A 129,560-nucleotide genomic window follows, 5' to 3' on the forward strand; every position below is an offset into this window, starting at 1 on the left:
GGAGGATCTGAAAAACATCCTGTTTTAATTGCTCTTATCTTGTTGGGTGTTTTATTCCGTCCCTGAAGGGATTAATTAAGATGCAGAAGAGTCATACTTGGTGCTAAACGCAGCCCTTTAGTTAAACCCACACTACAATCTAGGGTGCATGCGATCACACCACATATACCAGTGCTCTCGACTGTAGTGCCGAGATAATGAGGTGTTGTGAGTCTGTACTTAAATAAACTTGCGCCTCCTTCCCTGTAAGCCTCACATCGGTGTGTGATTGTAATGATATAGTGGAGGCTTCTTGAGGTATAAAAGCATTTGTTTCAATAGCAGACACTTGAGATGATGCTTCAGGACCATGACTTCAGAAACTCCTCCATACTGTATAGAAATGAACAGTGAGTACATGCAGACAAATGAAGGAACAACCGCTATATATTGATTACAACACTTGTTTGAATATGAAAAACATTAACCAGTGAGATTTATGTGAGAAAGATTTCATTTTAAGAGCTAAAGTGGTAATAGAAATTAAACAAAAAGCTTTAAGAACCCAGATCTTAAATTAACAATCACAGTTCCAGTTATAAAAGTTGTAGGTTGGGGTCATGTTACGTTAAATGTCACATTTTGTTGTTGTTGTTCTTGCTGTTCTCTTGGCAAGGATGGATTTCTTTCAGCTCTATCTTAAAAGATACACTTTTCACACAACACATGTCAGCCCAGCATTACAGCAGTTTGTGAAATGGCAAAGAGCTTTAATCTTTTCGTGTACATCACCGTCTTTCCCTGAACTCAACCAAAGTAAATCCTGCAGATTCAATTTTGTGACAGTTCCACAACCCGAAATGTATAAATAATTCATCTTTATTCATATAGCACCTTTCAAAGAAATCAAAAAGCAATTCAAAATGGTTTGCAAAATATGGCATATTAAGAAAGCAAAACAGGTTCAGAGACTCAATTGCCATTAAAACAAAAAGAACAAATAGTAAAAGATAAAGGACAAAAGATAAAAACAAGCAATAAAATAAAAGATAGAATGAAATTTTACAGAAAAGTGTTTATTTAGAGATGTTAATAAAATAGAGTGCAATATAATACGAATAATGATAATACAGTAAAATTTAAATACAAATCTATGTTAAATAAAGATGAAAAAGATTATGATAAAAACAAATGAAAATAATAAGAATCAAACTTGCGTAACTGGGCTCTGTGTAACAGTTTGTAGCACTTTACATGTACATCATTAATCACTTGTTTACAGGCCATATGTGAGCAGATTGAAGAATGAGACCTTCCTCTTCTCTTGGGTTTCCACACAGGCGTGTGGACAAAGTAGTTTGAAGCTGCTGGACTGAGGATTTCCTCGTGAAGGATTCAGGGTGGATCTTCTGCGACAGTCTGAAGGAAGGAAGGACTTCGTGCTCTCAAGTCTCTGAGCCTCTCTCTGCTTTCTGCCTTCAAACACAGAAGTTCCACAGAGCCTCTTTTAACCGGTACTTTTGTGGCCCAGACCTAACCACAGACTGGACACGCTCCCTGAATGCTGGTGTGACAGTCCGAGGCTTTAAAAGAGCCTGAAATCATCAACCAGGAGAAAGTGTTTACCTGCCTCAGTATCCTGGCTTCCACCTGAGTGCTCCAGGTAGAACAAACAACCATAAATAATCCTTGAAATTACTTCATACAGTCAAAGTGATTGAAATTGAAACCATGTTATTGACAATCCTAACCCTAACCCTGAGGTTACTGCCACACCACCAGACTACAGAGCGGCCATGAGAGTCGTAAACCCACCCTCAGCACCTCACCATGATAATATTTGTTAAAAAGGAGCACTATGTAGATTTGGAGAAGAAATTCAAAGTACATTTTTAATGAGGTAATACTACTTTTTTTTGTTTCCATAACTGAATAAACACGCTGTACTCAGAGGAAAACGAAGGTCCCCAGAACACTGTTTAGAGCTAGAAAGGTGGCAGGGTCCGCCACGTATAAACAGTAAAGTTAAAATGTATGAAATTATGTTGTCTTTAAAGGTTGTTTGTTCAGTTTATTCAGTCAGTAAAAGGAAGCGTATACCAGTCAATGAAGCTCTTTCCCTCCTTGTCCGTCAAAACTACAGTACATAGTGCACCTTTAACTTAACATATCCAACACGGACAAGTCTTTAAGAAAGCCATAATCATTATACTGAAACAGCCAATGGGCTCGCTGGTGGTCTTGCTTGCTTAAGTAGGTCAGTATTAAAATAAGACTGTTTCATAACTGGTTAAACGTTCTCTTCAACAGAGCTGAATACCACCTCCTCCACTGCTGCGTTGCATCACACGCCGCAGCCCTTCATTGCGTCACTGCGTCTGCCACCTGTTCACGCACTGTTGCGCTATGAGGGCTGAGCGATGACTCCGCTTCCAAGTTATCTGACAAACCGAATCAGACACACACTCATCAGAGGGCAGGAAAACGTCCGCCCCAAACAGTCTGACACTTCAGACTCTGCGGTGAGGCCGCGTGACCTCAGACATTACCCCAAATCACAGACGCATCCATCGAAACAACTCCGGGCATATTACAATATTCCCCATTGATCCCAGACAGGATGTATGAAAACGGCTGAGATGTGTCTGCCCCGGGGGTCCACTTAGTACTTAGTCCAATAACAGTTAGACAGAGAGCTGCTAATGGAGAGGCTTATCATTGTGCTCGGTCTGTCTGTGGATTGTGGATCCCAGCTTCCCCCACCACAGGACTACTACCTCATCTCTTATCCCTCATGCTTTTTTTTTTTTTTTTTTTTTTGCTTTGCCCCTAATGAACAATCAGCGCTGGTCACAATATTGCAGATATGAGATTAATTTACTCCCCGCAGAACACAGAGTGATGTTATTACAGGAAAATCAATGTCCCCCTTGTTGTTCTCTGGAGCTGGACAGGGTGTACGCACATCTGCTCTCATAATACAACTGCTGACCTTGCTGTCAGAGAGCGAGCCAGAGAGGGAGAGAGAGATAGAGAGAGAGAGGCTGCGGCGAAACGGCCGACGGTGTTGTTTATCAAAGCTTTATCAAGCCTCCCCGCTCTCACAGACGTGTGACATCAGACTGTGGGTCAGTCAGTCGGCTGCAGTGTGCGCCAGCTGAGAGGAACGCCAGCGCGTGTCGACAGAGCACGATAACATTCAGATCAAGGCTTCGGCAAAGAGTTTAGACCGTATATTCAGACTGCTATAGGTATTCAACATCCTTCAAATGAAATACATGACTCATAAAATATCCTTCCTGACCTGCTCATACTCAGCTTTTATTAACTCCCACCACCACTAGAGAGACAATGGACCACCCGAATGACCTCTTGACCTTTGGCGGAGGAAAGGTTCATGAAAAAGGGGGTGGACGGTGGTGGTGTAAGAAGAAGAAACCACCCTTTAGCCTAGTGCTGAATGTTAGCAGAGTACATGTCAGCAAAACTACACATAAGTACATAGATTTGATTTAACTAAAAGACCAGCGATCGAAAAGAGAAGCTATCGTGTGCTCCTCTACCACAAAAACTTACTTGCCATAAAAAAAACAAAAACAAACTGTAATTAAGTGTAATGGTTTAAGTGCTCCATAAAACATGGCTTAACAACAAGAATGTTTAACAAAAGTATAAAATGTGGCTCATTAATAACTGTCTAATAGACAAAGCAAATTTCAAAATAAAGGTGCATCATAAAAGGGGATATTGGATTGTTAATCCTTAAATCAACATACCCTAATACTGCTACCATTCTTTGCATCACAGCAATACAAAACAATATTAAGTTTTAGTTTGGACCCTCAAAGGGAAAATGTTTGGGCACCTCTGGCCTGGTGAGATAAAGCTGCTGTCATGTCCATTCATACGAGCAAAACTTCAACTGAGGCCATGTCGATAAAACTGACTCCAACAAGATTCAAGCCAGAAACAGACAGGTACATGAGGAACTGTGCTTACAGCACTGCTAGATCTAAAATAAAGATACCACACAACACTTTTACTGTGGTAAAAGTGATAAAAGCATCTGATATGAAATGGGCTTGTATGTATGTATGTATATAGCTTACTGTATACTAGTGGTTGACTTGTCAGATATTTAGGAAATTTCTGACGATCACTTAATCAGATTGCCGATTAAATACATTTGAAAAATTGCTACTTTGGCTCTGATTGCAGCATGTAATCCAAAATGGTGTGAAGTGGAAGTATACAGTATCAGAAAATGGAGATGCTCAAGTAAAATACAAATACCTTAAAACTGTATCCCCACTTAAGTACAGTACTTGAGAACATGTACTTAGTTACCTTCCAAGACTGAAAATCAAATACTATAGGACATGTTAAAGTAAATAATACATAATTACACAAATGTATATAGCCTTTTGATTATACAGGATTACTCTGACTAAATAAAATACAGTTTAAATTAATCTTAAAATGTGCTACTTTAGCTCTGATGCAGTATGTAATCTGTAAAGCAACAAGAAACTAGTTAAATAAATGTTGTGGTGTAAAAAATACAAAATTTGCCCCATAAATGTGCTGGGGTGGAAGTAAAAAAAAAAGAATGAAGAAAATGAAATACTCAAGTAAAGTACAAATACGTCATTGTAAGCCTTACTGAAGTACAGTAATTGAGTAGATCTACTTAGTTACCAACCATGATTTAAAAATAAATATCGAATCGATCGAATTAATATTATTGTAAAAAAAAAAAAAGAAGGTAAAAATCAAATATCGTCATTAAAATAAGTCCTTTGTGTTGAAAAACAAACAAATGGGCAGAAACGTGCTGCTGCTGCTGCTGCAGTGCTGGATCTTTTTTAACGACCTCTTACAGTCCCCGGGCCCCAGTTTTGGCTTCCATTGCTCGCCTGCTGTTGACATCCATCTCCCCTTCTCTGCTCACAGCTTCAGCTACTGCTGGAGGAGATACATCTCTTCCCGGCCGTGTGCGAGACAGACAGACAGACAGACAGACCCACAGACAGGCACACAGACAGACAGACACACGAGAGACACCCCCGCATAGTTTCCGTCAGCCGGGTGACGTCTCCGCCTCTCAGCCCGTGTGCAGTGTGACGTTGCGGGGCTGTAGTGGAACCTCTAGCTGCATCTTGTTGACGGTCCGCCAGGCTTTTCCAGTACTGAGAAGACCACGGGCGAGTGAGGACGGCCGATACGCAGCGACCAGGCAAGTGTTTACGCTATTAAAACAGAAAAGATGGAGCTCTCCTTTTTTTCTTTTTCAAATGAACGTTGTTGATTTTTCTATGTGGTGTTTCGGGTTCAATTCGCTGTTTTGTTAACTGAGTCTGGCATGTGACGATTAACGGTCGAGTTTGAATTCCTGTCATCAGCCGACGGGGAAGGGGGGAAGCGAAGCTAACCTGGTTTTAGCCTGCTTTATCGCCCTCTAACTGGGATTAGCCTGCTGTGATGTTAGCGCTGGCGGTGCTCTCTGTTTTTTTAGACACCCTTATCGGTCACTGTGTCGGGCTAGTCAGCCTGGATTTCGGCGGGGTTTCACCCGTGTTTGTCGCAGCGGACAGTGCTGTTTATTACTCTGTTTTTTTTCTTCCTATTACGGCTCTCATTAGCCTGTCAGTGCTCAAGAGAGCTGGGTTAGCCTGCCTCATAAGCCCTGTGTGCTGGCTGCGCTGTGCCGGGGTACCGCTCGGGTGTAGCTTGTTAAGCTAACGTTAGCTAGCGCAATTAGTATTGAACGTTACCAGATCAAAGACGTGAAAGCTTGTCTCAAATGTGGACGAATGCGCATTTTGGGGGGTTACGTGTTCGCTTCATGTGCGTGTTTATTGTGAAGACATCGTCTTATTTATGGATTGAGAAATAATGTCACACCAAACAGCGGGATATTTAATGTCTTGTTTCACGCGATTTGACCGTTATATCGGACATTAGCGTCACCTGTACGTGTGTGTATGTGAGTGTGTGTGAGAGAGACACACAGCGGGGGCGAGCCGCGGTTGTAAGCCCCGCCGTGCCCTTTCGAAGTCGGCGTGTGCGTAAAGCTGGACCGCGGTGCCTTCCCAGACCAGACTGTAGTGTAGACAGTGAATGTCATTATCAGCGCTGTCTGCATACCAGTGCCGTCGTGGCGAGCCAGCGGAGGAGGCGAGGTACAGTTTGCAGACTGGAGAGGAGGAGGAGGAGGTGGTGGTGGTGGTGGTAGTGGAGGCGGAGGGGGATAGCTGGGGATGGAGCGGTGATATGCGCGGTGTCCTTGCACCAGCGAAAGGATATACCCTGTGTGGGGGTGACATTAAGAAACATTTCCGAGGCTGTTGAAGAAATACCACTGCGGTTGATTTTCTGATAGAAACGAACCGATCATGTTGGAGGTGTTTTATTTATTCATTTTTTTTGTAACCAAAGCAGGGTCCCGTGCAGGCTTGGGGAAAAGGGAAGCAGCCTCCCCTCATGTTTTATTGGTCGATGATTAGATTTTGCAGTGTTTTTCTTTTTTCTTTTCCTCCATTCAGCCCACGGTGATATTTGCCATTTAAACGCCCACAAACATCAACCCGCTTCGGAATCGAGCTCGAGGTTCGCACCGCCGCAGTATTTCTCTCGATGGAAAGGAAAAAAGAAACAAATGGGATATTGGATTTTTTTCTTTTTTTGCTAAAGCATGGAAATCCATCCACCGTGATCATTTTAACCCTAACGTGCGTTTTTCTGTCGATCTAAGAATCAAGAGTAATTTTCGAACCGAAGTGCACCCTAGTTGTCATATTGCAGCAGTGGCCATTATCAAGCTCAATGCGTTTTTAAATCAGGGAAACCAGCTACGTGTTGTTTTCTTATTGCAGTCGGTTTAAAGCAGTAAAACCTGCGAGTAAAAAAAGGGGGGGAAACACCGCTTTCCACACTGCTGCATGTCAAGCTGTGAAGGGACCAAGAGAAGGTGGCGGCTGCTGTTAACGCTTTTATCAATTGTTTTTCATGGAGTTGATGGGGTCAGCGTGGGGTAAGCAGACCTAGGGGAAGGCACAGTATGGTTGGGGTAGGGGGACTTTCATTTGCTAAGTGAAATGTTTTTGACCATTGTAACAGCCTCACATTAACAATGTAATGGGAGAGGGGCAGGGTGGTGTTGGGTGGGGGGGGGGATTTCGCCTGGCTTGTCATGTCTGGTCAACTGGTTTGGCTTGTTAGAATTCTCACTCTGCGCTGGAAAGTTTGTTTCAAAAGCTTTGGTGAAAACCTTGATGCAAATCTCCCCTGGGGTTCAATGACAAGGGCTGAGAAAGCCTCGTGTTTGTGTGAAGTATGGTAATGGCCATTTGGTTTAGTGGTCCATGCAAACAGCAATTGACCTCTTCAGCCCCCAGCTGGGACAGCAGCCATAAAACATTTAAACTCCTTATGGATATTTCATGACCCACAACATTATTTTATGAGATAATTTTCAGTTTGTTTATTCCCCTACTGGATGGAAATTGATTTGCTACAGTTTAGATAGCAACTGAGTGATTTTTACATGTCTTCTCTGTGTTTTTTCATCTGCAGGAAGCGGATCAGAACATTGAAAACGTCACTGACCATCATGCATGTGTCTAACAACCAGAAGATTTGTGTCATTTGAAAAGACTTGAGGAGAAAAGAGACGCGGAGGACTAAAAGAACTCAGTCAGCAGACAGAAACGACGATAACCCAGTGCTTAGACATGGCCAGCACCCAGACCAGTTTGAAAAATCCTTTCAAAGACTTGACCTCATTCAAGGGCAACATGAAACGGCTGTACAGAGAACGACTGGAGGATGCGCCCATCAAGAAGCGAGTGATAGCGGAGATCAACTTGAAGCGTCGCAGTCTGGATTCCTCCCCCAAAACTCCCAGGGTGAAGAGGGAGCAAATCGAGGATCTGTGTCATGACTCTGACATGGATGTGGAGGGCCGGGCTGAACTGCACGTGGTGGGCTCTGCTAAAGCCCTGGACCTGAGCCCTGGGCTTAAACACACACTGGCCCAGTTCACCCTCAGCAGCCAGAGCTCTCTTGGGGGCCCAGCTGCTTTCTCAGCCCGCACTGGCCACGAGCACTCCCCGGCCGGCATGCCCCCCCTGCCCTCACCTCCTGTTCTGGGAGGGGGCCCCCTGCTGGTTCCCTGTGACAGCTCCACTGAACTCACCCACTCGCTGCTGGAAGGAGAGTCCATCTCCTGCTTTGTTGTCGGGGGAGAGAAGCGACTTTGCCTGCCCCAGGTGCTCAACTCTGTGCTCCGCGACTTCTCGCTGCAGCAGATCAACACGGTGTGCGATGAGCTCTACGTCTACTGCTCACGTTGCGACGCTGAGCAGCTGCACATCCTCAAGGTGCTGGGCATTCTGCCATTCAACGCACCTTCCTGTGGCCTCATTACGCTGACGGATGCACAACGGTTGTGCAACGCTCTCCTGCGTCCTGGGGCAGCCTTGCCTGCTGACCCCAATGGTAAGCTGTCATCCCAGGGCCTGTTGAAGGAGAGCGAAGCCAGCTTCCAGGTGGAGCACCAGTGTCTGGGGAAGTGCCAGGGTCTCTTTGTGCCCCAGTTCTACACCCAGCCCGAGGCCCCCTGCATCCAGTGCATTGAGTGCCAGTTGCTCTTTTCACCACAGAAGTTTGTCATGCACTCACACAAGTCACCTGATAAGAGGACCTGCCACTGGGGCTTTGACTCAGCCAAGTGGCCCTGCTACCTGCAGCTTGCCAGGAAGTACCAAGGCACGCCTGATGAGCCAAAGCTCAAGCATCTCCTGGATGAAGTCAAAGAGAAGTTCCATTACAAGCTCAAGCGGTCGCTAGACAAAGTAAGTGTACTTCTGAATGATACCAGTGTCTTTGCTTTTTTTGCATGTCATAAAACAGTCATTCATCACCATTCTGTTAAGGAAGCCAATTAAAATGTAATGATGTGCTTTTACAGTCTCCTGAGCTGGCTGGCTAGTTGTTCCTTCTTTGTGTCTGTATTCTGTGCTCAGCAGGCTTGATTAGACTACCTTACTGCTGGTGTTCTCTTAAACCAGCGTTGACCTAGTATGTGTGAGAGAGTCCTGGGACAGGTGGTGACATCTGCCCGGCCAGGTCTGATCAGACGAGGTTAGGCCAGCTGGCCACAGCTGAAGGGGAAATGCATCATTTGTCCCCTCAGGTCACCTGGAGGTCACTGGGAATGTCACCGAACAAAAGGCCTATATAGGAGGCGCAGGAGGAGCCTCTTACACCCGTGTATTAAAACTATATGTCAGCAGTTACTGTAAAATAAAACATTATAGTTTGCTCAGGGTAACTGGAATGAGTGTTTATGCACATTCCTGCACAATTTGAGAAAACGGGAATGAAATCCAGTTAAATCCAAAAACTAAAGACTTAGGCTTATATGGCTTCCCTTAAAGAATCGTTATATAAATCATGTCAAAACTTGCCCAGGAACTAGGGCAGAATGCAGTTGCCGTGTGAAATAAGAACATTTAGAGGTGTTCGTCATTATTGACACTTTCACCTCCAGAGAAACCTGACAGCGAAATGGATTCATTGCATAACCAGCAGTTATCACTGAAAGCCAGAATGCTGCAGAGTCTTCCAAATTATTTTCTGATTCTTTTTATTCTTGCTGTTTTTTTTAAAAAAAAAAAATCATGATAATGCAGTATCTAAGCCACAAGGGCAACAAGCCTATTGAAAAGTCAGCATTCAGTGGGGGGAAAAGCTCTAGATTGTTTCCCTGCCATTGACTGGTTTATGTCTCATGACCTCCCTCTGACCACAGTGGGCTGCCCTCTTTGTATTGTTTGGTGGGTAAAGGTGGGGTTGTTCTTTTGTGTGTTTGTTGTGGATTGTTCACACTCAAATCCATCAGTTTGGAGTGATTTTCAGTCTAGTAAACAAGAAAACACACTGAAAAAGAATCTGCTTTTGACCAGCAAGAGGCTCAACCACAACCTTTGCTGGCACGATTGATTTGTGATATTCATAAAGCAGGTAGAAGGTAAACTCAGAGGCTGCAGTGTGTATTTATAGTCTGTGTACAAGAACAGGTACAGATTTGGCTTTTTTTGTGTACCTGAGCTAAGGAGTTGCCTTACTTTTCCTGTCTGGTTAGCTTGGTTTGTGAATGTGCCGGAAATACCGTCTTCTGTCTCGTCTAGCGTCCTGACCGCATTCCTGACTCGCCTCTTCCCAACTGTCCTCCTTCTCTTCGTCTGCCTCAGTTTGAGGTATGCATCTTGGAAGACGGAGACATTCTTTCTCAAAGGCAGAGACGTTTTAATACCACAGAGGAAACATGCTCGTCAAACAGCAATGTACACAGACTTCAGATGCCACACACATGTACAAAAACCTACGTTCAGGCTGGATGATGGGCCCTACTGTGTTTATTGTGTGTGTGTTATGTGTGAGACATTTCCAGCCTCAGTGTGTGTAATGAGCTGCTAACCGGAGGCTAGTATGACACATCTTCGTCTCTCTCTGTCTCACACTTTGCCAGGCTCTCTGGAGCCTCTGTCTCACCACAGTTTCAGGTGCTGTCGTCTCTCTGTGAGGTGATTTCTCAGGCTATGTTTTTTTTCCTTTTCCTTTTCGTTGTTGTTTTTTTTTCTTATATCTTCCAGCTACTGTCTGGCAGCAGTGATTCAGTTGTCCTTTTTTTCTGTTATCCGCAAGACTTCGGCTTGATCAGAATTGGCGTCGACAAATTAATTGTGGAAGTGAAAACAACTAGGGTTGTGTCGACCGAGGCACACAGTGTCACAAACGGCCAAATTCCTGGAAAGACAGTTGCCTGTGAGTCTACAGGAAGCAGGTGATTTTGGCGTTAAAAGAGGATGCCACTTCACCCCCCTCAACCGAGCGGATGTCGGGGTGTGTGAAAGGTCGGTGGCCAGAGAACAAGGTGACTTGGCAGTGTCCTGCTCCACTCAGTCAGGACACAGGGGTCCTTCCAAGTACAACCACAAACTGTGTTTATGTGTACGTGTGTGTATTTGTGTAACGAAAGTGTGTGTTTGCCTGAACAGGAAGTGAAGCAGACGGACATGTCTCTCACCCAGAACATCCTCTAGACTCTCAGCGTCCAGCCGCCTCCACTGCACTGGCTGTGTGACTCATACTTTCCACATCCCAGTGGATGTTAGTGGAAGGCCAGCCAAGCAGCTTATAGTCACACATGCTTCTTAGAAAGATGGCCTGCCTCGGTGTGTTGGTCTAACCCTGACTGCAGACCCTTTTCCCAGTGGCCCTTATTTACACACACTGTCAATGTGCACATTTACAAGCGGTTCGTAGTTTCACTGGAGAGCTCTGAGACCTCTAAAAGAGATGAGACACAAACAAGGGCGCCTTCTGGAAGTTTTTTTTCCCACCTTCTCCAATGGCTACTAGACCCATATCCTGTTAGGAGTGTTTGGTTTGAGAAGGTGCAGTTAAAAACTCCAGGACTCGATCTATATAAATGGCGCTTTGTGCCCCAAGGCACTGCTACCCTGTCTACTGATTCCTGCTGTGTAAATAGTTTTCTAGACAGACGCCACCAATAGACAGCAACAAACTGAAGCTTTATGTCAAGAGTTACTTAATATCTAACAGACAATGAGTTCATTTTGCCTTCAGGGGTTGAGACGGACACTTGTACTTTCCACCGAGACAACATCATGTGTCGTCATTTTTATTGGGGGATTTTTTTTTCCGTGATTGAACAGGAAGTAACACAAACTCTCATCGAAGATCACCACTATTTTTATTTGGGCTGCGTGTTAAAATGGCATGTCATCAGACAGGCTCTACTGCAGCAGTGTATTGCAAAACATCTAAATGACCAAATCCCTAGGAGCGCTCACATTACATCAAGTTATATTTTAACATAAAAGGATACTTAAAGAGACAATTTAATACAGCAATGGAATTTTATGTGATTTGATTGCGCTATTTTACAAGAGTCATGAACTTTGTTTGTGATTTTATGTCTAAGGTGGATTATTATTATTTCCAAAAAAAAGTATGACCTGATAATTAGGACATACTGGTATTTATCCACTCAAGCAAGCACAACCACGCGATAGAGCATAGTGAACATAGCTGTGTGTTCCTTATTTGCCTCAGCCTGGTTTGTTGCGTTATGCTGGCCCCGAGTCAAAAGTGTCAGACTGAGAGAACAGCCTTCCTCTGTCTGTCTCCCTGGCTGGGCTGACACAGTGGCTGCGGCACAGACGGCAGACAGCTGCATCTCTCTGGCTTCCTCTATTTGCTATTTGGAAACCAGTGACTTCATTACCGCAGACCAGTGCAGCTGCACTCTCTGGCTGTCTCCAGGGCTGTCTGCTCTGTCTGTCTGTCTGCTTGTCAGTCATTCTCTTGGGCTGTATCTAATTGGATTTTGGCAGGCATGCTAATCGCTTACAGTGCTGCCTTCGCTATCTCTTCCTCCTTCCTCTGCCTCTATCGTCAATCTGCCTCTCGGGTTAATGTCCTCACCAATCTTGACTTGTGGCCTTCAGTCTGTGCTTTACTCTGCCACTCTTAGCTCACCATCATACCTGTCTTCGAGCCCAGACAGTTCTGCTGTTGCCTACATGTGTCTGTTAACAGTCAATAACCCCTAGGCTCCAATCAGCGGACAGTAACAAAATAAGCAGCCAAATGACCCGATAAGTCGATAGTTACATAAGCAATAAGACCACTTGTGTGCGTCTGCAAGGCGGATGAGAAGAAAGCCAGTGGTTATTGATCAGGTGTCTGACCTTGATGGATGTGGTGAGTTGTCGTGTGACACAGACTCTGAATAGATGCGGAGGTAGACTGAAAGAGGCTGTAGGAAACGGAAGAAAAGTGAGACGAGGAGACTCGGTTACAGGGGCCACAGCTGGTGTTGCATAAGTTCCTGTCTGTGTTCAGACATGTGCACCAGTCTCCCAAGTTAACCTCACCTCTGCCTCTGCTGTCGCCTGCTTTCATTTTTGTAACTCAGACAAGCTGCCAGACAGAAGTAGCGTCAGGCAGACACAGAAAGAGAATCTGTGGTCAGAAACCAAGCCACCCGTGGGGGAGGCTCTTGAGCAGATGAGGTAAGGGTGGAGAAGAGAAAAGAACAGCATGAAATGAAGAAAAACTGAAGGTAAGGCCCAGACGGTCTTAGTCTCAAACCGCCCAGTAAACTGGCTGTATTCACAGCCAACAGGTTGCTAAAGGGGCCCCAGCTCTTCTTTTGCCGTGTTGAAAATTAACCTCCCAAAGACCTGAGCTGAACCACAAATCTAGCCTGGAACAACCCTCTTGGTTGGCCAATCACATGCCGACTAGCTCGCATTTCCTCAGCTAACACTCTCTCCTTTGCCCACCGCCCCACCCCAAGACTCCCATGCACATATTTCTAGGTCTGTTTCTATGTCTATGCATTTCCCACAGAACAGTTATCCACTTATATTCATACAGAGCAGCTTCTCCCAGAGTAACCTACAGTCTATCATGCTTATATGTAGTTTGGAGCGAGACTGCCTGTTTTCACTGTGCACAACAGGCTGTGCCTTGGCCAGTGTTTGCTGCCTGTTGTAAAGGGCTAAATGGGGCCCTGCAAGGTAGGAGGGGCTGAGCTGAGGGGCCTCTGGTATGTCACCATCAGGTCAGTGCCAGTATCACAGCTCCATAACAGCATTGCAGCTCACTGGAGGAATGCCAATGTCATTACTTCTTTGGCTTTTTCTTAAATAGATAGGAATCCTTCTCAAGTTTTTAGTTTCTGAAGCAACATTTGAAAATGGCCACAGTTCAGTTTACCGCTTTGATTTGTTGCACACCAGTCCGCAGCTTATTCTGTGAGCTAAAACCCCACATTTAAAAATGTACCACAGGTTGTCTCATGGCAATTTCCCACCACAACTACAGCCTGTTATATCTGACTGCTTCCTTGGCTTGGACTCTTTTCCCAGCTCACCACCAGTCGAAGATAATGTGCCGCTATGGGACTGATGTGAGCTAGCCACAGCAGCAGGCAGCAGAGATAGGTCAGTCCAGATATAGTGGAGCCTCTGCCACGTTTGCCAATAGTCTCATAGACTAAACAAACTGGCTAGGCCCCTCCCAGCCAAATGTCCTGCAGGCTTTAAAAGAGTCCTGGACTGACAGCCTGTTTGCATGTTCGCTGTGCTCTGGCTCTCCCCCCTCAGGGCGTCAGACCAGTTTGTTGCTTCTAAAGGAAAATGAGAGCATGAACAAGTGAAAGAGAGGGGGATATAATGGGCTACGAGTTCAAACAAGACTGTAAGAAGAGAGAAAGCGGCTTGGATCGTAACAAGTCTGACTAGCTTGCCTGGGTTGTTTTGCATTAGACCAGAATAATGAGGAGTCTTGGTATTAATTAATCGATGTGTTGATGAGAAGATTAACTGTCCACTGTCTGGTCTCCCTGGGAGACAGTCAGACGAGCAGGTTGTGTGTGTGTGTTGGGGGCAGGGAGTCGGACACGAGGGAGGCATACTGTAAAAGGGCTGTGGGAGACTGCCAGCCTGTGCGTGTTGTGTGCAAGCAGAGAGAGGGAGTTTGCATTTGAAAGACTCTTCTGTGCCGCCTTCCCTGTGGGAACGGTGATTAATGAAGATATAAATGGAGAAGGCCAGAGACGGCGCTTTCCATAGGAGCTACATGGACACACACACAGACACACACAGACACACACCATATAGGCACTTAGACACACTCCCTTCATATTTTGTCCCACAGCCACAGTCTCCCAGACAGGGAGATAAACACAGGATATCAAAGGCGTGTCATGAGTCCCGCTGGGCTGCCACCCGGCACATCTACAATACATTAAGCCCAGCCACCACACTGATCAATTATGCATGTTGCAAACACAGAGAAATCAGGGGAAATGGTCGGGCTGTACGATTAAAGGAATCCCCATCTCTCCACTTTGTCAGTAATTTATTTCCATGTTTGGTAATGGCTTGTCATTTCCATATGGAAGCGATCCTGCCTGCGTTTACTGTTTTAAGCTGTCCACATTTTTTTTTTAAAATCAAACGGCCCCCACATGCTTAATTGCACACAATGGCAGTCAAGTTAAGTGCTGATGTGGCCCATGCAAGTTTTGACCTTCAGCCTACGCACCAGATTAAAGCAAAAGAAAGCACAGCAAACCACTGTGAGACGCTAACTTGCCAAGCTTGGATTGGTGATTACTGCTCCCTGAAAGTCCTGTATTTTGCAGCCTCACCTTTGCTCCGCTAACATCAAACACCCCCCCAACTGTTTCTTTCCCTTCCATTGCTTGCAGCTTCTATACCCTGTAAATCCTTATCTCACCAGGGGCCTGACTGATGTTGCTCAGGGCGAGGCTGTAAAGTTAGAAACTGGGAAACAGACTGCATTAGTGAAGGTGAAACAAGTGACAGTTTGTGGTTTGCCCAGTCTTCCATCTCGTTCTGCCTCTGCTCTGCCAAACACTGAATTGTTTATCACACCGATATTCCCACCTGCAGTGATGCCGCCCAGGGGAATCATCTGTCTCTGTGATATTTCTTTGGGCAGACACACACATGCAAACTTTACCTCATTCACCTCAGGGGTCCATACCAGCTCATCAAGATCCTGTAAATAGAAGACCATTTCCCTCTGGATCCCCAACAGTCCCGCTGCACCTCTTTACAGCATAAACTAACTAAACTAGTAGTAGGCAATCCTCGAGGTCGTTGACCTCCAGATGCAATTAATTACCCAATTGCTTTCATAAATTGTATATTATGTATTTCTATTTGAGTATACTTCAGCGATGGAAAGCTCATTAAGTGTTGCATGTGTTGAGACTCCTTAACTGCACTTCAGCATCCTCGCACGCAAGCTTACAGTCATGTCCTCCTTAACTGTCCCCAAGCAGCAGAGCGGTGTGTGTGCGACTCTTGGCGAGCATGTGGCACTGATTCCTTGCGTGTCCAGCTCTTTTTCTGGCCTTGCCCTCGCTCATATTAAAACAGCCTTGCTGTTGGGGCCACTTGGCCCGCATGGAGCCTTATTGCCCTTGACTTTATCCTTTGAAGAGTGAAGCATTGCCTTGTGGTTTACAGTCCGGCTACAGTTTAACCAGTTCCTCTGACAAGTGCACTTTGTTATGCCAGACATTTTCTTTGTCATCACTCTCAAAATGCACTGGCTGAGACACATCCTGATCCCAGATGAGGCCACATGTACAGTAGTTCTTCAGAAGACTGACTCATGATGAGGGAGGAAATTTAGCCTCCAGCTAAATGATGGTGATTTTTGGCAAGGTTGCCTCTCCTGTCAGCTGCTTTGGCAGACAACCAAGCCACCTTATTTCTTCTTCTGTGAAGCAGTATAATTTCTAAAGAAATCAAAGTTACTGTTGAAATTGTAATTCCAAAAGAGAAACTTTGTGTCCTTGTTTCATCAGTGGTGAATGATATAAAGCGTGACTGTGACTCTGACGTGAGCTTTGAACATGTGATGACATCTCTTATTAGAGAGATGACACACACGCACATATAAGTACACAACAGAAGCACGGGATGCTGTGCAGATGACAGAGTCCGCAGTCCGTGATTAAAGGAAGTCAAAGGGTCAAACACAGCCAGAAACACAGCCAGACACATGAAACTCAACCACCATCAGCCACTTCCTCCCGTCACCACCACGCCAACCCCATCCTGCAGAGTGAGTCATGGTGCTCCATCAGTGCTGCAGTCTGCTCTCCACTCATCAGCGTCACTGTGTGGAGCCAGGACAGAGATTTATCACTGTCCCGGTCTCTCTCACAGACTGTTTGATCTACACCCAGGTGTGTTCACTCAGAGTTCTGACTCAACCCTAATGACATTTACCAAACCCAGCCACGCTTTTCATGTGGCGTTGTCAAGCCTGCCTCAGACTGTTTTAATCAAGGAAGTCTGGTGAGCAAGTGTGCTGACTGTGGCCTCACCTGTCAAATGTTTCGGTACATTAATATCGGCACAGGCAGGATGGAAATGGAGAGCCACCTCCGACCAAATGCTGGCAGATGTCTGTATGTAGGTTTCAACATTCTGCTTTTAATAATTAAGTTTTTTTGGCCAGATTTGCAATACATAAGCCATTGTGAAATCAGGGGCGATGGCCTTCAGAGACTTGTTTTGAAAACCAGAGCCTATGACAGAGAGAGAGAGAGAGTCACGGCGGCTGATGGATTTGCATTACAGGAGCTGTGTGTGTGTGTTTGTGTGTGGGAGAGACAGGCGAGCCCGAGGGGCCTGGACAGCAAAGCCAAGCTGCCCATGCAGAGATGAGCAGTAGAGGCTTCAAACAAGCTCCTGCATGTAATATGGATGAGACCGGAGCTCCCTGCAGAACAGTCAGAGGAATTGGGGCCTGTTTGGATTTAACTGTCTCTCTCTCCATGTGTCTGTGATAGATTTTACCCTGCGGTGCATTTTGGCCAGGTGGGGCTTTCTCTTTGGAGGGCTGTGTGACTATATCAACGGTCAGCCTCCTAACCCCCTTCCCTCTTTGTCTTTCCCAACCTTTCCCTTCTTTTTTTCTCTCCATCCTCTTCCCCTCCTCTGGCCTCATTGCAGACAGTGAAGACCGACCAAGTATTGACATTTACTGCAGTACTCCACATTACAGCAGGGAAGCCTTCTGTGCTGAGGAAGAAGTAAACAAACCAGTGAATGCTATGTGATCGTATACTTGGGCCAGTAAAGAGGGGTTTTCATGTGGGGCAACTCCAGCTATTGCATGAAAACATATTTTAAATATAAACACGTTTAGAGATGTAGCACAAGAATTAAGAATATTCATTCCCACCTTTCTCTTAGAGCTATTTTTAGTGTCTTGTTTGCTTAACATGAAGATCTGGGCACATTATGTTGAGGTTATTATTTCTGGGTGATTATAAAGTACATTTAGTTTATGAGTGGCTGCATATTAATTCATTTTTGCAGATGCTGTGTAATGTATTGCAAAGACAAGAGGGTTGGGCAGTGTCTCCATTTTGTGTTTTCTCTCAGAAGCGATAGCAGTGCATTGCTGGCTTGCTGACAGCCTCTCTCAGCTTTCAGTCTGCTTAGCAACGCTCGTCCTCTCTGCCGCAGCTCTCTCACTCCCCTCTGTCTCCAAGCACTCCGAGTTGTTTCATCCAGTTGAATAGTGAGCCGAGTTCCCTTATTTAGAAAAACCAGGCAGCGAAGTTGTGTTTCGGTGATGGTGTGTGTGTGTGTGTTTCTCTCCCTAATTGTGAATTTGAACCAGTAACCCACCTCCAAACAGCATCCCAAGGCAGCGAGGTTCTCTTGAGACTTTCTCTTTCTCTTTTAGAGATGGCAACGCTCACACACTGCCCCAGATGAAGCTCAAATCATGAGTACAGTCATCCACAGCGAAGATAAGAGCCCACTGGCCTCATTCTCAATCAGTGTGTCTTCCAAGTGTGTCTGCGTGCATATTTGTGCACGACCGTGTGCTTGTGGTAAACTACATCATCGTCCTCAGCCTCCTACACTGCTGGTTGATTGAGACATAGCAGTTGTTTGGTGGGATGTCTGTTTACTTGCTTGTGCATCTGTGTGTGTGTGTGTGTGTGTATGTGTGTGTCTGTGTGTATGTGTGTGTCTGTCTTATGGCCTGGTTGACTCACATAGGTGAGCCCCGACAGCTTTGGTAATTAACGCTCAGGGGGGCACTGGGGAAGGAAAGTGGAGCACACACACGCTGGGCTGCTGCGCTAGAGAGACAGAGAGCTGCACATGCATATGCAGCCAGTATGCTCTCTTGCACACGGATGATTTTTAAATGTCCTTCACTGACTCAAACAGACATGGTCTCCTTGTGCATGCAGAGAAGATGAACATCCCTGGCCACATTTTTATACTGGCCTGTGATGCTTCATGTGATTGCTAATGACCTAAATTGGGGGAAAAAGGAGTAAATGTACGGGTTTTAAGAGCCATCGTGCTCTTGTAATATTGCTTTAGTGGAAAAAAAAAGAAAACCATTCTAATTTTTTTTTCTTTTCTGCGGCAAATGGGAAGTTTAAGATATAAATCTACCAACCTGCATGGCGTGCCCGTCTTTTACAAGGCTTAATGGTATTTGGTTTCTCGTAAAGCTGAACGATGATTGCTAAAATGATCTTATTCAGCAACATATGTCTGGTCTGTTCATGACTATTAATCATACTGCTTGAGGTTGATGATTTTTAGGGTGACATCATTTCATTGTACTTCTTGCCTCTGATGCAATGTCTGGCCTAGTTACAGTTATGGGATGTGTTTGAGTAATGCTTCATTAAGTAACAATTATGTCTGGCATTATTGATCAATTAATCACTTAGTTTATGACATTTTCCAGAAGACAAAGTGATGTCTGTAGCTTATTTTTCTCTGTCTGACAGTAAAAGGATGAAATTGTTTTTAATTCATACTTGAATGTAAGAAGCCATTTTTGCAGTTTTTTTTAAACTTTATAAATTACTTAAATGATTAACGATTTGAGTTGTCACGGATTGATATACTGCCAGCCAGCTCATCGATCAGCACTAATCGTCTCCATGATAATTATGGCAACTAGAAACATGATTTTAGTCGATCATAAAGTCAAACAGCAGTTTAAAATGAGCTTAGACAGATCAGAGAAAATGAGTTGGCCATGGCAACAAATGGGAAGGAAACCAATACCAAAGAATTTACTTGTTCAAGCCTCTCAGATGTGGCTATTTGCTGTTTTTTCCTTCCTTAGAAAAGTGTTCTGGACATTAATTTTTCACAAAATTTCTGATATTTTATAGACCAAATAATCCCCTTATTTATCCACAAAATGACTGGCAGATTAATTGATTATGAAAATGATTAGAATACACAATCCTGGTATTTTTCTTCTGCTGCTTTATTAGATACTGTGTCAGAGATACTGTCTGTGGGGGTTACCTTGGCCTGCCTAGTGTATTCCAGTCAGACAATTTGTCCATTCATGAGGTAACGTTATTACAACCCTCCTCATGTACTGCTGTGAATATAGACTGGAAGCTGCCGCCTGGGATTTGACTGTGAAACATGAGAAACGGAGGAGGGGGAAAGAAGTGGAGGGAGGGAGATGAATAGAAAAATTGATCGAGAGAGCTTAAAGAGACGTCTTTTTATGTGAAGGATCATAAGAAAAATACTGTGGCTGGTTTCCAAATTTAACTCCTGTCAGCGCAAAGCTATGGTAGGTGGACAGTGGAATAGGTGTTGTAGTCATTAGGGGGAGATTCCTCACTATCACTTTCACAACTCACTTCATTTTCTGTTGGGTCCCATTGACTGTGGCTATCAAGGCTGTGTGGATTGTAAAATGGCTGACTGTGGCTGTAGCTATGGAGGAAGGAGCTCAACCCATTGGCAGGGAGGGGAAAGGCTCTGTGTGTGTTCGAAGTGCGCGTGATGACTGTCTAGACAGAGTGCCCATGTGGCGCAAAAATGTGCCCGAGGCCTGAAGCCAAAGCAATTCGGGAACGAACCTGTTCTTATCTGGCTTGTGTGTGTTTGTGACTCTGGCATGACTAGTCTGGCTGATGCTTATCAGCGTGCTTGTCTGGCTCTGTTCTTTCTCTTTGTGTTTGGAAAAAGGGAGGAACAGGTGTGTGAACTGAGTGTGTGTGTGCGTGTGTGTGTGAGCGTCTGGTGGGAAGGCATAAACAGGCAGACAGTCACATGTTGTCTGTTTGTCTGTTCATCTGTCTTTGCTATCTGCCTGTCCCCCTTTTTTTTCCTTTCCGGTTTACCTCAGTCACCTGTTTGTCTAACCGTCCACCTGTCAGACCTGTCCTCACCTGTTCCCGGCTCTGTTTTTATTACTGCTTATCTCTGTTGTTCAAGGCTTAAGTGAAAGAAAATGGGTTGAGTAATCTTCTCCGCACATACAGGACACAATCATTTTCTTCCCTTAAACACTAAGTGAAGGGTCAGATAGTGGTAGGTAAGGACTTTTTCACAAGAATAGGTTGATGATTTTAGAGTCATATTTCATCGTGCTTCCTTCTGCTTGTGTAATGTCTAGACTACTGAAAGTTACAACATGCATTTGAGTAATGCCATTAAGTAATTGAGTAATGTCAAAATTGCAGATTCAGATGACTAAATATTGATAGGCCATTACTTGCGATGTGCAGCCAATCAGATAGTGTTATGGGCGGGGTATTGAGTGAAATCACAGGCAGAGAAAGAATGGTGCCTCAGAGGCAAAATATTACATTTTTGAATTCATGTTATATCCATAATATAATAATTGGTCTATCCTTGACTACACTGACACACACTAAGAAACACAATAATTGTCTTCAATTGAGCACTAAATGAAGGGTCACACACTTTGAACAGAAGGTAATGAAAGATTATCATTGGCTCTTGACTTTGTCTCTTCTGATATACTTGACTTTTTCACCATTAATCCATTATACACAAGCATAAATATACAAGTACAGCTTAAAACTTGAGCATTCTTGTCAAGAGCAGCACACTCCGAAACAAAACCCAGTCATCTTATTTCACAGTGCCGAGTTAATTAGCGAGTGTCTACCTAAAAAAAATAAATAAATAATGTATTCCTTTAAATGCCCCACTTCTCTGTCTGCTTCCCTTGTGGGTTGTTATTGATTTGGCTGCTGAAACAAAGTGCAGCTCCCAGTCCATGGATAAATGGCTTATTGGATTAAGACCTCCATATAAAGGCCTCTAGTGTCTGTGTGTGCGGTGAGGGGGCAGGTAAGACCACCAGAGCTCGGGCCCAAATAAAACGCAGACAAAACTAGATCCTAAAGAAAAACACACATCTTGGAAATCATATGAAACTCGACATGGATCATTTTTGAGGAAATTTTGATGAGATATAAATTAGTTTGAGGCAAGCGAAAGGCTTCAATATGTCGTTGTTATATGGTTTGGTCCAGGAAGTGTATGTATCTGTGTATCTGTAGCTGGATCTTTGACACAGTTGAGGACTGCAGTAGAACAGGATGTGGTCGAGAAACAGACAGGGTGTGACTGTCTCTGTGTGTCTGTGCATGTGTGTGTTCCTCCTTTTTCCTCTCGCTGTCTGAGGCAGAATGAAAAGGCTGTTTACTTCCTCCTGAGAGAGGAAAAAGGAGAATGAGCTGCATTACTCTGTCCTCCTCTCCGCTCCCTCCCTCCTGAATGCCAGGCTCATGAATGGCTCAGAGGGGGAGGAGGAGGAAGAAGAGGGAGGATGGGTGGCACAGCTATGTTTTGTGTGAACCCCTCTGCCTCTGTCCCATGAGTGAGATTGTGGCGCTCGCCTGGGGTTTGTTTCGGTTTTCATGCCCGGCCGCTGATGCCCGGCTTTCAACAGATGTGAAGACAATTGGGCCCCGACAGTGTTTATGTTTTAGGGCACAGAAGGGATTATAAATAGATTTTAATAACACACACACATACACACACATACATGGCCTGCCACTCTGGGATGAAAGGTCGGAGCAAAAATTGCACACTCTTTATTATGCCCCAGATAAGATTTGCCATTAGGCTTGTTGAGATTGTGTGATTATGTGAGTGTGTGTTACATCCTGGGCAGGGTTTTACATGTTTATCATCTCAGTAGCACATTCTCTCTCAGCTACCAGCAAAAGAAAAGAGAGCACACTGAGCTTGCTGACTAACTGATTAACTAGGGCTGCAAGTAATGACTATTTTTGTCAGTTAAAGGGGCTCTGTGTAGCAATTTGTAGTAATTTGCATGTATTAATCACTTTTTTATTGGCCATTTGTGAGCAGAATGTAACGTGACGTGAAAACTCCTTCTGCATCTCTCTCTCGGTTGCCTGTACAAGTCTGTGGACATTTTTTTTAAGTTGCTGGATGCTAGTGGACTGTAGATAAGTTTGTGAAGGACATTTAACGACAGTTCAAAGTGTCTCAAGACTCAAGTATCTGAGCAACACGAACTTTTGAAATGGAGTCTGACCAGCTTTGAGCACATACAGTTGTTCCAGTTTCAGCTACAAATTCCATAAATTAATGCATAATGAATAAATAAATGTCTTGTTTTTACCAAGCAACCCAAAAACATTGAGTTTACAGTTAATATGTTTTTTAGTCTGACCTCCTGTATGTGGGGTGCATTGGTGCGACCAGTGAAAGTCGTTCCTGTACTAGTCGAAAGTTCAGAATCTTCTCGGGCTTCTCAGCATCATGGAGTCTTTCAGCAGATGCAACAACTCACCCCGATTGATTTATGAACTGTTCGTTTAACAAGAGCGACACGTTCAGCTTACGATTCAAGAGGAGATATTCTTTGCCCCTAAATTTTTCAAAGTGACTGTCAATTTGCTCCATAGAAAATGCATTACTTTAGTGTGTGGGGGATGAGTCGTGTATGTGTTTTATTATACATGTATGGAGATGGAGTGTGTATTTATAGCTGGTAACTGCGTGTGTATGTGTCTTTATATGCACTGAGACGGCAGTCATCTGGAGTGTCCATGTGACTGGAGGGGGAGGAGGAGAAGGAGGAGGAGAGCTTGACCTCGGACTCGTTTGTACTCTGTGTGGCAGTGTGTCAGCCTGTGTGTGTGTCGATGCGTCTGCATATGAATTACACCAAAAGTAGAAAAGAAACTAGATTCCTCCTCTTGTCTGCAATTGGCACAAGCTGAAAGAGACTTGCGTATATATCCTCTGCAGTCAAAGAAAATTGGGTATCTGTCAAATTTTTTGTGAAGTTGAAAGCCTTCACCCCAATCAGAAATCAGCTCTGCATGAATGATACAGTGGCGCGTTCACTCACACAGCCAATTATGAAATCTAACGCTCAGAGGAGGTTTCATTTCTAGCTTAAAATTGAAAAAAAAGAAGAAGAAAAGAATCATCGAATTGCAATTTGCACCAGCTGAAAATGACACTTTTTTTAGATTGCTTCCATACTACCCTTTGCTGCAAATTTCCAGCTAAAAAGAGAAGTATTCCCGTGATGTTAGTGCTTCTCACAGATAGAGAAGCACAGGGCTGCCGCTGAAGTGCATTCACTCTCATGCCTGCCTGCGTACACCAGACTGTGCATGGTAATGTGCGGTCATGGACGTCTGTGTAGTAGAGTGGCGCATGTTATTGTTGGATTTAACAGCACTCAGGCTACACAGACACACACGGAAAACACTTTCTGCTCCATTAAGGCGTCTGCTGTAGAAATGTCACGTGCACTAATGGTCGGGGGACCAAACTGAAGCTGTTGAAATGGGTCATTGTAAAAGTTCACATGGCCCTGTGTGTGTCTAGAGCAGTATGTTTCATGTAGCCGTGTAGTGGTGGGATGAACTATGTGTAAGTGTGTGTATATGTGTGTGTGTGTGTGTGTGTGTGTGTGTGTGTGTGTGTGTGTGTGTGTGGCTGCAGCGGCAGGCAGGCTGCTGGTGATTAGGAACAACAGGGCAGAGTTCAGCTCAGTGAGTGTGTGGAATGCTAATCCACATTGTCATAAGGCGAGCTTCAGCCTGACAAAGGGCTGGAGACATGAGGGGGGTTAGAGGCGGTTTGTGTGTGTGCCCGTGTGTGCGTGTGTGTATTTGTTGCAGAAGCCACCCGGACAAGAGAGGTGCTTCATTATTGTAGATTAGGACCAAGAAGCAGCGTGGTGTGTGTTAATAAAGCGGGGGGTGGATGGGGGGAAAGGTGCAACGGATAAGAGAGAGAGGGACAGGCAACAACAGGGGGAGAGGAAAACAGCTGTGTTGAAATGTGCAAACGTTTGCACCCTTATACATTCATTAAGGAATAGAGTACGCAGAGCAGCAGCAATAATGAGCAGGGGTGTGTGTGTATGTGAGTGTGCACGTGTGTGCACGCGTGTGTGTGTGGGGGTGTTAAACTGTCAACTGTCAGGTAAGCGAGGATTACAGGCAGAGACGCAGGCAACCATTAGTGGAACACACACATATACCTTTATATATGTGGTCACAAGCGCACAAACACACACACAGAGCTACCTTTTTAATGAGCTGTCAGTTGTCTCATCAGCAGAGCTTCTGCTGTCGTGGAGGTCAAGCAGATGAAAGACCGCAGGATGACCTGGTGTTAATATCAGTTTGGACCCATCATGCTCTCCTTCTGTCTGCTTTTGTCTCGCACACACACTTGTGTCAGGGTGTAACAGATTTTATAACAGGGGAACACACACACACACATTCATGGCAACCTTGATACTGGAGGCAATCCACCCAGCGAGGACCCGGCTCGCCTCCACACACCGCTGCAGTGGGTTTATTGTTGTTTCTGTCATTTCAACCTTCCCTCTGTCTCGGCCCTGTCCCATCATCCTACTCTCTCTCTCTCTCTCTCTCTCTCTCTCTCTCTCTCTCTCTCTCTCTCTCTCTCTCTCTCTCTCTCTCTCTCTCCCCCTCTCCCCCTCCCTCTCTCTCTCCCTCTCTCTCTCTCTCTCTCTCCCCCCCCCTCCCTCCCTGTTCAGTGCTGCAGTGCTGCCTTCTGGAGAGAAAAAAAGGAAAAAACACCAACCGCAAGCGCTCGTAAATGGACGAGCCCCCTTCTATATACACTCTCACACACAGATGCACCTGGCAACGCATATGGCTCCAGCCTATTACATTTGCATGTACATGCTCATTCATCCATGCCCTTGTAAATAAGAGACTATCCCCCTACATTACTGTACGCATAACATGAATTCACAGACCCACACATATGGGAACTAGTAGAGTTTGTTTTGCTTGTTTAAATGTTCTAATGTTTGTGTATTATAATGAAACCTGGAGCCATGATGTGTTTATTTTAGCTTAGCTTAGCTTAGCATAAAGACAGGAGGCAGGGGAAATCAGCTAGCTGGGCTATATCTAAAGTTCATAAATACATTTGTGCTTTGAGGGGGAGTTGGACTGCAGCTAAGATTAACCTTTATTTATGAATCTTTTTCAAATTTGGGGGATTATTTGATACATTTCTTGAAATGTCAAGATAGTGAAATGACTCTTGTCTAAGGTGAAAGTATAAATATAAAATATAAAATATAATGATTGGAAAAGAGTGCTGAATGAGATGTAACAAGTAGAGGGATAATGATTCGACATTACATAGTGACATTTTAAACAAAAATTATAATTAACTAATCTTGAAAGTAATTGGCAGATAAATCAATAATGGAAATAATCATTAGATGCAGCCCTAATAACAAGTGTAACATTATGATTTATGGATGTAATATTGGCTGAAGATGCTATGTGATGTTGCAGCTAGGCTACTTGCTAATATGCTTGTTTGCTGGCTGTCAAAGTAATTTGGCTGTATAGTTCTCAGGCTGTTTAGCTCTAGTAATGACAGTGTGTCTCAGCCAATAAAGTGCAGAGGAAAATCCTGATGCCCGTGTGTGTGTGTGCGTGTGTATTCTGTGGATGAACGTTTATAGATGGCTTTAAAGGGCTAGTAAGTCAATTATTGATGCTTCCTACAACCTCTATCTCTTTCTTCTCTCTGCTTTTTCACTGTTCTCACTGAATTCCCCCTCTAACCTCTTTTCCTGTTTCTTCTTCCTTCAACAATTTCATCTTCTCCCTCCTCCATCTTCTCTGTCTGCTGCCTGGCATTGTATGTTGCAATACTAGAAAGTCTCGTTCCTCTGGTGCCTGTTTAGTGTGTGTGTGCGTGTGTGTGTGTGTGTAAACTCTGGGCAGCCTGTGTGTAGTGTCAGGCCTGTCTGCCGCAGATAAGCATCAACTCCATCAGCGTGTGGCCTCTCGCTGAGCGTGTCCTGGATTTGCTCATATAAAAACACACACTCAGACACACGGTCGGACACACAACTAGAGGCAGCGCCAGCAGTATTCACTGAACACACAGCTCAGAGGGTACGGTGCTGACACAATGAATCATAAACATTCAACAGAAAATATGTCCTCACATTGAACAAAAGGCAAACTCCAACCGTGTTGCATGTATACCGATGAATCACACGCACAGAAGCAAATAATGACAGGCCATGTTGGAGCCATGTTAACTATCGGTTTGGCTTTTCTTTTGTTTTATTCATAGGCTTTCCTCAGTGGGTTCATTCAGCTTCTGCTCTTAGCTAATCCATTTCCCTGCTTCCTTTGGCGACATTGTATCACGGCCGACTCAGGCCATAGCTCACTCGTACTGCTCACTTTTAATGCCATTTGTCTTCATTTTCTATCTCTTGGATGTCATTTGTCTCTATTTCCTATCATTTAAATATCATTTGTCTCTATCTTTCCCCTCTGTGACCGAGCTTGAAATTTTTTTTCCTCACCACTTTCTTCCTCTCGTTCCCACACTCCCTGACAGAATATGTGCATCATTTTAATTGTTCTTACAGATGTGTATTATCTTGCTCTGTTGTGTTTAACCTTGGCATTTGCTTGTGTCTGCTTGTTTCAGAAGGCAGTGGAGGAGGAGGAGAGCCAGGTGAGGAAATCCGTGGCAGATCTGTGCTCCCCTGGCAGCAAGTTAGCCGACGCCGACCCTGCGAGAAAGGTCAGCCGCTGCTTCCCTCCCGTACCCATCCATCCATCCACCCACCACATCTCTCCATCACCTCCTACCCCTCCGACATCCCCCTCCTCTCTCCCCCCTTCCTCTCCTCGACACACAGGTCAGCTCTCAGGGTCACCACCCCCACCCTGACTGACTGACTGACAGACACTCCCCCTGTTCACCCATTCATAACGGCACGCTTCTCCACTCTGACCTGCCAGCAAATACAACCATACGGCTGCTGAAAGGCTCTGCTCTTCACCTCCCCCTACATACATACATACACACACGCATGCACGCACGCACGCACACACGCACACACATCAACTGCACATGAACACACAGGGAAGAAGCTCTTTATCAAGATTATCTTTTTTCTCCTACATGTGAGCACACACCCACCCACCCACACATACACACACATACTCAGCTGATGCCTGATGGATGATCCCTCATCCACATGTATGCATGCATATATTAGCTTTATTAGATTATGGCTCCACGAGCGATATGTGCAGTACAGCACATTCTCTTCTCCTCCTGCTGTTTCTCTCCATGTTTTCATATTATGCATGTGTAAAAGTGTGTGTGTGGGGTAGTGTGTGTGTGCTTGAGCTCACCATCTGACTCCCTTGTGATCATTCATCTGCAAGAATGTCATGCAAAGATCAATACATGTAGACTGAAGATGCAATTTTGTACCTTTGTTGCTAGAACACAATAGCTCAAGAGACAATGTTGCAGTGGTGTTTGATATTTATGTCTGTGTTTGTGTGTGTGTTTTGTTTTTCTCAGGAGAAAACATCTCCACCCACTCTGGTTTTCAACCGTCTTTTCTCGGACATCAAGGAGGAGCCAGGACACCCCACCCTGGTCCATCCCAGGTACTACAACTCAGTGACTATAATTAAACAACACGGTATACCATTCTAGGAGTGCAGCTGACAGTCTTTTCATTATCAAATTATCTACATTTTTTTTTCCAAGGCTCAGCAGTCCCTTTAATTCAATCAAGCCTAATCCTCACTAACTCAATAGCCCTGAACCACCCGTAACTGCTTAACCATCATTTAAAATCACCAGATTCTACTCACTCATATATACCAACAACTTAACTATGCCTTTTTTCACCAAGAACCATGCATTATCTCCTGAGAAAGTAACAAAAATGTCAAAAATTCATTCAAGTTTGGCATAAATCTGTTCAGATGTTTTTGTGTAAGTCTGCTGAGGAAACCAATCAATCAACCAACGATTAGACACAGTTGAAAATAATCTTCCTTGGTGAAGGTGAAATGGTAGATTACATGTGCTCAAAGTCTAAGATGACACCTTCAAATGTCTCCTGTCATCTGCTGAACAATTCACAACCCAAAAACATGAAATTCAGAAAGAGGAAACCATCCAGTTTGAGACAGTGAAATCAGAAGATGTTTGGGGCTTTTTTGCTTTTTCCCCTTTTTTTGCTGTCTAGTCAATAACACCATGTCCGTTCACTGGAAAATTGTTATGATTTTGACTGATTTATTGTAGGAAGAGGATTTTTTAACAGAATAGTTGTATTTAAGTTGTTATTTCAGTTTGTTTTCGGTCAACTTTCAGGGACCATTAAAAGGTGTTAGAAAGGATTTTTGGTGGAGTGGGTTGACTTTGCTAAAAATAGCATCTATCAATACTTGAAACTATTCCAGTCAGACTGGTGTCATCTTTACAAGCCTGCTCCCTCTGTAATTACCTGAGTAATGTTAAGTTTCACTTTGACTTCAGGTTTCATTCTCAGTAAATGAAATTCAGTTCTCTAATTTGTTGGTGCTGTGCTCCCTCTCATGCTCTGCTCCCTCCTCTTCCTCTCGCCTCCATCACATGTGCCGCTCTTCTCCCTCCCTCCCTTGTTTCCTTCCCGCCATCCCTCCCCAGAGCATACCAGCCTGGGTTGATGGCTCACACAGTAATCTGACCCAGATTAAAAGATGGAAATAGATGGTTTACGGCAGCATAGTTCACATGTGACTGCCGTGACATACTGAATTCATGGAGGCTGCCGACGCCAGGCCAGACAGACTGGCAGGATTAGAGCTCTGGTCACCTACCAGCATCACATGACTGCTACACTAGCCAACCAGTCAGGACTTGCACAGACCAATTTGGACCGTTGGCAACAATGAAACATCGTGCTAGACATCCCACAGCACTTAACGTCCTATTTGGGTTTCTACTAACATCCATCAGCAGTACACTTGTCAAATACGAGGCAGGCTTACATTATTCAATCACATCTTAGGCATTACATGCGAAAGAGTTTCGGATTCCCAGTCAGGCGAGCAGGCAGCACTGCGTTTTCATCCAGAGGACACGTAGCAAGGCTCGCTTGGTAGTGCTGTAGTGAGCAGAGCCCCACTGAGCTGTCATGCTTAACCTAGTTCACAGCTCCAGCTCTGTCTGGAGGGGACTGCTGGTGGGGGGGAGGGGTTCAGAGCTCCTCTCCTCTCCATTTCCATCTCCATCTCTCTCCTCCATCCCTTCCTCCTTCTCCACCATGCAGCCAGGAATAGACAGATAGCGTTGACTCAGTGACTTCAGTGCATCTCCAGGCTCTATCTTTCTCAGTTGTACCCACTACTTGGACATTTGTGATAAGCCCAGGGTGTGTTTAGGCTGAGATCCTGTAAACACACGATAAGAAACATCCATAAACCACACTGTGTTTTTCTCAGCTCCTGTCTTCGGATGGTGCAGTTACTAGAGCCCACTAAATGCCTGTCATTTCATTAGTCTGATTCAGCTGTGTTTTATTACTGCAGAGCCATATAACTTATCACAGGAGGATTAGTCGCTTTATGTATATCAGTATCACAAAGTCCATAACTTCTAACATTTTACGATATTTACTACAGAGAGAGAAGTATGTGAAAGGTGACACTGCTACCATTATGACTAGAACGACAAAAACAATGAAAAAAGAGACACTTGATTCAGAAATTAGCAGCCGAAAAACTTGAAATGAATTTGACGTTCAGTCATTTATTTTAGGTTTACCTTTTTAAATATTTATCTACATATGAACTCTTTTTCTCCATTTTTTTTTAAACCCAGTTACTACCTGTACACGTACGACAAAATGGTGGCTCCCAATGTGTCTCTGCGGAGGGAGGCGGAGATGAGCCCAGAGATGTTTGGAGCGCTGCTCAAACACCACTACAGCCGCAGAGTGCTGGGCCACGACGAGCCACCCATGGGTCAGTAATGGCACACACTTGCATTGACCAAGTACACATTACACACAAAATACACATGGAGACAAATGGGAAGACATTTATTGAATATGCACACATATGCTAAGGATATTAATATTTATTCTTTAATCAATTAATCAGCATTAAGAATTAATCTGCGATCAAAGATGGGTGCAGATACATCTAAAAGTATCTTGTTACAGTCTAACATCTTTCATTTATTATTTATTATTAATCAATTATCAATTGTTCAGCCAGCCGGCTATCAATTAAAGGAAATGATTAAAATTTCCATCACTAACACGTGCTGTGGTCATGCTAGATGACAAACACATTCCTTGCCATTTTTCTTTCCTCAAAACTTTATTTGTTACGTTACCTAACATGAGACAGCATAAAGTGAAATATCATGTTTAGCAGTGTAAAATCACCATAACAACTGATCAGTATTAATAGAAAAAGTCATTATTTGTATCTCTGTACATCTGTATGTAATAATTGTTTACACATACTGCTCAATAATAAACACAGAACCTGTCGTAACATCTGTGTACAGCTAGATTATGGTGTGTTTTAAACCATTTATTAGATGAATACACAGTTTTTTAAGTATTTTTCTACTGACCACACAATCTTAATTAACATAAAATTATGATAAAACAATTGGAATTTAGAGTGTGAATGTTCATTTTGACTTTGCAAACAGTAGCATGAGACAAAACAAATGTATCTAAAGCTTTTTTGGGTTTAAGCTAGATATTTCCGAATATCCAGATCTGATTATTAAATATGAATCACTATTGAATAAATACTACACTGTATGTACACTAGACACACAAACATGGCTGAAACATGCCAGCTATAAATACACAACACACATACAGCGAGAACAAGCGATTTATACATACATACAACATAAGCAGAAGAGACATGCAGATCATGCAGCGCAAAGAGGCGACATGTGCTCACTGTAAACACACAACCTACAGTAAACCTCCACCCGAAACACACATGCACAACACTGCTGCCTGCAGCCGTGCACATAATCATGCATTGACCTTCACCCAAAGACTGTGGGGGCAACTCACTATTGATGAACGGGGGGGGGGGGTATGTGTATGTTTTATGTGTACTTTAAAGTGTGTGTGAAGCCTGCATTAATAAGATGTGTGTGTAAGAGAGGGAGAGAGAGAGTCAGAGGAATGGTTACCGTCTGCCATTATTACACCACGTCTGACTGCCAGGCTGTCTCTCAGGCATCCCCCCCTTTTCTTCTCTGTCCAATCTGTCCCTCTTCCCTCCATCCACCCTCTTTTTTTCCTGGCGGCTATCGCCACATCCTCTCTGAGTCCGTTCTCCGTCTGCTCCCTCCCGCACTTCCTCTTGCATCCATCCATCCATCCATGTCTCTTTCTTCTCTGGCTCCCTTCATCTCCGCCTCCCTCACAGTCCCTCCTCCTCCTCCTCCTCCTCCCCCCCGTCCTCTATTTCTTTTTTCTTTCCATTGAATGCTTTCCTCTCTTGGTCTGTCTGTTCGCCTCTCCCCCCCCCCCGCTTGTTTCCTTTCTATATTCCTTTTCATGCTTCTACTATTGTGCATGTGCTGTGCACAGCATGTATGTGGATTTACGTGTGTGTACGCAACTTGAGTCAGTAAACGAGTGTCCTCTCCAGCTCCAGACATGCTGTGTACCAAGCACGTCACACACTTACTGTGTGAATACATTAAGCTGGTAAACAACCATCCGCACGCTCTCTGCCTCTCTTCCACTATCTCTTCTTCTCTGTCCGTCTGTGAGCTCATGACTTCAAATGCACTGTCTTTACCAGCCTACACATGTCTCACTGCAGCATCTGCACATGTGTCTTTGTGTGTGAATATGTGACACTGCCTGTTTAATCCTATGATGTACACCTTAAAGGCCACAGTGAAGGAACAGGCCAGAGTTTGAACAGAGGAGCCCACGCAGAGTGGCTCCCACACAAGGTCCTTTATTCTGTTCTATTTTCTCTCTTTCTCTCTCTCTCTCTCTCTCTCTCTCTCTCTCTCTCTCTCTCTCTCTCTCTCTCTCTCACAGACACAAACTCGCACAGAATTAGTGTGCGAGTGTTTGTTTCCTTGGCTGTTGCCATGCTGTGCTTGTGCTTGCGTGTGTGCTCGCACTGAGAAAGAGGTGTGAGCTTCTGTAAGGTTTGTGCGAGGGTGTTACTAAGCGTAGGTGGGAGTGTGCACCAGCTCGGCTCGCACTTCCTGTCTTTCAACCACCACCTCCTCCTCTTCTTCTTCTTCTTCTTCTTGTTTTCTTTTTTTCGTAAAGCTCATTCCTCCAATCTCCTCTTCCTCCCTCCTCAGATCTTCATGCGTCGCCTCCCGTCTCTGCTGGCGCCGAGGAGGCCAAATCCCAACGTGCCGATGCTGCCTCGGCCACTGAGCGGGAATGCCAAACCCAGGCAGTTTCCATGGAGACAAGCAGCCCGAGCTGCAAGAAAGCCACCCACATCCCCGCCCACACCCCTCCTCCTCCTCCTCCTCCTGCGTCGTTGTTGTCGCCGGTAACGGAAGTAGCAGCTACGGACACAGGCTCCACCATGAGCAGCATTGCAGCAGCAGTGGGGGGGATGGAGGACGACAAGGACAGGATTGTCGTGGAGATCATGCAGATGTACAGCAGGCAGCAGGAGAAGCTCAACTCCACCCTGCACAAGCAGCTGCAACTGGAAATGGTGAGTTGGTTGTGGGAAATAACAAAGACCAAGATAAATGAGCCCCTGACTAGACCGCAACTGTCCTCGCCTATTAAAAGTGTCCTTCATGTAGATGTGGAGGTGATGCTCACCTTCCACTGACCCTTCCATCGCCTCCAAAAGCCTGGAAAAAAGCCTATTCTTCCAAAAGTTGGAAAAAAATCAGATACTTCTATAATTTGTCAAACAAGTCAGCCTTCCAGTTCATGTAAATCACATTTCACTAATAGATTATATATTTTATATTAATCTAACTTATGGAAAAAAGTGTTGACCTACATTGGTGATGCTGACCATTCCAAAATATTAGTCATAAAATGTCTGACAGAATAAAAAGTAAGATTGCTTTAATATTAGATAAGTTAAATAACCCCACATAACATTTGCCAGTTGCCATTTCGTAATCTAGACGTGTTTTCTTCTTGCTTCTTTTTTGCTCTCGACTTCATCCATATTCCCTCTGAATTTGTTCAAGGTCAAAGGTTACACACACAGTTTGTGATACTGTCTGAATTCGGCCAGCAGGGCGGCATACGCAGCATACGAAGCCTACATTCGATTCCCGCGTGGTATCAAACATATGACCTCCCTGTGGAGAAGCTGAAATATAAAAGATTTTTCTCTGCAGGGGTCAGTGAAGTATCACATTATTATTGTTATTTCCCTTGACTTAGTCTCTGTGTCTCCAGGAGCTGGAGGCGTTGCGCGGGGGCGAGGCGGCGAGGCTACGGGAGTTGAGCGCCGAGCAGAGGGAGCTGCGCTGCGAGCTGGAGGCTGTGCACAGCGAGCAGGCGCGGCAGCTCAGCCAGGCCCGCCAAGAACAGCTGGAGCTGGAGACCCGTCTGGAGCAGCTCCGACAGCAGGCCTGCGCCTGCGAGCCGGGGGCTCAACGCCAGCAAGAGGCCCACTACACTGCACAGGTATGGACCAACACATGCGTAGTACTGATTATGGTATTAGAAACCGTCTGAATGAATCACAGTAACACATACAGCACAGTATGCACATTAGCTCTCATCACTTAACATGTGCCCTGTTAATCTCAAAGACATTATAGTGCCATGCTGCAGAGCTGCACTCTACATTATACTTCTTCCTCACATTTTCTAAGCTACTACAACCACTGAATTTACTTTGCTCTCACATTTCCGAAAAGGTTGAAACACAGCATATTCATCCAACAGCAAAGCGAGATAAACGATAATGTCAACATCACTTTATGACTCTTCAATCTTCAGCAGCTCTCTGAATCACTCCAGGGGTATGCTTGGACCAGTGGGTATTGACAACATGAAAAAATATTTTGATCTTTTTGTTTCTATGATGTTGCCATCATAGTGGCAAAAAACCTCAGATCACATTGTCCTGACCCACATATTCCCTCTAAGGTTAGCGGAGAGTGTTTTCCACCAAAACATTGGTCATAGTCTCTCTGTGATTTCCACGGCTGAATAATTTTATGTGTATCTGTGTCAAATGTGAGTCACCAAGCCCACATAAACGCACAGACTCACAGCCTTTGTTTAGATTATACCAGACTTAATCTCAGTATAGGTTCTGTTTTGTTGGCTCAGAGCTGCCATATCCCCCATCCTGTCTGTTATTGAAGCCCTGGCTCCTCCTGCCCCGCTCCCCTTGGCATCAAACTCAGGATGTCTGCCAGCTAGGAAAGGGGGTGTGCATATGTTTGTGTGGCTACGAGATTAGTGCTGAGGCCTGAAACTAGACACAGTGTGAAGACATTTACCAGTTTTACACAGATGTTGAAAGCCAGAGTAAAAACACAGCAGTGAATCAGGTTTCTTTACACATTTTTTGTTTTGACTGATAGCTCATTGATCAGGACAGTATGATCGTAAACAAGGTTAAGTCAGAGCCCGGGGCTGAGCATCAAAATGTGACAGCTGATGACTGACGGAATAACAAACATCAGTCAGTAGATGGACCTTTCGCTATTATTTGCACAGTATGTTATGTTAGCCTACTAGCTAACTACATTTCAGCTACTCTTCATTTTTAATGTTGTGAGATGGGTCTGTTTTTTGTACTCATTTTTTTACATTGTTTTCTAGTGGGAAGAGATGTATTCAAAATCTATAAAAATCTACATGGAGTTTTGTATGGTGCGATGCTGAATAGCTACTAATAATCACAGCATCTTTAATACATCCAAAACTACACATCTTGACTTATGACAGACTGTTGTTAAATGTGATAATGTGTTGGACTAAACGTCTTCTAATTTGCTTCAGGCACAAGCTGACCTCATGTCTGTCTCTCTCTCTGTCCTGCCAGTTGTCGGAGTTGCGTCAGAGGCTGGAGCAGGCAGAGGCGGACCGGCAGGAGCTGCAGGAGGAGCTGCGCAGGGAGCGGGAGGCACGGGAAAAGCTGGAGCGCACAATCACCCAGCTCAAGCAGCAGATGGCTCAGTCTGGCACGATGGGAGGCAGCCCCTCTCCTCCTCCTACCCCTTCCACCGGACCCCCTAACGCCCACTCCCCGCCCTCCTCCTCCTCCTCCTCCTCTTTCTCGGAGGCCCCAGCGGCTGGCCACAAGTAACTGCCACCCCTCCAGGCGCCTCCCCTCCCTCATTGCTCTCCCAGTCACCCGCCAACTCCACAGACACAAACAAATCAGCCTGAAGCAGAAAGGAGCTTCAGGTCTCCTTTGGCTGTTTTTTTTTTTTTTTTTAAGTTGTGCATCTCCACCTCCCCCCTTTTATTTCCGTGTAGGGACTGATTTTTGTTTTTATAATTTAACATCACTTAAAAGAAAAAAATTATTATTATTATTTTTTTTTATATATATTATTATTCTGTCTTTTCGCTCCCCTCTCCTCTTTAAACAGTATTTAAAGATTTTTGTTGGGGCATGTACGTTTTGATTTAATTTATGATTTTTACTGAACAAGCAGTCCGGTCCTGTAGCGACCAGCTCAACCCATCCCTGTTTTGTTTTCTCCTCCATGACTGTCACCTTCCTCTCCCATCCCTCCTCGCTCTCTCCGGAATCAGGAGCAAATGACTCAGAGATTTCAGACACACAGACTCAGCTCTTCGAGGACGTCACTTCATGCTACTACCTGGCACAGCAACTGGTGCCCATGGACACAAGATGGCGCCTGGTTGCGAGGCCCTTTTCCGTCTCTCTGTACGTACAGCCCGAATGCTCAAGTACCAGCGACTGCAGGAAACTGCATGGACATTTCAACACAGTTTTTCTTTTCTTTTTTTGCTCCTTTAGAGAACAGAAAGAAAAGTGTATCATCATCTGAAAAACATCAAATCTATATGCAGGAGAAAAGATCTTTACTATATATATATATAAAAAAAAGACAGATGTTGTAAAACCTCATGAAAATATGCCAATATTGACACTGAACTTGAAAAGAGTGTTTTGAGTGTGACCCCCCCACAAGGTAGCTAGCTAGAAAATCGTCTTGCCTGGACCCCCAGCTGCTCCTAACACAGACTAGTTTTCCTCTTCCCTCTGCTGGGCAGCACCTGGACCCTCCTGTCGTAGACCAAACAGTCTGTCGGTTGATCCGCCAGCTGCCCAGCGTCTCCTCTAAAGCTCCTCCGCCCCCTCCTCCTCCTCCTCCTCCTCCCCTCATGAGGCCTCGCACCTTCCACCACTGTACGCTAGCTCCATTGCCCTCTGCTGGGAAACTCCTCAACTCTGTTGTTCTGCTTCCACTTTGGAAAGACTGTGCCGTTTTCAAGCTCGGCATGAAGAAGCTCAGGAGCAGTGTTATGCACTTAACGTGCTCTCCTCCCCCAGAATCCCCTGGGAAAGGAATGTGTCTGGACACGGGGGCTGGCCGAGCCCGTGTCGCTTTTCTAAGAAAGAAGAAAGGCAGAGCGTCACATGTACGCTGGCTGTGCTGTGTTACCATAATACATATAACAGCCCTGCATGCCCGCACACACTCGAGTGTGTCAGTGCAGTCCAGGCATTCAGGCAGAACAATGGCCCCAGCGTTCCCAGCAGATGATCAAAGCTCCGGTCTGTCCCTGTTTTCTGGGCTTCTTTTTCTGTATCGTTTGACTTCATTGTTAGGAGACGGTTTTTTCCCCACCCTGTTTGTCAGAGCGTCATCTAAGAATGTGGGTTGCAGGTGAAAGCGGTTAGTCCAGGGTGGTTTGGGCCTCGGGTCCGGCCCCTGCCTCACGTTATTCTGCATGGCTGAACAAACAGCAGCGGGCAGGAAGAGGAAGAGAGGGGAGGCGAGGATTGAGGGGAGCGCTCAGGGGACTGGTGCCCTCTTCCCTGCTGCAGGCTGGGTGGCCCAGACGCTGGAGGTACCGAGGGAGCCCTTTTTGTTTAGCGCCGTCAGAATGGGGGCAGCTGTTGTTATCTGGGGGGGGCTGCCCACCCTCGGGTGGGACTGTACAAGGATCCCCCATCTCTCAACTCCCTCGCTCCTCTCCCACAAAACGACCGTCACTCACTCACACATGCCCGTCCATCCATCTCCAGTGCCAGATCAGCTGGGGGTGCGCTGTGTTTTGTAGATGCCCAGGAGAGCGAGCAGACGTCCAGCCAGAGGAAGAGAGGACTCTTTTTGTGTCAGTTGCCAGGCAAAAGCGCTTTTTATTGCCACTATAGAGATCCCTGCAAGCGAGCGTGTGTGTGTGTAAATAATTGTTTAAAAAGAGAGGGGGATCGGCCTCAGCTAAACTCTGAGCTTTTTTTATGCATCTGCTATAAATGCAAATTGATAGACATTCCACTGTGCTCCATCCTGTTCGATGCAGATTTTCTTACCCAGCTACCCTTTACAATAACAGACCTTAAAGACCGGGCAGAGTACAGTTGTGGTTTGTTGAGAGTCAAAAAAGCAGGTGCAGATGCAAGCCAGTAAAATCAAACCCATGCCGCAAATGTACACTCTACTGTTGTTCCATTTAAACCTTTATTGAAATTATGAAAGAAAATATTTAACGTATTAACTAAAGATTTATATTCACTTTGTAAATACAGTAGTCATTAATATATTAACTGTTCTTATATGAAAAATCTTCAAAAGGTTATATAAATTGGACCAGAGCTATGGCTTCAGATGTTTTTTGCTTTCTTTTTAAAAAAAGTGATTTTCGCAGACATCAGAGCTCGACTTCTGTCGAGTGGATGTGGGGGTGTGAAACGCATGGTTTACTGAGACACGATGCAGGACAAAGGCAAAAATAGGAAAATACTTTGTTACACACTTTCCCCCCTTTCTGAACTGATGCATTCGTTTTTTATGGATTTCATCTTGACGGACTTTTAATGTGTAATGAGCTTTTTCCCTCTTTATTAAACCCCCCTCCCCCTGAGCTAAATTGAAAACAAAACATTTGTTGAAGAAAATGCATTTTGGAAAAAAAGAAAACAAACAAAAAATAATCATTTTGCATGTTTTGCTGCCCCTCATGTTTTGTGTCACTGGGCCACTCTATCAATCTGTTCATTGTTTTAAAAAAAAAGAAGAAGAAAGTTTCCCCTCACATAACACACAAACTATTGAGATGGCTCATATGCATGAACATTGAACATGTGCAAGTTTTTATATCATTATTGGTTTAGAGGTTGGCTAAATATAAAGAAGTCAGATTATGAAGAAGATAACATGTAGCCTAATTTGAATTGGAAATGATGTGAGAGTGTGTGAAAGAGAAGAGAGAGAGAGTGTGTGTGTGTGTGTGTGTGTGTTGGCCTCCCACGTCTGACTGAAGCACAGCAGCTTTGAAAAGGGAAAGAGAAAAACTTGCTCATGTAGCTCTGGATGTGTAGTTATGTTTTCTGATTCTGGATGTGTTAACATCACTCTAAAGATAATCAGTATTAGTTTTTACTGACTTAATTACCTCTTAAACAGAACAAAAATATGAAAAAAAAAATCATTTCCATACATCACATTAGCAGATAATCTAGTTATCTCTGTCATTTTACTTTCTGTGTAATTTGAATATTATACATCAGGGGGCGCTGTTTTGCTTCTTTAATTGTACACGATAATGAAAAAAATGTAAATGAAAGGGGAGACAGATCCCCGGTAACACAGTGTACTGGGCCTTTTTGCATTTTGCAGTGTTATGAGAACTTGGATATGCTTTGTACAGAATTTTTACAGGTGTGAAGTTTGCCCAACTGAAGGTGAAAGAGGCACACGAACACATTTGAATACAGGATTTTCGTGCCCATCGCCTCCTGGCTACATGAAGAAAACTAGTAAACAAATCCAAGGTGACCTCTGAACTGCTGCAGGTGGTTTTTGCTTTGTAGTTGGGTGTCCAACTTTAGGCCAGTAATTATTCTGTGCCCGTGTGGAGTAGAGCTGCGTTGGTGATTGATAACACAGATCACTGGTTACTAAGAAAGAGGTACACCATGTTTTTAATTTATACACATCCTGTGAAAAGATATTCATGGCTCGGCTAAAAAGAACCACCCCCCCCCAATGCTGTTCTGAAACATGAAACACAGTGTCTGTGTATGACCATTGCATACTACGTTGCCAATACTACAGTGTGATGAGACTTTTGTTCTTGCATGAATCGAGACACTGTTCTCCTACCTCATGTTGTGATATAAAAAGATGTTTTTTATGCAGAAGACACTGCATCTCCGTTTATCATTGATATTTACTAGTAAATTACATACCTGTAAATGCTTTTAGCTAATACCTCAGTTGTATCTAGTGTTTGTTTTTTTTCTGTTTTTTGCCCTTCCCTGATTTCAGATCTTGTAAATATACCCTGTATAGACAATGAACTTGGATCAAATTCAAGTAAAGTTCTGTAGTGTCAAACCTGTGTTGTGTTTGCCTTTTTTTTTTTTACCTGCTCGTGATGCTGATTTCGGCCTTATAACTTCCTGATCGGTTCAAGATCTGCATATTTTTCACAAGATTCTCATTGACGGTCACTGGAGCTGCTGATGTGGTTTTAACTTCAAGAGAGAAAGAAGCAGCTGAATACTGTCGTACAGCCGAATCCAAGGTGATTTAAAGCCAAAGTATGAACAGAGAATTTTAGTTTTAAAACACTTGCTGCCAGCTCCCAGTCTGGGCTGCTAGCTCAGTGGTGTATTGAAGCCAAAAAAGCTCAACTTCCCAGGTATGAAAGTACCCAGAGCTTCCTAGATGTGTGTCCCCTAGAGCGTGCAAACTAGAGACTGCCACTGCCTGAGCCAGCTAACTTCCAGTTCAAGCTAACTCGAGTAGAAATAAAAACTGTTGTTTGTTTTGTTCTTGTTTTTTCTTATTGGACCGAATAGCTCCAGTAATGAGTTTGTGAGGGTCAAAAAAATGAATACACCATTTTACAACCCTTTCTTTAACAATGTAACACAAAGGGCCCCAGTGCACCAGGTGACGATATAATCATATGGTTTGTTACAACAAAAAGTGGCTTGGAAACGTGGCGCTCTCTCTGGGAGCTAACTATCTAACAGCAGCCACAGTCAGCAGAAGTTAGTGGTCCCGCTGTTGACATGCTGCCCTCTGTTCGTTTGAAGAATTAATTCAACAGGTCACGAAAATGCTGCTTATCAACTTACTTGTTTTTCATGAAAATGAAAGAACTCACTGGTTCTAGCCTCTTAAATGTGAAGGTTTCCTGTTTTTCTTTTGTCTTAAAGGACAGTAAATACCTTAGATTTTAATAATAATAATAATCTATGTATTTGGCAGAATAATTAATAGTTTACCTTCTGAAGTGTTTTCTGGCTGAATTTGTAACACATACTGCAGACAATTTCATTAAGCCCCCAGTATTCATTGTTAGTCTGAATTAAAATATATTTTTTCCCATTTTGGATTCTATAGTATTTTTATTTGAAAGTAAATTATTGCAGTTTCCTTGCAAACATCTTTTTTACTTTTACCATTTGGCTAGCAGAAGCTAACTGTGCAGCTTATTAGAACAATACACGCTCGATAAAAGTCTTGGAGAAGTTGGAGAAGTTCATGGTAGCGGGACTTTTCTGCCAGTTAGCATCTCTCTGAGGTTGTATTCTGACATTACCATGTTAATTTGTGCTATGAACAATGTTGGCATGCTAACAAACTCAAAATTAATGTCTAATATTTTCTAAACTACCTTCTGTTTATATTTTTCTGCTACCAGTTAGTTATGTTTAACATTAGAGGCACAAGCTGAGGCTACATTTAACCGTGTTAGCAAAAAAAAAAAAAAAGTCAGGGACTAATTTAGCTTCCCTAATTTCATTTATTTATTTTCCCTAATTTAGCATGAATTTCTGTACCTACATTTTTGCCTTTCTCTATGTCTATGTCTACCTAACTGTTGACATATGTTTACACTTGGTGACATCATTAGATGAAAAGAGATTATCATGAAATCACCAAAGTCTGTAAGATTCACTCTCCTCAAACCCTTCAAATTTCATGGCGATCCATCTCATTGTTGATTTCAAAATAGCTGGACTCTAAGCTTTTCTTTTCCATTTTTCCCTTCATATGCAACATTCATGTCTCAGCCGCTGATTCCACTTCCTCTAACCTGCTCCCTCTGTGTATGTGCTCTGTGCAGTCATGTTTAGTCCTCTGCAGCCGAGCTAAATGTAAATCTCCACTCACAGAAGCTGTCGGGAGGAACTGCTGCCAGACCCTGCGCTAGCTGCGAGGCTGGACAGGCTACACATAAAACGACTGCTATCAGAAGACTGTTGAGGAAGCAGAGCCAGGCGGCGTTCAGACCCAGGTACGCAGGTATTTCCACACATGTGAGAAAGAGCACAGCCAGGAAAACCAGGAACAGGGCCCACGTGTTTAGAAAAACATGCACGGCTTGGTGGACAACACTCTTTCTTGCGTGAGCTCTAGTTTGGTCTGTAATTTGGTCTTTCAGAAGGTTTTTAAACAACCGTGCGCTGCATCCAGCATGCAGTGCTGCACAGCCCAGAGTCAGGAGGAGCAACATGGCAACCTGCAGGATCTGAGAGGTGTGGAGGACAAAGCACTGGTGAATCTGGTGGTGAGGAACGTCCTCCATGACGGGAGTGAAGTCAGACAGCAGGAAGACGTAGAGAGCAGTGAGGAGCCACAACAAGGCAGTCACAAGTGAGCACGCAAGCCATCTGGTCCTGGTGGCGATGGAATTCAACCTCAGGGTGACAGTGCAGAAATGGTCCAAACCAGCAGAGACTACAACAGGCCACTGCAGAGCGCTGTAGACCTGTCCGACGATTTGAACCAGCAAACATACGTGATATCTGGTCAGCCTCGAGCCCAGGAGGAGGACGTATCCATCAGCGTGGACGTGAACTGTGGTGACGCAGACGGCCAGAGCTGAGTCAACAATGGCGAGGGAAATGCAGAAGACTCCCAGGAGGGTTTTGCAGATGTGTTCTCTCTGGAGAAACACAAGTGTCCAGTCAAGCAGGCATTTTCCTCCCAGACCGACCAGGATGGAGGGGATGGAGACATACATGGTGCACAGTCTGCTGGAGGTTTTAATCGGAAATCCACCAGGAGAGGTGGGCAACGTTGGAGGTTCTGCCACTGCAGGGCGAAAACAGCATTTCTCAATAACGGTTTTAAAATCACTAGAACAAAAATGAAAGCTATGAAATGTAACACATGTACTGACATTATTCTAAAAGTTTTCCAACAATAGTCAGTGTGTTTCAATGGTCGACTGTCGCTATAACTACTGTGCAGTAGAGAGTGAGGAAAGAAGCTGGCAAATGCAGCTAAACATAGTTTAAGTGTAAAAATGTGTGACCAAAACCTAGATGCTGATTCTTATCACATTTTTCAAAATGAGTCTTACTCACAGACAGAAACAACAAAAACAGACATCTTTCCTGTGAAAAACTGTCGAGTCATCATAGGGTCAGGGGCCAAGTCCACTGACACCATACAAACTGCAAATTTAATTTCTGCTTTTTCAAACTGTCATTCAACCTGAAACTGATGTGACTTTGTCCTCTTACCCACTAAAACAGGCTGATTTAAAAAGCATGACAGCAAAATGGAGCACAGGCACACTGTCCAGACTGTAACTTACCACACAAGACTATTACATAAAAGAGACGCTAGCTGTTCACACACAGACTCTGCATGATCGCCACAGCGAAGGCTCACCTTTTCTCAACTTTTGTTCGTTCACACCGAACCAAGCAGTGCCGTGTTAAGCCGCACCGATGTGTCAATTCACACATCATGCCGGGTGCTGCGGAACAAAAAGAGGCGTGATGGTACACATCATGACATTTAGATCTGTGTTTGTCTTCAACGTGTTTCCCCTTGTGTCCACCTGTTAATCTAAACATGTATCTGTATGTATCCGCCGACTCTTTAGAATCATGTGGATGCAGTTATAATGTGTTGAAATTTAGATCCTGACCCACCATGCATCCTGAAAAGTGATAAAGTTACCTTTCTTACTCTAAATTACATCATTACATAACCGCCAGTAAACAGTTGACCCTGTCTGTCTGAGAAGTCAGTAGGACAGACAGGATGACAGACACTTTTCCACGTATAACTGCACTATTTTTTTACTGTTTGGCCGTCAGACTGTGGACGCCAACACACCAACACACCCCTGTGAATTTACACATCTTGGATTTCAAACATACATACATATTCTTGTAACTACATCATTTCTTCACCCTAAGGTCCATTTAGCCATTGTGAGTCAGATCACATGATCTCCCTCCAAAGATGGAGCTTGCCAAGATGTCTGACTTTTCATCCCCTCTGATGACTTTTTGTCTATTTTGGCTTAAAAGTTGAGAAAAGTTCAGTGTTCACCTTGGAAACAGCAGGAGACAGACAAAAGCAGTCTCAGCTGCAGACTCAAGGATGATGTTTGTCTGCCGTTTCCAAGGTGAAGAATAACCTTTGAATTGGTGCACATTTCTTTTTTTTTTTCTATTTATGTTTATTTATTGCAGACACACTGCCAAAAACTGCTATTCAGAGGCAAAATGAATCAATTTATTTCATGTGCAAAAGGTGACACAAAATAAATTGGTTCGTTTTGCATCTGAATAACATCTTTTTAAAAACTCTGTGCAGGAAACTTATATGAATTGGGACTGCTGATTTAGGCGACACACAACTGACACCGTTTTTTAAAAAGGTTGGAGGAGCGCAAACACTCTTACAATACTTAAGATTTCATATTTATCAAGTTTATTTTGTCATGTTTATTTTTTCCATTTTTCTCCTATGTCTGTAGAACGCTTTGTATGAGGTTATTCATGTTAATACAGCTATTTATTTAAGTTTTACACCAGATTTTTCTTTTGGAAGAAGTGAGAAAACTCTCTGAGACCAACAGACGGACAAGAAGAAACAAAATGTGATTAGTAAATAAATTGAACCTTAAACATACATTTATTAGTGTGTAGAGTATTTTAAGTCTCCTGGCTACAACACTCTGTTCCCTCACTCATTTTTGATTTTAAAAAGGCAGCAGTGACCACTTTTGATAGACAGTAGATGCTCTTGTTAGGTTTAGGCACAAAAAGCCCTTGGTTAGGGTTTGCCAAGGCTGGAGGTCTCCTTTAAAATGTCCAAATGCGGGGCGCCCATTAGCTCAGTTGGTAGAGTGGGCGTCCCATGTTCAGAGGACTTGTCCTCACTGCAGCGGCCCCGGGTTTATGTCCTGACCCTGGGCCCTTGCCCTGCCTGGCTTCCTGTCATCTCTGAAGCTGTACTATCGATAAAGCCATACAAAAAAAATGTCCCACCCAGTACTGTTCTACAAACACTTTGACCAAACCACTAAACCAATGGTTCCCCTTAAAAAAATGACAAGCTTCTATATGATTTGATGCAGTAGCCTCCTGCACTACTAATCTACCCAGTAGTATATGAAGTCTCTAAAATTGGCTCCACATTGACGAACTACAACATTAAAAGTTTCTTACAGGTATTGATCAATGAAGGCAAACAGGACAATACTGTAAGGTGAGCCATTCTGCAGAATTAATACTTTTACTTTTGATACTTTAAGTACATTTTGATGATGATATGAATCCACTTTTACTAAATAACTTTTCTGAATTCAGTACTTACAATGGCAAAGTATTTCCACACTCTAGTATCTCTACTTTTACTTATGAGAAAGACCTGACTACTTCATCCACTGTGTGTTTCTCAGCTTCACACGTGACTTTTACAACACAACACTCAAGTATTTAAAGCAAACATTGCAGTTGCATTTAGATGTATTACCTTTGTGAATGAAGTCATCTGATGTTAAATTTGTGTTTAACACTGTTTCCTTTCAGGTCATCATAGGTGAAGAATCCAGCTGCAGAGCCGCCGCACTATAAAAGAAGTCTTTGAAAGTCTGTTAGAAGAAGGGAAGTAGGTTAGGCAATACCTGAATCATGGCTGAACAGGGAAGTTCAGACAGAATCAATCAGGAAACTATACTTGAATGCATGCTAAAGTTATGAAGTAATACTTTGTTCAGGTTCTTTTATTATGTGCAGCGGTGTCTAAAGAGGCAAGCACTACAAAAGATACACACTGTTTAAATGCAAGTTAGACTTTTTTATGCAGTCCAGTAGGACCGCAGAGGTTTCCCACAACTTTCCAGCAGCAAAGAACATGTATGCTGATTGTAATGTGAGCCCAGAGCAAACAAGGTGTGTCCATGACAGTCTACTGCAGCCGTTCTCACCTGGCGGGCTTCAGAGCGCCATCTAGTGGGCCGTGGACTCAGTGGTATTGCCAAAAGTTTAGATTAAAATGCAAATTTTAATGACCCTTCTTAGCATAAACAAGCAGTGCTTGTTTTTTTTTGTTGTTGTTGTTGTTGTTTTTTTCAAGTTTATTCATATATTTATTGTTTTAACAATCAGAAGTCAGCCTCCAGGTTCCAAAACACCGACAACCCCGGGTCTACTGACTTCAGCCTTAAGTCTGCTCTGTTGTGCAAATTTACATCTTTACATTACATTAGGTCAATTTGCTTATAATTATATTTTACTTACATAAGTTACTTATATTTTTTGTCATAATGAATCTTAAATTTGATTTCTTATTCTTCCAATACTTTGGGTCTGGCAATAATGAAGCAGAGGTACATAGCAAACTTATGTACCTTAAAAGTTAAGAACTTTACAATATGATGTAGTACATAATGCATACAGTATAAAATACTAACATACTATAATATAGAGTGTACAGTATTACGTATATAGTAAGGAAATCTATAACATAAGATTAAATGTAATGTCATATAGTGTAACATAATATATACTAAAGCACCAAAACACTCAGTATTCATTATATATTATTACTTAAATTAAAGATAATAATGATGATGATGATAATATTTTAAGGCCAATATGTACACACATGTATGGTTTCTTTGGTGTATCGTCAATCAAGTATGTTCACTGTATGTGTATTATGTGCCGTTATCAGTATAAAAAGTACCCAAAAGTCATAGACTACTTAGAGTAAAAGTAAAGATATGATGTTAAAATATTACTCTGGTGACAGTGAAAGTCACTCATATAAGTAAAAGTAATTTTCTGGAAACAAATTATGTAATCTCCTTACATGTATTTCTTTACTCCCTAAGCCTGGTAATAAAGTATAACATAATACATAATATAGTATAGTGACAAATTATCATTAATAATGATTCTCACCATCTTGATTTTTTGTATGTATCTATTTGATCTATTTAATCTCTTTCTTGTACCTTTAAAGGTGCACTGGTTGTAGTTTTTATTGTTGGGGAAGAAATGTGAATCATTAATCAACATTAACTGATTGGATTGATGGACTTTTAACAAAATGAACAACCTTGCTTTTTTTTTTTATGGCTGAATAAAACTGAATAAACAAACTGACCTTAAAGGACAACACAGTTTCATACGGTTTTCCTTCCAGCTTCAGACAGTGTTCTGGGGACCTTAATTTTCCTCTGCGAACAGAATGTTTATTAAATCATAGAATAAATAAAGATTTCTGAGTTTTTACTATTGCATCATTAATATTGTAAATATTAAAATTCTAAGTTTGAAAAAACTGCATGGTGCTCCTTTATTCAAGTGTCTTGTCCACCTGTGTTAAATGTCTTCTTGCTATTAGTATGTTTAAAATCACTAAATAGTTTTTAAAAAAAATTATAGTTAGTTATAGAAAATAATAACAATTAGTTATATAAAAGAGCAAACGATAGCAGCCTTTTAAACTCACTGTATTTAGGAAAAAACGATGATACAAAACACTGTAGATATAACTACTTACAGTAAGTGGTCGTTATCACCAAACATGGCGCTGTTCCTGTAACTGAACACCGGTCCCTCGCTGAACCCGTCCGCCGGAAACATCACTTCCTCCGCCGGTCATATATACTGTTTTACAATGTTCCAGCGTTTAGAGTTTGACAGCGCTGTCGGTCCTTGAATACACAATTTTTATTTGCGTCCAAACACATCCGAGCCTTGATGAACTAGCAGCGACATGAGCACATTTGCTTCTTTCTGACAAAGTAAGACTTTTGTTTTTCGCTCCGAGGTTAACGCCGGTTAGCTAGTTAGCTAAACGCTAAGTGACATCAGTTGTCAACAGACCAACGGTTTTCTAATGCGGACAGTTAGCTAGCTTAGTTGTGTTTGTGTGACTTTGCTGCTTATTTCTAAGTCGTGTGTTATTAAAAAGACAATTATCTTACTAATACTTGTAAGCAAGGTCACTGTTACTGTTAAGACAAAAAGATGAACAATTTCTTTTGCTTTAATTCTGTTGTCAATATAAGCTGGCGTTATAGTTCTGGCGATAGCTGGCGATATAGTTCGGTTAGCTCAGGTGTATAAATAAGTTAAGTTAGGTTAATGCTTGACTGTGTTTTGTAGAAAATCAATATGTAGTTAGTGTGTTAGCTCCCTGGCTGACACTAACGATAACAGTGATTCATTTATCGATTTCTCAGGGTTAAACATTAGCTGAGACCCCCCCAAAAGACAAATGGCTAACTTACTCCACACCCCACCCAGCATCCAGCTTTAAAGGTGCACAAACTCAGTAAACAAACTGTCTTAATTATTAAGACTGAATAAATTAAATATTCTAATTGTTTATAAAGGACAATATAATTTCATAACGTTTAACATGAGGTTGTTGTTATATTATATATTTATATTGTCTCTGAGGTAGACTTATTTACTCAGTTATGGAAACAATAGATTTGTATTACTACTTAATCAATATTGTAAATATAACCTTTCTGAATTTCATTTCCAAAACTAGTGCACCTTTTAAATTGAGAGCATTTAAATCAAAGATGAAATTTCTTTAATTGGAAATAGGAAATGTCTATAATTCCTTATTTTGTTGATTTTCTCACTATATATCTCAGCAGTCATTGGTAGATCATACTTAGTAGTTATAGTCCTGTAACAAATTATGAATTACACCAAAGATAAATAAATGTCTGTCCTGTTTATGTTCATTGTTAATTAACGTTCTTACTGTTTATTGGCCTCAAAAAATGTATTTATTATTCTGTCTACAAACTGTCACTTAAAAGTGAAAGTGAAACACCGCATAGATCAAAGTCTGCAGTGCTCAATATGTTTGGGGTACCAGCACATTAGCAAAGGTTAAGTCAGGCAAAGCTATAGTCACATTACATTGTCTACAGAATGTCTGTGTGTAGTGAAAATGTGAAGTATAACCTTTCAAATCCCAAGGTTATGTCCTTAAAGTGACATTTATTGTCTGATGAACAGTTCAAAATTAAAAAATATTCAACTCACATTCATACAAACCAAAGAAAAGCAGCAAATCTTCACATTTAAGGAGCAGAAACTAGACAGAATTTGGCATTTTAACTTCAGAAATCAAATAAATAATGGGTTATCAGAATCTATACATAAAATAGTTTGCACTTCATTTGCTAATCCATTAATTGTTTCAGCTTTTTTTGGACATTGTTAAATTATCTGTAACAGATGTTTCTCTGTTGCTTCCCTGCAGAATGGAGAATTCAGAGAGCGGTCCATCCTCTGGCCCAGTGTCAGTGGCAGAGAGAGGCATGGCACGACCCTCAGCACCCTCTGGTCAGCTGTCAGAGTCAGCCAGGCCCGCCAAGCACCGGGAGCACCCGTCCAAGTCACCAAGGAGACGGCGGAAGGGGACGAGGTCGCAGCGACGGGGGGGTGGTCATGAACAGCTGCTGTGGGAGACGGAACGGCGGAGGTTGCCAGGCCAACACGAACACTTGGAGCCCTCTGGCTCAGCAAGCGACACAGCGGAAAGCTGTCCTAAGAGGTTTGCGCTGCAGGTTGCCAGCTGGTCTGCCGTGCCACTGGCACAACTCTGTTGTCCTGGACATGAGGTGATAGTGTCTTGACTGGTCCTCCTCTTCTTTCCTCCTCACAGGAGAGCCCACTTTCTACATGGACCGTACCCAGCAACTCACTTTGGACCCAAAGCCTGTATTCTTCCCAACCCAACTTCAGTCATGTAAGCATGATAGATGAGTTGAACTTTGTGTTGAGAGCTGTTTGTTGGGGACATTGACACCGAGAGGCTTGTGTAACCTTGTAAGATAAGATAAAATGAGAATGCTGTGATTGGATGTTGTGTGTAATGGGCTGGCTGACAGAGCAGACTGCAGGTGGTGATTGTCACCTGGTCTGTAGATGGTTTCCTTGGACTTGATCTGAAAACACACACACACATACGACATTATCTGCAGAATGCCTGTCATCCATCATGCAAAGGAGAGGAGATACTTATGGTAAAGAGGAGGAAAGGTTTTTTTATCTTTTGATGTCTGGGATTTGAACCTCACTCTAGACAATACATCAAAGTTAATAATTAACTTTTAAAGAGTGTTATTGAGTCATCATGATTGCATCTGACTGTTTGGAACAAACTGAAACTACAAGACAGTGTGATTATATAACAGTCAGCTTTGTTTGAAAATCTTTGGTATGCATTTACTCTGTTTCTGTTTGTGTTTTTTTTACTCACTTGTGTGTATGTGTGTGTGCTCAGGCACATCCAGGACCCAGCCAGCCAGCGGCTCACCTGGAATAAACCGCCTGTTAATGTGCTGGTCATTAGGAAAATCAGAGACGAGAGCCTCGTCGAGCCTTTCAAGGAGCTCTGCAGGTTTCTAGTAGAGGTACAGGATCACGGCATTTCATACATGTTATGATTGTTATCATACATGTTTTACCAGATGAATGTTTAGGATTTTAATGTGATTGAGGAGGCAGACCTCAGGCAGATCCTGATTCTTTCAAATGTTATTGTGAACATTGATCATTTCCACTCTCAGTTTCCTTTGGATTATGTAGAGTGTTCATATACAGGCAGGATGTACACACTACAGTTGCCCTGTGAACATTAAAAGCTTGTCTCAAAAAGTCTAAAAATCTGTTGAATTCAGTTTCCTTAAAAAAGCCTCAGATTATGAAAAAATATTACATTTGATTAACCATAGTCTTAAATATTTAGTCTCGCCTGCTACAGGCAGTATTGTTTTAAAATATGTTTGCATGTAATTGAGGGCTCTCGGTAGACACTATGATATCAAAGTGAATTTGTCTAGACAAGAGATTTTAAAGAAGGCTGTTGTTATTTGTCTTGTTTGTAGAGATTCTGTCAGGACCATCAGCCCTGACACTGTCTCTACCCTGTACCCTTAAAAACAACTACTGAATAGCTTTCTGTGAAGTATTAAAGCATCTTAAGACATCATACCTTAAACTTGAAGAACACTGCAAACCTCCTTGGTTTGTGCTGAGATAAACTTGTCAATTATATAATGGTAATATCACTACAATAAAGCTGCTCCCTTCATATTATTTGATTCCATTAAAAGCAGTATTTTAGTGAAATATCAGCTGTGTCAACACCATCGAAGCCTGCTGTGTTGGGCAAATAAAGACAAAGATTGTACTAGACCGTAAAGATGCCTCTCAATAATAATTCAAAATTATTGATTTTTCAATGTAGGGGCATTAAAATATCTGACGGTAATACCAGGATGCAGTTTCATCTTACGTTTCATCAGTGGGGTGACTCTTCTATTTGGATTTTGAGATTAGATTTTCAGTTTCATTGATTTTAGTTACAGTGTTGTCCTTGGCTGAAGCAATGTTCCTGGTGGAATTTGTTAAAAGAAAAAAAAAAATGTCCAAGAACAGTGTGTACTTTTGTGTTAGTGAAGAAAAAACACGTCAAACAGAAAGAATCCAGGAAATGAAGCAGACATGTGGGTCAGAGTTACAGTCTGGTCTCACGGAGTGACGGCACCTTTTGTCCACATGTTTCCAAAACAAGCTGCACTTTGTAGAACAGGAACTCAAGTATTTGCATTCCGTACAAACACAGTCATGTTGAACTGCACCTGGTTGGCACATGGTCAGCTTAGTTGATCACAAACATTTTTTTGTACGGATGTCTGTGTGTGTTTCAGCTGTCGTCACTAAAGCTTGTGTTTCAGGAGAAGCTGATGATGGTGTACGTGGAGCGCAGGGTGGTGGACGATGCTACGCTGTCCAAGGACGAGGCATTCGGCTCCATACGCAATCAGCTGTGCACCTTCAGAGAGGGTGAGGCATATATTAATGCTGAACTAATGACATACACAAAATAATGCTGCCATTAAAATAAAATTATGTATTCACAATTAAATTCAAGTGAAGATGATACACATACACATACACATACACATACACATAGAATGCCCAAAAAGTAATTAAATAGAAATATTGTTGAATTTGGAGATCTCTTGTTCCTCACATCCTTACATAAGAACACTTTTTTTTTAACATGATAGCAATATATTGAATACAGCAGTATTTATGTTTATGGGTTTACAGGTTATGATGATATTTCTGACTGCATAGACCTGATCATCTGCCTGGGTGGAGACGGGACCTTGCTCTACGCCTCATCTCTCTTCCAGGTAGTCCCACTACTATGTACTGCATTCAAGCTGACTTATACTTAAAAGTTACATAAAATGACTTTAACATCTTTTCTTATATGTTTTCATCTCTAACCGAACCTGGGATTTACACTGTCAAGTCTAAAATGTATTATTAGCATACCCCTGTTGTGATCACTGCAAAAAAGAAAAAAAAAAAACCTAGATAAAGAATGTCACTTTTTTGAGTGGATTAGGGTCTCAGTCCAAACTGTCAAATGCAAATCTCTGTCAAAATCAACCCAAGGTACACTTCTGGGTTTGTGCAAAATGAGTGTCTTTATTTTGCATGGCAGTATGTATTTAGAAACAGAGGAAAGTCATCTGTGAATATTCAGAATATTTAGTTTACTGGATAAAGTCTGATAATAAGCTCTCTCATGAATCAATGTAAGATATACAAATGTATACAACATTTTAATACCAGTTTTATACTGAGTAAGATGAACAGATGAGTGTCTGGGTCATGACTCTGTCAATTGTGAATCCAGCCAAGATGTCAGATGTGTGATTTTTATGTCGGGCTTGTTTTTGTCTTCTGTAGGGCAGCGTTCCTCCAGTTATGGCATTTCACCTCGGCTCCCTGGGTTTCCTGACGCCCTTCAAATTTGAGTCGTACAAGACTGAAGTGGCTAAAGTGTTTGAAGGTAGACAATTATTTGCATGTATACTTTGAAATGAATCACTTCTCTCAGTTGTTGCATTAAGTACAGTAAGTAGATAATGTGTGTTTTCAGGCAACGCAGCCATCACCCTGCGCAGCCGTCTTAAGGTGAAGGTGGTGAAGGACATGCTTCAGAGAGAAAGTCAGCAGCCGTACAGCAGAGAGACGACACAGCAGCACCAGCAGCAGGAACACAACGGAATTCTTCCTCATGGACACACCAACAGCGAGGCCGGCAAGGTCACCCTGCAGCTGCAGGTGAGGACAAAGAGGCACGATAAGCAGTGTCCACCTGGGTTTTTGAAACGCTAAGCAAAGCTACTATTGCTTGGTGTGTTTTCTTGGTCCCTTCCTGACGATTTGCCGAGTAGTTGAGACACAAAGCAGGGTAAAGATGCAGACTGCGGCCTGTTTTCATTGCAGTGGCTTTTCTAGCTATTAGGGTGGAATTTGCAGTGCTGATTGGTCGAACGCTGAACTCTCAGCAGCTGCAACTCATCGACAACGCTGCAACAGCTTTATTCACACAGGAGGCGGGTCAATATTGGGTGAGATTTGAGTCAATATTAGAACAAGAGTCAGACATTTCAAATAAAGTGTATTGATCTTAAAATCAAAGTTATGGTGTCGGCTCTTTAACCAGTCTGAAAAGAAAACAAGATACCAAGAGAGTGTTATTGTACTGAGAGGCGGCAACAAAGGAGAGAACAAAGAAACAAACGTTAATTTGCTGTTTGTTTCACTGCACTTACGACTAAAAACAGATAATTGAACTGTCACTAAGTCACTCAGCAGCTTTGTAAACAGACGCTCTGAAGTTTTCTGTCTCCTTTTCTCACATCTCCTTCAAATGAATTTATTGAATCCACGGAAACATCAGAGCTACACAGCAGTAAAAAACAAACGATAACAGAACAAACCTTTGTTTTTGTTCTGTGTCTGTAAGTGCCGTAATCTTTAAGTCAGTTCTTGGTTCTGCAGACACTTAAATATAAGAACACGTTGAAGGGAGGTTGTATAATTCTTGAGAATTCATACCCCCACCAAGAAGGTTATCTTTTCACCAGTGTCTGTTTGTCTGATTGCCCTCAGGATGACATAAAAACTACTGAACAGATTTCCAGGATGGGTCTCAGATCAGAATAGACCCCATTAACCTTTGGATATGCCAGGATTTATTGTAAATACAAATCCCAGGTCTGTGCCAGTTTGTTAGACATAATGTTGGTGCTAAATACAAACTCATTACAACTCATTACATGATAACAGTGTGATGTGTTGAAAACTTGTATGTTGAAGTGAACATGTATGTAACCCTGTGATCTGACCCTCTTACTGAAGTTACATAGTGTAGAAACAAGTGATGGGGCCAGAGTGGCTGAGACAGAGACACCATTCACCCTCTTACGTGTGTGTGTGTGTGTGTGTGTGTGTGTGTGTGTGTGTGTGTGTGTGTGTATGTGTGTGTGTGTGTGTGTAAGGCTCGTGACTCCTATATCATCCTGGGTGTGTCTGTGCGTTCATCAGTACATGTGCACTGCTCAGAAAGTGAGCCGGGTTGCTGTGGTGACAGTCATAATAAAGTCAGATGTTGTGATCTTCTTTAGAGCCAGTTGCCATGGAGACCATGGCGTCAACAGTGCAGTCTATGCCGAACAGATATTTAATGAGCTCTGCCGCTCTCCGTCTGACACACGGTGAAACTAAACAACATGCCTCACTTCTGCAGTCACACACACACACAGCTGCAATGTGTTATTTTATATTATTTCTCTTTTTTTTCCATCTCATCGATCCAAGACAGAGTCTGGATTGTTGAGGTCTCTCTGAGCCTGAGTTTGACCTCACATTACATCACGTCTGCAGGATGTTTGCTCTGCGCTCAGCTGACGTCAGTTCACCTCCCAGACTTCACTGCAGCAGTACTCTGCGTGACTGACTTTAGTCTGGAACATGATTTGTACGCTGCTTGTCTGCACAACAGCATTTTTTCTCATGGTGTTTGATGGCGTCATGCGGGATGTGTAGCCCTGCGTCTGTTTTTGAGAGCATTGATGACATATGTCTAATATTTATAATATCTGTGTAATATCTGTGAAAAAGAAATTACATACCAAAGACAGCATTTCTTCATTAAACAGCAGGGGCAGTACAGCCTTGATCATCTCTGTCAACAAGGTTGAGTTTCAGTTGTTTGTTGTTTGCAGGATGTCTTGAAATGTACTGAACCGTTACTGGTGAAATGTTGCTGCAGATTTAGGCCACTGGCCAATGACACACTGATGTTTTTTTTTGTTGTGCACAGAGCCACCATGTGGCCATTTATAAAGCACCTTAAACCAAAAGATATGGCATCAATCACATTGTTTGTTCACAGTATCATAGTGGTAGGCAACGCAGGCTTTATGTGTTTTGTGTACCCATGTGTACCCATTAGGGGTCGACCAATAAGTCTTTTTCTTGGCCCATACCGATAATTAGAAGTCAAGGGGAGTGAAAACTGGTATCTGGGGCTGAGACTCATTTGCAGTACAAATGTAACCCTGTGTCAAATCTTCAAACAACCAGTGATGAAATAAAAAGTTCAGAGTACTCAAGTACTGTTCCCAAGTACAATTTTCAGGTTGCTCACTAGAGTGTTTCCATGTTCTGCTACTTTGTACGTCCAGAGCAGAAACTTCAGTTACCACTGTGATTTACGGTACCAAAGATTTGCTCAGTTCACAAATCAACTGCCAGTCGTCCACCAGGAAGTGACTGTTGCTGTGTTGCTCCAACGTCACAGTGATTCGGTCCTTTGAAATATCAACTTGGAAGATTGTGCTTCTAATCTTGTCTTTGGTCCATCTGTGCGTGTGCAGGTGCTGAATGAGGTGGTGGTGGACCGAGGCCCGTCCTCCTACCTGTCCAATGTAGACTTGTACCTGGATGGACGACTCATCACCTCAGTGCAGGGAGACGGTAAGGGCAGTTAGGTGATGTCACGCTTCTTCTCAAACTGAAAGTCACATTTTTCACAGTGGGGTCACGGCAGATTACATGCACAATGAAAATACTGCAAAACTGAAGGAAATCCAATCTCTCTCTCTCTCTCTCTCTCTCTCTCTCTCTCCCTCCCTCCCTCCCACGCCCCTCTCCAGGCGTGATTGTCTCGACGCCCACGGGCAGCACAGCTTACGCGGCCGCAGCAGGAGCCTCCATGATCCACCCCAACGTACCCGCCATCATGGTCACACCCATATGTCCACACTCGCTCTCCTTCAGGCCCATCGTCGTCCCTGCTGGGGTGGAGCTCATGGTAAGAATGACGTGGAGGAGGCCGCGCTGAGCTCAGGCCATTATGAGCTGACTTTTAACTCAAAGAAACCAACCTGTTCCTTTTTTTTTTTTTTTTTTTTTTTTACTAAAATAGATCACCTTGTCCCCCGATGCCAGGAACACCGCCTGGGTGTCGTTTGACGGCAGGAAGAGACAAGAGATCCAGTATGGAGACTGGTAAAGTTCACCAACCTTCATTATCAGCCGCCCTTTCACTCCACAGGATGTTTCCCCTCCATTTACATGAATTTGCCTCTCGCGTTTCTCCCAACAGCATCAAGATCACTACGTCCTGTTACCCAGTGCCCTCCATCTGTTGCCACGACCTGGTGTATGACTGGTTCGAAAGCCTGGCTCAGTGCTTGCACTGGAACGTGCGCAAGAGGCAGGCGCGACTGGCAGACGCCTCTGACTCGTCAGACACAGAGAACTGAATCTGCCGCCGGCGTGAAAGACATTTCTCTGCACAGCAGCTGAGTGAGTGAAAACATGGGAGTCTGGGGGACGAGCTCGAGGTTACCTCGAAACATTTTCTCGACAGAAACACTGGACTGTGAGAGCGAGAGCATGTGTGTCTGCAGCCAAATGATTGTTTCATCAGTCCTGTGAACAGCATGTGTACAGTATTTTATACACGTGAGCGTTACATTCCAGTTCAAACACAATCTGTAGTTAGCTTACAGGAAGAGAGCATGTTCTCACCTAGAAATTAAAATACAGCCAAATCATTTAGGCGTTCAAATAACTTCCATCTTACAATAAATACCATGTTTCTGGACATCAATATGAAGGAATTGTATGTAGAAGAAACCGACAAAAGTCCGTAAATGTGAATGTGTACATAGATGATTCTGGATACATTTATTTAATGTCATATTTATGTGATATTTATATATTTTCAAGCGCTTTAAAAGACTTAAAACTGAATTTCTATCACTGATGCAGCCAAAGACTTCTGTATGCGATTACTCCGCACAAACATTTTCTTTGATCCAGAGCCAGCTTCCTGTACGTCCTGACAGCAGCTGTAAGGGATTTCTTTTGAATTCATTTTTAAATGTTGTCAGCCAAGTTAAATTCAACCAGTCAGATTGCATTGTCGTAGCAGAAAACAAAGTGGAAAGAGTTGGAGAAACGTCATGTTCTGTTCACGATTGTTTAACTGTGAAATTGTGGGTCTGCTGCAGAGCTGAAATAAAGCTGAAGCACTAACATGTCAAGACTTATTTGCTGTCTGATTTGTGTGGAACCATTTTACAGGATGTTATTTTAAAAAAAAAAAGCTGCTACATTTTTTCATCAGCTTAGACGTTGGATAAAAACATTTGATTATGTGAAAAATACATTTAAGCACCATCTTATGAGTAAAATCTGCTGTATTAGTCTTATTGCTTTAAAATAAACATTTTAAGATTCTTTCAGGAGCTTTGGACATCATGCAGTCTAACTAGATGAGTCTTGACCAGCTGTGTTGTCTTTCATCATCTGCCTCTTATTGAAAAGTGAAGATGTAAGTGAAGCTTTTATTGTTTAACACTCGACTTCACTGATCATACGTTCAGTTTATCAGACAAAAAATGCACCCAGGTGCAAGTTTAGTAGTTTAAGTACACCGAGCTAAAACCACTAAAAATCCTCCCACAGAGATTATAATGTTCAGTTTTTGTTGCAACTGTTTCTGACATGAGTTGATTCAACTTCATCATATTTTACCAAATGCCCGTCAGTTTGAACGTGCACTACGTAGTTTTGGTGATTGTAATACTTAAGTACTTAATGTGCTAAATGCCAAATTTAAAAAAAGCTTCAGGTTTTTAAACATGATTTTTGTTTTTCTCGGTCACACGATGGACTCAAAGAAACTCTTAAAGACTTCAAACATTTGCTAAGTGACCTAAAAAACATAATTATTTGCATCAATACTTAATGGAAATAATTCAACCCTGTGTACAAAATCAAAAAAAAAATCTAACAGTTGTAACACGCATCAAGTTTTTCAATCCTTTCACTTGCTCAAAAAGATATTTTGTGAACCATCAGTGAGCAATCTTTATCATTATACAGAAATTAATTTAACTGTCTTCACAAATGAATGAGGGTTGTTCTGCATTTTGTCTCCACCAAGTACAAAGAAAAAAAACAAAGATACATCAGGAAAATATGACAGTGCTTTCTATATTTTTATTGCAATGATAAGATACAGATATATTTCCAGACATCCAGTTTTATTAAATTATACTCCAATATTGCATGAGACAGTCTTCAGAATGACACTGATCCAAATGTGGACAACTAGGTAATCAAAAGACACGGGGTTTTTTTTTTCGACCAGAGATAAAACATGGATCTTTTACAATTTCACTTTTTATTTCTCCCAGAAATGTGCGATGAGAAGCAGCAGCATAGAGAGTAATACTACAATAAACAACAGACCGATACTGTGCAAGAGTCAAGAACAACTGGGAAAATGATCTTTTCTGTTTTTTTTTTCTCTTTAGTGAAATGGTTATGGCAATATTCAGAGTACAGCAACTGGCAACTCAGGACACAGAGATGCACTTTGCCCGTTTTGGAAGGACGAAAAAAACAAACAAAAAAACTAAACAGATATTGGAAAGAAAACAAGAGCAACAACAAGGTGGTTTGTGAGAGCTCCAAAGCTCAGTGGGATTACAGAGAACAAACTACTAAATACAATCTAGATGAGTTCATTTTCAGACAAAACAAAAGGACAACTGTACAGAAAGCTGTGTGAAATATCAGATCGAGTAAGAACCGTCAGTGTCACAACAACCCGCCGGTTCAGCTCTGGTTAATGACTGACCCTTCTTTTTTTTCTTTAAAGTGAGAAGCAGACATGGCAGCGCATAAACCAACCAGATCACACATCCAATGTTAAAAAATAAAATACAGAAAAATGCTGATATCTAGTAAATTCCCACTGTTTTCTAACCCCAGATGTCACCTTAAATAATGAGTAAAAAAAAAAAAAAAAAAAGAGCATTACAAACAAAAAAATCAAACCTCCTAATAGAGAAGAAAGTAAGGGAGGAAAGAGAAGTTTGATAGTTTTAGACTGTAAGTATATATTTGATATATCAATAGAATCCATATATATAAATGATACATTTCTAGTTTTTCTTTTAAATATAATCCTCGCTATGACTAAAAAGAGCGTCTAAGACATTTCTAGCCAGAAGTTAACGTGAAGGAACAGCTTGGACCTCGGCCGCCAGTCACTGGGCTTCGACTGGAAATTCAACTGTCGCCTGGTTCACACATGACGGCTTGCGTGAGACTGATCTGGATGGCGTCTAGTGCGAACTCCTTTTTAAATGGTTTCACTGAGACCAAAAAACTTTGCTTAGCTACACACCAACAACCCCATTTTTCTTAAAGGATCAGTTCACCCAAAAACAGAAATGTGATTAACTACTCATCCCCACGCTAATGGAGGTGGGCTGAAGTTTCGTAGTCACATTTCTGGAGCTCCGCAGCAAAGATATTCTTTCTCTAAACAACTGAAGCAGATGGGGACATACGTATGTAAAACTGTAACGTAAAAAACAACCGGAAAAACATTAAATGACTTCATACAGCTTGTCTGATGTAATCCAGTGCCACATTTACACCAAAATTAGCACGCATATGTAGGTTTTTTTTTTAAACTCGCCTAAACCAGCTAAGAAAAGTCATTCAACATTTTCACACATCCAGGAGACAAGATTGCCTTTGTTTTTTCCCCCATATGTCACACAACTTGTTTTTTTTTTTAAAGTCTTGGTAAAAAAAAAAAGCATTCTCAATTAGACACATAATTTTTTTCCGGTCCTGATAACAGGACTTTCAAAAAGGAGTGAGACATCTTGCTCCTTTCCACATCTCTGTTTAGGATACAATGCCACTTTTTTTGACTTTGTTTCAAACTGGGCGCCAACTAAACGATGTTCAACTGCCACTAGAATAGAGACGATTTAAAAGTATCACCAAGCCAGTGGCCTTAACTTGAACACGTCTTATCATTGTGCCTGACACAGGGGAAAAATAGAGTTAGTGTTGTCTTTCCATTGCAGCCGACTGAAGCTTTTGCCGCTAAATGCCAATTACACACGTTCACCTTGATGACACATGATGTTACTTTCACCTTTTAAAGCCAAAATCTTCATTGTAGTTGTTAAGCTAAAAGTGTTAGCACTCGACTGTGCGTTCACAGGATCAAAATAAAGTGGATCTTGAGACTTCCAGAGACATGGATTATGCTGGATGAGCTGTATGGAGCCATTTTATTTGCATTTCTTTCTTTAGTTTTAGTAACACAGTTTTGCTGTAAAGCTCTAGAAATGGTTTATGCACGACAAAACTTCACCTGACTTTCCATTAACATGGGGTCCAGTGGAGAATGACTGAATTTTGATTTTTGGATGACTTTATCCTTTAATCCCTATTCTGTTCCGAAGATGTGAAAGGTTTGGAGGAGTTTGACACTGCAGTTACAAAAATGAATGAATGAACAAAAATGTTCCCCTCGCTCTCAGCTCTCCACATAAAATCAGCATGCAGAACATCGTTATTATCAGACGTTTTTGGCACAAGAGTTCGCTTAACTTTATATCTGGTTCTGTTTGTGATCAGTGAACATCTTCTAGGTTTAGTTGTACAACAAATGCTGTGATCTTTTTTTAAAAAAGAAAATTTAAGTACGCCAGCTGTGTCCCAGTTGCTCACGATTACTCTTAAAGATGAGTCCCACATTAAACATGAACTAGAAGTACTTCAGAAAAACAAAAGAAAAAACTGAGAATGGCAAGTACCTCAAAGAGCTGTTCTATTCTGTTCTCCATCCAGCTTCAATATGGTCATTTTTTTTTAGGTTCCTGGGCATAAACTACAGGATTTGGTCCATCTGGCTTGGTTCAGGTTTCAAAGCTGGTCACTTTGCTTGAATGGCTGCCCGAGAGAGCTGTCAGACTTGTGAAAAGTGCTCCTGACGTCTCACCAAAAACAGGTGAAAGGACCAGGGCTTTCTGTGATTGTACCCACAACATGGAGCTCAAAAAAAAAAGGGGGGGGGGGGAAACCGGCATGTCTTCTTTTATAGGTCGGTTTAGTATTATAGCTCTTCTCTGTCATCTGTATCTAAGATCAGGATCTGACCTCACGGATATCACATCCAAATGTTACCAAAGACAGGGGACATAAATAAAACACTCTGAAAAAGCTACTTGATGACGTAAGAAAGAAATGAAAACCCTCCATTTGGGGCTGAATTTTAGTTGACGACTTCCTCAGGCAGGTTTTCACTTCATACATAAATAACATTTGGGTGGGTGGAATCAGATCCACCATAAGGCTTCTTCTTTTTTATAGATTTGATTTCCCCGTACATTGTCGTAGCCATTTGCTTTTCACCGCCATGTCTATTCTGGTACTGTTTAGTGGAAGATCTCAACAACAAGAGATGGAGGCTCTCCTCGGCCTCAGTGGGCTCAGAGAGGCCGGACGAGCAGGTCCTGGGATCACAGGAGAAAGGGAGGCAAGGACAGAGAGAGAGAGAAGTAGAGAGTGATGGGATTGTAAAGAGTTTATGTTTCAGCAGTCAGGGGTTTAGTCTCACTCCCACCCCCTTCTTTCCTCTCTTCTTGCGTCTCCTCATCTTCCTCCTCCTCCTCCTCTTCCTCCTCCTCTTCTTCCGTGTGCTGCTCCAGCTCCTCCCTGGTGATCATCTCGAAGTCGTTTCCATTGCTGTGCTGCGAGCCCTCGTCCTCACGACGGTCGCTGTCTGTGTCTGAGTGTCGGTCCGTCCCATCCCCCTCTGCTTCTTTACTCTCCTCTGGCGCCCCCTCTTTGCTCTCCTCCTCCTCTTCCTCATCCTCGTCGTCGCCGTCCTTCTTCTCGCTGTCTGACTTCTCGTCGCTGTCTGACTTCTGAGCCTTGCTGGAGGAGCCGCTGTCCTTGTCGTCCGTTTTGTCCGAGCCCTTCTTGCTGCTGGCTCGTGGTCCTTTGTACTCGTGAGTGTAGAGCGGCCTGAACGAGTCGATGAAGCCGACGTCTGCCGTCAGGTTCGGGAGGAACCAGAAGTGGTGCCGCCCTCCCGTCACCAGCCAGATGATGAGGAAGAGGATGCAGCGGGCTGAGGAGAGACGCAACAACCAGCGGGATCAGTTTTAAACTACAGTGTTTTAAATCCATCATGTGTCTCTACTAGTGGGATTCAAATCTTGTGTAAAACCTCTGCTGTTCATCAGTGCCGATTTGTCAGTCTGTCATTGTTTTGGTCAACTTGGATTTGTTTGCTCTCCTTTTTGTTGTATTTTAAAATTGACTCTGGTTTTATAAATACTAACCAAATCGCAGAAGCTGACATTTTTTGATGAAGGAAACTTCTAAGGATGTACTTTAGTGCTTCAGAGATGCCCTGGTTTGTCTAATCATCGTGATTCTAATAGTTTGGCTTATTTTCAAGGGCCCAACCAATATATCTGTTGGCAGATATTATTTTTAAAAACTATATGTCCCAGTGATGTTTGTTGCAGTGCACGATGTCATAGTAGACAATTAAGTTAACATGTAAAATTCCCGGCCTCTGATACACATCTCTGTCACAAGTGTTTGATTACCTCGAATGATGACTATAAAAAAAAAAGTGTAAATATCGGGCAATGTATCAATATGAGAATCTCCCCAGAATTCTTGTATTGGTTTCAGTCAAAAATGAAAAATGAAATCCAAAAATCATCATTCCTACTAAAAGTGAATCATATCACAATCACAAAACCTGTCAAGATAACTGTAATATTATTTTTTCCTACCATATTGCGCAGCCCTCATAATATAAATCACGTTGCCACATTTGTTTGACAATTGTCTCCATACATTAAAATCAAACATGACAGCTCGGCTTGAAATTCTACCTCCACAAGACATTAATGTTCGGTTTTGATTCAGAGCGTCAGAGACGTATAACTTAGCTTTATATTATTTTTTAACTGAGTGGTGATGTTGCATTGAACTGCTTTTATTCTGAAATGCATGGACGACCCAGTACAACATCATGACTGTGTCTGAGGCAAGACACCTCTCTCTACCATGCCAACGTAGAGTTCTCTCTCTACTCTGGCATGGTTTAATTATGGTTTGATTAGTAATTAATAATTCTGGTGGGCTTCTTTCTATTAAACTGAATGGCAACAGATGCCTTGTGGGAACTTCTGAGTCATTTTACAGGTACCAGGGCAGTCTTTTTAATGAAGTACTTACCAACAGCAAGCAGCAATATACTGGCCACAAAGCAGCCCGCTGCGACACTAAGATAGTAAACTCCTACACGCATTTCTGCCGGCCACAGTGGGAACAACGTTGCTGCAATCACTGCGATGACTGAAAGAAAGAACACACACGCAGATTGTGTGAGTACAGAAAATTAAAATCAGCCACAGCCAGTTACAGACAACCCTCTATTGACTCACCAAGTATCAGCCCCATGGCGAAGGTCTTGAAATGAACAGGATCGTAAATCCAAACATACACCTGAAGGAAAAAAAAAAAAAAAAAGACGAATTTAGGGTTTTTATGTCTGTAAGGGTTGCAAACACATCTCCCACGTTAAATTATGGTTGCACACTCACTTCATTTCCATCTAGAAACAGCTGATCCTCGTGAGGCTCCAGCTTAAACTTTTTCTTCACCTCTTTCTTCTTCTTGGGGGTTCCAGGACTGTCATCCTAATCATAACAAACAACATTTTAATATGAAAACCTGTGCTTACAACTGACATTTTATGGAGTGACAGTGTGACCTACATACTGGTTAAATAGAGAGACGATGGATGCCTACTGTGGGGTTTCATGATGAGAAAAAAGTTTGAAATTTATGTTTCTTGCCAGGATTCAGCAGAGGATATGAATGTCAGTCTAATGTCTACATGCTAAATATGAATGTACAACCAGCTAACTTAGCTGAGCACAGAGACATTATATAACTCCTGGAGATCTGTAACTCTGCACTTTAAACTGGAGCAGCAGCATCAATAACAGAACTTTTACCGTCAGGTTAGAAGGCTGATCAGATCAGCAGAGTCAAGGCGACTCTCACAGGTCATAAAGCAGAAATCAGTCTATGACGTGTGCAACACTGATGACCCAATTTAAGACTTATCTTGCTGTCAAAGCAGCACAACTGATCCGACAAATACGTTTCAACCTTCCTTATAAATTTGTAGGTCAGAATTTTTACAAGACTGATCAAAAAGTAAAAGCTCCCACAGTGATAAAACAATATGGAGTCTTTTGTCATCTCAGCGGACAACAGCGTAGGGTTACGTACGTTCTTCTCTTTCTTGGTTTCAACAGCCTCCGACTCTTTTTTCTTCTCTTTCTCCTTCTTCCCTTTTTTCTCCTCCTCTTTGCTGCTGTCTCCCTTCACTTTCTCCTTCTCCTTCTCTTTCTCCTTCTCCTTCTCCTTCTTGGTGTCTTTCTCTGGTTTCTTCTTCATCACTTTGAGAGCCCGGTGGAAGAACTGCTTCTTTAAGAGTCTACACAGAAGGAGGGAGGAGAACTGGTTTTAATTCATTATTATTTTTGAAAAATTCCCATCTAAAGTGAATCTCCATCCGTGTCACTCAGAGGTACAGCTGCAGATAAAGAATATTTTCATTTTCAATTAATCTGTAAATACTTTTCTTACCATTTGTTTGGTAAATAAATCATAAAATGGTGAAAAATGCTTTCAAGTCCTCAAATGTCTCATCTTGTCCACAACCCAAAGATAATCCGTTTACTGTCATGGAGGAGTAAATAAAACAGAAAACTTGACATATGTTTTGCTTTAAAATGTCTTATTAATCCATTACCCCCAAAAAATGCTGGTGATTAATTTCATAGTTGACAACAAATCGATTAGCCAGCGCAGCTCTATTTCTAAGTAGGAAGGATTTTATTGTCAAATGCTTTTACACGATTCAGTTACTCGCTTTGCAAGAATGAAAGCAGTTTTTTTTAAATGTCAGTTTTATGGCCTTCGAGCTGTAGTTGATTGATCAAGTCATTTTTTCAGCAAATATACCAAAAACTCATTAGTTTCAGCTCAAATGTGTTTATGTGATGGTCTTATGAGATGGACTTCTGGTCATTTTAGCTGACCTGTTGCAGTAATCCACCACAGACTCTCTGGTGGTGAACAGTGCCTCCTCTCCCTTCTTAGCCTTGGCCCACTTGGAGTCCAGAAGACAGTCCACTGCCTTGGATGCTAAATATAGGGCACAAACACAGACATAAAAAAAAGTATTACTGCAGTCATTGTCCTGTGTTCTTACAGTTTTTATCAGATGTGAGGCAGCTAGAAATGTGTAATTGGTGTGAAAAAAACTTGAGGAGTTGTATGATAATTCTTGGAAGTTTCATCACGATGAGCACACTGTTACACTGGTTGTACTTGGTATGTTATTGTAAAAAACTTATCGTAGCTTCTGAAGAATGTCAGTTCATCCCTTAATTTCTCAACAGCAGACAAAAATCAACCTTGAACAATGGCGACAAGTTGCATTATGGTGCAGATATATTACCGTCCACGGCAGAGGTCAGCAACTGTAAGGTCATGCGATGGTAATTAGAGGAATAACTGGCTTCAGCAGTCATACCCTATTCTGCCCACATCTACTGAGCAAACAGCATTTCGCAAAACTGACAAATGAATTCCAGGATGCCACAGAACAAGACAAATATAAACACAGAGTGGGAGGATCAGGTCTGCAAACAGGAATGAAGTGGAAAAGTTTGTCGAAGAACAGGACATTTTTAGCAACTCTTTGTCCAAAAACTACTAATTGGCAACAGAGAAGACATTTTCATTGACAGTGACAAGATTAAATGTTCAGTAGACGCAACAAACTGTCTGTGGCTCCCACAACAAACAGAGGGCAGGGTTTAACAGCAATCTCCTGACTCACACCCGCTGTCTCATTCCTGTGTATTTTGTCTGTTGCCTCACAGCCCACAGCTGAGCACTAACCAATAAAGTAGTCCACTCGGTGTCCCATCATGTTCGTAGACTTGGTGGGGCAGTTGAATCTGAGGTACTTGGCCACCGCCTTCTCCTCTTTGGTGGGCTCGCTCACCTCCTGCAAAGCACAGACAAACACACAAATAAAAACATGAATACGAAAACAACATCACAGTCAGTCCTCAGAGCTGGGAAAATCATAGGACAGATAATCAAATAAACATGAGACATTAAAGCTCTCTTCCTAGCTAAATTATGTTGCAAATTCAAGTTTTACCAACCCAGACTAAACAAAACAGTTGAAAGACAAATGACAAATTAGCGGAAATTTGTGACTAACCAATCAGCTCAAAGTCTAGTTTTCATGTTTATGACTTAATCCAAGCAAACACATCGGATATGAGTCAATGCAAATAAGAAAAAAAATGTGCATCTATGTTTCTCCTGCACTAATTTACACTATAGAAGTGTGTCTTCTATAGGGGTTTGTGCTTTTAATGTCAGTTCTGATGGATGGGAAGTGGGAGTGAGGTCAAAAATAGTTGCAGTATCTTTTTTTAATTTCAATATCTATACATATATTGCTTTGTTTTTTGTTGAGAGTGAGATTTATTTTAACATCCTGTAAATCTGATATTATATTAAAGAACAGTCTCTGACAGGTGGCATATGTAAATCAGGTATTTATTTGGACTCGACCAAGTTCATACTACATTTAAGGTTCAATCATGAATATTTTACTACTCTTCATCACAAAATTACCATAACATCTGTACCAGCAGGGGTAGATCTGTTTTACACCCACAACCTACTTTCACTCCAAAGTTTCCATTTTGGTATGATACTGAAAGGTAACCAGGTTTGCAGTGATGTAACTGTTTTAATGTTTTAAAAGTTTGTATTATAGCGTTTGCATTATTGTAAAAATTAAAGTTCTAACTGATAATTATTCAAAAACTACATAGTGTCCCTTTAATTTATATAGTGCTTAGAAAACTGACTGTTTACATTTGCTTTATATCATAAAAAATTAAATTCTGTTGTTACCTAAAATATATATATTTCAAGTTTATGTAACTTTTTGTGTCTGTCAGGACATTTGATCAAAAACCCTTATGTTTTCATCCCATTAAGGTCACTGCAACTGATGATGATCATAATAATAACCTGTAAAACTGTACACCATAATGCCATAAACATTTCATACCAATGCATCCCTAGAGGTAACCAAAAATGATTTAAATAATGTTGAAAAGCCTCCAAACTGATGCTGAAGTGCCTCCATTTCCAAAGAAAACACTAGACCCTTCTGTCTATTAACAAACCCAATTTCATATACCGCACATGTTCATGTATAGCTAAAACAGAAACAGCGGCCAAATCTTCTTCCTGCCTTCTCACAACATTTGCACTTTCTGCCAGCAGCACTAAGTCACATGCCAACATAGAAAGAATGAGTGTATCAGCACAGAGAGCGCTGCTTTATCCAGTCCAGCTGGCTCCGAGCAGCAACATGAGGAAGACGAGGCCATCAAACAAGCCTTTGTTTAAGAAAGACGGTATCACAGGTAGTCACACAGCTCAGTTACATGAGACCTGCATGGAAAGCCCCCTGTTTCCATCTATAAGAGTTACCTGGCAGGAACATGTAAGGATTAGCTACTGTGATCTAACTATGTGCTTATGAAGCATATACACAGTATGTGAAGAATGACTGTTCTCCACACCAAGACTTAAGTACCAGTCCTTTAAAAGTTATATACAAGAAACAGTTCTGGCTTGATATGCGACACATTCCAACTGCTGAATGCATTAAAGTCCAATGGAAAACATCCTCTTTAGTTGTGGTCTACATATAACACATAAGGAGATAACAGTATGTGTTGTTGTGCAACTTCCTGAGCTGTATACCATACTTTACTTATACATGCAGAGAACTACACTTACAGTAGATGGGTGAATTATTAATAATAGCTACCTCAAAGTAATGCAAGAAATCCTATTTCCATGAAAGATGAAGTTGCACAAGTGTTATAGAAGGTTCTGAATCAACTTAATGCTCATTTTTAAAGCTGTGTAGTTTGTGGTAATGTTGAACTGTATTACGTTATACTGGGAGGTGTTTCTACTAGACAGCCTATGTCAAGTGGTATAAAACTGTTTCAACAAAATTGAACCTCATCACCTTCATGAAGGCAGGATTTAATTACCGCAGGCCTGTTGAATTAGGGAGCATTAGTTACAGTGTTTAGGTGTGCCAAGTATCTGGCAACCAAGTGTAATAATCTTGGCTGCAGCCTCATGTGAAATCTCAGACGCTGTCATATAAAGCTGGATCACAGAGGAATCATGTGTAATGTGAAGTGGGGATGTTTTAACAGACCTACCTCTTTTGGTTGTGCTGTGCTCTTAAATGAGATAACAGTATGTGTCATTATGCAACTGTACTCGAACAGGCAACAGAACTACAGTCAAGCAGGTACCAGGCTATTAGGTACATCTAGCTCAAACTAATGCAGCCTATTACAAGATTTAATCCTCCCTACATGAATGTTAGAATGTCCAGAGTTTTTGTTAAAGCTGCTGATTCAAATGTTTGGCCATTTCGGAGGCTGAAGCTGCGGTGCTGTTGAATAATACTGTGTCACACTGACTGACGTAAGGCAGCAGAGGCTAATATTTAGTCTAATTGATAGAAACATTTCTAAATCTGTCAACACAAACTGAACTTTTATTGCTGGGTTGTTTTATTAGCTTGCATACATTTCTTATATGTGTATGTACATAACTAGCTACCAAGTAACACTGTTTGTTATAAAACCATTAAATGCTGTGAGGTACACCACAATCAAATGCTATTTAAGAATGAATAATAAAAAACTAAAAATGAGACCGTGATCAAAAAAGGAGATAATTATTGTGCAAGCAGTGAGGATGCTGGTTATAAACTGGCCTCTTTCGTCACAGTTCACTCAGTGGTATATGTTGTGACATAGCTGAACTTACACATGCAAAAGAACTGTTTTTTAATGGTGGCCTTGGGCCCTGCAGTAGGCAAATTCAACACTGTCATTCATCTACAGTTACAACACATGGAGCGAAAGGTTCAGCTTAACTTATCCGACTGCTTTGTAGGACGCTTTTTCTGCATCCCAAATCCATTCTAGATACTAACAGTATACAGTATGTTCTGCATTTTTTTTATAATTAGTATGTGCTAACAGGGAATTATACATAGCCACTGCCATCTACACAAAAATGGCACAATATTTAGTAGTTGTATCCAGCTGTGAGCTGCCCTACCATTTCCTTTGTGAAGTACTACATTTTGGAACAACAGTAGACTTAAAAATCACACTCAAATATCTTTATTATTTCTATATATACCATTTTTTGAGTATTCTATATTTTGTCCCCTCTTCAATTTTATCTCAACAAACTCGGAAACCTGATCAGAGTGGGTTGCTATAGTGTGAAACTGGGACACCAGGGGGTGAGTCAAAAGTTTTTCTTCAGGGCCAATACCAATTATTAGTAATCCATAAAATAACTGATGAATGGAACTGATATACACTTACAGGAAAATGACGATCCTAGCCTCAAAGTCAAGAAGAACCAGTGCGGGAATGAACAATTTACTGTACTTGTGTAAAATTTGGAAGTACATTCCTTTGGATTTTCCATCTTCTGCTACTTTATTCTTTCAAGCCACTTTATTTATTTGATATCTTTATTCAATGCTGAGTGGCTATTAGTCATAATACCAGATAGTTTTGTGGACACTAACAGACAGATGATGCTGCATCAAAGCCAAAGTACTACAATTTAATCTTTTTTTTTTTAAATTTAACGTCAATCAGAAACAAAAAACACAGACACCGATAATTGTAAAGCCACTGAATATTGGACAGGCTGGTAGTTGGTCTACCCCTAGAGGATGCGGAGGTCATGTCTGCATGAAAACAAACAATCACACTCAATCAAACTGATTCCAATTAGTTTTTTTTTTCTATTCAGGACTTTTTGCCTATGCATCACTGAACATCTGGAATGGGAGCCTTCTCTAGTCTTCTTCATCTTTTCTTTCAAGGTGATTTAGAAGTAATCAAATTACACTACTAGTGCCTGCCTACGTTCATACAAACAGATCTGAATGGTGCACCATTTTGGGAGAAGCTTGGATTTAAATCTCAAACAACAAAACCGATTTTCAATGTCTTAGGGTGATGTGTAAGTTGTCTGAACCTGTTAACCCCTCTGCAAACTGTTGCTATAGTAAAAATCACTGATCCAGTCTTCACAGCGGTACAGGAGCCACGCTACCTTGCTGCTCCAGACACAGTAAGCAACATGATGATGCCCTGCGTTGACTCATTAATTAAAATTCCCGCAGACTGCCTTACGTTATATAAACACGCCTGGTTAGAGCTGACGCAGCTTAGCCAGCAAACGTTTAAAGCCAGCTCAATCACAATTAACGAGGTCCGTCTGGAGAGACAGCTCACCGACCGACAGTTACAGCACAGATATGATGTGTTGACCAGTGTGTGAATGTTACAAGTGGGCTGTACAACAGGCTCGGAGACGTCTTATCAAAATACAAACACTAACGTTTGTTTTCGCTAGCCCGCTAACGCTAGCTGCCGTTAGCCATCATATGGCTTCATCTGCCGCATGTTAATGGCTCCTCACGAGGATGCTGCCATGAACAAACCTTCTGCAACAGCTCGTGGATCAGGGGCCGAAGTGTATTCGTTGTGCCCCGACTTGCACAGGTGGTAATTTTTGTGAATTAAGTGATGTTACCTGGATCCGTTTTTTGTGCCTCCTGCGCTCCGCCATGATCCTCCAACTCAGCTCCTCCGACGCGCGCGCTCCTGCGCACGCGCATAGGGCATGCAGTATCGCGAGACTAACAGAGTAACGGTAGGAAACAACGTGAATTTCATTCATAAGTGATAAAAAAAAAAAAACAAAAAAAACTTGAGTCAAGGTTTTATTTAGCAGCATATTCATTCTGTATTCATATACTATGTATCATGATACGGCTAAATGTACATAAGTATCAAAAGTAAGTTTCCGGCAACAGATATTGGCTACGTCAGAAGTACAAACGATACTTATTTAGCTACTTATGCTGTTTTTATGAACTGTATATACTATGGGTCGACCAATTATCAGATCTGCTATTCGGCATTTTTCTGATTATCAGAAACCGCGTTTTTGGGTTGTCTTGTTTTTATCCGATTGCTGATAAATAATAGATAAATAATAATAATTATTAAAAAAAAACAAAACAAAACAAAAAAACACTACTTTGGCTTTACAATATCTGCCTGGAGTGAAGTGAAATGGAGTGGAAGTAAAAAAAAAAAAAAAAAGAGTAGCAGAAAATGAAAATACTTAAGTTAAGTTCAAATAGGTCAACACTGTAATTAATTGTAGTGCTTGAGTAGAGGTACTTAGTTACATTCCATTCCCACTAATATAATAAAATTTCAGAGGTAAATATACTTTTTACTCCATTAAATTATATCAGATCAACAAATAATTTCTTAAGCATTATTATGGAGAGAAATTTACACTTTATTGATCCTTGAACTACACAAGCTAGCTGGCAGTATATCGGCCCAAAATATCTGCCTATATTGGCATATCACAGACATAACTGTATTGTCATTTATGTTGTCTGATATGTAATTTGAGAATATAAAAATATGCTGGACTGGAGTAAAAATATTCATAAAATCCCAGTTAAGTTTACCACTCCAGTATTCCTGTGTCATTTTAATAACCTGCCTCCATTACATATCTTTTCACAAGCGTTTGAATAGCGCATTTGAGGGTTTAAAAAAATGTGTGGATATCAGCGGAAAACAAAACAAAACAAAACAAAAATAATTTCAAGGCTTCTTTAACTTTTTTCTGATTTGAAATCCAGTTATTCTTCCTTTTAATATTATTTTTTTAAATCTAATATTTATTATATAATGTCATGAGTTTGTCATTGTTTCTGTTTACCATTTACTGTGTTAGGACCCCATTGAAAACAGAAGAATGTGTTTCTTATATTTCAAACAGTACATTTATTCAGCAAATTGTTTTTTTTTCACTCTAAATACCTTAAAAGGGAGCTATAGATACATGTAGTGTGTTTTGTCAGTTTTTAGGGCTTTGTTTTCAAAATATTTCATTCTTGATCTCAGTTATTTATTCTTTACTGTTACACGAAGACAGTAGTGCAAGTTCCTATGTAGAAAAACACTTTATTTACAGTCCAACAAATGCAAAAAAATATCAAACATCCAAGTCCAAAACACATAGATTATTATTATTCCATTACAAAACCAGTCCAAAATAATTTCTATGGTCTGTATGCCAACCCGCTGTAGAAATTTCACTTAGCAGCTTGAAAAAATAAGTACGTTTAAAGCTATAATCAGATGCTTGGAGACTAAGGCCTGTAATAATACATAAAGAAAAGAAAACCTTCTTACTGTCTCTTGATTCACATAACGCATCACCCTGCATTTTTTTTAAAAATACACAGTTTGCAAATATATATGTAAAATACAAACATTTAGCCAACACCTGCCTAGTGTGAACCTGTGCTTTAAATTCCACGGTAGCAAAAAGTAAAAAAGCATCTTAAATCCAGTAAATGTAAACAAATCCACCACTGTGGTAGCAGGAGTTCAGGTAGTGTAATGCTGTACTGTAGGTGCAGACTGAGCCTGGCTGCATCTGTCCACTGGGTCAGAGATGATCAAGCTGTCTCACTGCTGGCAGACGGAGGGGAGTTGTTTTCTGTCTCATGGAGGTGCTCTGTGGATTTGAGGACATCAGAGTCTCTTGGACTCACCATCATCTCCTCGCTGTTGCAGTTAACAGGGGAGCCGATCTCTGGTGAGCGGTCGCCGGGCTTCTCCGGAGTGGCCTGCAGGGCGGTGGCGGTGGTGGCAAGTGGCAGGTTCATCATGTACAACATGTTGCCCATGCGCCTAGACACCTGTGGAGGAGGTGTTGACCCATATTAGACTAAAGAGTGCTGATTTAATCATATCTGGAATGATGAACCTGTAAAGAGGGTGCTCAGAATAATCAACACAATGCAATTGTGTGTGTGTGTGTGTGTGTGTGTGGGTGTGTGTGCAGTTTTCCTTTACCTAAATCAAAGGATTTAAGGACAGAAGATTTATAGTTTTTGAAGACCTCTGGGCAAATGTTTGACTTTTTTTGAACCCTAGAAATAAAACTAACTTGATATGATTTGAAATATAAAAGATGAGAGACTCCTTAATCTGCCAGACTGATCAAAGATGAACAAAGGCCATGAGAAGCTTTACAAAAGTTGCATTTATCAAAGAGTTATTGCGTAGTGTTGCATGGGAATCCTTGAGATTTGAAAGTAAAGTTAAACTAACACACATCCCATGTTCACAGAGTCAAGCTCGACATTTCTTTTCTTTTATGACTCAAATGTGGATTTTCAGGGCTCAGTTAGAATTCCTACCTGTGAGCGGATCTTAAGAGCTGGTCCCAGCTTGAGCCCCAGTGTGTCCAGTAGATGCTCCTCTGACAAGAGGGGCAGTGTCTCCCCATCAATCATGTGGTCCTTGAATGTCTACAGAGTGAAATCACACAACTTTAGACACAACAAACACACAAAAGAAGGAAAATGAAGAGGAAAAAGAAAAGAGCAGGAACCAACCTGAGCATATTCTGAACATGTGGGTATACTGTTGATAAAGTTGTAAACATCATTTACTGTCCACTTCCGTATGTCTTCAGACACCTCGTCACCATTTAGAAAGACATTGGGTGGACCTGGAAAAATTGTGACATACACCATTACTATAACAGTACTATAATATACACATGGAATTATTTAGCTAAAAACAAAACAAAACAAAATTAATTTAAAAATAACTGTATTCACATGGTGGCCATTTTCTTTTGACACTGTGTGCTCATTAACTGTTGTGCAGTTAATGGACAACTAATGTTAGTGTTCTTATACACCCAATAGCTGTCAGGCCAACTGTTGAGTAGCTATCTAAACTAAATGGTAAAGCTAATGTTAGCATACTAATACACCTATTAACTGTTGTGTATCAGACAAAGCAAATGTTAACTCGCTGATACGCCTATTAACTGTCAGGCTGACTGTTGTGTAAACAAAACTCATGTTAGCATGCTAATAAACCTATTGATTATTGTATGGCTAACTAAAACAGCTGACAAAGCAGAGGTTAACGTGTTAATTCACCTATTAAGTGTCTTGTAGCTAATTGAATGAACTGACCAAGCTAATGTTAGCATGCTATTAAACCCATTAATTTGCAGAGTAACTGAAGTTTAATGGTTGATGTAAATGTAGTAGAATAAACAGTCCAGTATTAATTCCTGGATATTAGAGGGGAAGTAGACAGGTAGACTACCTGAAGTGGAAAAATAGTAAAATAGAAATGTAATCTTCACACCCTGTGTGTGATGTCAAAATAAAATGGCCCCTGTAAGTATGGTTTTATGTGATCTATCTTTTGTTTTCTAAACCCACCAGGTGGAAGGAAACCATTTCCAGGGACCGGGAACATGTAAGGCATGCCTGTGAGTGCTCCCCCTGTAGAGGGATATATGAATTTCTCCTGGAAAGCCGAACATTGGCTCGATATGTCTTTATCATTTGTGCCGCTGTTGGCCCCGTCTGAGCAGCCATCTTGACTGTTCACGCAGGCTTTACGCAGGCCCGGCTCCCCTTCTCTGTAGTTCTTCCTGCTTCCTGTGGTGAGCTCAGAGTCTATTTTTGATTGATGGTGTGTCTTGCCAGTGGCACACTCCTCCCCCAGGTCCCCTTTAGCCTCCACCTCCTTCTCCTCCCCTGACGTAGCTCCTGGGCTCTGCTCTACACTTTTATCCTCAGTCTGGCCCTTCAGGTTGGCCACGTGGCTCTCTGCACTCTTGTGAGCCGTGGGCCTCCTCCCGGCCCTGCGTCCCCTTTCTCTGTGCAGCGTGCTGATCGGTGGATAAGGGCTTGCTGACATGAGGATGCTGTTTGAGTGGAGCTCATCCAGGGTGGGACGGTGGACGAAGACGTCGTGGCCATCTGGCATGCGCTGACGACCTCTGAATGCCATGTGGTTGGAAGGGTACGACATGGGGTTGTCCATTCCCATGAGTCCCTTATGGTGGGCGTTCTCCAGCTCCTTCTGATGTAGGATGGCATTCATCTCCATTCTGAACAGGACAGACAAATAACAGAGAGAAATATAAGACATATGTATGCAACAGTGCCCTTGTTGGAGCAAAAGGGATTGAATAAAGCCTGATAATGTATGAATGGTCTCTGTTTTTCAGTGTGTTGCAGATGGGTGCGTAGGTGGAGTGTCTGCACACTACCTGGCTATATTTTGCTTGTGAATGAGCTCCTGTCGCCGGGCAACTGTTTCGATGGGCTCTGAGGGCAAGAAGCCATAGCCGGCTGAGAGATGAAAAAAAAAAAAAGAGAGACACGGGCTGTTAATGCTCATTCACATTCCTTCAGACAGGCTGGGAACGCTATCAGGCAAGAATGTGCATGCTCACCGGCTCCAGGGAAGGCTCTCCCAGGCAGGACATTGGCATGCGGAGGTAGAGGTGGACCCAGGTGAGGTCCCATGTGCATCTGTCTGGCATCGGATGGTACCATCTCGCTGGGGGGAACCAGATCCCTGATGACGTGTGTGAAAAATCAGTCTTCTTAAAAGGATATCAAAGGGATGCTTTAATAACTGCTGTTTTGCTAATGATTAAGGTTATATCCTCAACAGAGAGCAGCCCAGTCGGCTAAATATACGTTGTTTAAAAAGCAGTTTTAGACAGATATGTCCAAGATTGATATTTGTGCCAAACAAGGCATATCACATTTACATTACATGCCTATAAGCTGGTTGTTTGACTTTCAAGTGCAGTCTGAGTGAAGATTTCCAGATGGTTTTGTTTCGTCTATGGTTTTGTGATTGGGTTGTAGAACAGCGTCAGTATGGGTTGACTGTGAAAGCAGCTTGTTTAACGACTCATATTTAAGTTTAGGGGCAACCTCTAGTGGCCGCAGTAATTATTCCAGCAGGAAAGGAAGTCAGGTAAAGTTGTATAAAGAACAACACATTTGCAGAGGGAGGAAGCGAAACTGAAACTCAATGGTGACTTATTATATCTTACCAAAATAATAATGTTACATTCAGTTGAAGTTCTTTTTTTTTTTTATAGCCAAACCATAATGTTTTTGTAAACCTAACCAAACTCTGAACGTCCAAACAAAGGTTGTTGCATAATTGTGGTCTCACTAAAAATGTTTTCACCGTGAAGTGTTTCAGAATTGACTCTCAAGCACGTCTTCTTCATGAGTGCACCTGCACCTGACAATTCTCTGGGGTTCTCTTTCCCAGAGAGCTACTGTTTCAGATTTAAGAGAGAATTCAGGTGCAGACCTTTCCATGAAGCGAGGCTCGAACTGAGCCGGGACCCCCTGCAACCTCTGCTGCCCCTGGGCGAGGATCTGGGGAGCCATGGCCATCTGGTTCCTCATTATCAACTCTTGCCTCTGCCTCAACTCTGCAGGAGAAGACAAAAGCCCAACAGGTCAGGGAGGAGCCAGAGCTAACAATACCTGAGACATGCACTGACTGTGAAAACTGGAGACTGAAGCAGGAGGAATCGATACGCGGAACACAAGGTCACAAAGTTGGTTTGACTTGTTAGGAGAAATTCAGACAATTTAAAGGATGTGTATCAAAATATGTTATAAACAGAGCTCAAACTTGTGATATTCTGATATATTTTTATGTTCTTATGCTGCATCGCCTCCTCTGCGCTTTCTTTTCTTACCGCCAGCGGACATGCCGTTGACCAGACGGTACCAGTGCTTCTCATCCAGAGCCCCCTGCTCTCCCAGTGCTGTCATCTTCCTCAGCTGCTCCCGTGGGGTCATGTCACACACCACCTTTGACCTCAACTTGAATCCTGCAGAGTTGAAAAAGAAAGTTAAAATCCATGTCTCCCACACACTGGAACGTGTGACTACTTTGACAAACTTCTTGCTATAATACTGAATGACATTTTGTTGCTCTGAAGTATAAGATCATATAAAATTGACCTTGATGTTCAAGTTCTATAATGTCTGATTACCACCACTAGAGGGCAGCAAGTCTCTACTCATTACAGAGCTGTTGCTAGTTATTGAACTTGGTGCTGCCACCAGCAAGTACATACAAACACATTTTGTCACTGGACATTTTAATGAAAACCAACAATTCTAACGAGATTATTGATTTTTTTGTGCACTCATTGTTGTGTTTTAAAACCAGTGCTGTAACAATGAAATATCTTTACCGAGATCAGAAGATATTGAACAGGCTGGCAGAATATATTCAAAACCAGAGACTTATTCAAGCTCCTAATGTGGAACCCTTGTCAAATTCACTCTCTAACCTTTGATCCTAACTCTCGCCTCTCACCTCCACCTTAGCATTAAGCATTAATCTTTAACCAACTTTAACCCCTTACCCTCACCGTAACCTAAACCTAATCCTTAACTTAAATTAAACACCTAAATCCAAATCCTAACTCCTTGAAGCATGAAGAACAGCAGAAATCGTCCTTTGTTTGGAGGATTTTTCCTTATCTTTTCGTCCTTGCAAGCACATTTGGTCCTTGTACGTATAGTGATGAATGTAGAGTCGCGCACACATACGCACACCAAATGGCCACATTGTTCTTGGCTGAGGCAGCAGCTTGAGTACACAACCGCAATCGACTTAGACACCCCGCAATTAGTCTTCTTCACGCCAGAAATCCCATTACAAAATATGGATACTGTAAATGACGGCGCAATAATCCAGTTCTGCTAATCCAGGACCAATATGCTTCTGATTACATGAATCTGAAGCTTCACTGTGCCAGTTTCACCGTCCACCCCTTCATATGGCAATTCCAGTACTCCTATGAGTCTTTTATATCGATCATGATTGTATTGTATCATGTTTTTGTCAGTTTCATTGAACATGTGTGAATCGTGCACATGTACTCATCCACATTTCTTCTTCTGCCCCCTCCCCCAGACAAATTCTGCCATAAGATTTGCCCAGAGGCCTTCTGCATTATCCACAGTCACTCAAGTTCCCTCTGAAGCCCATCTAATCTGAGGGCTGTAATCCGCCTATTAGCCCTGCAACAGTCTGCTAGCTGCATCTGCTGACCCGCCTGCAGACCGCCCTGCTGGCCCGTCCAACCCCCATCCCCACCTTCCCAGGCCCCTGCTCCCCCCCAGGATCCTATTAGCTAAGTCCTGGCTATACAGCACTTTAAAGGGATGTGTTGGAGGTAATCCGCACGTTTAGAGTTTTACCCTCAGCAAACCTTGCCTGTAAGCATCCCGGACAATACACCCTAAGTGCTAAGCCTATTAGCCTCCATTAGCTCCCAGGATGTCCTAAAAACACCTTGGGGATAAATCAGGGGACGCAATCGGTTTATGTGGAGCTATGTGGCGCGAACACATGCACCCTGCTTCCACCTACTTCTCTGCCAATGTCATGGCAGCTCGCGTCAGCAAATGAGAGGAAATGTATTTCAACATATATGTCACTGTAATTCCCAAGTGGGCACTAAGCCACGAGCTTCTGGGCCTTGATCGCCTTCACATTCTCTCATGTCGGGTTTAAGGATTCACACTCTCCTGTGTTTGTTTGACTAGTGTAGTTTGATAGTGTAGTTTGAGTGGGTGAACAGTTAACACACTTGGTGATAACATCTTGACAGTAAAATAATCAAAAAGCGATATGTTTGATCCCTGCAAAATATCACAATCTGGGACAGGCTGTTAGCACCAGATTGTGCCTCCCATGTGACAGCATTACATTCAATCACACAGCATCTTGTTTCCGTAAAAAATGAAAATGTTTTGATCTTTAAAAAAAAAAAAAAACACTTTGGAAGATATTTTCCAGAATCCCCAAAGACTCCTCAAACGACATGGATGAAAATACATTCAGCCCGTTGTAGGATGACAAAGATTTTTGAACAGTCTCTAAAGTTCTGACTGTTTCCTTTTTGTGTAACAGAAGCCAGATACTGACACTGACATGGTGGAAGCAAACATCAATAAATTCTAATATGTTTATTTAATGTTTTGCCTATACAACAAACATTGTTTGGAACTTGGTGCATGGTGCAACAGGACAGACAAGACAATACAACATACCAATAATAAAATCATCATATGTAGGGACATTTAAACAAACAAAATACTGTAATACAAGAGGTAAGATAAAAACAATTCACTTTAATCCGGACTAGTTTGCTGATAGTGTTACTAATGGTGAACTGTTTGACTTTGTGCAAAAACAGACATCATTTCCAGCTTCCATCTTTGTTCACATTTTGAGAAGCTGCTAAAAAATCTGCTTTATCAGTCAGCGGACAGAATATTTTTAAAAAGTTGGTAACACTTTATAAAGGCCATAATTTAGACACCCCCCCCCGCCCCCCCGCCTTTCCAGTTGGTATTATTGTTGATGCTGCTGTCACGAGGACAACTGGATTGTCTCAGTTTTCCTCAGAATCACAAATAACAACATCACAGGACAAAATACAAGTTTATTCATTCATGCAATCTTGGATAGAAATGGATCTTAACCTTCCTTGTCCCGGTTGACTGTGTGCCCAGTGGCTGACAAATTAAATTGTGACTGCGAGTTTTATCGGCGACCAGTGTAAACTCAGACGGTTTCATTGTTATGGATCTATTACACTGTGCAATCAACATTTACTTCATACTAAAAGAAAACAAGAAAAAACTTTGTCAAGTGCCAGGTGAATAGTAATGTTCATGGTTACCAAACAATGAAATGCTTTATAAAACATTTATTAAGTCGGCGTAAATGTTTATTAACATCAGATGCCACTTTATAATTGCCATCTAAATAATGTTAAGAGATGAACTGCACAGTATTTATTGGCTCTTTCAGTAACCTTACATAAACAGTTGCTTAATAAATGGTTTATTAAGAGTTTAGTTGTTTGTAAATAGTCAAATAACTATTAACTAATGTTTAACTAACTCAAATTTCACCCTTTATCAATGAGTGTGACTATAAAATGATACCAATACTTGTATATGATTCTGTAAATAGCTCTACAACAAGGGAAAATACTGGGTATTTGTTCTTTATGTAAAATCATTTGCATCTTAAAGGTGCACTACGTAGCTTTGGGAAAGAAATTCAGACCCGAAAAGGTGAATATTTACAATGTTCAGAAACCTTCGGAAATGTTTATTTGTTGAATTTCTACCTGTCATTGAATAAACAAGCCTCCTCAGAACGAAATAATAAGGTCCCAAGAACGCTGTTTGAGGCTAGAAAGGATGGCGGGGTTCAACAAATCTTAACAAAGTGAAATAGTACAGTTTGTTTATTCCGTTTATAATTCATTAGCAAAAAATAGTGCACGTTTAGTGGTGACACATGAGAGGCACAAAGTGGGGCTCGGATTGAGGGAACTTCAGAGGAATCCTCTGTAAGGCCCGTTCAGTCACAGCTCACACTTTTGATTAGCATTTCTTTTAAGTCTCTTAAGCGAAGTTGTCGCCTGTGACTTCACTGCTGTGAACACATGTTCACACCTGACGTCTTTGGCAGCTGCAGACTCTCCCATGGACATTTTTTTTCAAGCCGCATTGCCGTTTTTGCGAATGAAACTGTCATTACGGGTGAGCCCGGAAAACTCTTGTCATATTTCCTTAACAAGCAGGGGTCACACCGCAGCTGCCAAATCCGAGGATTGGAGTCCTTGGATTTGCTGTTGCCTGGTTAATCTCATTACAAGAATGAATTAAAGGGAAAAATTGCTGACGACTTAGATGGAGCCCTGAGGAGGTCATATCAGACAAGACAGAAGTATTGTCTAGTCCTCCCTAATCCTCCCTCGCACAACAAACGCATGCTGAATCCATGTATGTTCTGTCGGTTATATGGAGCAGATTAGATTTTATGAGAGTCATAGGTGGAGAGTTGCAGGTCGTATTGATTTAGTTGTGGTGTTGTTAGCTCAAAAAAGGATGGTGAGGAAAAGGATGATGCTAAATCAGAATAAATATAAAGAAATATAAAGCATAATGTAGACACAACTAATCACAGCAGGCCGATTCATCGTGTATTTTAGCATTATTTTCATGTTATTACAGAATCTGGGCTAATTATTAGGTTAATTACACAGATCTCAAGGCTGCTCATCTAATCGCATTGGCCTTTAGATTAATCACTGCTGAGGGATCAGCAGCCTTTTCTGCACTTTACTGCCTACATTATGCATGATGAGAGCTGCCGCTTGAGAGTTTTGCAGATATTCAGCAGCGTGCATGAATTTTAAAGTTGCGACTGCAAACACAAACTGAGGCATCAGGCTCTTCGTGTGTTAAACTCAGTATATTTTGTGCTTTCACGAGAATAAAGTGAAGCGTAAATGTGATAAGACGACTACCAAACTGCAACCTTAACAAATCAGCCATGTTGAATGAGGAAGTTTTTAATTGACTTACCTTCAAGTTTGCACCAGTAAACACAGCCTGGGTCTGGTTTTGTCCCACTTAAGTTCAGAAACGCGAAGAAAGAAAAACCTTTGGCGAGCTCACAGGACCCGTCTCCCTGCGGTGCCTCTTTCCCTTCCAACTGAATGGCCTCCCACTAACCAACCAACTGCTCTGAGCTCGATCTGCTGCCAGCTAACTGCCTTAACTAAAAAAGACCTTTTAAATACCGATTCATTTCATCTCCATTAGATGGCCTTATCTCCTGCAGTAAGCCCTCCCTGTCCTGACATCACTGTGATCTCCCATCCAACTGCTTGCCGCACCTTGCAACTGAAGTGTAATTACTGAAGCAGCACTGGTCCTAAGCATGGAGTGCTAAACCTCTTTCAACGTTTACCTCACTAATCCCTTGTTAGCACTTTAGACCACAGTTAAGACACCTAAATGCTTAGCTTCCTTTTCCAGTTGCAAAAGGGCCAACCCCTCTTTATCCGCCCTGTGGCCACATGCGGAGAGGCTACATGATGATGGTGGTAGACTGTAAAAATCCAGCAGATCAGTCTTGTTTTTGTTTTTCTGCACATGTCCAGTTTTGGGTGTCAGGGGTATTGTACTCCCCAGGGTGCCACAGGGTTTGACCCAAACACGCTTTGTGGTAATTTGCTAGAAATCCGACTAAATGTTGGACAGATCATCCTCTCAGACCTCTTAATCTGACAGTTTGTGCTCACCAACCGCTTACAGCCTGGGCCTGCATTCTTTTGAATGATGTATTTTTTTTAATGCGTGGTGGGCACTAAGTAGTGCACCATTGGCAGGCTGAGCGTCAATTTTGCTAAACAGAAGACGCGATATCTACAGTCTGCAGGGCAGCTGAGAGCTTCTGGAGAGTTGAGTCGACGTAGAGGTCAGCGCGAGCGGTGTTGTTTATGAGATACATACGCACACACTCAGGTGTACTAATGTAGTCTAATCCTGCAAAAATCCCTCCCTCATGAAGGTTATGACGTTCAGTTTTCAACCACAGTTTGTTGACACCAGGCCACGAGTAACCGCGATGCAGATTCTCCCTTAATTTCTTTTATGATTATTTAACTTTAAAAATCAATAGTTATCTTTTTTACTTACCAGTTATTGAGAATAATATGGATCTGTGGAGCCAGACGAATCTGCTGGCTCAAGTTTATTCGGTCAGACAGATTTACATATGTCTGGACCCCTCCCGTTCAGACAGATTTACCTGGTTTTATTGACGGGCCAATCACAACCGTTCATATAATATGGGCCTTGTTGATACGATGAATGACACAGGTCCATTATTGATGAGTCACATGTCATGCGTCTCGCTGCTCTGATTGGTCGCAGGTCTATCCGATTGCGCCCAGTCTGCAGGACGATCCGGTGCAACTCACCCGTCGCATGAAACTCAGAGCGAACAGTCCAACGAGGAAGTTCTAATCGAATATGAATCAGTCTTCTGTCACTGCGTTGCTTCTTTCCCAACCTCCAGTGTTTTCAAAAACTTGATCAGAGAAGCTTTGGGACCAGGCCCAGATCTCCAGCTGACTTTGTAGCGACCAAAACATCCCAAACATGATTTTTTTCCTGAACCTAACCATGTGTTTTTTGTGCCTAAATCTGACCAGAGCATAAGCGCAAGATTGTTACTATAATATCACTGAAGACTGCAGCTAAAGGGAAGTTAAGTTACACAACTTCTAGTGTAAAGAAATGTAAGTTGTAACATGTCTGTGGTTTACAGAAACGTTTATTGCGAATGGATTGGTTGAAAACTGCTTAGAGCTGTCCAGACTTCAAGGTGTCACTTGACACTATCACCTGCTCTGATTGGTTGTAGGTGCATCCAGTTTTGTCCAGAAGCATTTTGGTAGGCACCTATAGAAAACAAAACAACCCCCTGGAAATGTAATAAGGGTGATGGTCACAGACTAATGCGCAGTTACGCATTAGTCTGGCCATGACAGGCTAATGAACTCCCACCAGGTTGCCAAATACTTTTTAGTTCTTTGACAATGAAGACATCAACTCACATGATCCCACACTACTACACAATGTCACCAAACTACAGCCTTTTGGTGCGTTCCATCGCAAGCCAGAAGTCGGAATGTCAGAGTCAGTATTTCTGACTTCCAGTCGAAAATCTCTCCAGTGCATCTGCTCGGAATGGGTGGGAATTGGTGTAAACTTCCCATCAACTACAGTGGCTGATTTAATGGGTAAGGGCACTTAAAAAAAAGACAGGTGGTGTTGACACAAAGACTTCTATAGAACACTGATCAACTGAATGAAAGTGAAAATGACAAATTGCATTTACTGCACGGTTCACAAGCAAACACTCTATGAAGAAAACATTGATGGCGTAGAGTAATTGTTCACCATGTGCGCTTGTACTGCTGTGATGTCATCTGCGTATATATGTCCGTGAACTCCCCTCTGTCCCCTTCTGTCTTGGATACATATCGGAGGTCGTTTATTTTCCAAGTTTTGAGTGCAGTGTAATTTTGAAGAGGAGTTACTTGTTTAAAGTTTGTGCTGATGAGGGAACAGGGCTCATGCTTAAACAAGCCTTTTTCGGCACATGTGTCCCCTACAAGTGCTGTTCGTCCAAAGAGTGGACGGCCTGTGTCATGTCGGAGTTTGCTGCCTAAATGAGCTTTCTTTAAGAGTTTATTCCTATTGGTGAATAATGAGATGCTCTGTTAGCAAAAACCTTTATCAAAGTGTCCAGTGGTGTGTTTTTAGTTTTTATTTGCTCACAGAAAAATGAAGGTGCATCGGAACAATAAATGGTGCTCCAAAGAACCTTTGCTAAAACAGATGTGGTGAGAGACCATTTTTTTCAGGAAAGTTGACCAAATTGGTTAGGCAAAGAATATGTTTTCAATCAATCAATCAATCAACCAATCAACCAACCAACCAACCAACCAACCAATCAATCAATCAATCAATCAATCAATCAATCAATCAATCAATCAATCAACCAACCAACCAACCAACCAACCAACCAATCAATCAATCAATCAATCAATCAATCAATCAATCAATCAATCAATCAATCAATCAATCAATCAATCAAAATCATTTCTATTTATTTGATTCAATTATAGACATGGTATTAAAAATTAATACAATATACCATATTAAAATGTATTAAAATGATGTCAAATTATGACATGAATGAACATTTCCATTAGCGTCCCCTACATTTAGTTATTTAAGAACAAAGAAACGTAGTGAGCTGTAGCTGTAGCAGCTGTGTGTCTGTCGGTTGACAATATTTACTGAAAAGACAAATAAAGGACTTAGGAATTAAGAGAACTGAGCATTAGGACATCTAAACTGCTAATTTAAGAATCTCCTGGCTGTAAGCTTTTTATAAGGGATTTCTGTCCGTCTTGCTCGCACTCAGCATTATAGAGTCACAGTGAGGCAAAGGGATCAGAGCAGGTTTAACCTCAAGAAACAGCTCCGGCTATCAACTCACTGGGTCAGTATAAACAGTCAACACCGTCCATCTTCTTATCACACTGGCAGTCTGGTCTCCGGATCACCGTGCTGGTGGTCCTGCGTTCTTTGACATCAGCAAGAATGACAACTGTGCCAAAGCTGTAATCTCTCAGAGATGGAAGCATTAAGTCTTTTATGCTTTGAAATCTTGTTTAGGTCTTGATTACTGCGAGATCCCAGGTAGCAGGATTCAGTCAGGATCAGGGATCTTCTGGAAAAGCTTCAGATCCATGTTACATTCAGGAAACACAAACAGACAGTGACAGTGAATGTCTTTTAACAGGACTTTCTCAACAAATACAGTGAAAATGTGCATTTTATATGTTTTATCATGATTAATAAATGCAGAGAAGACATCATTCTGCAAAAAGAAAATGGAGCTCTTTTAGTGAGATCCTTGAGGTATAGTATGGGCAGGTACTCTTCTTTTCAGTCCGCTGAAGTAGCAGTCTGCATCAATAAAAGAAGAATGTCTTGTTCTGTGACCGTCTCGGTCTCAAGTGGGCAGATCTGAGGCAAAGGGACTCCTGCTGCAGGATGTTTTACTATGTGATTCAAAGAAAGTGACAAAGTAATTAGAAATGGGAAGAGAACTGATTAGCAGAGCCTTTGGTACATTATCTAAGGCTGTTAAATATAAATCACTGGAGTTGGCATCGTCTTTATCATGGGATTCATTCATGTTTGGATTCATTCGTTAAGTAGTGAGTCTGTGAGGTCGTGCCAACTCTCTTACATGAGACACTTTTCACACACTCTTGCGCCACACATTCCATTTCTCATGTGGTGAAACAAATGTATTACTGATAGAACAGGACGAGACAGCATCACAACAGCGGCATGGTGCAGCAGAAAGCTATTACAAAGTGACAAAAATACATATATGCAATGTATTCCCATGCGTACTGCTCAGAGTCGTCTCAGTCAGCATCTCGGCCTGTTGGGCAGACAGAAAAACAGCACAGAGATCTTTTCAAAAGTTTGTTTTGTTTATAACTCAGATATATTTTGTTGAATGATTTTATTTTGCTTCATTTTTTCATTTGTTTTCAGTCCAGTCAATGGCTCTTGTTGGGAGTGGTCGGTTTGAGTGTAGTCCAAACCATTCAGTAACAGTCACAGAGAAAAAAGTCACAGAGATTCATAGCGTTTAAGAGTACACATGTTCTGATGCAGAAATCTAGCATATTGAGCTACATTAAACTTGTATACTCAGAGAGATACCCGTTGAGATATTTAACTCTGGACCAATATGGTGGACTGACAAATAATACCATCTAAAACGATGCCATAGTTAATTTTTTCTAAATCAACCAACAGGATATGAATAAATGTTAGTTCCATGACTATCTGCTTGAATTGAAACAGCAGCCAAGGTCAATCAGCACTTTTTTATCAGAGGCCTCTTTTATCACCAAATATCATGCGAACAGGTGCCAATTCTCACATCATTTTTTCAAACTAGCCTCACATGTAAACAGGCAGGAGGGGCAGCAGGAGACACGTGACTGATCTATAAAAACACCATCAAAACTCAGAAATCCACCGCTACCCAGTAACACAGGTGAGCAGGAGGGTGTCAGTCTCCACCGGAGTCTCTTTGTGTGAATACCTAATTGAACTGAGAATATTAATGTCATTTCTGCAGGCTGTGAAGAAAAGATGTATGCCATCCAGGTGATTTCCCTCGCTCTGCTGTCCGTCCTGGCAGCCAACGCTCAGGTCATCATGCCAGGAAGATGCCCGAAGCCTGCAGTTCAGGAGAACTTTGATGCTGCCAGGGTGAAAACAACACCTTTTCTTTTTTTTTTTTAACCTTAATGCAGTCTGTATTCAATATTAATGCTGTTTAATTAAAACAAAAGTGAACAAACTAATCCAATCGAGATTGACTAATTATCCCACTTTACATAAATTACCTCCAACAGTAAATTCACTTCATGCTCTTGCATCCGTCACGCTCCCTCTGCAGTATCTCGGTACCTGGTATGATATCCAGAGACTGCCACACACCTTCCAGAAGGGTGAGTGCAGCACTGCCACCTACAGCCTGAAGAGCCCCGGAGTCGTGGGTGTCCTCAACAGGGAGCTGCTGTAAGTTCTCCACCCACATCCATCATACAATCCAGCAAGAGTTTTGTCATCTGGTCACGAAAGTGTTTGTTATGTAGAGATACAAGTGTAGTTTTCTTAAATGTAGTTCACAAGTATTAACATGCTAGTTTCTTCTTTTTTTTTGTGTTAATTAAACAGCGTTATGACACTTTGTAATGACTCATTACACTGATGTGAAAATACATTAGCAAGAAATATCTAAGTAATAGATTTTTAAATACATATCATTACACAGTATGTTATGTATGTACTATTATTAAATTTTGGAATACATTCTAGAAGCAGAATGACAATATATTGGCAGTTAATGTCAAATACTCCTTCTATATGGAATTGTATTTTTAACATGGCACATTACATTTTTCAATATATGTCAATATATTCTTGTTTTGGCTTCTTAAATGTACTTTTTGGAGTTACAACTATAAGACATACAGGTTTCATGGCAAAACCTATAAAATAAAGTTGTTTGTGTGTTAAGGAATCTAATTATTTTTCCATTTTTATCATTTTATGTGTAGATCAATACGATTTTATTCTAATTTTTTTTTTCACTGCTTGTATCATCTTTTAATCCTCACAATATCTCATGTTTTTCCAATCACTTGTAAAGCACTATGACGTTCAGTTGATTGATAAATAAGCTTAAAGAATACATCTAAGTATAGGAACATCTCCCAATGAGTCACTGTAAATCCAAATATTTACAAGAGCAGGAACAAAGTTAGATGGTTTTTCTAATTGTACATTTTTACCATCTGTGTGTGTGTTGTTTTTTTTTTTAGTGCTGATGGGACCATTAACTCCATCAGTGGCTCTGCTGTGGCTAAGGACCCCTCTCAGCCTGCCAAGCTGTCCGTCTCCTTCTTTGAGTGTAAGAACCTCTCATTTATTACAAACACACAAACACACCCACACAACACTTTAAACTGCAGTTCTTCTTTAACAACACTGTCGACATGGAAAATGTTGAAAAGTGACAATTATCAGAGCTAACATTTTACCCTACACCTCCAGTCGCTCCCTCTGCCCCTTACTGGGTGCTGTCCACCGACTACGACAACTACTCTCTGGTCTACAGCTGCACTGACCTCGGCGTGCTGCATGTGGAGTTTGCCTGGATCATGAGCAGGCAGCCCACCATGCCTGAGGAGACCCTCGAGGAGCTGCGGGGCACCCTGTCCTCCATCGGAGTCAGAGTGGACAAGCTGCTCTCCTCCAACCAGGATTCAGTTTACTGCAGCCCCATGCACCAGTAAACAGACTGACAGACCTGATCGAGCCTACAGAGTATCTCAATGTATCGTGCAAAGTCAATGCAATAAACTTATTTAAACAGCGCTGCATGTTTTTTGTGGCTTTTATTTGGCCTCTGTGGTGATGTGATGTACTTATCAGTATTGATAACTGATGTTTTTGCTGCCCAAAAATTGTCCTTAATGACCCATCTGAATATTTAATATGCAGTTTTCTTTTCTTGGCTGTCAACAGAAGAAAAATGCATTTGCCTCACTCAGCGAGCATAGCACAGGAACTGCACACTTAATTTTAAAAAATCTAAATCAAAGATGAAACAGGTGTCATACCATCAGAGAAACATATCCTTCTTTACTTTAAGTCCCCTCTATTTAGCATTGATATACAAGCATTTGTTTAATGGTTTATAACAACAAAAGTAATAGTGTTAATAGTAAGCAGGGGCGGCTGCGGCTCAGGTGTAGAGCCAGCGGCTTGTTATTGGACAGTTGCACCTGCTATATGCAAGCAAATATAACTGTTTATTTTTGTATTTATCAAACACTATAACTCCTCCTGTGGACGCCCATAAGTGGAGGCTAACCAGATGACATCAGTGTAAATTACAGTTCTAATAATATAAGATGTGTTTTCATGAGAGAAGTTATGGTTACTGACAAGTACTTTACATTAACACTTGAAATGTCCTTAAACAACTCCTAACACTCGATATGATCGCTGCTCTCCTCACCTATGAATAATTCATTGCTGCTTTAAAATTAGACTCTACCTTGTGTTATTTCTGCCTCCTGAAGACTCTCACTGGAGACTGAACATTTTTGTATTTCATCTATAAAGCTTTTTCTCTGTACCTGACAAAGACCAAATGCGCTCACTTTTCACAACCTGCTCGGCAGTTGTGGAGGAAGTACTCAGATCTTTACTAAGTTAAGCCCTAGATACCACAGTGTAGAAACACTCTCAGAAGTGAAAGTCCTACAGATGTGACTGCATGTAAATTAAGCCTGCAATACAGTTTAGCATCAGTGTTTTGTTTTTTTTTTTAAACAAACTGTTAAAATATTCCTAATATTTTACACACAATAGATTTTATTCTAAATCTTTAAAGTCAGCCATTCAGTTCACTGTCAGATTTTCAACAAATCTTAGAGTATATTTCACATCTATCATATGTGGTTGGTACACTGCCCAGTTTTTAAAACCAGCAATCTAGTGCCTCAGTGGGCTTTACAATCTGTCCTTAGACCCTTCCTAATCTTATATGTATATGATTTGTATTATTTCATGTTTTAGTGCCAGTGATTCAGTTAAGTGTCTGCTTTTCAACAGACCTTAAAATATTTCACATCTTTCTTACATGATTGTTATTATTCTCATTTTAAAGTCAAAAGTGCATTTTAGCATCAGCTTTTCCACAGCTGCGACTTCTTTGTTCCCATATTCATACAAAGACAAAAACACACCACTACATACATTTCTTTCTACAGGTTTACTGTTTTGACTTTCACAACTCAGAACAGGTGAGACACATGGCATACAGTATTGTGCTATGTCGTAAATCCAGGTTGGCCTTTCAAACATTCCTGTAGGTTGAAACAGGAGTATCTCTGTTTACTGCTCCATGGGCCTGCAGTAAGTCTCATCATGGACGGTGGAGACCATCTTGTCGGGATTGATTCCGATGGAGGAAAGAATGCCGTGCAGCATCTCAACAGTCTCCTCGTTCAGGGTGGGCTCTCTGCTCAGGATCCAGGAGAATTCCATGCGGAACAGGCCGAAGTCGGTGCAGCCGTAGACCAGAGAGTGACCCTCGTAATCGGAGGAGAGCACCCAATAAGGACCGGGGGGAGATGGAACTGGAAAAATGTAAAAGGGTATGAGAGTCAAAGCAGCGGGGATATTCAGCACACACATAGCTGCTCATGAAGATTGAACTTGAATGTTAGAATATGTTTGTAATGAGTTAGATTTCTTTACTGTCATCGAAGGAGACCTCAAGCTTGGCAGGCTCAGCAGGGTTCTTGGCCTTGGCAGAGCCGACGATAGAATTAATAGTTCCATCATCACTAATAAAAAAAAGGAAGAAAAACTTTTAATCAACATAGTCAAGTTTTCCCTTTCACATACAGTCACGTTCTTTAAGTTCCACCGAATCATTTATTCTCCATTTTCTTTTACTAAATATTAAAAAGACTTTCCATTTGCTGCCGTCAAGGGCAGCAAGTGAGTAACTGTAGTTCAAAAGACATCAAGACTTTAAGGAGGAGTTTCTTCAAACTGTCAAATCAAACATTTTGTGCTGCAGGAACTCACAGCAGCTCTCTGTTGAGGACCCCGATGACACCAGGACTCTTAGCGCTGTACGTGGCAGTGCCGCACTCTCCTTTCTGGAAGGCTGTTGGCAGCTTCATGATCTCATACCACTTACCAACATACTGCAGGGGAAACACAGGATTTCATTCACAAAAAACAAAGATTGTGCTGGACATTTAATCATTTCAAGATCGCTTAAACGGTGCCATTTGCGAGAAAAGTGGAATTCTTTGAGTCTCGTTCCCAACACTATAAATAATGATGCTTTTTGATTGTGGGATGGGTCAAAAGTAAAGTTGAGACAAAAATAAACTTTTCTTACAAAATAGCAACTTTAAATCTCATGCTATATATTACATTGATTTGTAGGAAAGGAATGATAAGAAAAAAGAGTTAATATTCACCCTGCTGGCGTCAAAGTTTGCCTGAACAGCAGGCTTGGGACATTTGCCGAACTTCAGAAACTGAGCGTTGGCTGCCAGAGCACACAGCAAAGTCAAGGAAATCACCTGCATGGCCTTCATCTTCTCACCAGAACCTGCAGAGAACAAAACAGCATAATTATTAGAACAACCAGCTTCAAGTCAGGAGGTTGGTCCTGGACTGAATTAAAGAGGAGGAGTAATGGCTGCAGTCTGCTAACCTGAAAGTAATCAGAGGTACTACCTATGTGAAGGATATTCAAGGGTCTTTTATACGTCTGAGGACCTGCAGCCACATCATTGATCACATTCTTGAGCCCCTCCTCTGTGTTTACGTGATGAGGCGGTGGAGGGAGTGTGAGAGTTGGCACCTGTTCAAATGACAAACAGGCCTCTCACCTTCTTTGTAGACTTTTATCTCATTCATTCATTTTTCCTTTCATCCCAGTGAACTTCTTTTCAGTATCATCTTTTGCAAAAAAGAATCAAGGCTAAAAACCAGCATGATGAATATAAAAAGAGATTTACAAGTACGATGAATAATAAACACCAACAACGTCCAAAACAAAGATCAAATATATTTTTTTTCCCCTAGGTGCTCTGATAGACTGCATCAGAGCAGCCAGTTTGTACGGCCATGCTGATATTCTTTGAACCAAAGACATACATTTTTCATTTCGTGGGCTGAGGAGGCCACATTTCTCTTCTTGGGTTTATCTGACATCAAAATTAGTCGCTGCTTATTTGCATATTTTGCTTGTATATTTAAAATGTTCTTCCCCAAAATCATTAAAAATAATTTGTGTGCATGACACATCGCCTAAACTTTAAATCTTCATTTAGCGATTTGATGAAATACCTTGTCCTTACTCGCTCACTTTTAGAAGAGAATATCAATACCACTCTCATGTCTGTATGTTAAATAAAAAACTATAGCTAGCCTCCATCTAGTTTAGCTTTTGATTAGCATACAGACTGAAAATGGGGGGAAGCAGTTAGCCTTGTTCTCTGTCTTCCAGCCCCTCTAAAGCTCTCGAAACATTTAATCCATGCAAAAAAGGCAGAAAGACTCCTGCACACTGCTTCTAGCCGTTTGCTTAGAAGCAGCTCAACACATAAACATGGTCATAAAACCACAAATTAAAATTTTTACTTTGTAATGTTCTACATTTACCAAACCACATGTCAGGTGTTAATGAGTTTACCACCTTTTGTCTGAGTCTTTGTCCAGTATTGATGGTGAACTAAGCTATCTGCCTGCTAGCTTTAGCTTCCTTTTTAGCTGCTGGACAAACATGAGTGGCAATATTCACTTAGAATTCAATACCAATGGCATATCAGCATGGTAATTATAATGCTACAGCTAGCAGCAAACTTGATTAGCATTAGCTAACAGTCTGGAAATGGGGAAACAGTAAGCTAGTCTCTGTTTGTCTAAAGGTTACAAAATCTACCTACCAGCACCTATAAAGCTCAGCTAATGTAACACTGCACACAGAAAAATGAGTGAAGACTCCAGGAACAAATTTACTGCTAGCAGCTACCAGCTAAGCAGCCCCACACAGCTAGAATAACCACTTGAAATGCCAAAAATATTTAGCATAAGCTTAGCATCAAGACTGGACACAGGGAGAGACATTTAGCCTGGCAGTGTGTCTAAAGGGGATCATCCCGATGTTCCCACAGCCCAATGGCCCCATAGTCCTATGTTCCCACATTTCTAGGACATTTTCAAAATCAGGTCTTGTGTTCCTACATTTCCCTTCAGTTTAAGCCCTGTCCTCCCACAAGATATTTTGGAAGCAATTCATAGTAAATGGATGAATGAATGAATGACTAATTTATTTTGATCATCAGCAGCAGAAAGATTGAAAAGGGTAAGGGTTAGGGCCTAATTTTGATAAAAATCTTACAAATCTGGGAACATGGGGCTGTGGGAACATAGGAACGCTCCAGTCGAAAGCTAACAAAACCCCCCTACCAGCACTTCTATATCTCACTAAACATTTTCCAGATAAAACAAGGAAGACACCTGGAAGTTGCTGCCAGCTTCTGGCTAAGCTGCAGCCAAACACAACTGTAAAATGGTTATGGTTTGGGTTCTGTTCAGATTACATGAACATGAGCTGACTTTCTCATCAGAAAACTCAATGAGACAGCAGCAAAGCAAGAGACCAGTTTTTGAAACCACTTCAAGACCTCGCTTTAGTCGACAGGGAGATACTGGCACATTTTCCAGCTGTGTATGTGGCAACAAAACCAGGTATTTTAATGCAAAATATTATATCTTTCTGACTCTAACTGACTGGTTGCTGTGCCTGAATGTAACCGGACCAAAACATTATTATTCTAACAATTATTCTAGCAACTGGGTTGGAGCAGGTGTGTGATTTCCTGGCTGCTCTCATTTAAAAAAGTGTTTTTCTTTTGGATTTTGGAAGATGTAACACTTGCTTTTACTGAGACAGACGCCACAGAAGACATTATGGTTCTAACTAACCGCAACAAACAACATACAGAATTCACCTCACTGTCACCATTATCAGCCTTTCATTCTCCAAACGTAAGAGAGGTGTCAGGTGAACATTAACTGCACCTCACTGCGTTTCTAGACCTCAGCTTCTCCGCTCAAGAGTTTTTCTAAAGCACACACAGGTGTAAAGGAAGATTAATTAGCCACAGGTGCGTGTGTGTTTCTTGATTCAGCGCTCCCTCAGCTGCTCTCTCTGCCTCTGGATACACTTTTAATCCCTGGCCTGCCTCTACAGAGAGCAGTGAGGGCTTTGGAAAAGCGCTTGCAGTGGAAATGGAAAGCAAGTAGCTGCGGGGGAGATGGAGGAAAACATAATCAGATAAATAGCCGCGCGACACAAAAATGCTCATTAAAAACATTCAACATTTAGACCTCATTATAAACAGTAAATAGAGCCATTACTGGTCAGAACCGCTGCGTAGTGTGATAAACAACAGGCTCTCTTGTTGAATTTTAATCAGCTCACTATCACTTTCAGTGCATTATGTAAATCCCCGTTCCTGTAACGCTTGGCCTGCGTATGTGTTGGCAAATAAAAATGTCGTCTCTTAATAATGCAAGTTTGTTTACATACAGCGGTCGGACGGTAAAAAGTGTGTTTGTCTCATGAGATGAAATGTGTTTTCCAAAGCAAATTTTCAAATGAATTCTAACACTGATGCACAGGTAGGTACGAGGTATTGCAAACTGCACAGTGGGATGAACTTGCTATTGGTAAAGTCTGCAGTCATAATTGATTCTGAATTTGTGACCTAAATGCTAACACCATTATGCTAACAAGATCACCAAGCTTACAATGCTAATATACTGATGTTAAGCAGGGTTGATGTTCATTACTGTGGACCAAAGACCAACGTTACCACACCTGTGAGCCAAAGCACGCAAAAAAGTAGAGAGCGAAGCCTCATTTTTATTCTCAACCTGAATTCCTTTGACACTAAACAACACTCACGTAATCTTCTTTTCAAAAGCGGGTGCGTTAATCTTGCCCGCAAGATAATCTGCAACTGGACTGAATTGTTTTGGAGGAATGGAAAGTCGACAATGGTTGCTCAGTGGTCGTATCGATCCTCGGTGGCTCACGTTGTTGTGCTCAGGTGAGAAACGACCTCTGACCCTCCAATGTGACACATTCTCAGGCGTGTTTGACCAGAAAAACATGAAAATGAAGGCACCAGGATCGTTATCTTTGTTGAAGGATAACCACAGACTGTATCAGTTTAACTAAACATTCACCTGCAGTCAGTGTGGTGATAACACTAACCAGACGCTTATAGTGCGTATTTGAACACACCATACTTCATAGAATGCATATTGAATATTCTGAAGGAAGAAACTGTGTAGTATTTCAGCTTACAATTAGATCTTGTTAACATCAGATACTACGTCTGCTACTCTCTGGGCTGTAGGTTTGCTCAGGGAGATGTGCCTGTGGTCAGTATTCACTCTAATTATAAGCAGGTCCGTCAGTTCCTATTAGGTGTGTAGTCTGCTCTGTATTTCCCATCCAAAAAGGCTGAAAGAAGCCACTTCAAGGCAGTTTTTTCACCTTGCTTTGCTCAAGGTCAAGAAAAATGCCTCAAAGAGAGTTTTCTCTATTTTCCTTGTAATCTTTTGGACACCAGGCGGATTCCTCGGCTTATTCGACGGATTATTTTCAACATAAAGAATGTAAGAGCGATTTCGAGATAATCACACAGCCTTGTTTGTGAAAACACGTGAACGATAGATATGTATTATTTGGTGATTGACAGCTGTGTACCTTCTTTGCGTGTTGCTCTTAGTCTATGTAACCCGTCATTTCCCGTTATCTTCCTCTTGTTTTCTGTTTGACAAAGGCCTCAAAATGATAGTATCAGTTGTAAATCTTCAATTTGAAGTCAGAAAAAACAGCATCAGCATCCTAAAGGAGAACAGACCTGTTAAGTTCTGCCAGCAGGAAACATTCTCAAACTTTGTGTGTGTTACGGGATACGCAATGTTTTACCTCCACATGTTTAAGCTTTGGTGCAAGTGTGTGTGTGTGTGTGTGTGTGTGTGTGTGTGTGTGTGTGTGTGTGTGTGTGTGTGTGTGTGTGCACAGGTGCCAGGAGTCCCAGCGTGACCCCATGTGTAGTGGCATATGAGTCTTTTCTAGAGCTGTTACAAAACTCTGTCAATCATACGTGTTCCCATCCAAATCCCTTGTATCAAAAAACATACATCTAAGAATTCTACTTTGTTTTTTGGATCTACAAATTCTTCCAGTTCAGCTTACAGTCGGACTTTTCACATTGATTTTCCCACTTTTTTTCCTAAACCTTAAAGGTGTGCTATGTAGTTTTGGAGACATTTTTATCAGAAGAGAAAGACCTTCAAACTCTGATCTTCTAGATTAACAATATCAATGAGGTAATAATACAAAACAAGGTCCCCAGAGCACTCTTTGAAGCTGGAAAGGTGGCAGGGTGAGTTTGACAGAGTAGCTTTAATGGCAAATGCAAATGGATAACGCTTCCTTGTAGGATGTTTTCTTCAGGATTTGCTAGAAAAAACTATCAGAGCTCTTTTTTTTTTTTTTTTTTTACCAACTCATTAGCCATTATTGACTTTATAAAGTCATAATATGCGCTGTTGTGGTTGCAGCTTGCTGTGCCCCTCTGTGACCAAATCACTGGATTAATGCAGGTAAAGGACTTTTCTCCTTTTTTTTAAATCCAAAATCCAATTTTTCTTGGGGGTTGTGGACTCGCGAGGCTATTAGTGTCAAGACGAGCGGTTCAGGTGTGGGCCTGGGCACCGTGGTGCAGGTGTAGCTGGGTGTTTCCTGAAAGGTGGGTGGGCACGTCTACAGAAAACAGGCATGACAAGAGGCTTTCCCTCAGAACGGCTGTTATCTGATTAGGTTTGAGAAAAGGGGGACGTGAGCAGAGATGGAAGCCATGGCTGAAAAACAAAAAGAAGAAGAAAAAAACACAGAAGAGAGCGCCATCTAGAGAAACATCAAAGTACTGAGCATACTGTTGACTAGATTCTGGAGGTGACGTGAAACATTTAACTGTAAAGACTGAATGACAGTGAAACAAAAAGCCTGGTTGAGGCATGACGGATATCGGGCCAGATTTGACTGAACCGCTCCCGGCTAAATCACTCAGTCTCTTCATTCTCATGTTCTTCTTTAATATTCCTTCTCCTTTTTGATATTTTTTCTGACTGAGTGGGACAGCGTGGTCCACTTCTTTCCTTGATCACACTGACCAGCCAGGCTCGTTGCCTCCGTCTGGGCGCTTCTGCTTTAACCAGGCCGGCTTTGATGTATCTGGGCGCAGCTAACAAGTCATTCCTCTCTGAAGCGTATTAGCTGGAAACGGAGCCTTTTTGATCTCTCTCTTGTTTAATTTAACCTTGTTTGTAGCTGTGGGGTTTTGTCTGAAAGCAGACAGCATTTACTGGTATTTGCATTTAATTGACAGCGTTTGGTATGAACCGCTTTGAGTGTCAAACAGCTGTTGTGCACAGCACCAGAACAACGTAGATATTTAAATGTCAGGCTATTGAGTAAAAAAAGTCAGATTTAATTAGTTTATCCTGTTTTTGTTTTTTTCTATCCTTCAGTGGATTAGCTCATATTTTTGAAAATCTGTTTTTTTGTGTATGTTGCAGCGCGTGTCTTAAACTTTTCCTGTGTACAGAGTCACAGCCAGTTCTTCAAATGGATGAGCACTGTCTGATCGTGTGCCAACTTACTTTATTAATCTATGTGAGGATGTAATCAATCACTTTAGCAAAACTCTGCAGAGAATCAAGATCAACAATAGCCAGGGGCAGAGTTAAACTTTCAAATACATTGCTATGATCTTGTTAAGAATCCACATCCAGTTCAAACTATTCACTATGCTACTACTACCCGTAAACTGGTAAAATAAAAAAAGAAGAAATCATCCATCTCCAGAAACATGCCAAGCGCATCAACGCTTGGTAAACACTCGATTTTGTGAAAATGATGCTCCTGGACTGGCTCCTGCAGTCTGTTACCAGCACTTGGCCTCTGTTTCGAGCAGACTTGTCAGCATGATGACTGACAGCTTGAGAGTCAGCAGTCAGACTGGCCCGACACCAGCACTAGAGCGACGGAGAGGAGGGATTCTGCTCACGGCGCACTGACAGAAACGTGTAGGACAGAGGTGAAAATCTGTGAGGATGTGAATCATAGATGACTAAGAGTGTGCAACGCAGATAAATAAACCAGCGTTGGTCGAATTGATTTCTTTTACCTTCCTTTATTCAGCTTCAGCGAGCGCTCACACAGTTTCACACACGGCCGTTCTGACCTGCTGACCACTGAGCAGCTCTCATGTTCTGTGTCCAGGTGTTGGTGATAAACAGAGGGACACGTGCTTCTCTTTCACTTTCTCCACCTGCACTTGTCGCCTTTCCTGACGCTGGTGCTTTATCAATAGTCAAGGGATCACCACAAAATGCATGTTTGCCCCATTTAACATGCTCACGGGTTATAAAAAAATCATCTTAGAGATGAATTAATAAAGTACGTCTTTTTATGCCAAATCAATAGTGTGCCTCTATGTTGTAACTAGAGCCGTCATGACATCGGATTATTGGAGTACACAATGATTGTGGCCAAATGAATTCTCAATGAGGATACTACTGCAATATCTATATACATTTTGGGGGAAAAAGCTAGCAAAAAAAGCCATCTTTAATTTTATATTAAAGAAGTTTTAAAAATCAAAATACCAGTGTAGGAAGGTGGAGAGAGACAGTCTGTAACCATAACTGTGAAGTAAGTGTACAAAAATAACAAACAATATAAATGACTCAATTACTGGTGAAAAGGCAGTCAGAGTAACTTAATACACAAAACTGCACAAGGCCAAACATCTTTGCTGGATTATTCAGACAACGCCATCAAAGTCAGCAAAGGGCCACATTGTAAAAAAGCTGATTTTTGAGCCTCATTCCCAACTTGTCAGATACTGACGTTCAGTATCAAATCTATTAATCAACTGTCTATCACATTCATCGTTGGGGTACTTTGAATATTGTGAATATGCAAAACTTCATGGCAATAGTTGTTGTTGTATTTCCATCTGGACCAAAGTGGAGGACCGACAGACCGACATCACCACCTCCAGAATCACGCTCTGTTGCACGGCTGCAGAGGTCAGACTCTGGACTTGTCAAATGTGGAGATAAGCTACAGTGATGTGACTCGACAGAATATAATTAAATTAGGTCAAATCTAATCCATTTTGTGAAGCCCTTTGTTTAGCCAATGACTAAATTTCTTATTTAAACTTCAAAATAACATTAAAAATGGCGTCCATCTGTTTCTCAGTGTGCGAGGACAATGTGCATCTTTGCAGACCTGGGATTAAAGAAATCCTCAGATATATAAAGAAAAACACGTTCCCACCCGTCTGCAGGGCAGCACAACATCCAGATTGTTTTATAACATTTCTCCTGGAATGTCCCCCATGACTCCACTTTACTAATAGTTCACTTCATGTCTGAAATAAAGCTGGCGACGCACAAAGACACCATTGATGACACACGCTTGCAACGCTGCAAAACCTCGCAGAGAGCAACGTCTCTAATTCAAATACCAGGACTTGTCTGAGGAAGAGAACGTATATCTGACCCACAGGGCCACAGAGGTGAGGGAATATATTCTGTAACATATATAAAACATTTTTGTGAGGATTAATCCCATTTAACAGATGATGTGTGTTTAGTTAATTTGTGTATGAAATGTTAAAGTTAAGTTAACTTTACTGCTACTGTCTTGTTTTCTTCACATACTGCAGATTAAATGCAGATGTCCAGTTCTTGACTCATTTGTATGTTTTGGCTGACAGTCTCTTGCAGCTAACAGAGGCCCGTCTCCATCATGAAGTTATCTTTTATTCTGGTGTTTGCGTTCATCCTCCCGATCATCAGGGCTCAGGTGCCCCACTGGGGTCCATGTCCAGAACCAGCTGTACAACCGGCCTTCACCCTCAAACAGGTACGAGCGTCTTTGTTTTGAACATGACGAATACACAGGCAGAGCCAGGCGGCCTCCAGTGATGTGCTGGGACAAAAACAGCCGTCCTTTTTTTCTTTGTAGTGTTTTAAAAGGAGAAAAATAGACCAAAAACTGTCGACCTTCTTTTAGTCATCAGGGTTTTTTTTTTTTTTAAATAGATGCTTCAAAACTGTCGGATGTGTCAGGTTATATTTGATTTTTATTCCGTAGAACATAGCAGTTAGTAATTCAGTTACTTATCTTCATCTTAACATTGTTTAAAGGAACAGTTGACCCAAAATGAAAATCCAGTCATTATCTACTAAACTTCACGTCGATGAAAGATCAGGTGGAGTTTTGTCATCCAGTCCAAATCTCTAAAGACTTCATTCACACCCTCGACGCGCAATGTAATGCTTTTACCTTAGCAGCTACAGTGAAGATTTCGGCTTAAAGACAGTTGTAAATAACGTCTTTTCAAGTCAGTGTGGCATATCGAGGCTTCTGGAGACTCGGATCATGCCAGACGAGCTGTATGGAGCCGAGTTATGTTTTTTTTTTTTCCTTGCGTTTTTATCAGTTTTAAACACACTCCCAGTTGTTGATGAGAGCGCCACAACACTGTTTTAATGTGAAGCCCCAGAAATGACTTGTGGACTACAAACATGAGCCAGCTTTCCATCGGCATGAGGGGTACTGTTCCTTTAATCAAGATCTGAGTGTAAAACATGAATTTTTTAACTAATCTATAATTTAGTTATAAGCTAGCATGTGTTTTTGTCAACAAATGCTACTCTTCTTGTCAGTACATGTAATTGGAGACTGGTGTATGAACAGATAATGAAAGCTAATGTAGAGAAAATGCAGTTGTAATAATATTTTTAAAAATGTCTTCAGAACATTTTCAGAACATCTTCAGAACTTTTATTCATGAACTAACTACATTAACAAACATATAAAACGCCATTATATGTGCCTCCCATGTCATTAGAGTGAGTTATAAACCACAAAATTGTAATTAAGATGAGCTCAGGACGCCTGCGGTACATTTTACTGACTCCAATAAATTATGTTGATTTATTCATCCACTGTTCTGAATTGTCTTTGAGCTCGTGTGTGTCTCTGCCCTTGCAGTTCATGGGGAGATGGTTTGAGATTGCCAAACTGCCGGCGCAGTTTGAGAAGGGCCGGTGCATCGAAACCAATTTCAGCTTGACGACAGAAAACTCCATTCGAGTGGTCAGCTCTGAAATACTGTGAGTCCTTGCTGCAATTTCCCTGAGCAAACGTGCAGGCAGGAGGTCATTTTGGCATGGTTTGTAATTTCACATAATCAAACATGAAATTTAACTGTCTGGCATGACGCAGAAAAGGAGACCTGAGGAAAATCGAAGGGACCGGAGTCATAGAGGATCTGAAGAATCCTGCCAAACTGGGAATAAGCTATTCCTACGGTGAGCCAGACATTTATACACTCTTTGGAAATAACTGACACTGTTATGTGCTGGAATGTTACCCTTGACCTTAATGAACCTCATTATAGACAGATCATTTCTCCGCCTGTGTCAGGTCAGGAGAAAACACAGTAGGTAATCTTTTTTTGTGCTCCACAGTCCTGCCCTACACCCCTTACTGGATCCTGTCCACTGACTATGTGAACTCGGCCCTGGTGTATTCCTGCACGGACGTCCTGAGGCTCTTCCACGTCGACTTCGCCTGGATCCTGGGCCGAACGCGAACCCTGCCAGACTCCACCATCGAGAAGGCCAAGGACATCTTCGCCGGCAACAACATCGACGTGAGCAGGATGATTCCCAGCAGGCAGGAGGGCTGTGACAAAACTCTCTGAGCGTCAGCAGTGCAACACAAGATGGTGCTGTTGTTGACAGGAGGGAGAGGATGATTCATCGTCACCTGAAACATATTTGACAAATATTTCATGGTGATTTTGATGAGGAGGTTAGACTCAACTCAGTTACCCCAGCTGTGTGTAAGAAAGGAGTTTTTCAAGCGAATAAAAATGTTTGCAGCACAAAATAACTGCATGCCTCCAATGTTCATATAGTACAACCACCTTTTATATTTAACACACCGTCACTGAGTTGTAATACTGAAGGCTAAGAGTGATGCCTGCACAGGTTGAACCAATAAAACTGTTCATGTAATCATAAAGAACAATGTTTGCTGTTTCATTTGCTGTAAAGAAGAAAAAAATGAAAATTGAAAAATTATATTGGAATCAAATGGAATCAACCAAACCGGATGTTACAACTGATTATAACACAAACTGGAGACATAAAGCATCCAATTAGGGTCAATAAAAGTCAATGGAATTAACTTCATGTGATCGTCTTTAATTCTCTAGCTGCGTGATTTGAATGAAAACAGACTGTGTGAACATTAACCTGCAGTTCAGGATATGATCCCTATGAAAGGAATCCCACTTCACCTGTATAACATCTGAAACTAAAGACTACCAATTAGTGTCATCAAATTACTGTCATCAAATTAAGTGTGAAGCTTAACAGCATTCTACCAATGTTATACAGGATTGTTTAGGTGACAATTTTACCCTTAATTAAAACTTAAGTTTAGCTAAAATGTTTAGTATGTCATGAACAAAAGGTGGTATCATGTAGTATGAAACATGCATTGGAGTGGTCACTATCATGAGAGAAAGACAGAAACTTTGCATTGATAATGTCACATCATTGTCCGTTACATTGTCCGCTTATCCCTTTCCATGGGGTGTTGCTGCTGGAGCCAATCCCAGCCTTGTCTCAGGGCGAGGGCAGGGTACCCCCTGAACAACCCCAGCTCATCGCTCACTGATAAGCAATGTGGTCAGTATCTTGCTCAAAGACACTTCGACATGCAGCCCAGAGCCGGGATTTGAACTGGCGACCTTTTGATCACTAGACGACCTGCTCTAACCGCTGAGCTACAGCCGCCCTGCATTGATAATGACTCACTCCAAAACATGTTTCATAATACATGATAGCACCTTTTGTCCATGACATACAAAACACACGCAATTTAGATGTGTGACAAAATACGTGAACTACATATAAAGTGTATAAATCCATGTATAGATGGGTGTAAAGTAGGCCTTCATATAAGTCACCATATATTAAAAAAAAAAAAATCAATGGGCTTCAAAAAAGGTCTGCTACATTTCCATTTTCCTGGTATTTCCTGGAGCCGGTCTCAGCTGACATTGAGCGAGCGGCGGGTAACACCCTGTACAAGCTGCTAGTTAATCACAGCTGACAGCTGACATATAGGGACAAACAACCATTCACACTCACATTTTAACCTCTCCTGTATGTCTTTGGACTGTGGGAGGAAGCTGGAGCTCTGCTGTGCTGTGCTGCAGAAATGCACACAGAAAAATAAAAACAAACACAAGAAAAAAATCATTTCTGGAAATAACTCGGGCCGGGGGACAAGAACAAGAGTAAGAACGATGAAAATACTTCAAATTAATTTTAACTCAAACAAAACTGGCTTAACATGTTAAGTATTAATATGTTCTTGGATTAAATGAATGATGACCCAAATTCATTCATGAACGCTTGCCTCTGAACTCGATGCGGAACCTTTGTGTCTCGATTCCACGTTTTACGTCGGATTTATTTTCACACAGTACCACACTAAGCCCGGCTGTGTAGGTGTAGCATCCCTAGCTGAGAATTTGGTGATAATCTGAGTGTACGACCTCGTGGTTTTGCTTATCCATGCCACTCAAGGATCAGTCCAACTCGACCGCCATGAAACCAGCAGTGGATGAAATGTTTCCGGAGGGCGCGGGACCGTACGTCGATCTGGACGAGGTCTGTTAGCTAACGAGCTTAGCAGGCTAACTCGGTAGCTTAGTTACGTGTGTAAACAGTTCACGCTGTACAGTCTTCGTTGTAACGTGCACCCTTTTCAGCCTAGCTTCAAAATTAAATAAGCATTTAATGCATGCTAACTGCTTTAAACCCGCAGTGACAGGGTTAATTAATTTCTCCACACTAATGCTAATGTAACACTTACCTCTAACGGTAGTTAAATAGCTAGCTAACATTTATTTACCAGTTAATCTGACGTTTCTGTAAGATACGTAACGTTACTGTCTGAGGCGTTTCACAATGCCCATCAGTGACCAACACAGACATGTAATGGCGCCATATAACAACATATACGTAAACAAATTAACAATAGTACACGAGTGTGAATGTGGAGAAAAAATAAAATGGATGAGAAACTAAAGAATGTTAAACTAAAAGCTGTCTGCTCGGTGGGATGAAAACGTTATGATGCATCAGCAAAATAAAAAAAAATGTAATTATAAAATAGCGTTAAGAAGTTTCTAGTTTCAGGCATATTTAAACAGTTAGTAAGCTGCTGTTTGTCTGTCTGTTTTTAAATCTGTTCCTCTCTGAGCTGCGTGTTTGTTGTCTGGCAGGCTGGGGGAAGCACAGGACTGCTGATGGACCTGGCTGCTAATGAAAAGGCCGTTCATTCAGACTTCTTCAATGGTAAAGATTTCTTCATATACATTCAGCTGGCTCACCTTCACACACTGAGATGCTCTACTGCGAAAATAGTTGAAGCTCACATGAAATACAGAGGGATTCTGATGTCTTGTGCGTAGATTGTATATAACACTGGCCTCACTTGTGCAGCAACCTAAAATAAAATATACCTCTTCTGCAAAAGGACTGGGGCGGTGAATGATCCTATGCTCTTTTCCTACACATATATACATGATCTGCGGATGGATTAAAAAAAGTTACAGACATATTAGTAAAAATCAGATCGTGTTATTAAAGGTTAATTCACGATTCATCTAAGATTTTACTTTATTTAATGCATTTATTCTTGTCCTAAATAAAATCAAGTGACGTGAGCAAGGTGGCCAAATCATTCAGTTTTTTACAGTGCTATTGAACTATCAATCATTTATTTTTGATAAAGTTAACATGTGTGACAAAACAGCATTTTAATGAAGCGCTGCAGTGCTTCAAGTCTTCTTTTCCAGATGTAAGAGAACATGCTTTCTTTGGTACAAACCTCAGCGAATGTCACATCATGATTGTAATCAGTCCTTTTAGTAAAAATGAAATTGTGATGCAAAAATGACCATCCCAACTAATTATGAATCATATCAGAAATGTCAAAATAATCACAACATGATTGCACCGCAGCCCCAGTTATTAATACACAGGGTGACATTTGAGGCATTCCCTGAAGATACATTTACTGAAAGCTGCGGACTGGCTGCATATCCAGCATTTCTGCAAAGCTTCATGTGCTTGGAGATGAAACAGCCTATTATTCCAGTTATTGTCTGCATCTGGATGGAATTAGGGGCCAGTTGTTGCTCATGCTACTGCTGCGACCGGCCTCATGTAGACTGTTGTTCCCTTGTACTCAAAATTACCATCAGTGTTGCATTCTTCTTTTTGGACACCATAAACTGACAAAGATTAGCTGTGCCAGTGGTTATTATGTTGTGGATGCTAGAATTTCTCTGTTGTCCTGTTCCCCCCAAATTATTGCATACAATGGAGTCTGACATTTTTGGTTGAGTGGAAGGTTTTTTTTCTCAGGAAAGAAATGTCTTGAAGTAGGTATTTGATTGGAGCGACTTACCTGGAGACACACAAACCCTGACATATACACAAAAGACCAGCAAGACTAAATTGTTGTATCGCCGCGTCTTTTATCCACTTTCAGAAATGTTTCAGTCACGCTTCTAGACATCTTGTCTCCTAGAAACAGAGCTGTACAGGGCTTTTTGGCTGTCAAATATAATATAAGTATCGATGTAAATACGTTTTGTTACCCAGGTCATCTGAAGTGAAGTGAGGAGGAGTCAGTCATCTGCAAACTGTCAGTCAGGGCAGACTGAATCAATTAGCACATAATGTTATTTCACCTCTGGGCGTCAGGGGTGCTGTCTGTTCCACAGCGGGAAATCTCTTTACTGCCCCCCAAAACATTCCTTGTGCCCCCCTGCCCCGTTTTTACAAACTGTGTTTTATAATGTAGTGTGATCTCTGTCCCGAGGCGCAGCTACATCAAACAGCCACAACTTCTTGCCATATGTGACACAGATTCCACGCAGACTTCTCAGCGGGAGCTCGGTGGATGTGCTTTGTATGAGGCTCATTTAGGGCGACAGGGCTTTATTCCCTTTACGGTAGAGATGTGTACCACTTGACTGTCTCCAGGCTTACTGAACTCAGCTCCCGAATCCCCTGGCCTACATTTTTAAAGGGGATTTTAAATGTTCATTTAGTGAAACAATCAGTGACACGCTGGCTCCATTCTTTCACTGTCACAGAAGTAAAACTGCTCTGCTAATTTGTGTGATTTCACACTGCTCAGGGATATTTAGGCTGAAGCAGATCTGTGGAAAAGTAAGTTAACAGTGTTGAATATTTCATGTTATTTTGCCAAGCGTTATCTTACAAGGATGATATTAAACTCCAGTATTATTAAGCTGTTGCTGCAAGTAAAACATGGGTTAACCTCTTTGGAAATAGTTTTGTAGTGTTACATGTAAAAAATTATAATGTATGGACAATACAGTCACACACTATTACCGCATTGATGCTCATATTTATTCATCAGCCCTGTTCAGTTAACTGAACATCTGAATATTTTAGAGTTAATGTGGGTTGCTAGTCTGCAGAAACTCCAGACTGAACATGAACAAGTAACTAAGTGTTAAATGGTCTGGTGCACTGACTCCTTAGTTCTGATTAAAGGAAATTAGATTTCAGTCATCATCTACTCACCCCGATGCCGAAGGCAAGTTTTGTAAAGTTTTATACTCTGCAAATCATTTGTGGAAATCTCAATGCATGCAGGGATATTTTAGACCGGAAGATGCCTCCAACTTTGTCGAAACGTTTTGAGAGAACTTTTCCCTTTTTAAAAAAAAAAAAAAAAAACATTTCATCACTGGTAAGACGAAACTCTTGGCAAACAAAAAAGAGGCTTGGTTGCATTGCAACGTTCATGATTGTGCTGTAAATAATGGATGTTTTCTATGATTCACATGACTAGAGAAGTTGATTTCTCTAGTTTGGTGTGGAAGAAATTGTTGAAGGAATCTTTATGGAACATGTTTGCTTATTTCACTTATTAAAGGTTTACAAATTAGTATCAGGCAAATGATGTTACAGCAGCATATTAATGCAAGGAAGGAAAGAAAAGAAATCCTGACAGCCTGCAGTTGCAAGCCAACATAAGGAATTTTGTCACCTGAGCGTGGCCGTCTCTCATTGTAGGTAATGTGTTTTGTTTTTTGTGTGAAGGCTTTAATTAGAGTCAAAATGTTGTTTTTCTGTCATGTGCCATCTGATTTCTGTGTCCTGTGTGTATGTGTGATGACACCTTTGAAAACAGCAGTCTGCCACAGGAGTCCTTGTAGATTACAACCTGCTGTCTGCACACAGTGTACTGAGTGTGGACTGGATGCTGACAGGAAAATCATTCAAAATATCATTTTGGTTTTAGTTTTTGGGCTCTGCCTTCCTCAGTGTGTGTGTGTGTTGTGTGTGTGATTTATCTTATATACGTAGATGTGAATGCCGATACTGGTAGCACACTCAGATATTTCAAGAGATTTGCTACAAAAACATTAAGTAGAGCCTGCAACTTTCGTTGGTTTGCATTGTTTAGTCAGGGCTCCACTATATGGTTAAAAAGATCGTGGTGCTATCATTTTGACTGATAAATAACTGAGATAAATGGAAACAACATTTTTGCCTCCCAATTTTAACTTTCATTGAAAACGACTATTGAAATCACAATGTCTGTCGAGGTCTGAGCCACCTAAACACGTCCTCTTACATCTGGAGAACAAGATTTAGAGACTAGGACCACAGCACTTTGTTATTATGCTGTTTTGTCACACAACTGACCTTTTACTATAAAAAAAAAAAAATTCCAATTCTATGATTCGGGTATTGCACCCGGCTGTATTGCAATGTTGGTTATACTTGGCTGGTTTAATACTTCATGTGTGCTGTCATCTTTTGAGCTGCAGTGTCCATTTTTCAGCATTTTCTGCCAATTTATACATCAATAAAACAATCATTAAAAAAAGGGGTGGGGGGGGTGTTAATCTTGAATGAGGGTAATCATCACTTGCTGTCCTTGGCCACTAATGATTATTTTATTCACTATTTTGTCTTTAATCAGTTGATTCATTACACAGCATAAGGTCGCCAAATGACCAAAACAGTAAATCAAAATTAAAAAGACGTCTGTGTAAAGAGTAGTTCCAGCAAACATGGGGTCAGGTTTGAATGTCTTTAATTAGTCTTAAATTTGAATTTCTGAGTTTTTAAAATTTTAACATTTTTGAGTGAATGAACTCAGGTACATAAAGCGTAATTTCGCCCGAGGATGGCGGGTGAGAGCCACTTGGAGAAATGGAGAGAGGTCGTCTGGAATTACCTTCGATAACGCAGCTGTAATCGTTCTTACATTGGCCATATCGCATGCAGTTTGAAGACGACGTAGAAATGCAATGATAATTTTTCTTTTGAATTTTGCCGTTTCCATGAAATTTCCAATGAGATATTCTTCAGAATGCTCTATGGAAACATGACTAATGTCTCTTGCAAGATGTAGATTTACCTAAACTCTCACATGTACTTAATCACCTTTACTTACCTGTAATTCTTGAATACGAAAAAAAAAAAAAAGGTCTTAAAAAGTGTTAAAATTGAGAGGTTTAAATGTAGGTTAACCTTGGAGAAAGCGGGGATGTGGAACATACTCTCATACATGTTCATACAGTTCTCCTGCTGACCTCTGACCTCACAAACTGTCAGACCCACAGGAAGGGCACTCAGCAGACTCCTCAGCGAGTGCCCTCCCAGATCCTTTTACCTTTTATAACCCTGCAGCCGTTTAACCCTCCAAATTATAACACTGCTTTATGAGAAAACGTCTGGCCTGCAGAAACATTTGAAATACGGCCAGTGTCTCATTGTCCCGCTGTTATGTAACTTCAGTGTAATGAGTATGTTTTTGTCGTCCCTCCACAGATTTTGAGGATCTGTTTGATGATGATGACATCCAGTGACAGACTAACGTGTCTCCAGAGGGATGATGGATGACACCCGCACAGCTCCACACCTTCTTTTTCCTCAACATTTTTGGTTTAGTGGGAGGCAAACCAGCCATTTACTGTCTAATGACATACAATTTCCTTTCATAGTTGTCCTAGTCTCAGGCTTTTTTTCAAAAACATCCTTGAGAAGTCGTCACTGGCTCCAGATGTTGTGAGATTCTTAAGATCCCGAGGATTCCTTCATATGTGGCGTGTTAAAATTATGAGCCTGCGTCGTGCTCGTGTCTTCGACTGCTTCTGAGCTGGATTGCAGGTTTCAGTGTGCTGGAGAACACCTGTTAGGAGTGTAATTATACATGTGATGGGCAGAGGCTCCATATGCTGTCGCCCTTAAACATGCTGCAGATGGCTTATGATAAATGATGGTCTGCTACGATGGTTTAAATTATTTTGTATGACAGTGTGATAGTCACATATGTTCTATGTGCTCCGTAAGGTCATGGATTTGTACATTTGTAAAATGGTAATGCATCCACGGCTGTATTTTTGTGATGGATTGTATATGTGACACTGGTCAAAAGTCAATACATAGCATTTTGTATTTATAAAACGAGCAGTACGTGTGTGTCTCTTCATTCACTGTATTGAAATATTAATCATGATTTTATCTAAAGAGCAGTTTTCTGTATCCTCCAAAACATTTGACTAGATAAGTGAAATTGGATTTTTAAGACAGATAAATTCCACTTTGCTTAAATGTTTCTACATGTATATGCTTTTGCAGAGTATGCAAAGTTATACAGAGTGATAATTAAATATCTTATGTCACATACCATTCAACAAGTGTGTCAACATGTGCACCGGTCTCCTGTTCATGATCGAGTTTTTGTGAAACATCACCTGGCTTCAGCTTCTGTCAGAATCATGAATAATACATGAATAAGCAGGGTTCAAACCGGGAGTCTCGTGGGCGTGCAGGGACACTTGTTTTGTACTCCCAAACACTGAGCATCAGTTTAATTTGTTTCTGTGTTGAGAAAACAAGTTCACCACTCTTCCAGAGCTTTGGATCACATGACGTGATCTTCATCAGCAGCTGATCTTAGGAATCCTTAAGGAAGTAAGAAATGGACATTTAAATATTTCCATTAATTCTTATTTTTGATTTTCATAATCTATTAACCTTTTTTTTTTTGTTTTTTCTTACCCAAACACTGCATCAAGCTGACTTCTGCTTTTCTCAACCATTTGTGACAATAATAAAAAAAAAACATCTTTGATATATTCACTGACTTTTGGACAAAGAAAGACATTTAAAGAAGTAACCTAGAAGTAACAACATTTAAAGGACTAGTTCACCCAAGTAATTCACAGAACATTTGTGGAGATGCACAACTAAACAGTGTTGCAGTCTTCTTTTAAAATTACTTTCAATCGGCATGATAATAAACTGAAATCTGGTTTCGGGGGGAACTTATCCTTTATTTCTCATTTCTCACTATGTGCTGACATTTAATTGAGTGTTTGATCGAGAAGACAATCGTCAGATAATTCCTCAAAGCGTCAGATCAGAGATATTGTTACTCTGAACTACTGTCCGAGAACTTTTCAACTCAGCTTTTCTGGGTTTTTCTGTACTTTTCTGATCCATTTCCATCTTCATGGCAAAACATTATTTTGCCAGGATAACCTTTCTAAGCTCTGTAATTTTCTTTTCATCAGTGAAAAGGAAGAAAAAAAAAAAATGAGATTTTTTTTTTCTGTGTGGATCCATGTGAAAAAAAAAAAGTATTTTCATGAGGAAATGATTTAGTTCGGGATCACCGAGAAAAAAAGAAAAATCTCATTTGTCCGTCAGGGCTTCCATAAACATGCCATATATTGTGTCATTCAATCAATTAAGATGATTGAATTGTCCCTTCATGGCAAAACCATAAAACTACAGAGTGTACTGCAGTTTATTCCGGGAATATGAAAAGCAGAATGTAAGTGCTAAAGGGTCATTCAGCAGTCAGAGCACGTGTGATCAACTCCAATACTGCAGCCTGTATACAGAATGACATATGGTAACTTTTGGAGAAGAGCTTTCTAAAACAGAAACCAAGAGAGAATATGATAGATAAGAATATGAAAGAGCCAGGACAGTTTTTGCTGTGAAATGTTTTGACTTCTCTGGCATCTGACACTGTCAGCCTGTGAGTAAACAGCACACAGACTGGTGTGTGTGTCCACAGATTACATCAGTACAGTCAAAATAAAAAACCTTGCCTCCAAATGTGTACTGAACATGTGAGACAAGCCGAGGTTCTGCACTGCAACATGTCGGCCTGCTACTTTTCAGTCTCGGTGTGTCAGTCAGGAGTGTGGGTTTTGTCATTTCCGAAAACATTTACTTTATAACGAGGGACTCTTCAATATCAGCGCGAATGAGACTGCTGATCTGAAGGTCAACAATATTTCCAGCTCTGTGAAACAGCATATTGGGGTTTATATTACTATTCAGCACAAGTTGGGAGACTGATAAGACGCTTCTGAGGAGCACAAAACGCAAACTGCTGGATTTTAACAGCCTGCCGCACAGAATCAGCAAAACAGAGAAACGTGCCGTCAGCACAGACATGTCCAACAGTTACTGTATGTACAAGACAGTGGTATTAATTACACTCAATAAACAGCAGTACACACACACACACACACACACACACACACACACACACACACACACACACACACACACACACACACACACACATAAACAGTATTATCTGAGTGAACCACTATCTCAAGGCTCAAGAATAAATTAACAAATTCTCTGAACTGGCGAGAAACGCTTTAGAAAATCAAGCCTGTCCAACATGGGACAATATAATGTTCAATCCGTGAATAACTTTAGCTTTTTATTGTCATTAGTTTTTAATGGATTTTGGTTCAAACCAAAACATTTTAATTGAAAATGTCTACTGATGGTGACACAAAATGAAAACTCAGTGGATCACGAAAATCATTAAAGTTTGTCAGTGTCAGGGTGGTGAAAAAAAGACATCTGGCAAATAAACGGTACACCAGAGTCCATCATTTGAGGATCATCAATGCAACGATGTCCATGTCACTCTATCCGATAGGCCTTGTTGTTGTTCTAGTTGTTGAGATATTTCAGTTTGGACCAAAGTGGTGCAACAACCAACATTTGCATCCACAGAGCCGTAGAGCTGGAAGTGTGGCGAATAAACCCCAAGCAGAGAAACACTGTGTGTTATTCTGACAGTTCAGTCAATGTTTGTGAACATAGACATTCATTCAAAGAGACAAGCCACAGATCCACTGTCAGTCATCAGTCTGAGACTGAATTCAAACACGTGTACTGACAAAGGATAGAAGATCTGAGAGGTTGTAGAAACTATGTACCTTATTTGATGTAAACACTGATGCTTACTGTTACATTTTGGCTTCTTTTTTGCATCGACTCCGCCAAGAAACTGATCTTTTGCCGATCTATTTGTATGTGACATGAAACATGAACCACAACTAACGTGCCCACATAAAAAGCGTTTGACAGGCGCCATCATTGTTACGAGGGCCTGTGTGCTTTTAATGAGCTTTCTATTCACGAGGATCCTCCGCGCTCAGACAGACATCTCACCTGATGGCGGTTCTGCTCTGAGCTCAAGACGACAACCATTTGTCTCCTTCTGTCACAGCACTGGTTATTCTGAAATGTGTAAATTGCAGGGATCATAGCCGAGGCTGAGTCATCGTCAGTCATGCTAGAACGGCACGGTGCCAGGGGACTGAACTAGACTTCAAGAAAGGAGCATTAAGGGACCGAGTGGAGATGATGCCGAATGCAGAATGTTCTGGTTTTGTTTTGATTTTGTCTTATTTAACCGAGACAATAAGAGAATAGATATTTGTGTTCGAAATGACTAAGAATGACACTGAAAATTGATTGAAAAAGTAAAATGGTGTGGATGATGAAGGATTGAAATAGTTATTGTTTGGCTAAAATTAGGCTGTGGGAGTTAAAACGGTTAGGAACCAAACAAACACTCTGTACTGTGTGTATATTCATATGTACTTCATATGTTTCTATAGGATTTTTAGGGGAGACACCTTGAAAAAATGCCTGTTATGTAGTTTGACTCATGACTTCAAGTTTCCATGGCTCCCATACAGTGGCAGCCTCTACTGCATATTCCACTAACTAACACAGGCTGGAGGCTGCACAGGCTACGTGGCACAATCCAGGCATCAGGAATCTGCAGGTACGGAACAAACAGTGGTGCTGGCATGTTGGTCCTAATGGGTCTGCACAGCAGCAGCAGCAGCAGCAGCTTCATTAGTGGCACACACACACGAGGCCGACCTCTCCTAACAACTCTAGCTTCCTCCGTGTTGTTGGATAAATGGAAAGTCAGCTACTGGTAGTCTGGAAAACAGTTTGTCTTAATATATGTTTGCTAACAAGAATAGTTTTTCATAATCAGGATTTATGAGTCCACGCAACGAGAATGAAAATACCTCCAATCTGAGGACGACGCTTGTAGTGGTGATTTTTTTCCCTCCTTACATACCTCCCTTGCTCCTTCGTAAAAAGCAGCCGAGTAGCTGTTTCAAAGAAAAATAAAAAGGCTGTCACAAGCTTGGAAACACCTTCAAACAGGCTGGTGCAACCGCTGAAGAGAAAAGAGCTGAAGTGAAAAGAGTCACGTTCGTATCATCCTGGACAATATTGCTCACACGTTTGTCAATATACTGATGCAAGACAGTGGTTATTCCAGAAAGATGTTTTTATTCTCCTCTTTAGTTTCTACAGAGACCCTTCGTACTGAGATAAATCAAAAAACACCAGGCTTCGCTGACTGATTTCTTTCGTTTACGTGATAAAAGGAAGTTACTCTCTGTGTGTTATTTACGGCTAGATTGTTTTATTGTTTTGTTTTTTGTTTTTTTTCCAGGGCTACCTCTTGCTCTACAGTTTTCCACTGAAAGTTTTATGAGCGTCACCTCTGCGACAGCCGCAAGCACCTCTTTCTAAATCTGCTCTCCCATAACGGGAGGCCTCAAGCTGTGTGGTTTTAACAGCTCACACTTTTTCAGTTCACGCCCACTGAGACGCTTAAATTTCAAATCTCAAAATCAACTTGTGGCTTACACATGCGATGTCACCTTCGCGCGTTGACCCCCTGAATTCCAAACCCGTGAGGGAAGAAAAATCTGAAGTCAAGAGACACCTTGTTAATGCAGTCGTGCTGCTCACCTCTGCTAATTACAGGACCCCTATTGGTTGGACGGCCGGCGGTGCAGGAGCCAATCCCGGAGCGCCTGCCAGCACGCTGCAGCCGTACGACATGCCTTGTTGTTTTTAATGATCAAGTGGGCTCCTTAAAAATGTTTGCCTGCCTGTCCATCCCATACAGGGGAGCAGAGAGGTAGAGGGTTTACACAGCTCAGACAGCCCTCAAGAAGCTCGATCCAGAGAGCCGCTCCTGATCACAGGAGGCCAGAACTTCAGCACCTTTGCAGGTAAGGCCTGATGTCAGCGCTGGATGTGCTGAAGTTGATATATATTTTGAGTTCACAGAGAAGCAGCAGCTGCCTGAAACTTCACTCTCTTTGGCTGAAAAGTGAGAGAGATTTATTCATGAGCGCGAGACTGTGGCAGACAGTCTCTCTCATTTTTGGGCGCAGCAGCTGTAATTCAGCAGCCATCTGTGCAGTAATTGAGAAGAACATTTCAAGCTTTTGGCTGTTTGATTGCTCACTTCAGTAGCTTTATTTGATATTCTGATATTCGGAACTAAAGTCTTATTTTTCCTCAGTAATCCATGAAAAGCTCCATTACAGCGTGTCCCCAATCCTCTCTATTGTCTCGGTATCAGCCAGTTAAATAGAAACCTCCCTCTTTTTTTCTCCGAGCGCATTGTCTTTTGTTTCCATATCAGAGAGTTTCCTGAAAAACTCTCCACGAAAAATTGAGACGCAGTCATCAAAGTCTCCCAGTGTAATTGGATTGTTTTTGCCAGGAGTTCATACTGTGTTATCTACACTCAAATGCAGCTTCTGTTACATCATCATCAGTGATCATTGTTTGTCTTTCACCCTCAGGAAGCACACGAAACAGGAAATGGCACGTGTTGGACGACCGTCACGTTCCCTGATCCACACAGGGTTCCTGTTAGCTATTGTTTTATTACCAGGTGAGACTCGATTTAAAACTTTTGACAGAACGAAGTGTGTGTGTGTGACTTTACGTGATCTCTGGGATAAAGGTGGAACTGTACTCTGGTTTACTATCTGCACGTTCAGTGATGCAACAATTTCACTGACAGATAATGAGGTCTTTGGGGGAACTCTGGGGATCCCAGCACCCGAGGAGGTCTTCACTCTCCACAGCTACACTCAAATGATACTTTGAGGGTTGTTTGATTAATGCTGAAATATAAAAATGAAAAAATGTCAGAAAAAAAAAAAAAAAAGTTATTCGCTCCATTTATGATATTCATGACAGTGAGCCAACACTGAAACACCAGTAAGACCAGTCGCTCCTAATCGGTCTGGCTTATGACTCCTTAAAACAACTGGCCACACAGTGTCACAGGTTATGATTCTCATTTACAGAGTCCCTCTTTTGTTAGAAGAGTTTTAAAGAGACAAAAGTACCCAGTTATGTACAAAGAACAGCAAAAAACCCCCAAAAAAAACAAAAAACAGAAAGATTAAGAGATTTGTGCAACAGAAATCGGTTATATTTCCTTTTTAATTAATTTCATTATCTTCCTGCTTCTGTTTGTGTTTTTGCAGTAATTGGATGTATCTGAGTACATTTACTCAAGTATTGAACTAAAGTGTGGTATTGCAGTACTTTTCCTTTCCTTGTCTTTATACTTCTACTCCAATTCAATTTCAGGGCAAAACACTGCACGTGTTCCTCCACTTAGGGATATAGTTTCCAGTTATTATGCTGTAATACTATCAGAACATTACGCTTGCAACAATGTACTTTTTATTACAGTTCTGTGTATTGCTACTTTTACTTGAAACTATAATATTTGCAGATTCTGGCCCCTGTGGACAAATGTCCACAGGGGCCAGAATCAAGTCTGAACTAACTTTGGATAGAAAGCCTTCAGGTTTTTTGGGCACTAACAGCATGAAACAATCTATAGACTGAAATTAAACTTCATAACACCATGTTATATCAGTGAACAATTTTAAAACTATGGTGAAATCAGTTGGGTCTATTAGTATTATAGTGAATTTATCTATAAATTCACTATTTCAGCTGTGTGTTTGCTGTCATTCTTGGCCAGGTCTCCTTATAAAAGAGATCAATGATCTCAATGGCCTTTAAATAAAGGCTGAATAAAAAAATGAAAAATAAAAAAAAACCTAAAGGCAGTTAAAAGTATCTATTATTTGTTGAGAAATGTATTATGAGCGTCTGAGAGTATTTGAAATCCCTTCGACAGCCCTGGGAATATGCACATTAATCCATGACACAGAATTACAGCGACACAATTACCTTTATCTCTTGAACACGAAGATAGGATGACATGTTAATGTGCGGGGCAGCCTGTAAGTACTTCAGATTCTCCCCAGAGTCATAAAGAGACATTAATCTCTGCTCCTACGGGAGACTTTCCACACTAATAACTGAGAAAGCTCCAGAAGTTTCCGCCATAATCAGCTGACTCGGCTGTTTTCTCATAACCGTAAACTTCTGAAGCGACCCCCTGGTGGAGCAGAGGACACTGCACATGTGGAGACAGGGATGCACACCGGCACGTCCCCTCCTTCCACCTCCACTTTTACGGTGTATTGGTAATTGGTTCGTGTGAGGGCCCGGTCTTTGTAGTTTTACAGGTTTCAGGAGGCCCCTAGTAGCTGCACCAACTGCACCGGTGCGGTTCAAAGCCAAACTGAGCCCGCATTGGATGTGGGTGGGGGTCTGGAGGAGGGAGGGAGGGGTGTTTAATCGGCAGGATGCTGCCTGTGCCGGGCGCCAGAGCCCCAGCACCTGCCGCGCTTCACCTAGGGGCTTATTAGCGGGTCAGCGTTTTCCCTGATGTGGAGGGAAAGCTCCACATCTGGTCCTCGTCAGCTCGTGTGCCTGCTGCTGCTAATGTGTGGCTGCTGCTCGTGTTTTACAGAGTTTCTGGGGGCCGTTCCAGTGGAGCAGCACAAGAAGGAGGAAGGTGAGGCCCTGAGACGTGGCACCTGGGACACACTGGCTGTTAAGTCACTGGGGAGGGGACTTTAAAAAAGAACTTAACTCACAGACATTTATAATCCATCCAAATTTCAAACATACATACGTTTCATTCTTCCAGATCACAGTAACACACCCAATACAATCTTCCTGAGACAGAGGACATACAAATACACATTATACAATCTAAATATATATCTCTTCAGTCTGAGTACCTCATTTGTAAATTCAGACAGCAGCAAACTAAATGTAGTCCACTCTCCCCCTCTGCTCTCCCCCTCAGTGTCTGCGGTGTCTGACGATGTGAAAGCCGAGGCCATGGCGAGCCTGACGAAGCTGGTTCGCAACAGAAGGAACGTCCCCGTCCTGGCGGTGCCCCAGTTTAAACGTCTGCCTGACTTCTGGGGATGGTACAAGTACTTCATGGACAGCCACAACCAGGAGGGAGTGAGTGCAGTTTGTTTCACATGAATTATTCAGTTTCTCACAGACGAGATTATGAAACAGTGTTTTTTTTCCTCTCTTATTTCATCTGTTTCAGGTTTTTTTTCTCAGCAATTAATTCTTTATTGCTCAGAACACGATCATGTAAAAGTATTATTACTGCTTTAACCCTCTCGATATGCTTAGTTACTCTTCACTACAAGACAAGCTCTGTGGTGAGCACTCCACAGAGAATGTGTCTGAAACATCATCAATCAAAAGCTTAGTTTAAATCATTTTTATTTTTAGTCTCTCAATGAATTCAGGGCAGGTTTATTAATATTGTCTCTTTATTTCAGGTTGAGGATCTGGATCGTCTGTACATGGCCTACCTGCAGAACAAGCACAGGTCAGAGGAGGGCCCCACCTTCAACCACTACCTCAAGCACCTCAGTGAAATCTACAAGACCTGTGCCAACTCTGATGATCCAGAGTGCGTCGCCGAGTCCACCAGCAAGCCAAAGGCTGCCCTGGTGATGCCCGCCCCCTACAAGTCAGCTGCCGTCAGGTTTTGCAACCCTTACCTCGACCCCTACTGCCTCTTCCCCCTCCTCCCCAATGCTGCTGCACCTGAGCCTGAGCCAGCTCCGGCCAAGGTGCCCGCCCCCATCCTCACCCCCTTCCTGCCCTTCCCCCTGAAGAGCCCCACTGGCTTCTACCACTACGCCCCCGTCCTGGAGCCCTTCCTGAGTGATGAGCAGAGGACTGAGCTGATGAGGATCTGCAACCCTGAAGATGTGGAGTGTCTGCAGTATCACCTGAGGGCAGCTTATGGTTACCGCCCGGCCCCTGGCCCCGCCCCATCCTACGCCGCCCTCAAATGTGACCCCAAAAACCCCTACTGCATGCCCACCCTGGTCGCCAAAGCTCCCACTGGCTTCTACCACCTGCTCTACCCCAGCTGTGACCCAGCAGTCGATCCTCTGTGTGTGAGCAGCGTGGCCCCTCCTGCTCCGCTCGCTGCAGAGGAGGCCCCCAAGGAGCAGCACTGCAACCCTCTGTTTGACGCTGGCTGCAACCCCCTGACTGCCACCAAGCTGTCCGGCCTCACCAAGCCCGTGCTGGAGTACCCCGCCAACGACCAGCCAGCGCCTCCTGCCGCCCCTCTGGCCTGCGACCCTCGCGTCAACCCGTACTGCATACTGGCAGCCGCCGCTGCTCTGCGCAAGCCCGCTCCGCAGATCCCCGAGCACCAGGTCTGATCTCGTCCTGATTGTTGGATTAAATAGCTCAATGTTTTGACTAATCTAGTGTAATCTTGCTTGTTGAATTAATCTTCTCTTCCTTCTCACTTGGTTAATTAAATGATGTAGCTGAAAGAAATGGGTGTTGCATAGTGCTTTCACTTGATATCTGTGATCTGCTTTTGAACAAAAACACAAATCAATCAATCAATCAGGTCCGCTACAAGCTTGGCGTCCAAGGCAAGACCAAGGAGGGCTATGACTGCTATGTGCACTATGACAAAGACTGCATCCCGGTGAAGTCTGGCCCCGAGGCCAAGGCCTCCATCAAGGCTCCAGCCAAGCCCCTCTGCCATCCGTTCGACCCCAGCTGCGGCAAGTTTGCTTCACCTTCCAACGTTGAGGCCCCCAAGCCCGGCAAGGACGGTATAATCCTGCCTGACCCCAACTGCGACCCGGAGTTCGACTACAACTGCCGCCTGCGCCGCGCTGAGCCCGCCGAGGCCGCTGACGAGCCCGCCAAGGAGGCCGCTGCTGATGAGCCCGCCAAGGAGGCCGCTGCCCCGCGCTTTGAAGAGTTCCTCAAGGCTGTCATGGACCAGCGCCAGTAGATTTCAGGAAAGAAAAAACTGCAGAAATAATCCCAAAGATGTTTGGACTTGACGGACAAAAACCTTCAACAATATCATCAAGTCCTCACAAAAACTACACACACAAAAAAAAAAACGCAATCAGAAAATCTAATCTGAACAATTCAGGAAGAAAGCAACACAGAACAGTGTGTACAACTTCATGTATGTATGTTTGTAGAAAGGAGCTGTATGTATAGATGTGTGATAGATTTAGGGTTAGTTTGAAATTGTGTCAGCGGGCAATCATTTTCTCTCTGTTGTACATTCTCTGATTCCATTTGACCTACCCAAAGTGTATTTAATGTTGTTTTCACATTTTTTCTGTAACTCTCGACCTCATAATGCTTCATCTGTTTAGTTTTTTATGAAGTTCTAAATAAAATAAAATAAAAAAAAAAAAGATTTGAAAACTTGAAAACTTCTCTGCTTTCATGCCTCGAGGTTAAACTATCACAGATAAGTGTAAAACCTCACGATGATAGCAGCAAAACACTGCAACTTCAGGTTTCCAAAGTGGATTTGAAAGTTTTAAATAGAGGGAGCCTTCTCGGTGTGTGCACGCAGCCGCCTCTCAGCACATCAGTCCCCAGATGTTGCAGCTAAAACACACAGCACGTAGTTGAGCCTCAGTGTGCCAGCTGGCGTGTTGCGCCTGCACCAGCTTATCCTCCACCATTATGAAAATAGCTAATTGTTGGTACATCTGCACGATTCATATTCATACAGAATCACTGAAAATATGTGTTTTGCATGATAGGACATTGCATTCCAGACCCCTAATCAATTAGAGAGGCATTAACACACACGATACATCCAACATTCATCCTGTATTTTTCATCATTTTTGACTTTATTTGAAGGATTAGTGGTAGAAGTAGAGATACAGACAGGAAACACAGAGAGAGAGGTGGATGGCGCTCAGTAGAGGGTCCCCGACATCCAGCCATGGACACTGCACTTATATTCAATGTGTCTTAAACTCTGCTAACAGTTGACCAAATGGTCTATTAAGTGGAAATAACAGGTCTGTGCCCAAATCACCCAAATCACAAAAATCCTACTGCCATCAGTCAGTAAAGATCATTTCATGTCTTTGCTGTGACAAAGTGGTGGTTTGAGCTGACTGCTAGCCTTAGTGTGTAGTCATCAACCTCAAAACCGACATCATCAATGAACTCATGGCGGCCAACTTGGCAGAGAAAAGGTGCTAAAAAAGATGAAAATCACAATAAATCTGGTCACACTGTTAAAGGCAGGTGTGTGAAAGTGTATTTCATCAGTTCTGTGAGCTGCCGTTCTACAGCAGCAGCCTACAATGTTTTGTGAGCGGTCAACGAGTCTACGTCACTAATGTGGACTGATGGCTGTTTAGTCTTTATGACTACGTATTTTCACACTCTTATATTTCATTAGTTTTGTGACAAACTACGGACTTGGAAAAGGACCTTTTCAACTGGTCTGCATTATATGTGCAATTCATGACAATTCAATCAGTTGGTACAAGAACCTTTGGACGTCGGGCCATATTTGAAGGTAAAACATGTTAGTTAGCTAGTGTTAGCATTCTACCACTTCCTAGCTAATGCTACCATTTGATTACTTCACTTTTGGGCTTCAATAAATGTAATCCAAGATGTGAGTTGAAATTTTAGAATTAACTCATGCCTGTCCTATGGTATTCCGTAGTGCTATCAAAACTTATGTTGGCTAATGGGTGATCAAATATGCACATTTTCATGGACATATTCCCCAGTGTTTGTAGGACTTGCAAGCTGGAACAGTAGAAGCAGTGTGACATTTGAGTTTGTCTCCCTGAGCCTGATGTCAGAGGAATATGTCTGACAAGAAGTTGCAAATGGCACTGGTGAAAATTAAGGACCCATGTCATCGCACACACATTCACACACACTTTTTTGTTGTCCCTGGCAGATCTAATTAAACCCTAACCTTAAGTAAAAACATTAAAAATGTCCTTAAATTCTTTGGTTGATGACTGGAGGTCTTCTCACAACGTGATCCACAGTCTGCATATTTAAGAAACACCGAAGGATGAACTGTGGTATTTCTCTCCCAATGCTGAACGTTATATTTCAGGAATGATCTGCAGCCGTGGGCTACGAGGACTGCAGTCTGCTTTTCAACAACCAACTTTTTTTTCCAACTGCGGAGCACAGCAGTCGCCTCGAGGAGACGAGCAGCGCGGCTGCTGCAGCCGCTGACAGTTTTAAAGGCAGATAACACACAGCCGGGCGCAGTAATGACTACCTGAACACAGCACGCACTCAAGAAAGCCTCATGGAGGTATGCTCCTAATTGTAGCTGTTGTCCTGTAAGGTTTGGACTTGTGCTGAGTTCTCCTGTCTCCTCTCTCAGGTGCTCCTAATCAGGCAATCAGGCCCTGCTTGTATTTAAGGGAGGTTGAGGGAGACGAACAATCTTAAACCTTTGCAAGTGTTTTTTTTTCCCTTCTTTTGAGGATGGAGGTTCTGTAACTTTGTTTTTTTTTTTTTGTCTAGTTTATCAAGCCTTTTTAGTTCAGGGGGTTAGGACGATGTCTGGCCCACACTTTACACTTTAATTCTGGTATTATTTGTAAAAAGCACAATTTCCTTTTGCAAACTTGTTTCAGCTGTGTTTTTTTTTTGTGGTGGCCATAACGTGTTATCATCTGTCCAGGGAGTGATGGACTGCATGCATTATTCACGTTTCATTTGAGCTTATTCACACCCTAGGAGTTGACCCTCGACCCTTGAGAACAATCAGTGTTTTGGAGTAAAAACCTGGGCAATTCATTGACTATGATGTTGCTCAGTCTCCTTGTTGCCGTCAGTTTCATCACAAACCTTGTAAAAGCCACTCGGTAACATTTTCCTAATTCTACATGTCTGTACAATCTGCTGTGTGTCTTAAATCTAATCATTCAAATCAAATAAATCTTTATTTTTAAGTAGTCTTGGTTATCCTGACAAAAGTGCAATGTGTGTGAACATTGGGATGTTATCTGCCTTATGTTTAAAACTGATGACAGAGTTTCACACGACTGGAAGCAGCTGAAGTTTCTGGCCTGGAACTGAAAGTGATCACATACTTTAAAGGTCTTAAATCCTATAGGTCTTAAAGTAGATCAAGTAAAATCTGCCATTTGAAAGAGATAATTTCAGATGACATTACATTTTTAAAGGGTTAGGGTTAGGGTTAGGGTTTCCAATCATCTCTCATGTGTTTAATTTGTCTCACTCTGCCTCAGCCCAATAAATGTATTTCTTGAGTTTAACTGAGTAAAAATGCGCTGAACAGAAGAAAAATGGCACCGCTCTTGAGATGTTCCCACTTGATTTTGCAGCGTGACGGTTCATGTTTACACGTGACTTCCAGCAGGTGGCGCTGATCTCCCAGGAGCTCTGTAACGTGAAGCTGTCAGTGCCTTCAGTCCTGTGTGTTTACCTGCTGTCACCACCACTGTCTCTGCAAACGCTTGTCTCCGTCACATTCTGACTATAATTGCTGTTTTAATAAACGACGGGCAGCCATTTGAGGGTAAAGAATAAAAACAGGAATTCATTAATTGTAATTAAGTCATCTATCCAACCTTGGTTGTTTCAGCTGGACGACCTCCTCTCTGACACGAGTCAAAACACTTTCCAATCTGAGCCGCGCCGAACAATTCATCAAAGGCGAAAGTTTTGATATCTTTAGGTGAGGTACGTGGAAGCCGCACAAAGTGTCGCTGTTGGAAATTGAATTTCATCAAAGGTCGTCTCGGGGGAGCAGAGATCAAACAGTGTGAGCAGGAGAGAAAGAGAAATGTTTGGAATCAATTTCACGCCTCCGTGAAGAATAATTGCTGTGGATTTTAAACATTATGATATTAAGATAAGCGCCTCTTCAGCTTGTCACAGCGGAACACATTTAGTCTACTGGTTTATCACGGCTGCCTGTTTTGTGTTAATTACTAAATAACTGATGGATTTATCTGCTGTGAAAAACATATTTACTCCTCCTGCTCCTTTCTTCATTCATGACAGATAGACAGATAGATAGATAGATAGATAGATAGATAGATAGATAGATAGATAGATAGATAGATAGATTCCCTGAATGATTCATATCAGAACATGTCGGTGTCACATGCCTACATTATACATGAAGAGTCTGTGGTCTGCCTCTGTTTTTGGTTGAGAAAAGTTTTTGTCATAAACAAGCACAGAGTTTGTCCCGAGTCACATCCATTTAAATTCTGAATCCATCATTTAAGTGTAAGTCAACCATAGGATGAAAAAAAAAAAAAACAACTATTTTTCCTCTCACCTGCAGGGCTGTTTATCCATCTCTCCCCTCTCATATAATGGAACTATGCAGCAGTTCTCTCCTGGTGCTCACAGCGCCAAAAAATAAAAACAAATTAAAAAAAACTTGAAAAAGCACGACCCAGTTACTCAAGATAATCCACAGACCACACTACACCCGCCAGCTGTAACACCATGGAGAAGTAAGCCACGTCTACCCCAACTTTAGCTGAGCTGTAACGTTAGCTAGCTCAATTAGCTCAGTCGGCTAGCCGATGGATAAGGATGGTGTCACAGTGAGTACGTTTGTTTCAACTGCATGGTGCGTGAATGTTGTCTGTCTCTCTTTGGTAAAAATTCCTAGATGTATTCCACACTGCCAATCCAATGAGAGGTTGTGAGGCAGACAATCGAAAAAAAAAAAAAAACGAAAATAATGTCCTGCTGCTGTATTCTTTTTTAAGGAGTGATGAGTGTTGTTCAGCATGAACTGAGGAGTGTCACGGCCTGAGGAGTGAAGCTGGTGTTCAGACTATTGCTGCTCTTTACACTGCCACAACAGAGGGAAGCTTCCAAAAATGATGCGAGACTCTTAACTACAGCGCCAAAACTTGACGCATGTGTCGGGATCGGGAACAGGCAGAGGCATTTCCTGGGGTGAACTGTCCCTTTGAAAGAGTTAGGCTGACAACGCTAATGGGCGGCACATGTATTAAAGACTCCCCAGAATTTACTGGAGAAGAAACGGATCCAGGAGCCAAAGATGAGGTTCCATCTGGCAGCTGGTTGAGGTCGGTGTCCTTTAAAGTCAAGCAAAAAAAAACTTGTCTCTCTTCGCCACCGGCTGAGTCTAAAGAAGCAATATCATAATATTTCATTTTCTCTGCCTTGTCCTCGGTATTGCTTTCTATATGAGTGAGGCAATACCGTGAAAAAGGTACACTAAAGCCATAAATTGACAGGGGACCGTATATGTGGCGGTCTGCAGGGACCCCGGTGCACTTGTGCTACAGATGATAATTATGTTTTGTGGGCTGCTCTCTGCTCTCCCCTGCATTATTTTTGCTATTTCAGAGAGATGATGGAAAATGCAAATGATTAGCAGAGTGGGAGACTAAAAGTTGTGTGAGAAAGTGAGTGTGACAGGCAGAGAGAGTGAGTCATTTGAAAGGTCAGCACCGCATAAGCTCTCCAAGTGTTTTTTTTTAAAATTCATAAATCTAATGAACTTTTTTTGCATACAGATGTGATTCCGGCTGGAACAGAAGGTGTTCGGTCTGCGCCGGCTTTCCGTTTGTGTGAGAAAACTGCTCTAATTCTTCAAAAAAAAAAAAAAAAAAAGAAAAAGAAAAAAACTGTCCTAGATGGCTTAATTTATTTAATTTGCCATTCATTTTGGTTAAATGAAGCTGTTCGTGCTTTAATGGGTAATTACGCGTGGTAGTTTATCTTCGGCTGCAGTGCTGTTAGGCCGAACCTCTGCTATCACCCCATTGTGCTATCAGTGTTTACCGCGTCTCAAGTCAGCGGCGGGTCACAGCGAGAACTCTCAAACACGGAGAGAAACCCCATGGAGAATCTCGACTGTCAACAACAGAGCTGCTACTGTTCCTAAAACAAAACAAAACAAAACAAAACAAAACAAAACAAAACAAACAAAAAAATCAATTTTCCCGCATTAACATCCCCCTAATAAAAATTAGCCTTCTGTATTTTCACCAGAATAAAAGCCTGCAGCTTTGTGGGGCAGTAATTGCAACAAGACATTTTAAGAGCTTCCTCTCTTGCCAAGGCTGCATGAGCCTCTTTTGTTTTTCATAAAAAGATAAAAGAGGTAATTTAGTTGTTTTATTTGATGATTTTTTTTTTGCTCCTAATGGGTTTCTTTGGGTTGCCCTGTCTCAGGGACATGTGAGGACTTTTCAGCAACTATATGTAATGTTTTGACAGATTCACGGGAGACATCTGAAATTTGATTGACTACAGTTTGGCCTCTTAATATGAAACTACAGTATATACATAATTTAAGACGGAGAAAGGAAGAAACTCCTCGGGATGAAATGTTGAATTCATTAGCAATAAAAGGGACTGTTGCTCATCTCTACTTACACACAAGGGTTTTGCTGCTACAGCCTTACTTGGCAAATGTGCTGATTCTGCCATAAGCCTATAATGTATTACGCCATTAAGCGGCTTTTATTCCCGTTCCTTTTTTAATGACACCTCTCCCATCAAGGCTCGCCGTGTCCCACTCACAGTTTAATGCAGGTCTAGGTGGAGAAACCAGACCTGTGAAGGATCTCAAGAGGGTGAGTGAGAGTTAAACCCGAATCTTTCGACCAAGTGTTTTGTTTCCCCAACCAATGCTCAGAACATAGCCTGCAATTCAACAGATATCTTTAAGTTTGCTGAAATACGCTGAAACTCTGACCCAAACAGGTGATCTGTGAGGGGCGAAATACAGTGCGAGGCCCAGTCGTGCTAATGCGTAGGGATACAAGAGGTTCCAAGGTTGAGAAAATATAGTGCCAAAAGAAAGTGTGACGGTGACGTAAAGCGGTGTGAATTTTCTCTATACAACGTACACTTGAACTGCTATAGATTATTTTAGGTGGGCCTTGTTTAAGGTAGTTAAAATTTATTTTGCATCTGGACCCCGTTCACTGCACTACAAAGCTGCGCGTCTGGGCTGCGCTGATCGGCACGGTAGGGAACAGACCGACTGTAGATATGTACTTTATATGACCCCACTTCAAAAAACATAAACTATCTCTTTAAAATAAATCGGTCCCAGTCTAGAAATAAGCGGTTCTGGTAAGTGATCAAACGTTTGAAATAAGCAGAAATTGATGATTTTCAGATCAAATTACTCGGTATTAGATTTGCTACAGCTAGATAGCAAGTGTTTGTTGTTTGTGTTTCTATACTTGTTTTTACTTTCAAAGACTTCCATGCAGCTAGCTTCAGATTGACCCCTAACCAGAGATTAAGTGAACATTGTTGTTACCGCTGGTTATTATCTCATTATCTCGCAAACCATGCGTCTTGTTAAACAGCTCATATTCCTGTGAAGCATGGATGAGTCAAACTGCCTCAGATGTAAACCCTGAAGCTCAACAAAGTTCATTTGAGGGTCAAAGTTTAAATGTGAAAGCTCTGTGTGGATTTACTTGAGTGAATTAATTTAAATTCTGTTAACATGTTTTATTAAAGTATGAAATATTGTTATAAATCCGAGTCTGGCAGGAAATGAAGGTACATTTACCTTTACGCTTAGTTTCCACATACTGGTGACTGGTGCCTGTAGATCTGTACGTTTGCAGATAGTGCCCTTTGTGTCCAGCACAAGGGAATGCATTTCTCTATGGATGGATAGAATCTACCTCTTAATTCATGGGTGACAAGCTAATTCTGTCAGGGTTTTTTTGCCACCCCATCGTTTGGAGCATGAGGTCAGAGCACAACATGGGCAAGAACAGGACCAATAATGTAAGCTAGTTAGCAGTGTGTTAGCTTAGACAGCACACTGTCAAAATTCATGGAAAAAGTAACAAAGGGGAGGAGTTCAGGAGGTACATCGGATATCACAGAGATTCCCATCGGATTGAAGGGACTTCTGGTTGACTTGCCTCCGAACACATACGACGTGAAAGTGAGGCGTTACACTTGTAGCCGGCAAAGTCGCCTTTGAATGAAAGTAAGCTAAAAGCTTGACAAACAAGTTCCCAGTAATAATCATGATTGTAATAACAACATCTTTCAGGAGACCCAAAGGCTGCTTTACATTAAGGCGGGAGCGGAAAAAGAGAAAGGATGCCAGAGTCTGAGGATGACTGCGGGACGGTTTAAAACAGCACAGAACTCCAGAGGAAGTGAGGATTGAAATATAACAAGTAAACTGTCTTCTGTTTAAACTGCTGTCTTAAAGGTCAGTAATAAACCTTCAAGCTTTAAGGATATAAAGTCTCTCTTTGTATTCTCAGTGTTTCTTTGCTCTGAAGCCGATCAGCGTTAAATAAATAAACAGCGAGCGAGAGCAGCAGAATCACAGCCGAGGCATCGGTTACGTCTCCCAACAACTTCTCTTCCCTCCCATAAAAAAAAGGAGCATATCGATGGTTGTCAGCTGATTTGATCAATGCTGGCTGGCCACTTTTTTAATTCATTAACCGTGTGGCACACGGTCTTTCAGATGCAATCTAGCCTCGAATAACAGTGAGCGGCCCTGACAGGCTTTGTCATCGATCTGTCGCAGCTCGGCGGCTCTGCCAGCAGAGATCAGACCCGCGGGTAAACCGGGAGACGCCTGCCGATCGGCAGCGTTGACTCACGGCGAGACGAACGAGGGTGGAGGAGGGCGGAGGAGATGGAGTGAGGTGGCTCTGAGCGAGAGAGAGAGAGAGAGAGAGAGCTGTGGTTTACGTTGGATATTTGCAGGAAGATACGGTGGGCAGAGAGAGAGAGACAGACAAACACACATGGACAGATGGAGACTTAGAGAGGAACTGACAGAGGGGAGTGAAAGAGAAAATGAGGGAAAGGAAACTGACAGATGTACAGACAAACAAACTGTGGGAGTGGGGGGTGATGAAGTCAGACAGCCCAGAAAAAAAAACCTTACTGAACTCCATTATTGTTATTCAGCTGTGCGCTCCTCTGGGGTATTGTGGACAACGATTTTTAGCTGACTGGCTACAAACAAAGCTCCTCGCTAAGTCTCGGCCTCGGAGGCTGCGGGGGAGTCCTGGGCACCGGGGGAGTTTTCTCCGCTGCTTGAGTCAGCACGGGTGAGGTTTGTGCTGACTGTGGCTGAGCGAGGCCTCGGCACCCTGCACCTCCGGAGAGCGGGAGAATATCATTACCTCCAATCAAACCTACAGTCTATGAATGGCAATGAGGAGTGAGAAAAAAAAGAAAGAAACATAGCTGGTGAATAAGCTAAGTGAAATTAGCTCCTCTGTTCGTTCATTGCACTGTTGCACCGTTGAGTCTTCTTGGGATTCAGCACACGGAGGGCCACTGTAGCCTGTTCATCAAAAGTTTAAAAATGAAAGGCGTCGGCTTGAACGCTGCCGAAAGTTATCTTATCAGTGTCTGTGTGCAACTTAAGAGAGCTTGCTTCGTTTTACACTGTTTGTTCGAGGATCCCGTCAGATAAGATCCGCAAACACAAAGTAAAGACACCCGGCGAAGATGGCAAACACGGCCTCTGCAGTGTATTACTGTTGCAGAGAGCCTGTTTGCCGGCAGACTTGTGTGTGTGTGGTGTGTGGAAAAAGTAAATGTACCGGTGGTTGTAAATTCACAAAGTTGCTCTTATTACTCCTAAATTTCAAGCGTGACAAGAGAGAGGAGTCAGAAAATGTTTCCCCGCCTCGGGAGGGATGTTGTCAAGAGTTTTTTTTTCGGGTTGTCCTGTTGGAGATATTCCCTCAGCAGCACAAAGACACCCGAGCGGTCCTTTTAAACTGTTAAAACAAAGCCGAGAGAAATATCATATGACATCTCTAAAACATTTAATAGAAATATGGCACATTTTTTTCGAGCGTGTGGATGATTTTTC

The 129,560-nt window shown here is 41.9% G+C and overlaps 10 protein-coding genes across 19 annotated transcripts; 6 read left to right on the plus strand and 4 right to left on the minus strand.

Moving 5' to 3' along the window:
• The first annotated feature begins 5,293 nt into the window (after positions 1 to 5,293).
• Positions 5,294 to 38,810, plus strand: skila (SKI-like proto-oncogene a). Of its 2 annotated transcripts, none has more exons than XM_037082656.1 (8): positions 5,294 to 6,161; positions 7,555 to 8,834; positions 27,399 to 27,494; positions 28,290 to 28,378; positions 30,588 to 30,730; positions 33,081 to 33,451; positions 34,162 to 34,392; positions 35,768 to 38,810. In XM_037082656.1, the coding sequence occupies exons 2-8, from the start codon at positions 7,713 to 7,715 to the stop codon at positions 36,029 to 36,031; spliced, it is 2,316 nt and encodes a 771-aa protein (XP_036938551.1). In that variant the 5' UTR covers positions 5,294 to 6,161; positions 7,555 to 7,712; the 3' UTR covers positions 36,032 to 38,810. The 2 variants fall into 2 exon arrangements, with proteins under 2 accessions (XP_036938551.1, XP_036938549.1); XM_037082654.1 differs by lacking the exon at positions 5,294 to 6,161 and adding an exon at positions 6,283 to 7,012.
• On the minus strand, positions 38,369 to 47,844 carry gpr160 (G protein-coupled receptor 160). Of its 2 annotated transcripts, XM_037082658.1 has the most exons (5): positions 47,706 to 47,844; positions 47,307 to 47,379; positions 45,669 to 45,786; positions 43,566 to 43,653; positions 38,369 to 42,980 (listed from the first exon to the last, which is right to left on the minus strand). In XM_037082658.1, the coding sequence occupies exon 5, from the start codon at positions 42,907 to 42,909 to the stop codon at positions 42,016 to 42,018; it is 894 nt and encodes a 297-aa protein (XP_036938553.1). In that variant the 5' UTR covers positions 42,910 to 42,980; positions 43,566 to 43,653; positions 45,669 to 45,786; positions 47,307 to 47,379; positions 47,706 to 47,844; the 3' UTR covers positions 38,369 to 42,015. The 2 variants fall into 2 exon arrangements, with proteins under 2 accessions (XP_036938553.1, XP_036938554.1); XM_037082659.1 differs by lacking the exon at positions 47,307 to 47,379 and having other exon boundaries at positions 47,706 to 47,841.
• nadkb (NAD kinase b) lies at positions 47,764 to 57,612 on the plus strand. Its single transcript, XM_037082657.1, has 12 exons — positions 47,764 to 47,949; positions 49,437 to 49,730; positions 49,842 to 49,925; positions 50,463 to 50,592; positions 51,919 to 52,027; positions 52,298 to 52,383; positions 52,949 to 53,051; positions 53,142 to 53,326; positions 55,930 to 56,029; positions 56,209 to 56,366; positions 56,481 to 56,563; positions 56,661 to 57,612. Exons 2-12 carry the CDS (start codon positions 49,438 to 49,440, stop codon positions 56,818 to 56,820), a joined length of 1,491 nt encoding a protein of 496 aa, XP_036938552.1. The 5' UTR covers positions 47,764 to 47,949; position 49,437; the 3' UTR covers positions 56,821 to 57,612.
• Positions 57,613 to 58,545: 933 nt separating this feature from the next.
• Positions 58,546 to 71,295, minus strand: sec62 (SEC62 homolog, preprotein translocation factor). The gene is made up of 8 exons (XM_037084294.1): positions 71,189 to 71,295; positions 66,392 to 66,500; positions 65,524 to 65,629; positions 64,709 to 64,916; positions 64,012 to 64,107; positions 63,853 to 63,913; positions 63,644 to 63,763; positions 58,546 to 62,516 (listed from the first exon to the last, which is right to left on the minus strand). The coding sequence occupies exons 1-8, from the start codon at positions 71,222 to 71,224 to the stop codon at positions 61,969 to 61,971; spliced, it is 1,284 nt and encodes a 427-aa protein (XP_036940189.1). The 5' UTR covers positions 71,225 to 71,295; the 3' UTR covers positions 58,546 to 61,968.
• A 1,374-nt stretch (positions 71,296 to 72,669) lies between these two features.
• samd7 (sterile alpha motif domain containing 7) lies at positions 72,670 to 79,265 on the minus strand. Its single transcript, XM_037084293.1, has 9 exons — positions 79,160 to 79,265; positions 77,249 to 77,383; positions 76,852 to 76,975; positions 75,968 to 76,092; positions 75,782 to 75,863; positions 74,943 to 75,619; positions 74,094 to 74,209; positions 73,896 to 74,006; positions 72,670 to 73,391 (listed from the first exon to the last, which is right to left on the minus strand). Exons 1-9 carry the CDS (start codon positions 79,170 to 79,172, stop codon positions 73,149 to 73,151), a joined length of 1,626 nt encoding a protein of 541 aa, XP_036940188.1. The 5' UTR covers positions 79,173 to 79,265; the 3' UTR covers positions 72,670 to 73,148.
• A 7,811-nt stretch (positions 79,266 to 87,076) lies between these two features.
• Positions 87,077 to 88,924, plus strand: LOC119011419 (apolipoprotein D-like). The gene is made up of 4 exons (XM_037084505.1): positions 87,077 to 87,260; positions 87,451 to 87,572; positions 88,379 to 88,467; positions 88,611 to 88,924. Exons 1-4 carry the CDS (start codon positions 87,141 to 87,143, stop codon positions 88,850 to 88,852), a joined length of 573 nt encoding a protein of 190 aa, XP_036940400.1. The 5' UTR covers positions 87,077 to 87,140; the 3' UTR covers positions 88,853 to 88,924.
• Positions 88,925 to 90,320: 1,396 nt separating this feature from the next.
• On the minus strand, positions 90,321 to 98,462 carry LOC119011763 (apolipoprotein D-like). Of its 6 annotated transcripts, none has more exons than XM_037085106.1 (6): positions 94,112 to 94,212; positions 91,807 to 91,956; positions 91,568 to 91,701; positions 91,164 to 91,285; positions 90,828 to 90,916; positions 90,321 to 90,706 (listed from the first exon to the last, which is right to left on the minus strand). In XM_037085106.1, the coding sequence occupies exons 3-6, from the start codon at positions 91,685 to 91,687 to the stop codon at positions 90,462 to 90,464; spliced, it is 576 nt and encodes a 191-aa protein (XP_036941001.1). In that variant the 5' UTR covers positions 91,688 to 91,701; positions 91,807 to 91,956; positions 94,112 to 94,212; the 3' UTR covers positions 90,321 to 90,461. The 6 variants fall into 6 exon arrangements, with proteins under 6 accessions (XP_036941001.1, XP_036941003.1, XP_036941002.1 ...); XM_037085108.1 differs by lacking the exon at positions 94,112 to 94,212 and adding an exon at positions 93,044 to 93,279 and having other exon boundaries at positions 91,830 to 91,956; XM_037085107.1 differs by lacking the exon at positions 94,112 to 94,212 and adding an exon at positions 93,044 to 93,278.
• apoda.1 (apolipoprotein Da, duplicate 1) lies at positions 93,745 to 102,357 on the plus strand. 3 transcript variants are annotated; one of them, XM_037085111.1, is made up of 7 exons: positions 93,751 to 93,848; positions 96,744 to 96,785; positions 99,637 to 99,772; positions 99,974 to 100,122; positions 101,257 to 101,378; positions 101,491 to 101,576; positions 101,736 to 102,357. In XM_037085111.1, exons 4-7 carry the CDS (start codon positions 100,006 to 100,008, stop codon positions 101,969 to 101,971), a joined length of 561 nt encoding a protein of 186 aa, XP_036941006.1. In that variant the 5' UTR covers positions 93,751 to 93,848; positions 96,744 to 96,785; positions 99,637 to 99,772; positions 99,974 to 100,005; the 3' UTR covers positions 101,972 to 102,357. The 3 variants fall into 3 exon arrangements, with proteins under 3 accessions (XP_036941008.1, XP_036941006.1, XP_036941007.1); XM_037085112.1 differs by lacking the exon at positions 93,751 to 93,848 and adding an exon at positions 95,766 to 95,789; XM_037085113.1 differs by lacking the exon at positions 96,744 to 96,785 and having other exon boundaries at positions 93,745 to 93,848.
• A 1,380-nt stretch (positions 102,358 to 103,737) lies between these two features.
• Positions 103,738 to 109,817, plus strand: LOC119011766 (COP9 signalosome complex subunit 9). Its single transcript, XM_037085114.1, has 3 exons — positions 103,738 to 103,955; positions 104,573 to 104,645; positions 109,179 to 109,817. Exons 1-3 carry the CDS (start codon positions 103,860 to 103,862, stop codon positions 109,214 to 109,216), a joined length of 207 nt encoding a protein of 68 aa, XP_036941009.1. The 5' UTR covers positions 103,738 to 103,859; the 3' UTR covers positions 109,217 to 109,817.
• A 4,230-nt stretch (positions 109,818 to 114,047) lies between these two features.
• and2 (actinodin2) lies at positions 114,048 to 120,069 on the plus strand. The gene is made up of 6 exons (XM_037084378.1): positions 114,048 to 114,727; positions 115,310 to 115,401; positions 117,355 to 117,399; positions 117,697 to 117,860; positions 118,196 to 119,092; positions 119,296 to 120,069. The coding sequence occupies exons 2-6, from the start codon at positions 115,329 to 115,331 to the stop codon at positions 119,689 to 119,691; spliced, it is 1,575 nt and encodes a 524-aa protein (XP_036940273.1). The 5' UTR covers positions 114,048 to 114,727; positions 115,310 to 115,328; the 3' UTR covers positions 119,692 to 120,069.
• Positions 120,070 to 129,560: the final 9,491 nt, after the last annotated feature.

The sequence above is a fragment of the Acanthopagrus latus genome, chromosome 21, assembly GCF_904848185.1.
Source record: "Acanthopagrus latus isolate v.2019 chromosome 21, fAcaLat1.1, whole genome shotgun sequence".
Taxonomy (NCBI): Eukaryota; Metazoa; Chordata; class Actinopteri; order Spariformes; family Sparidae; genus Acanthopagrus; species Acanthopagrus latus.

What these genes read in the sequence shown, in the direction of transcription:
- skila (XM_037082656.1), top strand. Translation starts at nt 7,713, where the DNA reads ATGGCCAGCACCCAGACCAGTTTGAAAAATCCTTTCAAAGACTTGACC. An exon ending in ACGCCGACCCTGCGAGAAAG is followed by an intron (nt 27,495 to 28,289) that starts GTCAGCCGCTGC and finishes TGTTTTTCTCAG; the next exon opens with GAGAAAACATCTCCACCCAC. An exon ending in AGGCCCACTACACTGCACAG is followed by an intron (nt 34,393 to 35,767) that starts GTATGGACCAAC and finishes CTGTCCTGCCAG; the next exon opens with TTGTCGGAGTTGCGTCAGAG.
- gpr160 (XM_037082658.1), bottom strand. Translation starts at nt 42,909, where the DNA reads ATGTATGTCTCCATCCCCTCCATCCTGGTCGGTCTGGGAGGAAAATGC.
- nadkb (XM_037082657.1), top strand. Translation starts at nt 49,438, where the DNA reads ATGGAGAATTCAGAGAGCGGTCCATCCTCTGGCCCAGTGTCAGTGGCA. An exon ending in TCTGCAGGTTTCTAGTAGAG is followed by an intron (nt 50,593 to 51,918) that starts GTACAGGATCAC and finishes CTTGTGTTTCAG; the next exon opens with GAGAAGCTGATGATGGTGTA. An exon ending in AGTGGCTAAAGTGTTTGAAG is followed by an intron (nt 53,052 to 53,141) that starts GTAGACAATTAT and finishes GTGTGTTTTCAG; the next exon opens with GCAACGCAGCCATCACCCTG.
- sec62 (XM_037084294.1), bottom strand. Translation starts at nt 71,224, where the DNA reads ATGGCGGAGCGCAGGAGGCACAAAAAACGGATCCAG. An exon ending in GTGGTGGATTACTGCAACAG is followed by an intron (nt 64,917 to 65,523) that starts GTCAGCTAAAAT and finishes CCTTCTGTGTAG; the next exon opens with ACTCTTAAAGAAGCAGTTCT. An exon ending in AAACCAAGAAAGAGAAGAAC is followed by an intron (nt 64,108 to 64,708) that starts GTACGTAACCCT and finishes TGTTATGATTAG; the next exon opens with GATGACAGTCCTGGAACCCC.
- samd7 (XM_037084293.1), bottom strand. An exon ending in GAGAGCCTTCCCTGGAGCCG is followed by an intron (nt 75,864 to 75,967) that starts GTGAGCATGCAC and finishes TTCATCTCTCAG; the next exon opens with CCGGCTATGGCTTCTTGCCC. An exon ending in CACAAGCAAAATATAGCCAG is followed by an intron (nt 75,620 to 75,781) that starts GTAGTGTGCAGA and finishes TGTCCTGTTCAG; the next exon opens with AATGGAGATGAATGCCATCC.
- LOC119011419 (XM_037084505.1), top strand. Translation starts at nt 87,141, where the DNA reads ATGTATGCCATCCAGGTGATTTCCCTCGCTCTGCTGTCCGTCCTGGCA. An exon ending in GTCCTCAACAGGGAGCTGCT is followed by an intron (nt 87,573 to 88,378) that starts GTAAGTTCTCCA and finishes TTTTTTTTTTAG; the next exon opens with TGCTGATGGGACCATTAACT. An exon ending in GTCCGTCTCCTTCTTTGAGT is followed by an intron (nt 88,468 to 88,610) that starts GTAAGAACCTCT and finishes CTACACCTCCAG; the next exon opens with TCGCTCCCTCTGCCCCTTAC.
- LOC119011763 (XM_037085110.1), bottom strand. Translation starts at nt 91,687, where the DNA reads ATGAAGGCCATGCAGGTGATTTCCTTGACTTTGCTGTGTGCTCTGGCA. An exon ending in CAAACTTTGACGCCAGCAGG is followed by an intron (nt 91,286 to 91,567) that starts GTGAATATTAAC and finishes TTTCCCCTGCAG; the next exon opens with TATGTTGGTAAGTGGTATGA. An exon ending in GTCCTCAACAGAGAGCTGCT is followed by an intron (nt 90,917 to 91,163) that starts GTGAGTTCCTGC and finishes TTTTTTTATTAG; the next exon opens with TGATGATGGAACTATTAATT.
- apoda.1 (XM_037085113.1), top strand. Translation starts at nt 100,006, where the DNA reads ATGAAGTTATCTTTTATTCTGGTGTTTGCGTTCATCCTCCCGATCATC. An exon ending in CGGCCTTCACCCTCAAACAG is followed by an intron (nt 100,123 to 101,256) that starts GTACGAGCGTCT and finishes CTGCCCTTGCAG; the next exon opens with TTCATGGGGAGATGGTTTGA. An exon ending in GGGAATAAGCTATTCCTACG is followed by an intron (nt 101,577 to 101,735) that starts GTGAGCCAGACA and finishes TGTGCTCCACAG; the next exon opens with TCCTGCCCTACACCCCTTAC.
- LOC119011766 (XM_037085114.1), top strand. Translation starts at nt 103,860, where the DNA reads ATGCCACTCAAGGATCAGTCCAACTCGACCGCCATGAAACCAGCAGTG. An exon ending in CGTACGTCGATCTGGACGAG is followed by an intron (nt 103,956 to 104,572) that starts GTCTGTTAGCTA and finishes GTTGTCTGGCAG; the next exon opens with GCTGGGGGAAGCACAGGACT. An exon ending in TCATTCAGACTTCTTCAATG is followed by an intron (nt 104,646 to 109,178) that starts GTAAAGATTTCT and finishes GTCCCTCCACAG; the next exon opens with ATTTTGAGGATCTGTTTGAT.
- and2 (XM_037084378.1), top strand. Translation starts at nt 115,329, where the DNA reads ATGGCACGTGTTGGACGACCGTCACGTTCCCTGATCCACACAGGGTTC. An exon ending in AGCTATTGTTTTATTACCAG is followed by an intron (nt 115,402 to 117,354) that starts GTGAGACTCGAT and finishes CGTGTTTTACAG; the next exon opens with AGTTTCTGGGGGCCGTTCCA. An exon ending in CGCAGATCCCCGAGCACCAG is followed by an intron (nt 119,093 to 119,295) that starts GTCTGATCTCGT and finishes TCAATCAATCAG; the next exon opens with GTCCGCTACAAGCTTGGCGT.